Source organism: Danio rerio, chromosome 8 (genome assembly GCF_049306965.1).
Source record: "Danio rerio strain Tuebingen ecotype United States chromosome 8, GRCz12tu, whole genome shotgun sequence".
In the NCBI taxonomy this organism is placed as follows: Eukaryota; Metazoa; Chordata; class Actinopteri; order Cypriniformes; family Danionidae; genus Danio; species Danio rerio.
In genome coordinates this window covers 56,217,239-56,361,417 of record NC_133183.1, presented here as the reverse complement: position 1 = coordinate 56,361,417, position 144,179 = coordinate 56,217,239, and the positions used below count along the sequence as shown (strand labels likewise).

The 144,179-nt window shown below is 37.3% G+C and overlaps 7 protein-coding genes and 1 long non-coding RNA gene across 63 annotated transcripts; 4 read left to right on the top strand and 4 right to left on the bottom strand.

The window, feature by feature from the left end:
* Window positions 1-4,228: 4,228 nt before the first annotated feature.
* Window positions 4,229-7,203, top strand: LOC103911573 (uncharacterized). Its single transcript, XR_001800224.4, has 3 exons — window positions 4,229-4,296; window positions 5,120-5,216; window positions 6,024-7,203. It is a non-coding gene; the product is annotated as an uncharacterized lncRNA (long non-coding RNA).
* An 8,808-nt stretch (window positions 7,204-16,011) lies between these two features.
* Window positions 16,012-32,166, bottom strand: tas1r2.2 (taste receptor, type 1, member 2, tandem duplicate 2). 4 transcript variants are annotated; one of them, XM_073909820.1, is made up of 8 exons: window positions 32,025-32,166; window positions 31,128-31,163; window positions 25,738-25,846; window positions 25,340-25,637; window positions 22,358-23,104; window positions 21,368-21,574; window positions 21,173-21,293; window positions 16,012-17,234 (listed from the first exon to the last, which is right to left on the bottom strand). In XM_073909820.1, exons 4-8 carry the CDS (start codon window positions 25,607-25,609, stop codon window positions 16,300-16,302), a joined length of 2,280 nt encoding a protein of 759 aa, XP_073765921.1. In that variant the 5' UTR covers window positions 25,610-25,637; window positions 25,738-25,846; window positions 31,128-31,163; window positions 32,025-32,166; the 3' UTR covers window positions 16,012-16,299.
* Window positions 32,167-37,070: 4,904 nt separating this feature from the next.
* tas1r2.1 (taste receptor, type 1, member 2, tandem duplicate 1) lies at window positions 37,071-57,035 on the bottom strand. Of its 2 annotated transcripts, XM_073909826.1 has the most exons (7): window positions 56,934-57,035; window positions 48,565-48,673; window positions 48,171-48,468; window positions 47,366-48,097; window positions 42,279-42,488; window positions 40,881-41,001; window positions 37,071-39,522 (listed from the first exon to the last, which is right to left on the bottom strand). In XM_073909826.1, the coding sequence occupies exons 3-7, from the start codon at window positions 48,438-48,440 to the stop codon at window positions 38,588-38,590; spliced, it is 2,268 nt and encodes a 755-aa protein (XP_073765927.1). In that variant the 5' UTR covers window positions 48,441-48,468; window positions 48,565-48,673; window positions 56,934-57,035; the 3' UTR covers window positions 37,071-38,587.
* sult1st3 (sulfotransferase family 1, cytosolic sulfotransferase 3) lies at window positions 54,736-77,158 on the top strand. 2 transcript variants are annotated; one of them, XM_005172465.4, is made up of 9 exons: window positions 54,736-55,016; window positions 64,145-64,424; window positions 64,710-64,848; window positions 67,125-67,253; window positions 69,946-70,046; window positions 72,992-73,118; window positions 76,233-76,330; window positions 76,430-76,604; window positions 76,683-77,158. In XM_005172465.4, the coding sequence occupies exons 2-9, from the start codon at window positions 64,401-64,403 to the stop codon at window positions 76,793-76,795; spliced, it is 906 nt and encodes a 301-aa protein (XP_005172522.1). In that variant the 5' UTR covers window positions 54,736-55,016; window positions 64,145-64,400; the 3' UTR covers window positions 76,796-77,158.
* A 4,153-nt stretch (window positions 77,159-81,311) lies between these two features.
* On the bottom strand, window positions 81,312-84,601 carry pimr186 (Pim proto-oncogene, serine/threonine kinase, related 186). Its single transcript, NM_001386648.1, has 6 exons — window positions 83,656-84,601; window positions 82,833-82,927; window positions 82,669-82,719; window positions 82,206-82,581; window positions 81,929-82,102; window positions 81,312-81,824 (listed from the first exon to the last, which is right to left on the bottom strand). Exons 1-6 carry the CDS (start codon window positions 84,542-84,544, stop codon window positions 81,697-81,699), a joined length of 1,713 nt encoding a protein of 570 aa, NP_001373577.1. The 5' UTR covers window positions 84,545-84,601; the 3' UTR covers window positions 81,312-81,696.
* On the top strand, window positions 81,725-123,267 carry sult1st2 (sulfotransferase family 1, cytosolic sulfotransferase 2). 51 transcript variants are annotated; one of them, XR_012383873.1, is made up of 15 exons: window positions 81,725-81,871; window positions 88,085-88,172; window positions 97,609-97,753; window positions 103,989-104,089; window positions 110,836-111,033; window positions 111,113-111,222; window positions 111,515-111,639; window positions 112,089-112,227; window positions 116,458-116,586; window positions 116,910-117,010; window positions 119,330-119,456; window positions 121,703-121,800; window positions 121,889-122,063; window positions 122,137-122,592; window positions 122,757-123,267. XR_012383873.1 is itself a non-coding variant. In XM_073909886.1 (14 exons), the coding sequence occupies exons 7-14, from the start codon at window positions 111,616-111,618 to the stop codon at window positions 122,247-122,249; spliced, it is 906 nt and encodes a 301-aa protein (XP_073765987.1). In that variant the 5' UTR covers window positions 81,727-81,871; window positions 88,085-88,172; window positions 97,609-97,734; window positions 97,821-97,871; window positions 103,989-104,089; window positions 110,827-110,908; window positions 111,515-111,615; the 3' UTR covers window positions 122,250-123,267.
* Window positions 97,189-100,486, bottom strand: pimr187 (Pim proto-oncogene, serine/threonine kinase, related 187). Its single transcript, NM_001386645.1, has 6 exons — window positions 99,541-100,486; window positions 98,716-98,810; window positions 98,552-98,602; window positions 98,089-98,464; window positions 97,811-97,984; window positions 97,189-97,706 (listed from the first exon to the last, which is right to left on the bottom strand). The coding sequence occupies exons 1-6, from the start codon at window positions 100,427-100,429 to the stop codon at window positions 97,579-97,581; spliced, it is 1,713 nt and encodes a 570-aa protein (NP_001373574.1). The 5' UTR covers window positions 100,430-100,486; the 3' UTR covers window positions 97,189-97,578.
* A 4,329-nt stretch (window positions 123,268-127,596) lies between the features above and the next one.
* Window positions 127,597-137,369, top strand: sult1st1 (sulfotransferase family 1, cytosolic sulfotransferase 1). Its single transcript, NM_182941.2, has 8 exons — window positions 127,597-127,718; window positions 128,095-128,227; window positions 130,166-130,294; window positions 131,864-131,964; window positions 134,646-134,772; window positions 136,528-136,625; window positions 136,714-136,888; window positions 136,965-137,369. Exons 1-8 carry the CDS (start codon window positions 127,695-127,697, stop codon window positions 137,075-137,077), a joined length of 900 nt encoding a protein of 299 aa, NP_891986.2. The 5' UTR covers window positions 127,597-127,694; the 3' UTR covers window positions 137,078-137,369.
* Window positions 137,370-144,179: the final 6,810 nt, after the last annotated feature.

The window sequence follows — 144,179 nt, the reverse complement described above, 5'->3', positions numbered from 1 at the left end:
TATATATTATATATATAAAAACTTTTAATCAAATATACCGTGCTTATTAGATATATTTGGCTTAGTTGGTTTATCGGTTCATCAGGTGATACCGACACGTGTACTTTGAGTCCTTAGAATTTTTTTCCCCACGTAGTTTTGGTTTATCGGTTAAGGTGACACGTTTTTGAGTCCTTTCTTTTTTAAAAACGCCTAGTTTGATTTTTAAAAAAAGTATTCAAACCCCAGTTGCCTTATTTTTTTAAAGCTGAATCAAATTAACCTTATGACTTCACTGAACGCATGCTAAACTGACTTTAAACATCTTGAATAACTTACACAATTAAGTTAGAACATGATTAACACAGTTTAATGCGTTACATACCTGAAACCAACACAAAACATATGCTGTCAGGAATGGCCGTAGGCTACGGTTATGTGCACAGTATTCTATGAGTGATTAGTAGAATCTAAAAAGTTATACATTTTTGTACTTTAAGTTTGGACATATTGTCTATAAAAAGAAGGGAATAATACGAAATACACAGATGCTTCCTTTGAAAAAAAGCAAAGCGAGGAGAATCAGTGGAACGCCTTCTTTCTCCGCTTTCCCCTGAATCCATTTCCCTCTTTGAGGAGTATCTTGGTATGTGGTGTATCTTACCCTATGAGTAACACGTATAAGTGCTCTGATTTCTACTTTCACATTTTCATAGCTCAGCTATTTATGCTAATGAAAACGTCAAGTAAATTCAAACTGAGTAGCAAAACCTAACATGCATTTATCTCACTGGGTCTAAAAATCTTTTATTGAAAAAGGTTCACTTTAAAATCAAGAGCAGTAGCCTAGATCTTTGATAGCCTATAGGTTGTACAATTTTCGTTGCTGAAAGGGAATTAGAGGGAAATGAGGGAAAAGATTGTGATGTTGACTTGAGACGCAAACGCGACAGTATGAATGGCAATAGATCCCAGATAGCATACAGTTCTGGGCCACATGGCCAACTAAGGCACATATGGCTCACTTCTGGCAATGGCAGGAGACATATGGGCCACATCTGGCCCATATGTGTCACACCGGGTGTAGTGTGAGTTGTGGCCTGCTGTATGTGGGCCAGATGTGGCCCGTGTGTGACACCCCTGGTGTAGTGTGAGTTGTGGCCTGCTGTATGTGGGCCAGATGTGGCCCGTGTTTGACACACCGGGTGTAGTGTGAGTTGTGGCCTGCTGTATGTGGGCCAGATGTGGCCCGTGTGTGACACACCGGGTGTAGTGTGAGTTGTGGCCTGCCGTATGTGGGCCAGATGTGGCCCGTGTGTGACACCCTGGGTGTAGTGTGAGTTCTGGCCTGCTGTATGTGGGCCAGATGTGGCCCGTGTGTGACACCCCGGGTGTAGTGTGAGTTCTGGCCTGCTGTATGTGGGCCAGATGAGGCCCGTGTGTGACACCCCGGGTGTAGTGTGAGTTCTGGCCTGCTGTATGTGGGCCAGATGTGGCCCGTGTGTGACACCCCGGGTGTAGTGTGAGTTCTGGCCTGCTGTATGTGGGCCAGATGAGGCCCGTGTGTGACACCCCGGGTGTAGTGTGAGTTGTGGCCTGCTGTATGTGGGCCAGATGTGGTCCAGTTTGTCACCCCGGGTGTAGTGTGAGTTCTGGCCTGCCGTATGTGGGCCAGATGTGGCCCGTCTGTGACACCCCGGGTGTAGTGGAAGTTGTGGCCTACCGTATGTGGGCCAGATATGGCCGTGTGTGACACACCGGGTGTAGTGTGAGTTCTGGCCTACCGTATGTGGGCCAGATATGGCCCGTGTGTGACACACCGGGTGTAGTGTGAGTTGTGGCCTGCTGTATGTGGGCCAGATGTGGCCCGTGTGTGACACATCGAGTGTAGTGCGAGTAGTGTATTTTTAGTTCCGGTTTAACTATAAATGAACGGAAGCCTTTGAAGTGGTTACAAATTATTAGAAATTGAAAATCAAAGTTAATTTGTCTTTCTAAAGCAGGTCGCACACCAGAAGCGACGCTCGGCGGCGCGCCGCGCAGCGCCACGCAGCGCCATGTATTTTAGAATTCTAAACATAGGTTTCTATCAGGATACACACACCGGCGCCGCAAGTCGGCGGCTGTCGGCGGCGCCCGGCGACGGCTCAGGACGCAGTTCATTTTTCAGCCGCGCCACCTGATTAGTTTCATGTTAAATATCATTCGAATGTGCGCGTCTGGTGTGCGATACTTTAATCTGTCATGTACGCGCCGTGTCGCGGCGCCGAGCGGCGCTTCTGGTGTGCGACCTGCTTAATTCTGTACACTTTCGTTTTATGAAGTAGAAAATAGAAAATAAATATTGTAAATTAATGTAATGTGATGCAAGGATTTACATTTTTCCGATCGGCTACTTCTGCCTGTGGACTGCATACCTAATAAGTGGGAGGGGCTTGCTGCTCAAACATTACACAGACTCTGATGTGAAGCAGCAGCAGTTCTGTGTTTCCTGTGTTTTATTAACATTATTGTCCCTCATCAGGCAGTGAGAGCGCTACACCTTCTCTGAAAATAATAACATTGCATGTTCTAAATAAGACTTTCTGAGATTGAAAATTATTCTTTAGGTTATTAAGAATAGGAATAAGCTATTGCTTATCCGGGAAAGTATATGTTTGTAACCTTATCACATATTAATTCAGTTTATTTCCTCAATAATGGATTTATTTTTACTTTAAGGCTGCTATGAATATAAATTTATATTATCTGTTATATGTAAATGTTCCAGCATGAGTAAAATTATTTTTTTTTCATATTACCTGGTATGTCTATAAATGTCTATAAATGCAATGAGTTTCATCATTTATTATGTTTTGATCCATTAATGTTTTGTTCAGTTTTTCCATTTGAATGAATTCAGACAGTGTCCTACCGCCACCTACTGGGTGGATTTAATTTGCTATTAATACTACTTTTTAATGAACAATTTTACAAATGAATTCATAATCTAATAATGCTGAATTAAAGTGCTGTTTTCTTGGTGTTATTTTTTGCAATTCTACATTTTTACAATGATTTTGTTTGATTAAATGCCACATACAACATTGTTATTTTTTATTTAATTTGAATATTAAATAGACAAATGTTTTGTTTATGAATAAAATAACTATATAGTAAAAAAATGTAAGAGAACTGAGCAGTAGAATGTAAATAACATGAATGTGTTCGTGAATAAGCTGATCTTTGTAAACAACACAAAGTTTTATTTACTTATTCTACAGAACACATAAAATAATAAAAAATAAATCTGACCAATTTTAATGCGCACACCTAACCCCGCTCCTAACCCTACCCCTCACTTTGATGTCACTAGCTCTATTTGAGTGCATTGTTTCTGACATTGCATGTCAAACTGTATGTCTCAGCTTGCATATCCAAGTCTGCAATCAGATACTAATGCTTCTGCAACACAGCCCTGAGGGTACAATCCTCAGTGCTGGGAAACACCACACATTATCTTAATCACAAACTACAGCAAATTTAGTTTATCCAAAATTCACTTATACTGCCCAAAAGTCTATCCTGGTTCTGTGTGTGTGCACCTGTAACAGTGTCAACAAATTTTATAGACAATATGCTATTAATAAGCATGTTAATTAGCAATTAGTTAATTGTAAATATATCTTAAAGTGTTATAGTTTTTATATAACAAGCTACTGAAAATTAAAAATAACAGTAAATATTCTAGAATTACAGCATGTTACATAACAGAGCAAGGACATGTTCACAGTATGTCTGATATTTTTTTTCTTCTGGAGAAAGTCTTCTATTTTTTTTAAAGTGTTTTAAGGTCAAAATTATTAACCCCTTTAAGCTATATATTTTTTCTACAGTTTCAGAACAAATCATTGTTATAAAATAACTTGCCTAATTACCCTTACCCTAATATATATAATTACCCTTACCCTAATATATATAATATTATTTWAAATATATATATATATATATATATATATATATATATATATATATATATATATATATATATATATATATATATATATATTTATATATATATATATATATATATATATATATATATATATATATATATATATATATATATATATATTTATATATATTTATTCATTTATTTATTTATTTATTTATTTATTTAAAAACATAATCATAAAACTGCACCCTGGTGGCGAATACTGTATGTGTTTCGCTTCATCCTTGCATTACGGTGGAGTGGGCGGAGCCTCGTGAATGACGGTTATTTTTTTCAAACGAGGAAGTCAAGTCAAGTCCGCCATTTCATCTTCTTTATATCGGGTAAGTTATTATTTTAAAATCATATTTGTGAGATATTTGTCGTCAGGTAATGTTTTTATTTGTTAGAAAAGCCCCTGTTTTGTATAGTGATAAAACTGTAACTTATACTTGGATAATATGGCTAAAAACGGCTAAGAATGATGGCAGCCGTCAGTTCAGTAACGTTAATCTGTTAACGTTAAGTTGATTGTGCTCGGGGTTTTAACAAATTCATTTAAGTTACAATTGAAATGATCAATAAGACGTGTTATATGAAGAACAGCGTCGAAACGGGAGCTTGAATGAATGAATCATATGCTGTCCGTTTTATACAGTTGTTATAGGTGCCGAGTTCTGCTTTTGTACTGGTTTTAGCTCAAACACTGAACGAACAGTCTCTTTTTGGTAATGTTAATCCTAACGATCTTGATTTGCTTGTTAATGTGTGTTTTATCAAGTTTCAGCAAAAGTTTGCAGAGTAACGTTATGTGGTTCATGCTGGCCACTGTTGAGACTGGTCTGCATTAAACATTTTTTAAAGCTAAAACGTTTGAAAAAAAATCCACAGTTGAAACATGATGTGTTAAATGACTTATGAAGGAAATTAATTAGCTAAAAAGAAGGCTAAGTGGGTTATGAAATATTAAACCTTGTTAAAAAATAAAATCAATTGTGTTAAATAAGCTTAAAATCCATATCTTATGTTTTATATTACTTCAAAACAGCCTGGAAACTGAATTGCACCATTAATCTTGTACATATGTATCAAGTCCAAACAAATGGTTTTGTGGCAAGTAAAAATAATATTTTTATAAATTGATTGTATTGTATTAATTTGTTACAGAAAAGAAAGGAATCATGCAAGGATGCAAGCTGAAGGAAAGGACAACTCTCACATCAGTGCATTACTAATTGTTTGACTTCATCATCAAGCACACCAGGTACAATATTGTACATATTTTGTAACTTGTATATGTCAGACTGGTTGTTGGGAACTGAAATAATATATTTTATGTTTTATTTATTATTAAAATAGTACAAGATTTATTGCTGCTATTTTATCACTGTGTGAGGTCATAGCTTATTTAAAAAATCTAATAATGACATAATAATGACATCTTTTATCCTCCACTTGTTTCAAAATATTTTTTTTGTTCTGTTGAACATAAACTCAGGTGGTGCGGTGCACAGTGGATAGCTCTGTTGCCTCCCAGCAAAAATGTTTCTGGTTCGAGCATCGGCTGGGTCAGTTGGCATTTCTGTGTGAAGTTTGTATGTTCTCCACGTGTTGGCGTAGGTCTCCTCCGGGTGCTCCGGTTTCCCCCACAAGACATGCGGTACAGATGAATTGGGTTAGCTTAATTGTCCATAGTGAATGTGTGTAAATGAGAGTGTATGGGTTTTTCCTAGTGATGTGTTGCAGCTGGAAGAGTATCTGCTGCGTAAAACATATGCTGGATAAGTTATCTGTTCATTCCACTGTGGTGACCCCAGATTAATAAAGGGATAACGCTGAAAAGAAAATGAATGAACACAAACCCAGTTTTTCCTCATATGTATATCAATAGTTACAGGTTTCTAACATTCTTTAAAATATCTGCTTTAGTGTTTAACAGATTCAAATTGCTTTGAAACAAGTAGAGGATGAATAAGTGGTGGCAGAATAGTAAACTATATCTTTAAATGTTTTATTCTGTATGTTATGTGTATTCATATTTGTCTTGTCTTTTGTCATATTGTCCTTCTAGCTCAGATTGTGATGGACCTGGAATGCGACACCAGTTACTCTTAAGTCAAGAACCAAATGAAGCACCAGAGTACAGATTATAGAGGTATCTGAAGTTGAACTAACTGGAAGCAGGGAACCATACTAATAAAGTTTCTTTAGGTAAAAGCACATGCTTTATTTTGATAGAAAGTATTTTTTTATAGAGTTCTATTGTTTTATTCTTATTCTAATTTTATTTTATTCATATACTGAATGGAAGTCATTCAAATTTCACAACAAATGATTTGCAGATTGAATATAAAATATAATGACATTTTAATGCATTATTTCTTTTGGTTATTCTTTACATCTATATATGGGCAAGTATTTAATCAATGAAAATAATTTTAAACAACTTAACTAAACAAATTACTTTGTTGGACCCTAATATTTAAAATAGCAAAATCCTCAAACTAACACACACTCTTGTGAATGCATTCTCACATTCATACACTCAAAAACACACATTCATACAACAGTCTGTCTCAGTCTGACTCACACACAACATCCTCTCTCACAGGTTTTTCTAGCAAACCTCCACCACAAGCTTGTCCTGTTACGCTGCCTCTATTTCAAACATTTAAGAGCATGATATAGTCCAGGTTTTTATCACTATTTCTCCATTCAGCAGGCTTGTAAAGATTAACCCTGGGAAGGATCGAAAGTGTCCATCAAGAAAGACCAATCAAGATCTGCGGTCAGTTCAAAGGTACTTTCACTAATTACCAAGATTTCAGACTATGAATTGATGGAGAAAACTTTGAGTGTCAGATCTTACTAAGCCTAGCAAAAATTTTCCTAGTGTCTTGTAGTAGAAGTGATGCTGTCAATCAAGTTTACATTATTTCGTAAATTGCTTTCCGATTTAATAAAAATATATTAACCAAACTTGATTAATGTAACAATTTTGATGAAAAGGGCATGTTTTACTAGAGCTTTAAGCACAAAGGCTCTTGGAATATTGCTGTGTCTGACGTCACGGGGTTGGTATGCTGGAAACGTTTTTGAATGAGGTATTTGTATTATTTATACATACAGTAGTCTGTCTTAAAGCGTCACTAAATTGTACAGGCATTACAGGTCAAAGCAATCAGTTGTTATATTTATCAAAATAAACAATAAGGCTCTTAAAACACTGCTTTGAAAAATGTAGAAAATGTAAAAAAAAAAAATTAAATACCTTAACTGAAATGAAGTCATTTGTTTTATTATTTTTAAAATATATATTTTTATAAAGTCATTTGTTTATAATTATGTAAAAAAAAATCCATGTACTATAAAAGTTATTTAAGCAACAAATTTGCCAGATTGTAAAGGCAGACACAGAATGAGCAAACAAGAAAAAACGTGTAAAATGTGTAAATAAAAGGCTACATTTTAAATTTTTACATCTTTTCATCATATTCGTAAAACCTTCCTAAGCTTGAAAATATATTTCCTTAAAATAAACTTCCTTTGTTAGTGCAAATTCCTTTTTAATTAAATTCCTTGTAATTAAACAATTAAACCATTCAAACAAGTTTACACTTAAAAAAGGTCCGTAATGAAAATCAGATTTTCAAACTAAAATAGTGCCATGTACTTTTACTCTGTATTAGTATTATTTACTAAAATTAGTTTTATTTTAGCAATATAATAATATTTCTAGTCCTTTAATTTAATGTGATTTAATTTTCAGTTCTCTTTCCATCTACGAAAACATAAAAAAATTAATAATTTCACAAGCACATTTAAAATAGGTTTAATACTATGAAATATTATATTAATATTATTTTTATTTTTCATAAATCGATAGGTAGTTCCTATGGAATGTTTTTATGTATTGCTGAGAATACGTTTCAGGTGTTCAATACGTTGCTTGTCAGTCTTAAAAATAAAAATAGGTGCTTAAAAAAGTGCTTAAAAGTTCTTAATTTTAATCGAGTTGTGCCTGTATGTACTCTGCAAACAGCACCTTTTAATTGTTGTCTTGTCCTATTTTCAGGATGTTTTGCATTGGACAGTTTTTTTTGGATTTGACCCTTGCTCGACCCTGACCTCACTCTTGGACTGCCCTGTTGGATTTTCAGTTTATTTTATTTATTTATTTATTTATTTTTTGGTTTTGGGTAGATGCTAATAAATATTTAGTTGTAATTATTTAAATAATATGTTTTTGTTAAATATGCGATTTCTGTGTTTGTTCTGTCTACTCGTACTTGTTTATCTTGTTTCTGTAATTATCATTTGTTTATTTGACCCTTGCCTCGCCTCTGATCTTGTTTTTGGATTGCCCTTTATATATATTTTTAATTATTGGTTCTGGTTATATTGTTATAAAATATTTGTTAATTTAATTAATATGCATTTTATAAAAAAATATATTTTTTCTGTGTTTAATCTGTATCTATTTATCTAATTTGTATGTACATTTGTGTTTGTATGTTCTTCTTATTCTGTATATCCACTTACCTAATTTTAACTTTTATATATATTTATTTGCATTTAATTTGTGATAATTCTGTATGCATTTATTTATCTAATTCATATATTTATTTGTATTGATCAATCTGTTGTTGTTTTTTTTGTATGCATCTATTTATATAATTTATATAAATTATATATTTGTATTTATCAATTTATGTGCTTCCTTTAAAGCAATTTTTTTAAATAAAGCAATTTAAAGTAAGCATTCCTTTTAATGTGATTTATATAGCTACCAAATGTAGATGTGAGCCACATCTAACCCAAAAGTCAGCCGCAACTGAACCAGATCTGGGCCAGATCTGTGAAATTGCATGGGCCGCATCTGGGCCAGATCTGAGAAACTGCATGGGCTGCATGTGGGCCAGATCTGAGAAAGTGCATGGGCCGCAGCTGGGCCAGATTTGAGAATGTGCATGGGCCGCAGCTGGGCCAGATCTAAAAAAATGTATGGGCCACATCTGGCCCAGATATGGACCATGCTTTTTCTGAGATATGGCCCAGATCTGGTTCAGTTGTGGCTGACTTTTGGATCCTTATGTCAGCCACAATCAGGTTGAGTCATCGCCGTCATTCCGCGCGGTATGTGGGCCAGATGAAAATGGGGGATGTGGGCCATATCTGGGCCAGATGTAATTTGCTATCTGGGATAGCTTAGGACTCTCTTTTTATAGTCCACAATGTACAAAAGACGTATTTATAACTTCAGGGCGCAAACATGAATATACAACCATTGCCTCTCATTACCATTTCAATGAGCTCGAACTCAAATGTTTTGCTGTACTTACTGTACTTTTCAGACAAAATGTAGGCTAAATATAAACAACATTATTTAATCTTATTAACACCAAATGCGTTTTTGAAGCCTTTGCCTGTACTTAAAATATATGTTTGATATTGTTATAACTACACAGGCAATGACTTAACCCTCAGACTAAATTGCGTGTAATATGCCGCATAATTGTTTCAAAACGCTGAAATGCTGTCTTACAAAGTAGCGCGAAATCAGTATGAAATTGGAGCACAGCAGTTGGGTGCATGGTGGATGCTTCCACTCCATTGTGCCTCGTCGATGCTGTTTATCACGCTATTTTCACGCTTAAATTCAACACGATGCACCACATTAGCCGTCTAAATTAGTCACCACAGAGAAAAAATAATAAAAAAAACATTTTATATGCATTAAACTGAATATAGAGATAGGCTACACAACCCATAAAACTTTAAGTAAAAAATAACTAGCCTAAACAAATAAGCGGTAATTTTTGATATGCGCTTTACACCCTTTTGTCTATATATATATATATAATTGAAATGTAATAGGCCTATGTGTTTAGTAAAGAGATCCTGGAGGTTGTCAGTAAGTGTTAGAAATCAGTAAAAAAAAAAAAAAAGAAATAATAATGAAACTTACACTGTTTGCATGGTGTGTCAAAAAGGATTAAAAAATGAAAAACAGCAGCACTTTACAAAAAAGGCCAAGGATACACACACTAAAATTAAAATGATAATATAAACAAAGCAATCGGCCCAGATAGGTTAATATGACATTTCTTTATGGTAAAATAAACAAGTAAACATATTATTTTAACTTTAAATATGAAATAGCAATATTTAAATATGGACAGTCTTTATGCACCTTATGTAAATTACTTCTTTTTAAGTTGAAATATCATATACTGAAGAAAAAAAACCCGACTGTGTGTCTTGAGAATCATCACTGAGTGTCAACGGAACGGGTCAACCAAGAGCGAAACAAATCGGAGAACCGCCTCTACCATTCAGAGGTATAAAAAGACAAGAAAAAACGAACTAAATGAAACAAATGGCTTCCCGCGAAATTAAACTAAACAACCAGCCAACTAGATATCTGCTATATTTAATAACGCAAATCAAAAACTAAACATATTTAATTTAGATCACTGCAAAATGCCACGCGTCGACCCTGTTTGCATTGGGCTGATCAAACATGTTCTGTAATGAATTTCTATAGACTAGACTACAGGTTATTCAGAAGGCTTTGGTTCAGTTGCACAATGCCTTCTGTTTGGTTGTGGAGGCTGAGATCTCGATCTCAAAGGAGAAGAAAAGAACATTAACATTGCTTTGGGTTTTCTCAAGGGCTGAAATGAACTAGCGGAAAGTAACTTTAAAACTCCATGAAGGATGAACCCTTTGTAAAGCTTTTCAATGAGAAACACAAGGGCTTAACAATAGACGAGCCCTCTCATTGTAAAACACTAAATCCTGTCTATGGATGCGCCTTGAATTGCAAAACATCTGCCATTTACTCGTCAGAACTTGAGGCACATTTGTATAAGAATATAAGGCCTTGAGTACACAGCTTTCGATTAAACGCAAAATGAGCTATTTTTCAAATATTTTTTCTATGGCTTGCACGAACAAACAATTTCATCATGTTCTTACTTTCTACATGGATCTTTGAAAATCCACAAACACCGCGTCTTTCTCAAAAGACTTATTATAGCCTATATTTTCGGCGGTTATTTTTCAGTCATCTTGACATTCTGAAGTTGAGAAGTGAAGAACTGTACATTGAAAAGAAATAAGCATTAAATTATTCGTAAAACACCATATAACGATGATGGGAAAAATATTGAAAAGATATGGAAGTTGAGATTCCAATCATTTTTATAACAACAACAATAATATATATATATATATATATATATATATATATATATATATATATATATATATATATATATATAATATATATATATATATATATATATTAGTGCTGTCAATCGATTAAAAAAATTAACTAATTAATCGCACTTTAAAAAAAATTAATCGCGATTAATCCCATTTAAAAGACTGAAAGTTGTAATTTTGGCTATTCGAGTGTAAAATTAATGTAAACGCAAGAAAAATACTATTTAGATTCAAAATATAATTCATTATTAGAATTTGTGTTTAACTTGTAATACCCACAATAAACCATCAAGATCCTGGCTTGAAAGCTACATTTATCACAGAAATTAAAACACAGGCATGTTAGTGCAATTTGAATTTCAAAACAATCAAGGCCAATAAAGAAAAAAATTATTTCCACGTTGGATTTTATGTGGTCTGCAAAAAAATGCCAAAATACAGGCATTGCAGATATGGAAAATTATAATGATAATAATAAAGTATTGAAAATCTGTGCATGCCCTTGAAAAAGTTTACCAACTACCCCTCTATAAAAGCACAAAAGCCATATATAAGAAATAACGAGAGTTGACAAATTAAAAACCTACATTTTTTTTATTATTAAAATAAAATTATAATCCACACTGGAAATTTGGGTGCCTGTGGGTTTTGAGGGAGCCTAATAAATAATGAACATAAAAACTGCCTGCTGACGCACACAGTTAATGTTAATTAATAAAATAAAGATAAATTCTAAAAGCAATGTGTCAGAGACCCTTAAAAACATGTTTAACTCAACAATGAAACATCAAATTTGAGTTATTCATTCATCACATTATGAGTTTCATTATATATATATAAATCATATATAATATATATATCACTTTATAGGCCTACAAATTATATTAATATATATGACAATCTATGACAATCAAGACTTATATTAATTAAATGACAATCCTACCTGCACATTCTTAACATTGATTCTGGAACATTAATGTGATTCTTTCATCATTCATCATTGATTCTTGTCACCCCCTTTACAAAAAAATGTAGTCCATACCTAATTTCTACTCTAAACACAACCAAAACTGTAAATCATTTCCCAAATCAGAGGGTAATAATAGGTAAACATCAATCATGTAGGGCCTGCCTCTTCGCTGTTAGCTGCAAATTGGACTAAGGGCTGCTGAACAGAGCTTTGCCAGCACCAACAACAATTTACATTTTTTAAGGTGCCATTGTCGCACTTAATTTTGTTTCATTTCTTTTCCATATACATTATGATAATGTAAAAAATTTTAAAAATTACAAACTCATAAAGAAAAAATTAAATTTTGAGTTATTATCTTGTTTCTGGTCCAATTCTGTGTTGCCAAACTATGTAAAAAATCCTTAAGACACACTTTTAAAAAAAACTTATTTTAAGAATAAACTCTAAATTTTGACTTATTATTTCTGAAAACAAGACTGTATTTGCAAGATTAAAAACTTTTATTTCAAGAATATTTGCACAAAAACAAGATGGACTCTAGGTAAGAAAAGCATTTTGAGCAGTGCAAAGCTCACAAGAGAAACATTTTATTTCACAGAACCCCCATAATGCATCACAAATCTGTATGCTATACCTTCTAGGTCTGATTAGCACTTTTAATTAATGTATGAATATTTAAAACAGCTAAATAAATGAATAAAATATTAATTAGTATTAAAGCAATTTTAATGCAACACATTAAGAACACATAATCTGAATTACCAGTATTAACACCATTAGAATATATAACATGTTATTAAACTCATTTGAATTTGTAACTAGGCTAATTATAATTCAGAATTAGATTTTATGAAGCCTACATATTATCATTTAATGTTATTGCAGCATACTTGATATTAATAAAATGTTTTACAATAATCATGTTATATTGCTGTTTAAGTAGTTCAAGTAGTTGTGATGGAATGAAAACAAACTTGTGACTTTTTAATCAAAACAAGTCTATGACATGTAATGTGCATATTATTTATGAGCAATCTTGTATATTATTAATTTTACAGTAGATTTTCTGTATTTTCCTGAGGTTGTAATTTTCAATATGGAACTGTACATATATTGAGGAAAGTTACATCAAATCCATAAAAGGTTTCATTTTGAACAGTGCTAAAATTCAAATGATCAGTCATAAAAACAAAACAGTGTTTTAATAATTTATTCAACAAAAATGAGCATGATTGCAACAAAATTCAAACAGAAATTTGTCCAAAAGATAAAATTAGACCACTAAAACAACATAAAATTCAGTTTGTTTATAACTGCAACAATATAAAAAAAAAACATATATCAGAGCTAATTAGATTTTTTAGATGCAACATAAAATTCATGTTTGTTTAAAAAGTACCTTAAAAAGTTCTTTATCAACTTTAAAAAAGAAATGCATGCATCTTTGCGCAAAATTATTATTTTTTTTAAATCATCAGATAAATTGAAGTTTGACAAGGAGTCTTACCATTTAGGCTGATGTCAACATTGATGATATTCATAATAAATTGTCACACAGGAAGCTTGTTAAACTAAATGCACCAAGACATTTTTTCTATTAAAGCAATATTTTTTTCTTAATCCTTAAATAGTGCCCTAGTAAAAGCAAACACACAATGTAATTATAAGTAAAATATCAACAAATAAATCTGAAGAGAAAGTTTGGCAACAAGTATGAAAGCATTTTATAAAATTTCTTTAGAAGTAACTTTCTTTTCCTCTTAAAAACTAATGTAAAACTTCAATTTGCCTTAAGAGGGATACCTAGGATGAAAATCAACTTCTGTGTCTGAACTGTAAAAGAATTTGCTGAGAGGGATAGACCTAAAATTTTCTTTACTGTCTAAAAACAGTGTCCAGTGTCAGTGCAGTGATAGTGGCAACAAGTCAAATTTTTTAAATTTCTCCATAATAAATGGAAACAGTGCAGCCTAAAATCATATCTAATGTTGTCCGCTATAATCACCAAATTGATTGAAATGCTAATGTGTTTGTCTGTGACTCATAATTTTAGGGTGCTTTTACATCTGTGGTTCGGTTCATTTGATCCCGACCAACAGCAACAAATGATACAATGTAGCATTTTCTGCTGTCTTTCGGTCCTTTTCACAGCACACTGATTGCTTTGGTCTAAACAAGTTGAAAAGAACCAAATTGCAGTCATCTGACAAAATCCACATCACTTATTGGCCAGATGTTATTGAATGTATTTCCTAAACTGCTTATCTGGTCAGAATTCAGGTGGAATGTATTTAATGTTAATGGAACTCCCGCAACTACTATAGAGGGACAACTGTGCTGGCTTATTTTATCCCTGCTTATAGTATACTAAATAGTTTGTGTACATCACTTTCGACAAAATATACATTGAAATTTAAACTACAACTTTCATCATGCACCTCACACACACCAGTTCCTGAATCCCCCTGATTACACACATACAGCTGGAAGTTCATGATGGACTGATTACCGGGACTATACACGGCACACACACACACACATCTTTGCTGAGTCTTGTGATCTGAGTGAGCACTACTGAAGCGTTTTCCTTGTCTTGACGTGTTTTTGACATTTGCTTTGTTTTACTGTATACGTTGTTTTGCTGCCTGTCCCAAACATTCACCTGTATTTTGATCACACTTTTAGATTGTCTGTACGCTCCTGTCTGTCCCTGTTTTGACCTTTGCCTGCTTGACAGTTTTCTTAATAAACTGCACATGAATCCTACCCCGACTCTTTACAAAAGTTATATAGATAATGTAAAAACATTTTTAGATAAAGCTTATTTCTGAAGACCTTTAAGTCACAGTTTTCTGTACAGCAATATGAAGATCAAAACAGCCTGTCTTTGTCCTCATTTTATTTTACTGGGAATCCCCCCCCCCCCTCCCTCTGTTTAAAAATGTTCCCTTCTGAAAAAAAAACAGCTTAAACCAGCCTAAGCTGATTGGCTGGTTTTAGCTGGTCAACCAGCCTGGTTTTAGAGGGATTTTTGTCATTTCCAGGCTGGTTTCCTGCCATTTTAAGCCTAGTCTTAGTTGGTTCGGCTGAAAAATGACCAGCTAAAACCAGTTGAAACCAGCTTGACCAATCTGGTTTAAGCTGGACATAGCTGGTTTTAGTTGGTCATTTCCCAGCCTGACCAGCTAAGACCAGGCTGGAAAGGGCCAAAACCCCTCTAAAACCAGGCTGGTCAACCAGCTAAAACCAGCCAACCAGCTTAGGCTGGTTTAAGCTATTTTTTCCAGCAGGGTTGGCAAAGCGCTGTTAACAAATATTTTTCCTCCACATCCCATAATGCACAGCACATCGTTCTACGGCAGCTGGATTAGTCTTAAAGGCACAGTACTTTTTGCGGTTGGGTCTGTTCCAGGGTTCGTTTGAAAGCGCACAGAGACTACCTCTTCAAGGAGGTCTTGGTATGCTTTTTTGGTCCGCTTTCGATGCGCACTTGGTACATTCACACCTGCCCAAATAAACCACACCGAGACGGAAAAGGAACCAAACTAAATAAGGCAGGTGTGAAAGCACCCTCAAAAAGGCTTGAATAGACTCCACTGCAAATACATCAAATAAACTTACTTGGTATTTTTGACTCGTGAGCTTATTTCACCTTCATCCATGCCAGATTCTATCACTGACGGCTGTTTATCTGATGTAACGCAAGAGAAGAACACACGCACGTCAGAGCAGTGGGCGGGGTGAAACCACTCATTTGCATTTAAAGCCTATATTAACAGCTACATTGTGATCAGACACCGAAATGTGCAGATTCTACATTATATAATAAATTCTGACAGGTATTTTGAGCTGAAACTTTACAGACACATTCTGGAGACACTGAAGTCTTATTTTACATCTTGTGAAATGGGTAAAATTGGCGCCCTTTAACATAAATCTATTTAAAACAAACAACATTTTAATGCACAATGAAACCTAGACACTTTTTTAAAGGTAACATGACAGTGAAGAATCTAACTTAATGACATTATTAAGCTTACTCCCAGACTGAGTGTTCACAACATTGTTTCTAAATCCAAACACAACCTCTAGGTATAGCAAACACATGTATAATTTGGACAGGAAATAAACGCTGTTTTGTGGTTTAAGTTCTACTAATGGTTTGGGTGTAACTCTGAATAGATGTCTGAAAGTATGCCGGAGTGTTCTTATGTGGTTGGAATATTATTATGTAAGACTTTGGTATGAAGTAGCTGAAGAGAATTCCATAAATGCTGGATAACTCTGTCATCGCATTAACAAGCTGAATGTATTTGCTTTTAAGCATGAGGTATGTTGTGAAGTACACAATCCAGCTCAGGTAGTACAGGATGAGACTGAAGGTTATCGATTTTGCCTCATTGTAATTCTTAGGCAGATCTCTTCCCATGTACGAAAATACGAGACAAAGGAAACCGAGAAACCATGCTATAAACATAACCATGCTAATAGTTACAGTGTTCCCAATCTCACAGCTGAGAATGAGCTGATCTTTAAAGGTTACCGAGTCTCTGAAGGGCTTGGGAGGTGAGACAGTCATATACAGCATGCAAGAAACTATATTAATGATTGAAAAAAACCCGACAAAGAGCCACTGCCCATTGTGCTTGACCCAAAGGCTGTGCATGCTAGGAAACTTGGCAGCCATTTTGAAAATGCAAACAATTTGAAAGGAGCGCACAGCCATGCAGGAAAGAAAAACAGAGAAGAAATATGCAAATATGACATTTCTAAGGATGCAATGTTCAAATGTTGGTTCTCCGAAGAAGAAGAACACGCTTAAGGTAGACATGATCAAACATGCTAACATCAAGAAACACATGCTACCGCCAGCAGACCTGACCACAGGTGTGTTGTAATTGCAGGCGAAAAGGACAAATATGGCAATGAGGACCGTCATTAGGCATGTGGCGGAAAACAGAACAGTGATGGAGGAGGCTTCTGTGAGCTGGAGGTAGGCAACAGAACGATTCTTACAGGCTATGCTGCCCTCATCAGACCATTCACTCTCAGCACATGGAAAACATGTATAGGGGTCCCCTGAAAAACAGCAAAGCAGAGGTGGGTAGAGAGGCCAACAAGTTCATACATTAATAAAATACACACATTTATAATTATTTTTATTTATTTAAATTTTAATTAATATTATTTATTATTTTATATATTAAATTATATTATATAAAACAATATTAATATTATTTTAATTAATTTAAATTTAATTTTAATTTTTTATAAGGGAAATCCTGAATTTTAGACTACATCAAGAGCTGTACGTGAGTCTGTATGCTCAGCTTATATGACAAAGCCTAAACTTAAGACAAAACTGAGCAGAGCTGGGCAGTGGTAAAATAATAATTAAAAATAGCGGATCTGTGTGGTGGTGGTAAAATTAGGAGAGATTATAGAATTTTTATTTTAAGTCATGCAAGTCAGTCACATGCAGAGGTGAGTAGAGGTAAGTATCCAAAATCTATACTCAAGTAAAAGTAGAAGTACTTGCGGAAATTTTTACTTGAAGGTGCAATAGCTGATCTTCCACAATGCTAACAGCTTAGCATAAATCTCTGAATCACAGTCCCACCCCTGCCGTCTAGAGCCACGCCTCCGTAAACACGAGCACAGCAAAAGAACCCTCTCTCATGTGTTAAAAGTTACTAGTGCTTGTCTGGCGGAGTGCAAGCCAAACTGACATGCTATTTCAGAGCAAATATTTAGAGTTGCATGGTAAACGATATAGGGAGAGACTAGGCGGAATAGCGGTATTGTGTTTTGTTGTTAAACTAATTAAAATCTACATTATCGATGCTGTAAAAGGTCCCTTACGAAACTGAAATAGTATTATCAATCTTTCATCAGAAGATTTTAGTGGCTGAACAACACTTCTGTGAAGATATAACCCATTTGTAACAACATTTCTAACGTTACATCAGCTTTGCGTGAAGCTAAAACAGTTTTAAAACAGAACATTACCGGTCTAAGAGAAATCCTTCATACATTGTGGCATCCTTTCTCCAGCGTGCAAAGATAACTCCAATATTGATTAAGGTTTTTAAAAAGTTTTGAACAGGTTTTTACCGATCGCGCGCACATGCTTTCTATCTCGTGAACACACGGTGGTCGGCGGAGCTGCGTACAAACGGCTGCGCAGTTGTTCAAATGCATTTGCTGACAGACAGATTGGGCTACTTATCAGAATTATGGGAGATGTCGCCCGACTCTATTTAATTGGATGAACATTTTTTTGTTCTATGCCTTACCCAAAATATAAAAATACATATAAATACATTTAGATTATTTACTGTAATCATTACTATTAGACTGTGAAGAGACTTTCAACCAGCACAACAAAAATGCTTCTGAAGACAATCACCTACTGCACCTTTAAGTAAAAGTAATAATCGTAATAAAGCTACTTGAGTAAGAGTAAAAAAGTATCTGATGAAAAAATTGCTCAAGTAAATAGTTACTAGTTACTTTTCATTATATATACAGTTGAAGATTCAAAATTATTCGCCCTCCTGTGAATTTTTTTTCTTTTTCAAATATTTCCCAAATTATGTTTAACAGATCAAGGAATTTTTCACAGTATTGCCTATATTATTTTTTTCTTCTGAAGAAAGTTATATATATATATATATATATATATATATATATATATATATATATATATATATATATATATATATATATATATGTTCAATGGACTATAAAAGTATTAAAGCACATCTCTAATGTACACTATGCATTTTTCTGGTATAAACCCGATATATATATATATATATATATATATGGTGTACATTAGAGTTGTGCTTAATACTTTTATAGTCTACTGTATTTTTGGGAGATGAGGTAAAATTACTTCATAATACATCTCAACAAACGTAGAATTTGACAAAAATCTTGACTTGCAATTTGCACTTTAAAAATGCTGGGTTGCACACACTTCCTCCATGTTGTCCCAACACAAATCAATTAAATTAACATTTTTACAAATTTAAGTGGAATGAAAATAAAAAAAAATAGTTTGTCCCAAAAACAACTTAAGAACTGTGTTGTTTCAGCTCATTTTAAACAAGTAGCAAAAGTATTTTTTGAGTGTGAACATCTGATTTATTCCATCTCTAATCAGATCATTTTTAGGTTTGTGTGGTAAAAAAAATTAGAACATTTTAACTGTTAATTTTTGATGTTGAGATTTAAGCAACTAATTTAAGCAGAACCACTCAATGTGATTTGTTTTACCAATGGTTTCTGTCAACGCACATATACTTGACAACCTTTAAAAATGTTCCAAAAACACCTATAATATCAATTCAGTCATGTTATTTGAGTACAATTTACACAACTTCTTTTTTCTTTTTACTTTAGATTATTGTGTTTTGCTCAAAATGGGCTAAATTAGTTAACCTTTTATTTCTTTAAATACACTCACCGGTCACTTTATTAGGTACACCTTACTGGTAACTACAGAGCCAGTAACTGGTATGTTGGACCCGCTTTTGCCTTCAGAACTGCCTTAATCCTTCATGGCATAGATTTACAAGGTACTGGAAATATTCCTCTGAGATTTTGGTCTATATTGACATGATAGCATCAAGCAGTTGATGCAGATTTGTCATTTGCACATCCATGATGCTGATTTCCCTTTGGGAGCTGCTGGAAGTAGCTATCAGAAGATGGTTACACGGTGGTCATAAAAGGATGGACATGGTCAGCAACAATACACAGGTAGGCTGTGGCATTGACACGATGCTTAATTGGTACTAATGGGCCCAAAGTGTGCCAGAAAATATCCCCCACACCCAGGGCCAGAGCAAGCTGAACTGCTGCTCTAGGCAGAAGACGATCACGCCGCCCTCAACCTCAATGTGAAAACGAAAGTCGCCGGTTATGAAAATGAAGTGAGGTGTCGCTGACCTCTATTCTGCCGCCCGATGCGTGGATATAACTGAGGACACGCGGGTGCTGAGGGAGGTGTCGTGGACATAGCTGAGGATGCGGGTGTTAGGGGAGGTGTCGCGGATGCTGCCCTCTCTATACTGCGGCCGCCTAGGGCGCCTTCTATGGACGCACCGGCCCTGCCCTCAACATTACACCACCAGCCTGAACCGTTGATACAAGGCAGGATGGATCTATGCTGTCATGTTGTTGACGCCAAATTCTTACCCTACTATTCGAATGTCACAGCAAAAGTCGAGACTCATCAGACCAGGCAACGCTTTTCCAATCTTCTATTGTTTATTTTTGGTGAGCCTGTGCAAATTGTAGCATCAGTTTCCTGTTCTTAGCTGACAGGAGTGACACCTAATGTGGTCTTTTGCTGCTGTAGCCCCTCAAGGCTGGACATGTGTTTAGAGATGCTCCTCTGCAGACCTTGGTTGTAACGAGTGGTCATTTGAGCTACTGTTGCCTTTCTATCAGCTCGAACCAGTCTGGCCATTCTCCTCTGACAAGGCATTTGTGCCCACAGAACTGTCGCTCACTAGATATTTTCTCTTTTTTGGACCATTCTCTGTGAACCCTGTAGATGGTTGTGCGTGAAAATTCCAATAGATCAACAGTTTCTGAAATAATCAGAGCAGTTTGTCTGGCACTAACAACCATGCCACATTTAAAGTCACTTAAATTATCTTTCTTCCTCATTCTGATGCTCAGTTTGAACTGCAGCAGATCGTCTTGACCATGTCTACATGCTTAAATGCATTGAGTTGCTGCCATGTGATTGGCTGAATAAAAATTTGCGCTAACAAGCAGTTGGACAGGTGTATCTAATAAAGTGGCTTGTGAGTGTGTGTGTGTGTGTATATATATAGATAGATAGATAGATAGATAGATAGATAGATAGATAGATAGATAGATAGATAGATAGATAGATAGATAGATAGATAGATAGATAGATAGATAGATAGATAGATAGATAGATAGATAGATAGACAGAAGCTAACATGTTACACAATTTTATCGCTTGAAGTACTCACGAGTATAATCCACATAGCTGTTCCGTGGACATTTTTTGCACAGAAAACAGCAAGTATGAAATCTATCGTGTTCCCTTGCAAATCCTTCCTTGCACTCAGCAGAACAGTTTGAGAAAGGAACCTTTGTGGAATGAAAAAATATGAGGTTAACATCAAAACAAGTCGGATAACTGTTTTTCCCAAAAGAAAACTTACATTGTTATGCCAGGGCAAGAGAGTGTTGTTGATGGTAAAAGTTACTTCAGGATATGTATCAAACATGCCCACTTTATCAAAATGTGGAGGATCTGTTTCAGTATGCCAGAGTATGATCGCAAAGCTGATAGTTGGATCACCGTTTGCGTCATATTTCACCTGACGGCCATTGAGTGGGAAATCCAGCTTCTTTATTTGTTCAAGAAGCTAAAATGGCCAAAAAAAAATACAAATTAGAGCAACATAGGCTCAAATCTGAAAGCATATACATTTCTGGAGATCATGAATATGTAGCCTGAAGTACATATGGCTGCATTTCGTCTTTAAAATGAACACAACAGGCGGTATGATGCTGTTCCTATTCGTGCTATCAGCTGACCGCTAACCTCCGTATGGACAGCTTTCCCGCTGCTACCAGTTTGTCCAGTTAGCTCGCCATTTACCTTGGTGGACTTGAGACGCACAGAAGAGTTTACCACGATGATGGGGTTCGAGTCCGAGTTTTGTCAAGTAAGACAAAAACAGAAGCCAAAAATTAAAATAAACAAGTAAATAACAGGGTGAGCATGTGGTGAAAATGTGGTAAAAATTAGAGGGCTTTTTTCTTTTCTTTTTCTGGATTGCCTTTGAAAACTGTAGTTGGGTTTGGGGAAGTGGGGAGCGGTTCTATCGGTGCTTTTGACAACACTATTGTGGGGTTTAGGGAAAGAAGAGAGTGGGTGAGTCGATCGGTCAGTCATTACGACAGTGGCCTCTGGTGGACTTACACAGCATGTGCGACTGGCACTAGCGAGAGAAATTTGAAATCGTATCCACCAGCCTCTTGTAAATTCGCGAAAAACTAAAACTGCAAAAAAAAACAAAAAAAAACGTAGCTTCTGGGACATATTTGGCGCTCTCCAGAAATGTATATAGTGGTACGTTTTCAAAATGAGCCCAGGTTGAAGTAACATTATGATGATAATGAAATCTTATGATTAATTCACTCACCATGTAAGGCTTAGCTGTTGTGTTTTTGTCACAAACATTCACGTCACACTGCAGGACTTTATGCAGTGCGTGAGCTATGGTATATATGGCCGAATAGATACCGAAAGTGAATGTTGGATTTTCAGTTATAATCTCCTCTGCAGTCAACAATGTGCAGCAATCGCAGTCTTGATTACATGTCTGGCTTTTGACTTCACCCATACCATGATTATGACCAGCATCATCAACTGATCGCCTTTCTTTATAGATGAATTCATTGAATCCAGGTAACGACAAGAATCGCTCTGTAATGCCAATGACTGTACCGATTTTCTCAATCCCTGGCTCCCTTGGTAGCTGCTGATTCATTGACCATGTTTCACTCGCAATCCATACTTTGTCACGAACGTCGTTTGCTATCGCTGCTTTGATAATGTTGCTGGCATACTGCTGTTCAGCAAAAACAACGATGACATTGACGTTAAGCATATCAATCATTTCAAACGTTAGACTGTAGTTTGTCTTTTGGCTCAAAGCCTCTTGATAGGCCAGACAAATGCCAGAGTTGCTTATAAACGTGTTAAACAGCCTTAAGCCATCTTCACTATAATCATCTTGGTCACCAAGAAAGGCGACCCAGTTCCATCCAAACCACTGTATGATCTGAATAATCATATGTATCAGGTCTTTGTTGCTGGGCACCGTTCTTACAAAAGACGGGTACATGAGTTTATTACTCAACGAATAGCTGGAAGCTCCATAATTCACCTTTGGAGAAGAAGAAAATGATGCTATTTATTGCAGTATTTCTTAAAATAAAGACAAAAAGGTAACACTTAAGATTAGCAAACAGATATTCTTCAATAACTGACAGTTTCCTTCAGAAATATCACAATTAGCAAGGTAGTTGTCAGTACACATTGTTAAAAATATCTGTAAATTAACAGTTTTCTGTATTTTTAATTGTATTATGGATCTTTTCTAAGTTTGACCTGTGTGACCTAAGTGATTGTAATATATATATACATAATTATATATACAAAATTCCGCTGCACAGATTCTGACACACACATCATCACATCACCAAATTACTCCTGTGCTACAACAATTATACTGGCTTTCTTTTAAATAACAGATTGATTTTAAGACCTTGATTTTAACTTTCAAATCAGTGCATGGGCTAGCATCCAGCTACATCTGTGATCTGGTGACTCTCGCCACCCCAGTCTTCGTTCTGCATCGGGACTTGCCCTATATCAGCCACGCTGTAAACTTAAGACCATGGGTGGGAGGGCTTTCTCATACAATGCGCCTATAAGCTGTGGAATGCACTCCCCATCAGCTTTAGGAATGCTGCCTCTCTGGACTGTTTTAAGACTAACCTTTTTATCATTGCTTTTAACTTAAGATGATGATTTTGTTAACTTTTTATTCGATCGAATGGTTCATATTTTTATTGTTTTATTGCATCTTTTATTGTTGTGCTGTTTTGCTTGCCTTGTTTTGGTAGTATTTTGCCTTGCATCACTTTGAGTTTAAGAAAAGCGCATTACAAATAAAATGTATTATTATTATTATTGTCAGGGGTATTGTAAATTACTAGGGCATGACGAGACGCTTAAAACCACGAGATGAGACGAGACATGAGATTGAGTTCACGAGAACAAGACGACACGAGATGTTTATGCTATTTTTCGGAATCCTTAATGATGAAATATATGGATGTAAAATATCTTTTATATGTAAAATGTCTTATTCAACTGGAAAAAACAGCTTTTTTTTCTTTTTCTTTTTTAAATTGCATATAACACAATTACAATAAGGCAAAATTCGATTAACAACTTTCATCTACATGTATAGAACAGAGCACAAATAATAAAAAAATCTATAAAATAATAATACAAAAAAGTTAAGTTTGTTTATAAACTAAATGAGAGGATCATGTGCTTATGATTGTCTGCAGCCGGTCCAGCAATTTTCAATTTATGATTCACCAATCAGATGATACCTAAGCCACTATAAATACCCTAAGTTCCATATAACAGCCATCTTTGTTTTGAAGAATTCCCCCTTCCACCCCTACTTCTCCTCCTTTTCTGGATGGGTGGCACGGTGGCTCAGTGGTTATAGCACTGTTGCCTCACAGCAAGAACTTCACTGGTTCTAGTCTTTACCAAGCCAGCTGATGTTTCTGTGCGGAGTTTACTTGTTCTCCCCATGCTCATGTGGGTTTCCCTCAGGTTCCCCAGTTTACTCCCACCATCCAAAAACATGCAACTTAAGTTAATTGATAAATCCAAATCAGCACCAAAGACATGCCCCAAGTATGTAGTTATCTCTTAAGAGCAATCACTATCTGTTCATTAGCTACTACAGCAGGGGAGTTCTCGAGATCTGCCTGAGCTCAATCTCCCCTCTCGCCTTGCAAATGGGAGGGAGCCCCCGGGCTCGAGAATCTTATGAGCTTAGGGCTCTCTCCCAGGACAGCATGCCAAACATGCTTTATAATCTATCATAGTCAATTAACTTAAATTGCAAGTTTTTGGACGGTGGGAGGAAACCGGGGGACCCTGGGGAAACCTACGCGAAAAAATTAAAGAAAAAAAATCCAGTCCACAATTACTTTTTATAACGAAAATAAGTCATTTTGTGCCTTTTTTTCACCAAATCAGTGACTTCATTAGAGAATTTGGCAATTAAAGAGTTAAAACCCTGTAATTTTTTTAACAATTTAGTGGTTTTGATAAAAACTATAAATAACTAAAATATATATATATATGAGCAGCTCTTTTACAGCAGTTTAATTCAGTGGATGTTTTTATCCTGATCATTACAAAGGGGTAGTAAATTTGAACAGTGCACAAGGGCTAATGGTAGTGTTAAAGGATCTTAACTAATAAAGAACCTAATAAATAGCCATTATGGTAATAATATGCATCTCAAATATGTGTTTTAAAATATAAAGTCTTAACTTAACTGAATAAATAATAAGTAAATATTTACCAGTGGAATAAGGTCCATTGTGATCAACGGTGCAATAGTTATAGTGGTTGTGCTTCCATATGGCCCTGTTAAAGCAATCACTTCAGGTTCGTAGTTGTTGAGTTTTACTTTAGGTTTTATTGATCCATTTTTTGAGATAAAACTTAAAACTGAAGGGAAATTCTTTGTGTCAGAACAGTGGTCAAAGATTTCATAGCCCAGAGAAACATCGGGAAGAAGAGTTGTGGAGTTGTTAATCTCCTCAACTGCAAACCTCATCACTTGCAACATCTGATAGCCAGATTTTGAGAAAGTGTATCTAGAAAACATAAGCAGGATTAAAGTCAATATTTGATTCACAAATGTGACTGTGTGAATGTGAATTAAAGAAATGCTACTGCAGAAAAATTAGTTCTTACCTGAAACATTCAATGGCTTCTGGGGTGAACAGATGTGTTGCAGGTTTACCTTCATGTATAGGAAAAAGCCCACCCAATAAGTAATCTCCCTTCAGGCTGAACTCTGATTCTAAGCAAGAAACGACGTTAATAAAGGCCAAAAGGAGTGAGTAACATGGAAGCATGGCTTACAATGAACCATTAGTTGTAAATCTGGAACCTGTAGTGAAATTTCGGAGAAGTCAGGCTCATATACATCAGTTCAATTTGCTTAAAACACAATTCAATTTGCTTAAACCACTATATTCACTGATAAAAAGAACAATTTCCATATTGTTAAAAAAATCTCATTCAGCTATTAAGTAGAGCATTACACCACATTAAAAACAACAGGTGTGAAATATACCATTTAAAATAGTTTCAAATAAAGCCCTTTTTATTCATATAACACAATTAAAAAATCTAAAATGACAGAAAATATGAAAATAAGGACGTTTCCTATTAAAGCTAGTCCATATACAAAACTACAGATCATTCAGACAACATTAAAATGGAGAACACAAATTCCTAAAAATGCATACACAGAAAAAAGTATAAGTTGGCATTTCTGTGTGGAGTTTGCAAGTTCTCCCCGTGTTCATGTGGGTTTCCTCTGGGTGCTCCGGTTTTCCCCAGTGCAAAGACATGCCATATAAGTGAACTGAGTAAACAAAATTGTCCTTAGTGTATGAGTGAGTGTGTGTGAATGCAAGAGTGTTTGGGTGTTTTCCAGTTCTGGGTTGCCCAAACCTATTGATTAAAAAATATTCCATTTTCTTTTCGGCTTAGTACCTTTATTAATCAGGGGTGGCCACAGTGGAATGAACCACCAACATATACAGCATATGATTTATACAACGGATGCCTTTCCAGCTGCAACCCATCACTGGGAAACATCCATACACACTCATTCACACATATACACTACAGATAATTTAGCTTACCCAATTCATCGGTACCGCATGTACAACCGGAGCACCCGGAGAAAACCCACACCAACACAGGGAAAACATGCAAACTCCACACTGTAACGACAACTGACCCAGCTGGGGCTCAAACCAGCGAACTTCTTGTTGTGAGGCGATTGTGCCCACTGCGCCACCGTGCTGCCCCCTAATTGAAACTTGATAAAAAGTTATTAACTTAAAGTCAAAGAAAACTTTTATAATCAATGCAACTGGAAAAATTTCAACATATTCTGCCTCAACACTATGTCTACATTATGAGCTGTCTATATCTTGCACTTTCTCATCCTTAAATTGTTCCTTTCCCACTTTCCCATTGGTAAAATTGAATGCAACTGTCTATTTTAGCTCATATTTTGTATAGTTACAGTAGCTTGTTAGAGAACAAGCTTATATTTTGGACAGCCTGTTGGTGTGTGAATGAGGACATTTGATCAGTGTTTAACAGTGTTTAACAAACTGTTGTTTGTGTTTACTGTTGTGTTTTAGTAGTGAGAATGTTTTTTCCATGAAAGGTTAATGATGTCTAATTGTCTGAATTTGTTTTATAGGCCATTGAGTATTTGGTTCAGAGAATAGAAGTTTAGTGTCTTAGCAATTGTGGAAAAAAACTGTTATAGGCAGAATTATCAGAGGAGTACCAGCACAGCTAGATGGCAGAGAATCTAGCATTAAAATCTTGCATAAAAATATACAGGTTGACAGGTTGAGCATCTTAGATATGTTGCCAAAGTTTTTTAGTTTTTTGTTTTGTTTGTCTATCTTTGTTCCATTTCTTTCTTGTTATTCCAGACAGACAGAAAGATGATCAGATCAGATCACTGGTGGAGCACTGGCTGTTGTCAGATTCCTTGTGCAGACAATAATTTCACTGTATAATTACAATTAATGTCGAAATGTTTGAAAATGTACATTTATATTTTAAACTGACATGCTCCAAAAAATATAGAAATTACCAACTTTAAACCTTTCTTTTTTTATTTTTGTAAAAATACTAGTGGCCTAAGACAATGTATATACAGTTGAAACCAGAAATTTAGATACACTCTAAAAAAAGGAACATAACCATTTTTTTTAAATGTCTAATGGTAAATCATAATAGACGGTTATTATTTTAGGTCCGTTAGGATTACCTAAATCATTTACATTTGCTAAATGCCAGAATATTTTTTATTAATTTCTTATTAATTTCTTTTTTTTAATTAATTTCTAGACAGTCAAAAGTTTAATACATTTCCTTAGTATTTTTATTATTATTATTATTATTATTATTTGCTTTTAAACTGTATAACTTTGGGCAAATGTTTTGGGTATGCTTCCACAAACTTCTCACAATGGTTTGAAGAAATTTCGGCCCATTCCTCCTGACAGAATTGGTGTAACGGAGTCAGATTTGTTGGCTGTCTCGCTGGCACAAGCTTGTTCAACTCTGCTCACAAATTTTCTATAGGATTGAGCTCAGGGCTTTGTGATGGCCACTCCAAAACATTCACTCTTTTGTCCTTAAAGACCATTTTAACTAACTTGGCAGTATGCTTAAGGTCATGGTGTGTTTGGAAGACCCATTTTTTAATAAAAAAAAAAAAAAACATGTTGCTTCTAATACTAAGATGTTGCTTCAGTATTTCTACATAATGTTCGTTCTTCATGATGCCATCTATGCTGTGAAGTGGACCAGTCCCTCCTGCAGCAAAACAGCCCCACAACATGATGCTGCCGCCCCCATAGTTCACAGTTGGGATGGTGTTCCTAGGCTTGTAAGCTTTCCCCTTTGTCCTCAAATGTAACACTGGTCATTATGGCCAAACAGTTCAATCTTAGTTCCATCAGACCACAGGACATGTCTCCAAAAATTAGTCTTTTCCCCAGAGTAATTTAGCAAATTGTAATCTGGCTTTTTTGTTGATTCTGACTTGTTGAATTTCTCATGTTGTCACATAAGGAAGCAGTGTGTTTGGGGTTTTCCCTAAATACTGTTCTACAGTTGTGCCTCCAATTAACTCAAATGTTGTCAATTAGCCAATCAGAAACTTCTAAAACCTTGACACCATCATCTGAGCTTTTCAGAGGCGTAATAATCTTATTGTATGTAAACTTGACTTTCAAGAACAATTATAGCAATTCCTCAAAAAATCTCTCTCTTTCATTATTCTGCTATTAAGCATAACAGACACAAATTTGATAATCCTAACTAACCTAAAAGAGAAAAAGTTTAGTCACATTAACATCTGACTTCTTTTAAAATGGTTATGTGCCTTTTTATACAGTGTATGTTAACTTCTGGTTTCAACTGTRTATATATATATATATATATATATATATATATATATATATATATATATATATATATATATATATATATAGCCAGCAGTGAAAAGCTTGGACTGTAGACAATGTAAAGTGTGTAATGTTCCAGGAGAGTTATGGTGTGGAGAAGCCGCAAAGAAGCGTACCACCCAGACTGTTGCATGCCCAGAGTGAAGCATGGGGTTGGATCAATGATGGTTTGGGCAGCAATATCGGGGCATTCCCTAGGCCCAGGGTACATCACTGCCAAGGACTACAGAACTGTTCTGAAGGATTATGTGCTCCTTGTGGTTAAAAAATCCTGAAGTCGGTGGAGTGTATCAGGATTATAATGCAGCAATACACAAAGCATGACTGGTGATAGAGTGGTTTAATGAACATGAAAGTGAAGCTGTACATCTCCATGGCCTGCACAGTCACCAGACCAAAAAATTATTGAGCCACTTTAGGGTGTTTTGGAGGAGCGAGTCAGGAAACCTTTTCCCCCATCAGAATCCCATAGTGATCCGGCCACATTTCCTCAAGAACAATGGCTCAAAATCCCTCTGGCCTCTGTGCAAGACTTGTATCTGTCATTCCTAAGACAAACTGATGCTGTATTCAGTTTTTTTTTTTTTTTCACTGTTAAGTTCCTGCAAAAAAATAGGGTCAAAATAATTTTTAACAATTAACAACTTTCGAAAAAAATACACACACTGTAATGAATATAATGTCAGATGCCTGTCATTCCACTTCAAGCACTGTTTGGGCAAGCAACCAGAATCAAGAAAATAGATGAAATTATGTGGTCACATGTACACAACCTGTCAATAGTGTTGATGCCTATCCAAGTATTAGGTACAACAAATAATAACTTGACTTCTATTTGATCATTTGGTATCAGAAGTGGGTAATATAAAAGGCAAAGGCCTCTAGATTACGCTTATTTTACCAAAATATGATCATTTCTTGATTTTTTATTATTTTCTTAAGACAGTAAGGTCTCACTTTGCTTAGACAAAAGTCTTGTCACTGAACAGAAATAATGTCCAATTTAGAATATAAAGTCATGGTGTAGTGAAAAAAGAATTAATATAGTGTATGATTCCCATGAGCTTGGAGGACTGCATCCATACATCTCTGCAATGACTCAAATCACTTATTAATAATGTCATCTGGAATGGCAAAGAAAGCGTTCCTGCAGAACTCACAGAGTTCATCAAGATTCTTTGGTTTTACCTTTAATGCCTCCTCCTCCATCTTACCCCTGACATCTGGTGTGTAAAACAATTGCCAGAGTAATTGGCAGTTCATTCCACTGTGGCGACCCCTGATAAATTAGGGAATAAGCTGAAGGAAAGTGAGTGAGATAGATTAACAGTGTCAGCCTGTGCAGTGTCAAATTATCAGCCTCTTGCCCAAAACAAAGCATTAGGTTAAAAGTATTCATATAAGGCTGGGGTGTCCAAACTCGGTCCTGCAGGGCTGAAAAAAGTGTTGCATGCAGAACTGTTGCAAACAATTTATTTGTGTTGAATTTAAACAAAAAAATTAAGTTTAAAAATGTTCAACTTAATTTGTTTTTTTTAAATTCACAAATAAATTGTTTACAACCATTTAATGTAAAAGAATTGAGTAAATCCAAGGAATCACATTTGAATATTTTTTTTTCAGTGTGGAGAGATTACCTACAACCCTAATCAAATACAACTAAAGCAGCTAACCAAGCTCTTACTAGATAAACTAGAAAGTTGGAGATAAACTCTCCAGGACTTCAGCCTTCAAGACCGAGTTTGGATACCCCTGATAAAAGGGAACAAATGTAAAAACTATACAAACTATTAGAAATTAAAGTAAATGTAAAGATAAACATCCCCATTAATCTATTGTTTTATAAAACATATTGTTATTGAAGCACAACGGTGACCTTTAGTCAGGAAGTTGGTTCATATACTTTACATTTTTAAATTTGCTTAAGCCAGTTCCTACGTCTGTTCATACAATTTTGCATATTTGGCAACATTTTAGATTTGTCACCCAATCATTTTCAAATTACACCACCAGTGTGGTTTATGTGACAACTGTGTTGAAAGAGAGAGAAGAGGCGAGACAATCACAAACCTGCTCAGACTGCAGATTGTGATCAGCCATGAGAAGCTACAACATGGAAGGAGATCCAACTTTTAAGGTCCTGTTTACATTAATACTGCATCACAGGTTTTTATCGTTCAAAAATGAACCAATGTAATTATAAAACCAACTTCACCTCAGTAAAGCAAGCTAGGTGGATTAGCGCTATTCAATAATGTTTTGTTGTTACACTAAATAAAAATCTACATTATCGATGCTGTAAAAGGTCCCTTATGAAATTGAAAATAGTCATATCAATCTTTCACCGAAAGATTTCAGTGGCTGAACAACACTTCTGTGCATATAACCCATTTTTAAAACAACACAATCTACATCAGCTTTGCGTGACTAAAATACTTTTAAAACAGAACATTAGTATACAAATACATATAAATACATTTAGATAATTTACTTTAATTATTACTATTGGAATGTGAAGAGATTTTCAAATAGCTCATCAAAAAAAATAATGTTCCTGAAGACAATCACCTACCGCACCTTTAAAGAGCACCTATGATGCCAAATCAACTTTTAGATGCTGAATGCACAGAATTGTCTGTAAGTATAGTGTGTCCACAGTCATTTTGTAGTGATATAAACTCAAGAAGTCTCTTTTTTGCAAATTTCCAGATGTTAAAATAGCATCCAAATCCTAGCAGTTTTGAGACCCGATGTCTGTCTCTGTCACTCGTGCTGTTTCATGCTATTGTGCTCAAACTTTACAAAACACATTCCGGAGACACCACAAGACTTGCATCTTGTAAAAGAGGTTAAATAGGAGCCATTTAAAGCAAATTACAATCTAAAAAGCAATAGGCTATACCATGCTAAGAATGAGCATAATTCATGGAAGTTAGCAAAATGAAGTATAAAATAAACATAGCCTACCTCAGGTATTCAGTGATATTTTCAGTCTCCCTCCTTTGAAAATGCTAGGGGAAATCGTTTGTTGTTGTCATTCCACTACACTCACTATGAACGCTAAATTTGTTTTGTTTAGTTTTATAGTCACCTGTCCCATGCTTTAGTAGCACACTGAGGACATCTGCTGGTTATAAGGGGGTAATACAGAATGAATTGCAACTAAAAATAGATTTTTTTAAAGGTGTGGATGCAAATATACTTATTGCTATATTTACAGTTATAATGATTGGTGTGAATGGGCCAGTAGAATCACACAAAAGTTTCTTTACCTCATTTATGAAATGTGATTAACAGTTTTTGTCTGTAAAGAGTTTCATTCATTCATTTTCTTTTCGGCTTAGTCCCTTTATTAATCTGGGGTCAGCGCCAGATCGGAATGAACCACCAATTTATCCAGCATATATTTTACGCAATGGATGCCCTTCCAGCTGCAACCCATCACTGGGAAACATCCATACACACTCATTCACACACATACATTACGAACAATTTAGCTTATTCACTTCACCAATACCACATGTTTTTGGACTGTGGGGGAAACCGGAGCACCCAGGGGAAACCCACGCCAACACAGGAAGGACATGCAAACTCCACACAGAAATGCCAACTGACCCAGCCGGGGCTCAAACCAGCGACTTTCTTGCTGTGAGGTGAACGTGCTACCCACTGCACCACCGTGCTGCTCTCTGTGAAAAGTATTTATTTTTTTATTCCAAAATGCTGCTGACAGTACTTACAATATAACATGAGGTAGCAATATTTTGTTTAATGGTTGGTGTTAATTGTTTTCGACACACAAAGTGTTACAATCCGATTGTTAAATGGTGACGTGTTGGTGACGTCCCAGCTGAAAAATCCAGCTTAAACCAGCCTAGGCTAGTTGGCTGGTTTTAGCTAGTCGACCAGCCTGGTTTTAGAGGGGTTTTGGCCACTTTTAGGCTGTTCCCAGCCATTTCCAGCCTGGTCTTAGCTGGTCAGGCTGGGAGATGACCAGCTAAAACCAGCTTGACCAGCCTAGCTAAGCGGGGAGTCCAACCAAAACCAGCTATGTCCAGCTTAAACCAGGCTGGTCAAGCTGGTTTTAGCTGGATTTGGCTGGTCATTTTCCAGCCTAACCAGCTAAGACCAGGCTGGAAATGGCTGGAAACCAGCCTGGAAATGGTCAAAACCCCTCTAAAACCAGGCCGGTCAACCAGCTAAAACCAGCCAACCAGCCTAGGCTGGTTTAAGCTGGATTTTTCAGCAGGGGTATGTAATACTGTTTCCGGGTTCAAGCTGCCGCTCATTTTAGTTGAGAAATCATTAGTTTATGATCACTTTTTATTCATATTCACACATTAAAGTTAATTTTATATAAAATCATAGTGTACACAACAATCTCTGGGCTATGCTGCATAACAAATACCAAAATTGTAACAATTTATTAAAAAAATGAATCACTTTCTGGCCATTGGATATTAGGCATGGAAATATTTATTGCGATCGTGATTTTCAAAAGTATTAAATCACTTTGTAAATGTTTAGTATTACTATATCATGTAAACGTTTATTATTACCATATCATAAATCTCCCTATTCATTTAAATAGAGCGCTTGGACCCGGAAGCCGATTCGCGGATATAAGATCAACTGAGAAAAAGGCAAAGAAAACAACTGGAAATAGAAAATACAACAAGATTGAGAAGTGGAGATTTGTATCGGGAGGAAGAAATGTAAAGGAGGAAAAATAGAGAGGGTAGAAAATGAGACGGAAAAGTGGATTGGGTAAATAAATGGAGAAAGAGAGCATAAAGTTTATTAGTTGAAACAGTTGATTGAACATGGATTGGAAAAAAAGGAGAGGGAAGCAAAGGTAAAGCAACAATGAAAGAGGCCTGTGACCTGTGGTCACCTGTGATATAGATGAAATTCTGTGGCCAGATGCAAATTTGATGGATACTGTTTAGAGGTTGACGCACTGTATGAATAGAGTTTTGGTGTTGTTTTTTGAATTTCAGTTCAAACATTGTATCCTGAAGGCGGTGCCGTGTATCAGGATGATAATGCACCAATACAAAACCACGACAAAGTGGTTTGATGAACATGAAAATGAAGTTAAACAGGCCGTGGCCTGCACAATCACCAGATCCATATATTATTGAGCCACTTTGGGGTGGTTTGAAGGAGCGAGTCAGGAAACGTTTTCCTCCACCAGTACACATAGTGACCTGGCCACTTTTCTGCAAGAATGCAGTATTGGCTGCAAAAGGAGGCCCTACCATACTAATGAATTCTAGTGGTCTGAATTCTAAAACCAGGTGCTTCAGTTTCCCTGTATATAATAATATTATTTAATAACGCAGACCTTTTGTAAAGCTACTTTAGAGCTATAATTATCGTGAAAAATACATTGATTTCTTGGACACTTTTTTGAAGTTTTGAAGATGTCCTTTATTACACGTGCAAAATCAACCAGACCTTTTGAAAAGGTATTCTAGAGCTATAATTATTGTGAAAAATTTCATATAAATAAACTTGAATTGACCATGAAACATACACCTAAATCTCACAAACCATAACACTGATTTCTTCACACTATATTAGGGAAGTTTTGAAAATGTCCTTTATTACACATGCAAAATCAACCGTTTGTGTTTACACATATATTTAAGTGTAAATGCTTGCATTTAAACAACATTGTATTATATAGCATAAACTCCAGAACATGTCCTTTTTTGTGATTATTCTGGTAACATAATGGGGTTGGATCTTACCCATAACTGTGATCGTGAGTAGTTTTTTAACAACCCAGGATATGTACTAGGTTTACATTTCTCAGAACCATGAAAACGTGCCACTTGTGCATCCTTTTCTCATGTAAATCCACCAGACACAATATACATTTCAGCCAATCATCTTGTTTTTGACTGACCCACCCACCGCCTTCACTAAACCCAACCGATAGTCTTTTTATACAATCTACAAAAGCTGTGGCGGCACCTTCATTTTACCACGTTTTCAGATTTACTACTATTTTTTTTTTTGCCTTTCTTTTACCCGGTTTCTGGAACTGTTCTTCGCTGAACTCAAACTCTGCCATGGTCCACTCCACATCCCAAGTCCCAAACTGTTAACACCAGAAAAGCCATCCATAAGGAAGTGGTCGGCATTGGCGCAAAAATTAAACAGAAGTTGTTGGTGGCATCATAACGCCCCTTATCTTTCATTTCACACATAAATTGCAGCCAGAGGTAGTCGTAGGTACATATTTGTAGTTTCCGAGAATTATAGACCTGGCTTCATATTCACAATGAGCCTGTGTTGGATTTTAAAGGCATTCATACATGGTTGCACATACAGTACAATGTTACAACAAGGGGTATAGAGGGAATGTGTATTAAATATCCAACACAGTGCTTTTTTGTCAAATATCTACAAAACAAAACCTTAAAACTACACACAACTGCAGTTCCCTTAGATAACTTTATTTGCATAGGGAAGGTGTGATCTAAAGGCTGGCTTATACTTCTGCGTCGAGCGGTCGCCATGACCCACGGAGCATGTCTTGCGTGTAGCCGTGCATTTATACTTCTGCAAGCTACTTCTGTTTGTGTTGCTCTGCAATAACACTTCTGAAGCACTAGCTAGTAGTGAGGTTTTTATGTTTCTGTGTCGAGTTTCTTTGCTGGTGTTTTATTTTTTCTGAATTCTACCTTAATGTACAAGTAGCTAAAACAAGGTAAACACAAAACAAAAGTTTTCATCTGGCGCTCCTACATGGAACTTGACGCTTGTAAACACTTGCTCCAATGGGTTCACATGGCTCTCACCCCTGCCCACACTCTGCAGCGCTACCAAGCCGACCAATCACACACCTTGTGCTTCGTGTCGTTGCAACATGTAGTTACATTTTTTGAGATGTGCACGTCAGAGTCTGCAAGAGCCACAGCGAGGAGTAAGCAACCACACGAAGGCAGCGCCAGACCATACTCGTGCGCTTGAGACAGAAGTATAAATCAGTCTTAACACCTACTAATAGTTTGAATGTAATTTTGAATATATGTCTGAAAGTATGCAGCAGGGTTCTTCTGTAGCTGGAATTTTATTATGTAAGATTATGGAATGAAATAGCTAAAGAGAGTTCCATATATGGAATATTTCATGTTTTATCTGGTCCATTTTATTTCATTTGTAAATATACATCCTTTCCTGTCATTCAGTTGTGTAACACATTCCAAAAAAGTAGGTACAGGAGCCATTTAGGGCTAGTAATCAGGTAAATTGTTTAAATAATGATGTGATTTTAAACAACTGATTGTAATTATGAAGTTTGCCAAAAGGAAGCCCTATGTTAACAATGTCTAGAAGCGTGACTTCTCTGAGCTCAAAGACATGTATGAAGGACTATCATGACTTTATTTGCATACAGAAGGTGTGGTTTAAGACCTACCAATAGTTTGAGTGTAATTTTGAATAGATGTCTGAAAGTATGCATCAGGGTTCTTCTGTAGCTGGAATTTTATTATGTAAGATTATGGAATGAAATAGCTAAAGAGAGTTCCATATATGGAATATTTCATGTTTTATCTGGTCCATTTTATTTCATTTGTAAATATACATCCTTTCCTGTCATTCAGTTGTGTAACACATTCCAAAAAAGTAGGTACAGGAGCCATTTAGGGCTAGTAATCAGGTAAATTGTTTAAATAATGATGTGATTTTAAACAATTGATTGTAATTATAAAGTTTGCCAAAAGAAAGCCCTATGTTAACAATGTCTAGAAGCGTGACTTCTCTGAGCTCAAAGACATGTATGAAGGACTATCATGACTTTATTTGCATACAGAAGGTGTGGTTTAAGACCTACCAATAGTTTGAGTGTAATTTTGAATAGATGTCTGAAAGTATGCATCAGGGTTCTTCTGTAGCTGGAATTTTATTATGTAAGATTATGGAATGAAATAGCTAAAGAGAGTTCCATATATGGAATATTTCATGTTTTATCTGGTCCATTTTATTTCATTTGTAAATATACATCCTTTCCTGTCATTCAGTTGTGTAACACATTCCAAAAAAGTAGGTACAGGAGCCATTTAGGGCTAGTAATCAGGTAAATTGTTTAAATAATGATGTGATTTTAAACAATTGATTGTAATTATAAAGTTTGCCAAAAGAAAGCCCTATGTTAACAATGTCTAGAAGCGTGACTTCTCTGAGCTCAAAGACATGTATGAAGGACTATCATGACTTTATTTGCATACAGAAGGTGTGGTTTAAGACCTACCAATAGTTTGAGTGTAATTTTGAATAGATGTCTGAAAGTATGCATCAGGGTTCTTCTGTAGCTGGAATTTTATTATGTAAGATTTTGGACTGAAATAGCTGAAGAGAGTTCCATATATGGAATATTTCATGTTTTATCTGGTCCATTTAATTTCATTTGTAAATATACATCCTTTCCTGTCATTCAGCCGTGCAACACATTCCAAAAAAAGTTGCACTGCAAAAAATGCTTTTCTTACTTAGATTTTTTGTCTTGTTTCTAGTCCAAATATCTAACAATTCCTAAATCAAGAAGAATTTTCTAGACAAGCAAAACATACTGTCTTGTTTTGAGAAATAATATGCCAATATTAAGTGAGTTTTTCCGTAAAACAAGCAAAGTAATCTGCCAATGGGGTAAGCATAATAATCTTATGTCAAAAGAAAAAACAAGATTAATTTGCTTACCCCATTGGCAGATTATTTTGCTTGTTTTACGGAAAAACTCACTTAATATTGGCATATTATTTCTCAAAACAAGACAGTATGTTTTGCTTGTCTAGAAAATGCTTCTTAATATAAGAAATTTTAGATATTTAGACTAGAAATAAGTCAAAAAATCTAAGCAAGAAAAGCATTTTTTGCAGTGTGGTACAGGAGAAATTTAGGGCTAGTAATCAGCTATATTGTTTAAATAATGATGTAATTTGAAACAAGTGATGTCAACAGGTGATTGTAATTATGAAGTGTGCCAAAAGGAAGCCCTATGTTAACAATGTCTAAAAGCGTGACTTCACTGGGCTCTAAGCATCTGGGATGGACCATCATAACTTTATTTGCATACAAAAGGTGTGGTATAAGACCAACTAATAGTTTGAGTGTAATTTTGAATAGATGTCTGAAAGTATGCAGCAGGGTTCTTCTGTGGCTGGAATATCATTATGTAAGATTTTGGAATGAAACAGCTGAAAAGAATTCCATAAATATAATATTTTATGTTTTGTCTTGTCGATTTCATTTCATTTGTAAATATACATTATTTCCTGTCATTCAGACCTGCAAAACATTCCTAAAAAGTTGGTACAGGAGCCATTTAGGGCTAGTAATCAGCTATATTGTTTAAATAATGATGTGATTTGAAACAACTGATGTCAACAGGTGATTGTGATTAAGAAGTGTGCCAAAAGGAAGCCCTATGTTAACAATGTCTAAAAGCGTGATTTCTCGGGGCTCGGAGACATGTAGGATGGACTACAATGACTTTATTTGCATACAGAATGTTTGGTCTAAGACCTACTAATGGTTTGAGTGTAATTTTGAATAGATGTCTGAAAGTATGCAGCAGTGTTCTTCTGTGGCTGGAATATCATTATGTAAGATTTTGGAATGAAATAGCTGAAGAGGATTCCATAAATGCTAGATATCTGGGCCATTGCGTTCAGAAGCATAATGTATTTACTTTTGATTGAGAGGTATGCGGTGAAGTACACAATCCAGCTCAGATAGTACAGAATGAGACTGAAGGTTATTGATTTGGCCTCATTGTAATTTTTTGGCAGATCTCTTCCCATGTATGAAAACACGAGACACAGGAAACCGAGAAACCAGCTTATAAACAAAACTACAGTAAAAGTGATAGTGTTTACCATTTCACACATGAGAAGAGTTTGATCTTTAAAAGTCCACGAGTCAGCGATGGGTATATCAGGAGAGACAGTCGTCCATATCACACAAGAAATTAAGTGAATAAATGAAGAAAATGCAATAAATAGCCATTGGCCATTATGTTTAACCCATAGGCTGTGCAATCTAGGGAACTGAGCAGCCATTTTAAAAACGCAAATAATCTGAAAAGAACGAACAGTCAAACATGAAAGACAGACAGTGAAGAAAAAAGCAAATATGGCATTTCTCACGAGGCAATGTACAGATGACGGTTTTCCAAAGAAAAAGAACACACTTATGCTAGAAATAGTCAGGCAGAGCAACATTAGGAGACACATGCCTCCGCCAGCAGACCTCACCACGGGTGTGTTGAAATTGTAGGCGAAAAGGCCAAATATGCCAATAAGAAGAATAATAAGGAACGAGACAGAAATCATGACAGCAATTGAGGTGATTTCTGTAAACTCGAGGTAGACAACAGCTCGTGTCTTACATGCTGTACTGCCCTCATCAGACCAATCACTCACCGCACATGGAAAGCACGTATAGGGATCCTCTGAAAGCCAAAATTACACGTTAGTCCAATTTCACAAGGAAATGTAACAGGTTTACCTATTGTCAGAAAATTAGTATGAGTTCAATTAGTATGACGGACAGTTTATAAAAAGAAAAAAGACTTGCCTCCAAACCTCACTCTTACACCCAACGATCATTGGGGAGGAGCACATTGTACTAACAGATACAAATTAGTTTTGTACGAATTCATACATATCAGCTACTCAATCAAAAGGTCATTAATTGCAGTGAAATTGCATTGTTAAATGTTGAATAATGCTACTTTACCTAAAGCTACTGTAAAAAGTTCTGTGACTATTTTCCACTAGTTTGCTTTAGTCATTTTGCCTATGGGGGAAATTACTAGAAATAATACATGGCAGACATCCCTAGTTGAGAGAAATCATTCCCAGCGTGTGATGAGTGTCACGATTTGTAGGAGGTTGCGGGACTTATGCCACGTGAAATATTAAAGGGGGGTGGTGTAGGGGGCTACATATTTGAAGGTTTGGGGGGGGGGGGGGGGTTGTGGAGGTGTCTGACAGATTGCGCAAAACGTCTAAAGAGCAAGAAGGGATGCGGTGGGGAGGGGGAGGAGGCATCAAATTTGAGAACCGAGAGGGAGACTTGCCTCCAAACCTCACTCTTACACCCAGCAATCATTGGGGAAAAGCAAAATGTGCTTAAAGATACAAATTAGTTTGTACGAATTTATACATTTCAGCTACTAAATCAAAACAGTATAAATTGCAGTGAAATTCCATTGTTAAATGTTAACTAATGCTACTTTACCTAAAGCTACTGTAAAAGTTTTGTGACTGTTTTCCACTAGTTTGCTTTAGTCATTTTGCCTATGGGGGATAGTACATGGCAGACATAATACATGGCAGACATCCCTAGTTGAGAGAAGTAATTCCCGGGCGAGAGTGTCATGATTTGTGGGAGGTTGTGGGAGTTATTCAAATATTGGTTAGGAAATATTTAAGGAGGGTGGGGGTGTTAAGTATTTGAAGTGTGTGGGGTTGTGAAGGTATCTGAGGACCGGGAGGGAGAAGCGTGATTTCCGGGAGATTACAACAGATAAAAAATTGCAACATTAAGCAGCATAAGTTTTTTCTATGGCTAATAATCAATGGTAGTGAATGAGAACACAAGTCTTGAGCCAATAAGATTCTAATCTTATTGGCTCAAGCTAATAGCCAATAAGATTCACCTACTCTAACTAGAGGGTGAAGTAGTTTGTCAATTGCAACTGGATGCTTTTTCCCACCTCAAAGTTGTAAAACCACACTTCTCAAAAGCTGCCTAATGTAAGTTTGTGTGATAATAGAATGGGCTTAAGAAGCATTGTCTACTTACGTGAATAATCCACATAGCTGTTACGTGGGCATTTTTTACACGTAAAACAGCAACTATGAAAACCTTCAGGTTGCCTTGCGAATCCCGGTTTACACTCAACAGAGCAGTTTGAGAAAGGGATCTGGGAAAGGAATGGAAAAAATGTGTTAGTAAAGTTGCTGATTTTCCTAAGATTTTACACATTTCCCCAACCTAAGTTCAATGTTCTTAAATGATTAACAGCCTGATCACTAGATACAAAGCTACAAATATGAATTGCCAAAGTCCCTCTAACACAAAACATGCAATTCTTCCCTCAAGGAGCTAAAGAATGTTAACCACCGCCTCTACATCAAAGTAAATAATTTCTGTGCAAAACAATAGGCATGTAGAGATATTGAGGCAAATGTGTGCAAGGCATGTGAACTCACACTACCATTTAGATTATTAGCTCAAGATAAACACTCACTTTCCTTTGGCTTAGTTCCTGCTTAATTTGGGGTTGGCACAGCAGAATAAATCATAAATTACTCTGGCATACTGTATGTTTTATCAGTGTATGCACTTCCTGCCAAAAGCCAGTCCCAAGGGTGCACAAGAACTCATTTGCCCCGGTGCTGGGAAACACCCAAACACTCAAACCATCAACCTTCTTGCTGTAAGGCGACAGTGCTATCCACCGAGCCACCGTGCAACCCTCCAGACTAACACATGTACCAAAAAAAGTACTTTGTAATTATAGTTTTATATTATTAAGCTCAGTGGTTAGCACTGTCGCCTCACAGCAAAAAGGTTGCTGGTTCGAGTGCCAGCTGGCACAGTTGACATTTCGGTGTGGAGTTTGCATGTTCTCCCCGTGTTGGCGCGGGTTTCCTCCGGATGCTCTGGTTTCTCCCACAGACCAAAGACATGCACTTTAGGTGAATTGAATGAACTAAATTGGCCATAGTGTATGGGTGTGTGTGTGAATGTGAGAGTGCATGGGTGTTTTTCAGTACTGAGTTGCGGCTGGAAGAGCATCCGCTGCATAAAACATATGCAGGCAACCCCCTGATAAAAAAGGGACTAAACTTACTGGCAAATGCCCTTCCTGCCATAACCCAGCCCTGAGAGTGCACTCATGAACGGCCAGTGCTGGTAAACACCCACACTCTCGAACCAGTAACCATTTTGCTGTGGGGACAGTGCTAAAAAAATTGCTTTATAAATCAATACAATTGTATATAATTATATTACAATATATACGTTTTTTGCATTTTATGTGTTACCTAACAAAGACATGAATTGTTTTGCTAAATGGCTGTTACAGTCTATAATAAGAATTGTCTTTAATTAGGAGGAATATGTAAAACTGCTTCAATAAAGCTGTAATTTACAATACCAATGTTAGGATATAAAGATCATCAACATGATACTTACAGAATCGTTACGCCAAGGAAAGCGCGAGTTGTCAATGGTAAAAACAGTTTTTGGATATGTGTCATACGTGCCCACCATCTCAAACTGTGGGGAATTCTCATCTGTGTGCCAGAGTACAACAGCATAACTGATGGGTGGATCATAATTTTTATCATATTTCACTTGTCGTCCATTGAGTGGAAAATCCAGTTTTTTCATCTCTCCCAGAAGCTGTTGTGAAGCATTAATATCATTACTATTTCTTTTTGTTTAGTTTAAGTGTTTTTGTACATTTATATGGAGTTAACTTGTTAACAAAAGTTCGGCAGCGGGACCACACCTCACTTTGTCTCCTTAACCAATCACTTGAAACTTATTTAAAGGGCCATGAAACTCCTGTCTCCGCAGGGTGTTTTCACACCTCTAGTTTGAAAAAGGTCAGGATGGTGGGTAAGTCCAGCTTTGTTTAGATGAGAGTGTTCAACAGCAAAAGAAGGAAGGGTCTGCATGAAAAGGGGAGTTTCATTACGTGCGGCAACCCAAACACAGATGCAGGGGAGGTGGACAGCAGTTCGGAGAGCAGTTTTTACAGTGGATATGAGAGCTGTGTAAGAAAAAAAAATTGCAGGATTTCTCTCCACCAGAATCCCCTCAGTCACATTAACTGGTTAATGATAAGGTCCACTGCCATCTGTTTAAGGAGAAAGTGAAGATGCCCCTGACAAGGCGAAGATTGAAGTCTCGCAATGGTAGTTATTACTCCCAACTGTATTTGTTGATATAAACCATGGTGCCTTGAGCACTACACTGAAAAAGTGGACTGTTGAAATCTTAATTGTCTCTGTTGTAATCTAAGCATGCTACATCTGTTGTGAAAACATACGTCTGGCACCCCAGCTCACACCGCACTTTGGGTTCAAAGGACGGATGTAACTGTTGTGCAACCATTCCAAAAGACACCAAACAGTATTTTCGATTTATAATATTGTGATAATATTACTGTAAACTACTTAGTAACTTCACTAAGTAATGTCTTAAAAAACTGTAAGAGTAGAAAAATTTGCTATCCGAATATTGTAGTGATATTACTGAAAATTTTGTAACTAAAATCCTTTTGACTATGTATGTCTTCAAAAACTGAAAGAGTGATGCTGATAATACTAACTAACTTTGCCATCTGGAGAAACATAAACAACGAACACTAATCGCACATTTACCAAATATGTAGAGACAGGACAATCAACACGATCTGGAACAGCATTTTTTTTTTTAAAGAAGACAAACGGCAAATGCAGATTTTACCACAATTTTCCAGATTCAAAAAGTTCTGCGGTAAAAAATGTTCCTTAAAAACCTAATATTGTCACATTTTAGCAGACCACTGTAATCCAACTGCTTGGGTCCAACACAAGCTGTGCTCTCATTGCAGGGAAATGGAAACAAAAAGCTCTGTTGCTGCACAACAAAGTTCCCCTGGGACTCCAACAACAGGTGTAAGTCACAATCACGCCCCCACAAGAGCAAGCTACTGATTGGTTAACGTGTCTGGTGTGAACGCAGCATAATGGCCTGTTTCCACTGAGTGGTACAATTGAATTGAATTGAATTGGTACAGTATGGTATGGTATGCTTTTATGGCAGTTTCCACTTTTAAAAAGGTGTACCAAACCGTACCGTACCACTTTTTCGGCACTCTTTTGAAAGGGTACCAAAAGGTGGAGCTACACGCTCAGCTGAATGCTGATTGGTTACAGAGATGCGTCATGATCTCATGGAGCTAGACAGAATGAAAACAAAGAAACCACCATGTTCTAATACAGAGCCGAGACATTACATAGAAATTCTTTATTCTAGATTTGCTCCAACATTAGGCATGTTCAAATCAAGACTGAAAACACATCTGTTTAGCTGTGCCTTTACTGAATGAGCACTGTGCTGCGTCCGACAGATCCCACTATTATGTTTTACTTATCTTTTTCATTATCTTATAACTTATTTTAACACATTTTTTATTCGTTTTTTTTTTTATTCTTATTTTTATAATTTTCTTTTTATTATTAGTTTTCATTTTCTTACACTTGTCTCTTTTATTCTTGTTTATGTAAAGCACTTTGAATTGCCACTGTGTATGAAATGTGCTATATAAATAAACTTGCCTTGCCTTGCCTTTATGCAAATAATAACAAGCCATGGATGACCAGGGGCCTGTTTCAGAAAGGAGGTTAAGTGAAAACTCAGAGTATTTTAACCCTGAAATGAGAAAAACTCTGGGTTTTCGGTTTCAAAATGGCAGGTTTGCTAAACTCAAGAAATCAGGGTGTGTCAAGCCTGTTTCTGAAAGAAAGGTAACTTTAACTCAGAGTCAGTTACTGTGGTAACTTACTCTGTGAATCTAACCTGGTCCGGAGCAGGTTTTATTCTCTAAACTCTGAGTTTCTGTCGGTCTCCTCCCCTTTTTTAAAGATGAAGCGTATTTCTAGCATTAGTCTTACATTTCCACACACCTATTTTAGAGCTCATTTTGGAGATGCCCATAAAAACGATTGATGGAAACGTCACGATTCACATAACTTTTGAAAATATTTATAATAAAACATGTGCATAACTGAGTAGGTTAAACTTTTATTTGATAAGAAAAGATGCGCATAAACTACGAAGTGCACTTAACAAATTACAGTATGTACATTAAAAAAAAGTTTGTTAGAGATGATGATGAAAATGTGTGTAAATGGACAAACCAGCTGACTGAGCACACAGTAGAACATCTTAAATGTTGTTTTAGCCATTCTAAAATGCCTTAACTGTTTCAGTATTAGTGTATATTATTAATTACCTCCAAGCGTCTGGAGCGTGTCAAGATCGGCCGCGTCTGGCTTCAAACGCCCCCACGTGTTCATTGTGTCTTCTGAGGCGCAAGTATTAAATAAAAAATCATTAACGCAGCTTGTTCTACCGCAGTAAATTCTGTTTTTACTCTTGATATTTGGCGCAAGTTAATCAGGAAGTGACGATTGTGTTCTCTTTGACTCGATAAAAACGCTGCTTTATTCGCATCTTTTAGGCATTATTCCAGTTTTGCACAAATTTATGTAAGCCTGTATTTTGATGGAAACATAGCTATTGCCTACATTTTTGTCACACACAGAACAAAGTCACGTACAAGGCGTGTCCTTTTTTCCATAAATATTTAGCTTAACCTTCGACATGCACTGTTACTAGATTAAAGGGATTATTATTCTGTCTAAAAATTATTTTTAGCACTGCTTAGGTTCTTAATGTTATATCAACCTCTATCACTTGATCAATAAAAAGGCAGACACACAAGTGCACTGTTAAATCTATTAAAACTAATAAACGTGTATAAAAGTTTAGAAAAAAGTATAAACGTCACACAATTATATTACTTATTTTATTATACTTAAATGTTTAAATAATTTAAATAAAAAATTACGCATTAACTTGAGCAGCTGTTTTCCCAGGCTAACTGTCTCTGTTTCACTGATGGTTGCTTCTTTTTAAATATATACACTCATATTTGCTAAAACTTTGCATGAGCAGATCAAGTTCAGCTGGGGAAAGAAATGATGATCTCTTTTTTTAAGATGTTGCCATGGTCACTCATAATATCTGCGCTCCATTGATAATGTCTTTTTATAGTCACGGTGTGCGCGCTTAACTCTGAGTTGGTCTACTCAAAGTTGATTGACCCAACTCAGATCAGCTATTCTGAAACTGAAAACTCAGAGTTTTTAATCTCTCGGTAAATCAACTCAGAGTTCAAGTTTAAACTCCGAGTTGTTTGAACCTCCTTACTGAAACAGGCCCCAGGGCTCAAACAAACCTCGTCGTTGTCTTGATGAACAGCCACAAAGCCAAGAAGAACAAAATCTGCCGTGTCCTGTTGTTGTTTTACGAGGCCATCTAAAAGTGAAGGCAGTTTTTGCTTTCTCTAGGGAGCTCGCGATTGCGTCTTTATTTGATATAACAAACTTCTTGAGCTGATTATAATAACGTGTGCGTGAATATTGAAGTGACTCCTTCATCTGACCCATTCAGAAGAGAAAAGGACAAACGCGAGAGTGAAGCGGAAAAAAAAAGGAGAAGCCCAGCAAAACGGGAGCAAATTGTTTCAGCAACCGAAATCATGAACAAACTGCCATGTTTATCATCGCCTTTAGACTAATATGAATTCGGAATAACAGAATTGCTCTCTAACAGAGGCTACATGTGCCGGTGAAGATAAGACAGAGATGAGAGGTTTGCTCTGACTGTAGGCTATATGTTGCGGGTTGTTTTTGAACTCAAATAAGGACTAAATGTATGCTGTGTGTAGTTTATCTGTAATTAGTAACATATCAGAGACTGTAAGGGTCTGTGTGTGTTCATATATGTTGCATGTATGTATTTATATTATATAATTGCAGACGTTACAGTCATTGATCTGCAGTTATAATCAAATCATGTTCATAAAAAATTTAGTAAACATTTATACACAAGTATTTATATGTTTAAAGCATCTGTTTTGTGAAAAGTGCTTCTCATATGATATTTGAATGACCTGTACGGCTTTACTGTAGACATTTATTCGAGCGAGAATGACGTCGACTTAAACTTTCTGTCATACACCACGTCCACCAAAAGGGTACCCTTGGTAGTGGAAACGCAAGCCTGATAAAGGTGACCCATACCGAACCATACCATACTGTACCACTCAGTGAAAACGAGCCATAATTGAGCCAGTCAGCACTCTCTGCGCCAAGTTTGCATGTTCTCCCCATGTCCGCATGGGTTTTGAAGCTAGGTTGAATCGAGAGGTCCTAATCACTCTACCAAAATATTACAGAGACTGTACCCCTGCGCATCATTGTTGTATGCCCGATCAACCTCCCTACTTGTTCACTATTTATCCTCTTACTTCTGCTCCCTTCAGCCCACTGTACCCTTACAACCCGTTTTTATCACTACATCCCTACAATAAAGTCTAGCTCAAAGTGTGGCGTGGTCCATGCTGTTGAATAAAGGATATAAACAATAATGGAATTACAATGTACATACGTGTTTAAATCATTCATAAATGCTATTTATTTGATAAAACTGAACGCACTTACCATATATGGCTCAAATGGTGTATTTTTCGGGCAGCCTTTTGTGTCACATTGCAAAACTTTATGTAACGCATGAGCTATGGTATACATGGCAGCATAGATAGCGAAGGAGAATGAGGGATTCTCGTTAATAATGTCTTCTGCTGTCAACGATGGGCAGTAATCACAATTCTGATTACATGTATTTGTCTGGAATTTACTGGCATTAACATTAGCCGTCCCCATATCTTTAAGGATGAATTCATTAAATCCAGGTAATGTCAACAATCGGTCTGTAATGCCAATGACTGTTCCGATTTTCTCAACTCCTGGCTCCCTTGGAAGCTGTTGATTCATAGACCAGGTTTCACTCGCAATCCATACTTTGTCTCGGATGTTGTCCGCTATGGCAGTATTGATTATGTTGACTGCATATTGTGGCACAGCAAACACCACAATGACATTGATGTTAAGCATATCAATCTTTTTAAGTGTCTGACTGTAGTTTGCATCAAGGTTTAGACGTTCTTGATAGGCCACACAAATGCCAGTGTTGTTTATGTAGGTGTTAAACAGATTCAGTCCATCTGTACTATAAGCATCTTTGCTACCAAGAAAGGCGACCCAGTTCCATCCAAACCACCGTATCATGTGGATAATCATATTTATCATGTCTTTGTTGCTGGGCACTGTTCTTACAAAAGAGGGATACTGAAGTTTATTGCTTAACACAGAGCTTGAAGCTCCATAATTCACCTTTGAAAGAAGAAAACACTGTAAAAATTATTTATTTAGCATTTTGTATATATGTAAATTGTACAAGATTTACCAATGGTATAAGGTCCATTGTGATCAGTGGTGCTATTGAAATAGTCCGTGTGCTTCCATATGGCCCTGTTAAAGCGATCACATCAGATTGATAGTTGATGCGTTTTACTTTAGGTTTAATGGATCCATTTTTTGAGATGAAACTTAAAAGTGAACCGAAATTCCTAGTATTTGAACAATGGTCAAACAATTCATAGCCCAGGGAAACATTGGGCAGAAGAGTGCTGGAATTATTAATCTCTTCAACGGCAAACCTCATTACTTGCAACATCTGAAAGCCAGATGGTGAGGCAGTGTACCTTTAAAACATCAGTGAGAAGATTAATACATTACATTTTCAGCATAGCTATGTGAAGTTCTGGTAGTAAAAACTTTGACAAAAGGTCTTTGCTTACCTAAAGCATTCAGTAGTCTCTGGCGTAAAAACGGGGGTCACTTGGTCGATTTCATGTAAGGGAAAAAGACCACCCAATAAGAAATCTCCTTCCAAGCTGAAGTCTGATGCTAAGGAACAAAAATTGAAAAATAAACTATTAATAAATCCCAAAAGGAAAATGTAATTGCTATCAAGAAGCATGGCAACTTGCTGTTGGTGTTCTTAAAACAGGGCTGATTGTTGCTTGTTTTGTTGTTGTTGTCTCAGAATTTGGACTCATATACTACTCTTCATTTGCTTAAACATTTGCATTTGCTTAAACCACTATATTTAATAATACACATGGCCATTTCCATATCTAAACTCATAAATCATATGTCAATCAGTTATTAAATAGAGCATTACACCACAAGTGTCTTCTCTGCCATGAATTTACAAATGAAATTAGGCTCTTGTGAAACAAACTGTATCCATCTCAACTAACAGCAGAGGTTTCCTAAAGCTGCTCAGAAGGAAAAAAATGTGTATCTTATGGTGTTTTGAGTACAAATTTAATAAATTTATACAGTAGGTGGGTTAAACCATGGCTGCAGCCAGTGATCAACAAGATTAGCTGAGTCCAGGCGAAGTTGAAAACGGTGCAGTCAAGCTGGACACTTCGGGGCTCAACAGTGTTGCCAGATTGGAAATGTCAATGTATCGTACCAGAACCTCAAAATTATCGCATTTTTGGTACAAATTGGACTGCAACATAGTGCTGGTATGCTTGAAAGCAGTGCACACTCCCAAATATTTAACACACGCTGAGGTGTGCACGTGTAACAGAGGCCAGCTAGTGTGTGCTTTGCAGGTAAACCTCACTCCTCTGACCTCTAAAGGTGCTCTAGCGACAGACGCTGGAGGCCATAGTCTTCAGCCTCCTTGTTAGAGCAACCGACTTCCATGCGGAAGGATACCAGCTCGTAGCGGGTTGGGTGGCGTAGAACTGGTGGGGTTACACACGAGCCCATTCACAGTATTTGTAATGAGCTGATTTTGTGGCTTTGTTTTAATGAGATTAACTTTGGGGAAAAAACACGTCCACATTACACATTTGAATGGGGAAAATGAGAACATCAAGGGCAAACTCCCTGTCCTTCTCACCTTCCTATTCAGCACTATTTTTTTTTAACTTTATCACTGAAACGATCGACCTCAACCTGAAAACTTCTGACCTAAGCACGGCCGAGCACGGCAGAAATGTTAACTTATGTGAGAGAGCCATTCTCTACATTGATTGGCTGAGAAGATGTGACGTAAGATGACATAGAAAACGTGCCCAACTCCACACAGACAGTAGACAAAAGATGCTGCTAGATCAAAAGTATAAAAGCCCTATGATTACAATGAAATTCTGTTTAAATTCCTTAAAATTTGAAATTATTGTACATTGTAGGATTTTTTTTTTATTATTGACAGAAGGCGAAATTATCGTACAAATATGATAATTATCGTACGTCTGGCAACGCTGGGGCTCAAAGTTGAGGCATTCATGATGACCAATCACATGGCGTCATCATCATTTATAACAACAAAAGATTTACAGTACAAATAAAACAGAATACAGTCTCTACAAACTATTGTTCATTTTTAAACAACAACTAAATTATGAATTAAATATATAACAAACGCATGAAAGAAACAAGGAGAAACGAGAGGGTAATATAAACATACAAAAGATTAGGCCTATTAAATACAAAGCAATAAGCACAAATTCTAGGAGTTTGAACATCACTCTTTAGGCTAATACTTCTTGTTTGAATATGCTAAAAGGGGTTTACATTTATAGATATAAAACTTTCCAAAATATATTAGTCTAAAACACAAAACAAGGTGTTTTGATTAAGTCTTAAACAATGATCAAGATTATTTTGGAAAATGAAAGCTTTTTTTTTTCTTCTTTTTAAAAAAAACACTTTTCTCCAAAAAGATTGAAGAAAAGGACATTCCTAAAATAAGTGAGCTACACTTTAAGTAGAAATTTAACAGAAAGAGCTAGATATATTAACGTCACTTTTAAAATTTGCGCACAAATGGCTTGACAGAAAATAAAATATTTTATAATCATATACAGATTAAAATGAAAAAAACGTATGAGTGTGGATCACCGTGAAACCATCAGCAGACATTTTTTTTTCTGTCAAGGATTATTTAGCACCATAAAAATGTTGTGTGGACGTTATGGTTGTGAATCAAATAAGAAAACTCACTGGACACATTAGCAAATTACAGCAGGATTATAATGACAAGTTAATGTTAGGTAAAGAATATGTTCCCTGTTTATGCAAGTGTACGTGTATCATTTTAGCCTTCATCCTATCATGTATAAAAGTACAGTTGTGGTGGGATGTTCAGCCATGCTCATCATGACTGAATAGATGTTTCATGTTGTTCTTTATGTAAATTTTCACAGCTTCTGACCAGCCACCACATGAGGTCAAATGTCAGTCTGTAAACTTTAAGTCCACCAGAACAGATTGATTACACTATTCTAAATGAAGCTGCGGTCACATTAGACTTTGAGCATGACATATTCTGTCGTGCGGCGATGCGTAAAGGGGCAGGATTAAACAAGCTTATTAGACATATTAAAAGTGGGAGGAAAAGCCCAGTGTGACCGCAGCTTAAGGAAATGTGGGGACAGCCAGTATTTGCCCACCATATGAATATGGTAATTGGTTGTTTAAGGCCATCCTTAAAGGGGTAGATGACCCAAAAATGATAGTTTGCTCAGTATTTATATTCCCCTTAAGTGGTTCAAACTTTTTTTGGATTTTATTGTTAAACACAATAGAAGATATTTTTGGAGAAATCTAAAATTCCAATGTACATTTTTCAGGCTTTTTATTTTTAATAAATTTGCAACAGTTTAAAAAAAAAATCTTTGTTCACATTGTCACTATGGGATATTGTGTGTAGAACTTTGAGAAAATAAATTAATTTAATCCATTTTGGAGTAAGGCTGTAATATAAAAAAATGTGGAAAAAGTGAAGCGCTATGAATACTTTCTGGATGCACTGTATACAGCATCTAAATGTACAATACCAGACATATTGGCGATGTATTAATTAATTTATTCATATACCTTTGGCTTTATTTTTCAGGGGTCGCCACAGTGGAATGAACCACCAACTTATCCAGCATATGTTTTACACAGCGGATGCCCTTCCAGCTGCAACCCAGTACTGGGAAATTGGTCATTTACATGTAGTGTAACATCATTTAACAAGTACATATATAACATTGACTTTTGTCTGCAATTGGACCCAAAATGAGTGCTGCAGAAACGACAAAAAACACAGAAAAACAATTTAAACGTCATCATATGACTATTTGCATTTTAAACTCTGTTCAAAACATGAATGACTTACTATAATTGTTTTTTTTTATAAAGTTATGTATAAATAATGGCTATTTCATGTTTTCAAAACTACTCCAAGTAAATATCAACAGCTCCTTTGTTACTATTTTGAAATACAGTATTTATATCAACAAGATATAAATTTTGTCCTTAAATGAACTCTAATTAAACACTAATTTGATAATTATGACAAAAACAAATTATTTGTGCATAGCCTATTCATTTATTACCAATAATTAAAATAGCTTTATTACTTTATACTTATTAAAAATCTTGTGACCTTAATCAGGAAGGTTATTCTTGTATATTTTACATTTACATGAAATTTGTTTAACCCAGATCCTCAAATTTAAATGCTTTTGCATATTCTATTTTGACAATAATCTAGTCACTCATCAAGTGTCACATTACACTGTCATTGTCATTTACTGTCATTAGAAGTGCCTGGAGGGCCATTGTCCTGCAGATTTTAGCTCCAACCCTAATTAAACACACCTGAACAAGCTAATCAAGGTCTGCGACCTGCGAAACTTGACGCATGACCTTGCGTTTCCAGTCTGACGCATTTGCTTGCGCATGAATGGAAGTCTATGGGGAGAAAAGTCCAGTGTGCACGCAGCTTTACTAGGTATACTTTAAACACCCAGGCAGGTGTGTTGAGGCAAGTTGGAGCTAAACCTTGCAGGGCACCAGACCTCAAGAAACGAGATTGGTGACCCCTGTTGTACAGTATTAGATCATAGATAGAATGAATGCAAATGCATAGCTGACAAATAACATTAAGATTTTAGAATGTGTCTGAATGAAAATAGTCAAATGCTGTATATCATAACATCATAACTTGTAAGTTTGTTATTGTAAAACAAATTTTAAATGGAAAATTTTTTATATACAAACAAGTCATTGTAAAACTGTAAAGCATACTATGTCGGAATAGTATAATGATTTCTGTCCGTTTTCTATAGCTGTGTCTCATTTCAGAGGCTGCATCCTCCGAAGGTACACACACTGGCGTCGCAAGTCGGCGGCGCCCAGCTACGACTTAGGACATTTTTCATATTTCTGCCGTGCCACAGAGCCACATCTGATTAGTTTTTATTTTAAATACCATGAGAATATGTGCATCCTGTGTGATACTTTCATGCGCTTAGCGGTGAGCGGCTCATCCGATGTCTGACGCTCTCTACACATTCATGTTCATGGTATTTTTCCTTGCACAAAATTCTAATACTACAGTCAACTATCTGGTTTCCAGCATTCTTAAAAATGTGTTCTATTTTGTACAACAGAAGAACAAAAAAAAGCTTGAAGGTCAGTAAATTAATTACACTTTTAGGGTAAAGTGATGGGTCGTTCTTGAACGATTCGTTCATTTTGAACGAATCTTCAATATGACTCGGGAACTACGAGTCCTCTCATGGAGTGATTCGGTCATTTGCGCGTGCGCACATTTGTGCAAGTGGTATCATTCATTTCAAGTCTTTTGAGTCATACATCGCGAAAAGGCAGAGGCCAATCATATGCGTTTAGAGCCAGAAAAATAATTGATCCGTTTATCTCTGCAGTCCTCTATCGGGTTTGAGTCATTCGTTCCTCACGGGCCAGTCATGCGTTTAGAGCCCGAAAAAGAATTGAACCGTTCATCTCTCGAGTCCTCGGGTTTGAGTCATTCTTTCACATGATGAACGAACGACTCAAGAACCAGAAGACTGGAAAGGTGAACTAATTATCATGGCTATCAATTATCAAGATTATATGCGACTGTCAGTGTAACGTGATCGAACCACTGACATTTGAAGACATGAAGAGGTGAGCAGAGCAAAGAGACAACAATACCTTCATAGACAGAAGAGCAAACATTGAATTATTATTTTCTCCTTATTATAGTATTCTATTTATGACTTATTTGTCGTGCAGTCAACCTTTTGGGCTAGTTGTAGATGTGTTTGGAAGCAATTCGTAACATTTTAATAATATTTTGGCAAACTGAACCAAATGAACGAAATGACTCGAAAAAAGATTCGCTCATCTCGATGAACAAGACTCAAAGATCCGAGTCAGTAAAATGATCCGAACTTCCCATCACTAGTAAAGTGAGCTAAGTTTATTTTTGATCAATTTTATTTTCCATATTTTAATAGACTTTTTAAGAGCTCTAATGTTTCAAAATAGGTTGAGACATTTTAAAATAGAAAGTCAGCTTTAAGATGTAAATAGTTGATTAATTTAATTTTGTGGTGATATAGTGGTTATATATATCCTATTGAGGATGCTGTAGTGATCAATAATATTACTGAAAACCAATGAAATATAAATATTTATATAAAAAAGCAGGGAGCTAAGAAGAGAGCATTTAATGCTGTGTGCCAATGTAGTCAAGTAGTAACAATGATAGTAAAATTAATTGGCAAATTTACACACTGATGTAAATACTGCTCCAAACAGACCTCTGACATGTTATGTAATTTTGAGTAAATTAATAACGAATCAGATAGTGTATCTGGACAAAGTCTCCCTTCGTACATTTAGTTCTACTGCGCATAGTGAAGTATTAACTATGTGAAGTATTGTGTATGACTCAAAGTATGATTCAAAGTTCTTTTTTAAAACCAGCTAAGCTCTCATTACTTATAATATATAAGAAATTAAAGCTTATCAATTTGATCACATTGTGGAGTCAATGATGGCATAAAGTCCAGTGAATCACAAGTATTAAGATACTAATAATTTTAGTAGTCTGTAAGTACAATGAAATAATGACAAGACCCCTAAAGCGAATGCCTTCATTTGTCATTTTGGTAGCTAGTTAATCCTGTTGACCGATGTCGGTTTTCAGAGGACTATATTCATAAAATCCTGGAACATGCTGTGGGTGTTTACCCGGCCATACTGTGTGATGCAATATTTCAAGCGGGCACTAGTGTCCATCTGCCCCCTCACTATTTAAATGAGGTTAAAGGCACTGCAGATATCCAATTTTTAGAAGACAGTGGCACTTAAAGATCTTTTCACACAGGACACAAACTGCTCTTTCTTAAGGCCTTCAAGCTCTTCTCCCTCCTTCTCTCAGGTAACTTGCTAGATTTAAGCTGGGTACAGTTATATGTTTTATTATTTCATACATCACTTTTGTTACTAGTTAACCATAAAACATTAATAATATGTTAATAAACCAATGAAATTACAATGGGGTATATGCCGAGCTGTTTTTCCCATACTGATAAACTTCCGGTGACTTGTTATTGTGAATTTTTTTCCAGTTTACACGGCTCCTTTTACAGGATCGATGTTGTAATGTCGTTAAAATACATTCAGTTAAATAAACTTTGGCATTCATTTAGTTGCTTAAGCGTAAAACGAGACAAAAAGCCGTTCACTCGCACACGCCCGTCAGAATCGGCTGGCTAGCGCAGAAGCTCCATTAAATATACTGAGGTAAAATAAATGCTCATATTATAAAGACTTGGGGGGGGGGATCGCTGATTTTTAAAGAAAACAAACCTTAAATGCGCCGGTTTTTGCATTGGCATACAATTCGCAGGAAGCACTTAACCCAGGTTACTGGCAAATTAAAAGTCCTATTAGCATGCTTCGGCATATACTCTATTACTGTCTGTGAATTACTTTTAGTGGTTTTCTAACTGTGTTTATTTCTATTATTGGTATAAGTGGCAGAAAGCGGTAATAGACCAAAAATGTTCTGTTTTTCAACAAAAATGATAATTTTTTTATATTTTGGCAGTCAAATACATCTCAAAACCCCTGTAGATAAATCTCCAGTGGTTTTCATATTTAACTGAACTGAATTATTCTGTGACTAACTAGAACTACACTGGCATTTTACCACTCTCACTGCTGACTGCTTGATTTTTAATGGTCCACAATGATGGAATGTTCTTATCTGACTTTGTGTCAAAGCTGCTTTACAAGATGACCAGGCAAACACTCAATCTACATTGTATAAAGTGCTAAAAATAAAGCACTTTAATAAATAAATAAATAAAAACAAAGGTGACTTGACACACAGTTACCATAGTTGCAAATATATTTTTCATTATAATTACCTGTGTATGTGTGTGTGTGTGTTTATGTGTGTGTGTGTGTGTGTGTGTGTGTGTGCATATATTATAGGTGGGCATAGATAAATTTTTTTTAATCTATATAAATCTCACTGTAATCTTGAGATTAATCTAGATTAAAAAGGCAATCATTTGATTTCTGCCGAAGGCATTCAGAATATGTGTGCTACCTAAGTAGTGACTAATGACTAAAAGTAGGTCTTTGAGAAGGGGTTTCGGTAACGCTTTCTTTTACAACCCGCAAAGTACCGCGTAAGTACAGTGAAATTACAGTGTACTTTTCTGTACGTACTGTGTAAGTATAATGAACGTATGTGTAGGTATGAGGGAACAAACCGTAATGCTTGGGTAAAAAGGGGGTAACAACCAGATGTTCATCACGAAAATGACCGCGTAAGTACAGTGAAATAACGGTGTACTTTTCTGTACCTATAGTGTAAGTATAAATAACGTTTACGTAAGTATAAGGGAACAAACTGTAATGCTCGGGTAATAAGGGGATAACAACCAGATATTTAGCATAAAAGGTACCGCGTAAGTACAGTGAAATAACATTGTACTTTTCTTTAAATTGCAAAAGAACAAACCATAATGTTTGCGTAAAAGGGGAGTAACAATAAGATATCCATCACGCAAAGAAGTATATTAAGTTTACGATGTACATTTCTTCAAGTATTGTATACATATAAAGAATTATGCAAGGATGGTGACAACCTATTGCTATCTGCAAATGTACTGTATATGCACCTGCGTGAGTACATTAGTACTCTTATTCAGTGCTTGGGTTTTATATGGGGTGTTTAATGAATAAAAGGTTTACAACCTGTGAAATTATGAACCCTTATTGTATACTGTATGTATTTTAAATCTGCAATTCAATATAAAATATATTTCCATACACTACTTACCTTATGTTTACTCGTCGATCTCACCAAAGCCATCAATGTCTCCATAACTCACTATCAACAAATAACTTTGCATGACATAGGCCTACCGTCAGGGTTCAATGCAGATTAAAACAGGCTCGCATCTTTACTGCTGTTGCACAGGGGGGCTAACTGTTGCATTTCAGTAAATGTATAGCTGATGCTTTATAGAAAAATCTAGTAATTTGGTCTTCAATCAATAAAAACTGCTGCTGTAGTTTACTCTGTTCTTAGTGTTCAAGTATACACTAGTATGTTAAAGTTCAGCTTCTTCCCTCTTTGTTCCCTGTAGTTAAAGGGTAAATACAGTATTTGTTCCCTCCTTGTTCCCTGTACTTACAGGGTAAATACCACATTTGAGGGTTGTAAATTAAAGTGAAGCTTTGTTCCTCTCTTGTTACCTCCTTGTTCCCTGTACTTACAGGGTAAATACCACATTTGAGGGTTGTAAATTAAAGTGAAGCTTTGTTCCTCTCTTGTTACCTCCTTGTTCCCTGTACTTACAGGGTAAATACCACATTTGAGGGTTGTAAATTAAAGTGAAGATTTGTTCCTCTCTTGTTACCTCCTTGTTCCCTGTACTTACAGGGTAAATACCACATTTGAGGGTTGTAAATTAAAGTGAAGCTTTGTTCCTCTCTTGTTACCTCCTTGTTACCTGTACTTACAGGGTAAATACCACATTTGAGGGTTGTAAATTAAAGTGAAGCTTTGTTCCTCTCTTGTTACCTGTAGTTAAAGGGTAAATACCACATTTGTTCCCCCCTTGTTCCCTTTAGTTTACAATGTAAAATCTTGAAGGCAGTGAAATAAATATACAAACACACAATATATTTCTTCTTTACTTTGTAACCTTTATTTTAATAAATAAGCATTTTAAAAGACTTTATATTAATCAAACATTGTCTTGTCTATCATTGCCTATACTCATTCATTTTCTCTTCGGCTTTGTCCTTTTGTTAATCTGGGGTCGCCACAGTGGAATAAACCACCATCTTATCCAGCATATGTTTTACGCAGTGGATGCCCTTCCAGCTGCAACCCATCTCTGGGAAACATCCATACACACTCACTCACACGCATTCACTACGGACAATTTTGTCTACCCAATTCACCTGTACCGCATGTCTTTGGACTGTGAGGGAAACCGGAGCACCCGGAGGAAACCCACGCGAACGCAGGGAGAACTCCATGCAGAAACCTTCTTGATGTGAGGAAACAGCACTACCTACTGTGCCACCGTGTTGCCACCCAGCTGCAACCCATCACTGGGAAACATCCATACATACTCATTCACACACATACACTACGGACAATTTTACCTTACCCAATGTCACCACATATTTTTGGACTTGTGGGAGCACCCGGAGGAAACCCACGCTAACATGGGGAGAACATGCAAACTCCACACAGAAATGCCAACTGACCCAGCCGAGGCTCGAACCAGCGACCTTCTTGTTGTGAGGCGATTGTGCTACCCACTGCGCCTGCCTATACTCAAACAGCAAAATAACACATTATTTCCTTCCCCCTTTTTTTCTGGCATCTCTTGCTTGGCTTTCTCTTCTGCTCTTCTCAGCTTCCACTGAGGACTCTGATGGTGAGTGGCTGATGAAATCCCATGGGTCTTGCTGCTCTGCATTTATATAAAATATATAAACAGACAGAAAGGCTTTTAGTAAGCTATAGACATGTTTATTTTCCTGTTTAATGTGTGTGTAGTGGTTGTCCAACAATTTCACACACTAAACATTTACAGATACCATACAGACACTATACATTACTATCAAACAAAAGTACTATCATCAGATCATATGGGAGATTGTGATCATTTATAGTGATAATAATTAAAGCGCAGAGGGGAAAAGGCTTAAATATATGTGCAGGCAGTATAGACTTTGAAGTAAAGATTATTTGCAGTTCAGTGTACATATTTAAATTCTGTGTCACTCATTAAATGGTAAGTAAATGTAACGTTTGGGTTAACTACCCCTAAGGTTAGTTTTTGATTAAAGTACATGTCTTAACCCATCATTAGTCCTAAATAAAGTGAAAGATAACATAATATGGTTGATGTACTGTTATGGACCCTTTTTACATTTCAGCACAGTGAATGGGAAAGTACAACACATTTTTTACAATCTTCTTTGCTCAAATAAAATGAAAACTTTACGATGGTGTTGTCTCGACAATTAGAAAAATAAAAATATAACGTTAGTGTGAAACTGATAACGCCAGCAAGAAGAGAGAATAACTTCTAATTTACTCATGACCATAGACACTGTTTGAAACACCTCGCACATGTAATCATATTATATAATGCATACGTAGATACAAATAAATGTTATTTTATAAAAAAAAAATCATATAAAAAACTCAAGGATTTTAGATCCTGATGATCGTTAAACGCGTCATAACAGTGTTGTGAAAAGGGTGTAATTGTTAAAAATAGGTACAAACATCAGATATAAACAAAAACCTAAACAAACACTTCTATGTACATAACGTCATAAAAATACTTGTTTTATTTACCTCGCGCTGCCGTCCTTGTACTGCCGTGAACAGGAAATTCTGGGAATGGAGGACGGAGAGTTGAATCGATTCGTCTTCAACAAACCGATCAGTGTGACATCAAAACATCGCGAGAACAACAGACAGCTCCGTGTGCATTTGAATCCATCTCGCGATATTGTATCACTTCAGGTACGCGCCTACTGATTCGTTGATTCAAACGAGTTGTGAATCAAGAAGCCTCTAAAGATCCGAATCAAACTGCAGCAGCACGCCACGAGGTTTTGCTCAGACTTTTGGGACGTTTGGAATTGCTCCGTCTTGTCACCATGTAACACATGTGAGTAAATCGTTGTCAGTAAATAAGGCTATTGTTACGATTAGAAATTGTGCATTAACCAGATTATATTTATTTTGTTTCATTTGTTTTTAGCGTAACATTAACGTTAGTTCATGGCCGAATCTAAACGGCCAGCAGCGAATATTTACCAATGTTTACTGTCGTTTACTTTGCACATCTTAGAAATGTTGCCAAAGTTCCTATGGATTTAGTTTCTTCATGTCATTCCAGAAAGACTGGATGATGAGCAGGTCAGATCTCTGTGGCTGTTGTCATACTGACTGTGCAGACGATTTTCTCCCTTTATACGTTAATTACAGCAAAGTTAATGACAAAATTAATGTTTGGAAATGTAAATTGATATTTTCTGTAGCATGCCAGTTTGATATATCAATACCCCCCCCCCCCCCCCCCCAATTACTAGTAACGTTTGACTAGGACTTTAGCACAGTAGCCTACTATTTAAGCCTTTTCCCCTCTGCGCTTTAATTATTATCACTATAAATGATCACAATCTCCCATATGATCTGATGATAGTACTTTTGTTTGATAGTAATGTATAGTGTCTGTATGGTATCTGTAAATGTTTAGTGTGTGAAATTGTTGGACAACCACTACACACACATTAAACAGGAAAATAAACATGTCTATAGCTTACTAAAAGCCTTTCTGTCTGTTTATATATTTTATATAAATGCAGAGCAGCAAGACCCATGGGATTTCATCAGCCACTCACCATCAGAGTCCTCAGTGGAAGCTGAGAAGAGCAGAAGAGAAAGCCAAGCAAGAGATGCCAGAAAAAAAGGGGGAAGGAAATAATGTGTTATTTTGCTGTTTGAGTATAGGCAGGCGCAGTGGGTAGCACAATCGCCTCACAACAAGAAGGTCGCTGGTTCGAGCCTCGGCTGGGTCAGTTGGCATTTCTGTGTGGAGTTTGCATGTTCTCCCCATGTTAGCGTGGGTTTCCTCCGGGTGCTCCCACAAGTCCAAAAATATGTGGTGACATTGGGTAAGGTAAAATTGTCCGTAGTGTATGTGTGTGAATGAGTATGTATGGATGTTTCCCAGTGATGGGTTGCAGCTGGGTGGCAACACGGTGGCACAGTAGGTAGTGCTGTTTCCTCACATCAAGAAGGTTTCTGCATGGAGTTCTCCCTGCGTTCGCGTGGGTTTCCTCCGGGTGCTCCGGTTTCCCTCACAGTCCAAAGACATGCGGTACAGGTGAATTGGGTAGACAAAATTGTCCGTAGTGAATGCGTGTGAGTGAGTGTGTATGGATGTTTCCCAGAGATGGGTTGCAGCTGGAAGGGCATCCACTGCGTAAAACATATGCTGGATAAGATGGTGGTTTATTCCACTGTGGCGACCCCAGATTAACAAAAGGACAAAGCCGAAGAGAAAATGAATGAGTATAGGCAATGATAGACAAGACAATGTTTGATTAATATAAAGTCTTTTAAAATGCTTATTTATTAAAATAAAGGTTACAAAGTAAAGAAGAAATATATTGTGTGTTTGTATATTTATTTCACTGCCTTCAAGATTTTACATTGTAAACTAAAGGGAACAAGGGGGGAACAAATGTGGTATTTACCCTTTAACTACAGGTAACAAGAGAGGAACAAAGCTTCACTTTAATTTACAACCCTCAAATGTGGTATTTACCCTGTAAGTACAGGTAACAAGGAGGTAACAAGAGAGGAACAAAGCTTCACTTTAATTTACAACCCTCAAATGTGGTATTTACCCTGTAAGTACAGGGAACAAGGAGGTAACAAGAGAGGAACAAATCTTCACTTTAATTTACAACCCTCAAATGTGGTATTTACCCTGTAAGTACAGGGAACAAGGAGGTAACAAGAGAGGAACAAAGCTTCACTTTAATTTACAACCCTCAAATGTGGTATTTACCCTGTAAGTACAGGGAACAAGGAGGTAACAAGAGAGGAACAAAGCTTCACTTTAATTTACAACCCTCAAATGTGGTATTTACCCTGTAAGTACAGGGAACAAGGAGGGAACAAATACTGTATTTACCCTTTAACTACAGGGAACAAAGAGGGAAGAAGCTGAACTTTAACATACTAGTGTATACTTGAACACTAAGAACAGAGTAAACTACAGCAGCAGTTTTTATTGATTGAAGACCAAATTACTAGATTTTTCTATAAAGCATCAGCTATACATTTACTGAAATGCAACAGTTAGCCCCCCTGTGCAACAGCAGTAAAGATGCGAGCCTGTTTTAATCTGCATTGAACCCTGACGGTAGGCCTATGTCATGCAAAGTTATTTGTTGATAGTGAGTTATGGAGACATTGATGGCTTTGGTGAGATCGACGAGTAAACATAAGGTAAGTAGTGTATGGAAATATATTTTATATTGAATTGCAGATTTAAAATACATACAGTATACAATAAGGGTTCATAATTTCACAGGTTGTAAACCTTTTATTCATTAAACACCCCATATAAAACCCAAGCACTGAATAAGAGTACTAATGTACTCACGCAGGTGCATATACAGTACATTTGCAGATAGCAATAGGTTGTCACCATCCTTGCATAATTCTTTATATGTATACAATACTTGAAGAAATGTACATCGTAAACAATATACTTCTTTGCGTGATGGATATCTTATTGTTACTCCCCTTTTACGCAAACATTATGGTTTGTTCTTTTGCAATTTAAAGAAAAGTACAATGTTATTTCACTGTACTTACGCGGTACCTTTTATGCTAAATATCTGGTTGTTATCCCCTTATTACCCGAGCATTACAGTTTGTTCCCTTATACTTACGTAAACGTTATTTATACTTACACTATAGGTACAGAAAAGTACACCGTTATTTCACTGTACTTACGCGGTCATTTTCGTGATGAACATCTGGTTGTTACCCCCTTTTTACCCAAGCATTACGGTTTGTTCCCTCATACCTACACATACGTTCATTATACTTACACAGTACGTACAGAAAAGTACACTGTAATTTCACTGTACTTACGTGGTACTTTGCGGGTTGTAAAAGAAAGCGTTACCGGGGTTTCTCAAGCCAGGTGGTGCATTAGACCAGGGGCTCATCTCCTGTTTCCAAAATGCATCACAAACTGCTTGAGAAACTGTTACTATGATAATGAAAATAAATGATGTTTAATACGATGGAATTGGAAATGGAATGGAATTAAGACGTGGAGTTTGCATATATTAGTGGCATTATTGAAGTAAACACCGCAATTAAACTATTACCGTCATGTAGGACTTTGCCATATTTTCCGACAAGATCTACACATGTAGCTGTCAGTAAAGGACCGCACACACGCGCAAACACACAGCGCAAAATGCGGAAGTTTTTTTTTTGCTTTTCATTTGGCGTGTGTTATTAAATTCCATAACACTCTCACCAGTCCTTACTTCTTATTTGCGTCTAATACTCTAGTTTATCACTGGGGCATGATTGAAAAGTTAATGAGTTAAAGTAGAACTGCCGAACTGCAGTTAAAGTCAGGCATCCTGCTCATTTGATTCAGAAGGGCACTTTTTTTGTCAGACGACTCACCGGTCAGGTATACATCCGGGCTAAAATATCAAGGTGAAAGTCATCATAGCTTGCATAGAATGGACCCAGCTCCCAACCCAACTTTGAGAATCGATTCACAGCAATATTTTTTTCAATCAATAGAGTCTCGCGTTAACGCAGCATGTTAACACCGATAATGGCGTTTTATATATATATATATATATATATATATATATATATATATATATATATATATATATATATATATATATATATATATATATATATAYACACACACACACACACACACACACACACACACACACACACACACACACACACATATATATATATATATATATATATATATATATATATATATATATATATATATATATATATAAACATAAACACACACATATATATATATATATATTTAAACATAAACACACACATATATATATATATATATATATATATATATATATATATATATATATAAACATAAACACACACATATATATATATATATATATATATATTTAAACAAACACACACACACACATATATATATATATATATATATATATATATATATATATATATATATATATATATATATATATATATATATATATATATATATATATATATATATATATAAAATCTCAAGCAGCATAGACTAGGGCCTTTAATTCAATTATTGTATGAAATAATTGATTTCAGCTGAAATTACTGTGATGTATTTGTGATGTAAACACTGTATTTGTGCATGTCTTACTTTTATAACAAACCTCTAAATGCTGTTGTTTTTTTTCCAGCAATTCCTGGCATGTTACTTTGCTCAAATGCAACTAACTCAAATGCAGGAGCTTGACGATTTGTTTGCCATGTGAATTGGCCCTAATTTGCACACTAAAGATAAGATAAGCTTTGATTTGTAGACATCAGCATTGCATGACAGCTCGGAATGTAATTAAACACGTAAGAGAGAAGAAAAGGTGTGCAAAAGAGAGCTGGAAGCAAAAAGGATTAAGGATTAAAACTGGTTGAAAGAAGAAATAACTTTTCCTCATAATGGAAATCTCCGACTTTTCCTCAGTGAGTATATCTTTTACCTTTTTAGTATACAATAATAATAAATGAACAATATAACAAGTCGCAGTAGGACTATATAATTGCACAATATATCATACATTTATTTTTGCCAGTATTCAACCTTTTATTAAATATATTTCTCTTATTATTGTGTACTTTATTTACTTATATCGAATATTAATCTGCTTAAGTGTTCACATTGACAGTCATGTCCAATGATGATTTTTTTAAATGTCTATTGAGTGCAGTGAACCTGTAGCATTTACCTGAAACTATTCAATTTTACAGATGAAACTGAATAGCCGGCCTGAGCTGATTGATTTTGAGGGCATTTCTATGATTCACTACTTCACTGACAACTGGGAAAAAGTAAAGAATTTTCAAGCAAGACCTGATGACATTCTAATTGCCACTTACCCAAAAGCTGGTGAGGGCACCTTAAAGACATTTTACAGCTTTAAAATATAGCCTGTATGTGATGTGACAACCTATTTTACCCTTAAAGGGCATATATTTTACCCCTTTTTCAGGATGTAATATAAGTCTTTGGTGTCTCCAGAATGTGTCTGTAAAAGTTCAGCTCAAAATACCAATCAGATTATTTATTATTTAAGGAGTTTACACTTAGCTAATGATTGATTATAAGGCTTGTTTGAAATGCTGTCCCGGGAGAGAGCACTGAGCTTATAAGATCCTCGAGCCTGTTTGCGAGGCGAGATTGGAGTATGAGCTCAGGTAGATCTCAAGAACTCCCCTGCTGTAGTAGCTAATGAACAGATAGTGATTGCTTTTAAGAGATAACAACTTACTAGGAGCATGTCTATGGTGCCAATTTGGATTAGTCAATTAACTTAAGTTGCATGTTTTTGATGGTGGAAGGAACCCGGGAAACCTACATGAGCTTGAGGAGAACGTGTAAACTCCACACAGAAACGTCGGCTGGCTTGGTAAAGACTAGAACCAGTGACGTTGTTGCTGTGAGGCAACAGTGCTAACCACTGGGCTACCATGCCACCCATCTAGGAATGGAGGAGGAGTAGGGGTGGAAGGGGGGATTCTTCAAAATAATGATGGCTGTCATATTGAACTTAGGGTATTTATAGTGGCTTAGGAATCTTCTGATTGGTGAATCATAAATTGAATAATGCAGAGGCCAGCTGCAGGCAATTATAAGCACATGATCCTCTGGAAATTAGTTTATAAAAAAAACTTCGCATAATGTCTAATCTGCCCATTTTGATGTCTTGCTTTAGCTTGCTCTTGACAGCACTTACATTTTCTTGTTTACATATATTTGTTGGAGAAAAAAAAAACATTTTACAAAAATACATGTGGGTGCATGGACTCTCTAACAAATCTAGCAACAATTTACAATATTTTAGAAGCAAAAAATTAACCATTTAAAAATAATTTAAGTTAAATTAACTGGTCTTTATTATCTATCTGCTGTGCATCTACTTAAATTGTATATAATGTGCAAGGTTTGCCAATAAAAACAGGTTTGCATATTTGTATACATTATGATAAATATTAATAATAATAATAATAATAATAACTACTAACATTTATATAGCACTTTCCTGGACACTAAAGAACTTTTAAACATTGGGGGAGTCTCCTCATCCACCACTAGTGTGAAGCATTCACCATGATGATGCGACGGCAGCCATATTGCGCTGGACCGCACACAACACACCAGCTGATTGGTGGAGAGGAGACAGAGTGATGAAGCCAATTAAGATATAGGGATGGTTAAAAGGCCATGATGGACAGAGGCCAGTAGGCTAATTGGGCCAGGGTGCCGGGGATTAACCCCTACTTCTTTTTTGATGGACATCCTGAGATTTTTAACGACCACAGAGAGTCAGGACATTAGTTTAACGTCTCATGCGAAAGACAGCTCTCACTGAGCAGTATAGAGTCCCCATCACTATACTAGGGCATTAGAATCCACACAAACCACAGGTTGGCCGCTGGTCTTCCGGCAGCCACCTAGCTTTCACTTGTTGTCTCCCATCTAGGTACTGACTGGGCGCAGCACTGCTTTGCTGCAGTGGGCGAAAATGTGAGGTTGCAGAGAGCTAGCTGCCGGCGCACTTGTCTGCACTTATCTTTCTTGTTAGTGTTCAAGTTTATTTATTTGTAGAGCACATTTAAAACAGTCACAAGACTAACCAAAGTTCTGTACATAAGACAAAGTAAAATAAAAACATAAAAATAAGACAAGAGAAACGACCAAAAAAAGCCATGCTAAATAAGTACGTTTTTAGGAGTGCTTGAAAAACAGATAGTGATGGAGCCTTTCTAATCTCAAGGGGCAAAGTGTTCCATAACCCAAGACCCGCCACAGAGAAAGCTTCGTCCCCTCCACGTTTCAGTCTGGACTGAGGAACTAAAATAAGACTCTTACGGGAGTGTAAAAGTGCAACAGCTCTATGAGATTGGGGCTAGATTATGATTTTTAATACCAGTAAAAGCACTTCAAAATTAATTCTGAATTGAATGGGCAGCCAATGGAGGGCTCTTAGAAGAGGTGTAATGTGATCATATTTCCTAATGTGCTGTCTAAATACATTCTGAATTGGGAAAAAATAAGCATGCTTAGTTGATCATTTAAAAAGTACTTCATTGTTGATAAAAGTTATGTCTCTAAGAAAAGGTTTTGCAGCTTGCATTCATTTCTACTCTCTATTTTTCTTGTAGGTACCACCTGGGTTTCATACATACTTGACCTTCTATACTTTGGCAATGAAAGTCCAGAACGTCAGACCTCCCAGCCTATCTATATGAGAGTGCCTTTCTTGGAGGCGTGTTTTGAAGGGATACCATTCGGTCAGAGAACAAAACATGATGGACATTGCATATTTCTTTAAAATAATGAGTTACTTATTTTTATAACTATGATATATTATTTTACTGACACTAGTGCAGAGAGACAGAGCCACCAAAAATGATCTTTAAACATATTTTCAGAATATGTCAAAGAAAGTAAGTTTTGAATTGAGTTGCATGGTTAGTAAGTTGAACTGGTTAAACCAAAGGTTGCTGGTTTGATTCTCAGTCCCGGCAGATATTGAAGATGGAGGGAGTGATTAGCCCAGTACACACAGTAATACCGATAAATATCTGGAATAATTCTGAAACCACTTTACCGCTAAGTTCATAAAAGCGAAGTTCACACAGGCACGGACGTTCTGTAATTTTTCCGGAAAAGATCATGACACATCGATTCCAAAATACCAGTAAATTTTAGCATCATAATTTAGAAATGACCTATAAACTGCAGTGCTCGTATTTGTAAACACAGAAGCGGTCTGCCCTTTCTTGATGGTTTCACTTTTATTTAAAGCTTTAGCACTCATGCAGCTGCTTTGTGAGACAGCCAAAGGCAGAAACTCGAACCGCAGCTAAATGTTTACACACTTGACTATATTACAAATTACGTGGATGGATAAGTATTGTGAACAACTTATATGAAAACATGTCGAGATGTTCATAATATGTGTGTGTACTGGCGCTTACCGGCTCCTTTACGTGCACACGCGTCAAGCAACTAAAGGTAAACAAACAGCGGCTTATCATAAGCATTTTATCAAATTTTTTTACACAGTTGGCATTAAGAAGGAACATAGAAAAGTTATCTGACTAACATCTAGCAGGTAAGTCTGTCTGGAAAAATATTCAAAGGCTTTTATTTTCATAAACCGCTAGGACGTGAATGCGTCTGAGTGTTTTGATTGGCTAAAGCAGACGTGAAAGTGCTCTTTTTGGCAATTTTCCTTCTGCGTTCACACAGAAATAAGGCAAATTGCTGGTAATGTTACAACTTCTCTTAACAGGAAACTGCCGGAATGAATTTACCGGTATTTTTAAAAATTGCCTGTTCACACATACAGACCTTTCCTAAAAATTTCCGGTGATTTTAGGGAAAGGTCTGTATGTGGGAAAGGGGCTAATGAACCGCACTCTCTCCATCTTCGATACCCATCTGTTGTGCCCTTGAGAATAGCACATCCTTATTGCTGGTAAAGGCGTGGGTTTTCTGATGGATGTCCGCTCCAGGATGAAGTAACACGTATAATTTTTTTACATCTTTATGATTAATTTTTCTGTAGCAGTGAAAATTAACATTTTAAGACACACAAATGCAGTATGAGCTTTGGAATCATTTGGAAACTGTCAAGTCAACCCAAGTTAATATAATTGTTGTTGTTTTGAGATTGTAAACAGAGCGGCCAACAAACTCGTTGTGAGTGTTGAAGCTGGTTTCTATATATGAAACTTTTTCTTTAATTGAATCTCTGAGTCCGGCTCTTCTTTATCTGGAGTGCGTTTTCCGAAAACCATCGTTAACCAACTAAGGTCACAAGTTCCGTCATAACAAACAGTTTGTATCTTTCCAACAAACATTCACAAACTGTGTCGTAAACTTGTAAGCTTGCAACTACACCTCTGGAACTGTAGTTAGAAACACAGTTCCTGGCTGTGTTCTATTCCCAGTTATCCCCCCTTTGCCGTATTCGTTTAGAACATTCTAACACTTAAACTTGGAATTATTTTTTTAAAAGCATTAAAGTCATCTCTCTTAGGTGTAATTCGATTTCAAAACATTTTTAAAGTTCAGTTTTAGCCATCTTCATGTTAACAATTGTGCTCCCTTCGCAATGCACCTTGAAAACATTGATGTCATTTTGAACACAGCCATGGCTCATAGCGAAAGCTATTGGTGACCTTTTATTCAAAAGCGGAATTTACGTTACATTTCCGAAGCTTGGGAAAACAAAAAAGCGTAGCCTATGTTAATGCTTTTAATTTATAGTAGGTTATTTACTAAGTATCTGTACTGTAAATGACATGGCGGTTGGTTAGAACATTTCTGCAGTGGTTTGCGTGTGTCAAACTTTAAAAGTAAACTTTAAAAAAATAAATAAACAATATGCTATTTAATAATAATAATCATCATCATCAATATTATTAATATTATTATAATGTGTTTGTAAAAAAAAATATCATTTGCACAAAGAATTTATGGGGTTCTTCTCCAAAGAAGTAGTTACTCCACCCCGTTTAGAGCATCATTGTGGGCGTTTACGTTTCAAGTAAAGTAGTTCAAATGATGCATCGTACTTTGATAGTTCAGCAGCTGAAGTTACAAGTTACATTGTTGTTTGGGAAAAGCACCTCTGAAAGACTGATCATCTGGAAGTAATATTGTGCCGGTGTGCATTTGGATGGGTTAAAAGCAGAGGACCAATTTTACATTCATAAAAGATTGGATTAGGCAGAAAAATGCAGTGTTTCTGTTAAACACTTGTTTATTGATGTCAGAATGTTTGGTCAAATTGTGTTATTCATGGGTTCAGGGATTTTTGACTTTGAAATTGGTGAACCAACTTTGTCAAACACTTTATATAGTGTAGCTTCCGCTGTTATAAGACATTAGGTAAACCATAGCCTGAAACATTTTTTATTGTAGTTTTACTGTATTTTCTACTCTAGAATCACATTTAATTTTGACTTTCAGGAACAGAGCTGGCTGATAATCTGCCCACCTCTCCTCGCCTCATCAAAACACATTTACCTGTGCAGCTTGTGCCCAAGTCCTTCTGGGAGCAGAACTCAAAGGTATAGTTCAAAGTATTTTGTGCTTTCTTTCACTCTGTGAATAAAATCTGCTACAACTTAGAATCAGTCTCTAACACATTTCATATGATCAATCCACTTCGAATTATGAAATGTTTCTAATTATGTGTGTCAGAGATTATTGTTTATCAAAAAGTACATCGAGAAAGAACAGCTAATCTTGGTTAGGACAGGATTTTTCTTGGAGTAATCAAAGTAAATCTTAAAATAAAGTTCTGTCATGGCTCTATGCATGCACAGCTAGGCACATATACTGTAATGAAGACTCAGAAGTTGAGGGATTCTTATTAAACAATGGGGAAAAGACAAAACATCAGATGGCATTACAAAAATCAGGGGTCAGGGGAGGTGGTAAAAAAAAACAAAAAAAAAGGGTCAAAACACAGATAGGCAACACAATTGAAACAACTCAGTGATAACAGTGAATCATATCAAGACTTCATAGAGAATTGCAGGAAACGTTGGGCTATAATTAGGTATGGGAAATGGTTTCAGGTGGACCAGTAAACATATGAAGGATACTGGGATATTGACTCCAAACTGAGCCCTACTAAAAGTCAGGCGATGGCTCCCTTTGGTGGTGCAGGAAAGAGAGAGCATGGTTTAATTTACAACAGGGGTGACCAACCCTGTTCCTGGAGATCGACCTTCCTGCAGATTTCAGTTGCAACCCATATTAAACACACCTGCCTATAATTATCAAGTGCTGTTCAGGTCCTGGTTAATTGATTCAGGTGTGTTTGATCAGAGCTGAACTCTTTAGGAAGGTCGATCTCCAGGAGCAGGGTTGAGCACCCCTGATTTACAACATATACAATCTGCTTCTAACCACATATTCCACATATATACATTTTTTACATTCTAAGTGATTGCCCAGATAGCATACGAGTGTGGGCCACTTTAGGCAGTTATGCAGCAGCGGTGGTATTCCTGTGGCCTAGACAAAATGAATGTGAGCCTGTAGCATTCAATCTGCCTAGGTGGAAAAAGGGGTAACAGTCAAATAGGCCTCTGGTATTAAGATATTAGCCAAGGTAGCCCAGGCACACATAATCTTGTACACTGGAGCAGGGTTTTAAATTTTTAGCTGCCCAAGACCTTGAAAAAAATAACAATTTCAGTGATTTGCGACCCCCACTATAATTGAGAAGTGGTATTAAATATAGAAAGGCCTATAGGCCTAAAAACATGAGCCTATTGATAACACAAAAAAGCAACAGTCAACAACCATATCATTTTAAAGTAATTTATTAATTTGTGTAATTTTAATATTATCCTCTCCTAATGAGATGGAAGAGCACAGCAAGTGAGTTCTAGCTCATTCAACTCTCCTAATCTGTTTTTATTTTGAATGTACAATAGTGCAGAAAGGACAACGTGGTGGAAAGGCTATTGCTCTGTTGTTAACTTAAAGGGCCATGAATCCCCCCGTTTCAGCAGGATGTTTTCACAACTCTAGTTTGGAAAAAGTCAGGAAAGTGGGTGTGTCTACCTCTGTTTGGGTGGGAGTGTCGGGGGAGGGAAATGGGCAGGGTTTGAATAAAAATGGGAGTTGCATTTGGGCTCACGTCATGCTGCTGACCGAGGAAAAACAAACACACACGCAGGGAAGAAAGAGTGTGTTTAATGACGGTGAAATGTTTGATACCGCACGTCGTATAAGAGAAAAAAGCCTCTGCATTTCTCTGTAACTCAGATGCACTAGGTAAAAAAGTCGTGTGTGTGTAGACTATCCTGTCACAAAATGCGGCAAAAATTCAACATGACGGTCGGCAAAAGTTTGCTTACAGTGTTCACGTGTTTACACACAGAGAGCAGCATTTACAGCAGATCTTTCAATATTGTAGATATTAACGTACTATAAATTGAGTAACTTCGAAGTCATTTTGACTAAGGTTAGTCTTTAAACACTGAAGAGTACTGCTGACCAACACTCGCACGCAACACTCTACAACAATACATGTCTAAGGAACATTGTTTACCCGAGAGCTTTTCTCATCTGCAAATGTTGAGATCCGGATTTGCTGCTTGTCTCCTCTTAATAAAGCAAGGGTTCAGTTGCTGTTGCTTGTCCTGTCTCTACAGACTTGGTAAGTGAGCGACCAGTGGTCTTTGTTTAATCAGATGGCAAAGTTAGCTCGTATCGTATAATGTGTAAACATGTTAGCACCACAACCAAACTTGCCGTCGTGTAGGATTTTTTCACTGCATTTTGTGACCGGAATCACACACACGGCTTTCTGACGCTACCTGCCGAGTGCATCTAAGTTTCCAGGAAATGCAAAGAGTTTTTTTCTCTCATTCGCTGTGCGGTAACAAACTTTGCATGAAAAATACACACTTAGAACAGTTCCTCAAATCAAATATCTTGTTTGTCATGAGGGGCATGTATAAAATTCCTGAATGAATTTAGTAAATTGTAAAATAATTTGATTACTGATGTCCAAGTAAACACAGTCACTTTCGCCCCTATGTGTTTGTTTTGACTATGAAAATCAGCGCGTGCCCAAATCGACACTCCCATATCATCCCTCTTTTGCTCCTCCGACACTCCCCCCTAAACAGAGCTGGATTCGCCCACTTTTCTGACTTTTTCCAAAGTAGAGGTGTGAAAACACCCAGCTGAAACAAGGGGGTTTCATAGCCCTTTAAAATCGTACATTTTTGTACAACTGAATTAGCCACTAAACTGAAAAAATGTAAAATACTTACGTTTCCTTGTGAGATCAGGCTGGTTCATTAGAGCCAGTCAGCAAGGAATTTAAGGCACAGATACATAGACTTCTAAAAAAGTGTATTTGATAAAGCAGCAACGACGTAGTAGATCTATTCCACCAAGATCTGACACATCAGCATTGACATATACACATTCTTAGCGTTGTTATGGCAGAACTTACTTTCTTTCATATCTGTGGCTTTTTTCCCAGGTTGTGTATGTAGCACGGAATGCAAAAGACAATGCAGTTTCATATTTTCATTTTGATCGAATGAACATGGGACAGCCTGAACCAGGAGACTGGAACACCTTCTTACAAAAATTCATGGAAGGAAGGAGTAAGTAAAACATTTTGTAAAAGAAAAGTAGAATATATATATGGACGTGGATAACTTGAGACTGTCAGTGTCTATCAGTCTACAGCTCAAGCATGTTTACAGATTGTTCAGTCAGACTGTTTTGTCGTATTGAAACACTGACAGTGAGTTATGAACATATTTAAATATGGCAAAATATCTGTTAATATATTTTCTTTCTATGCATCATAGTGAAATCATAATGCACTTAATCCTCTACTGCACGCATAATGATAGAACTATACAGGGCCGGAGTGGGACTCCTATTCAGCCCTGGAGTTTCAAGCCTAAGACCGACCCACCTCAGTTCACGACTGACTACATTAAAATAACGTCATTTCCAATTCAGTTTCTAATGAAAATAAATAAATGCGTAAATAGCCGTGTGAACATTTGAGTTTACTCACTTCATATGCGCGTCAAACCCCGCTTCATTCGCGTGTCAAATTCACATCAGAACAGACGCGGATTCGCGTGATGGGCAGGTCATGTCTGCCCGAAGACTCTAGTTTCATTGCTAAATGGCTAACATGGATTTTATGAAGAAAATAACAGTGTTTATGTGCTTTATGAAGACACAGCGTCGATACGTTTTGGGTCGTGTCTGAGTCCACTACATTCTTTCAGAGGTGCATCCAGCTCTGTGAGCTCACAAACTCCTCCAGAAACTTAACCTGGATTACGAAGACTTTCAGCGGTGCTTCTGACTGAGCCAAGCCGAGTTTGATGAACTGTTGTCGGTGAAGGCTGGAGGATTTCCCTCGGAACACCGACAACAGGTTCTACGTCACAATCACGCCCCCACAAGAGCAAGCTTCTGATTGGTTAACAAGGCGCGAATGTACGCTGAAGTTCAGATTTTTCGAAGTCAAACGCGCAAAACGCTCAATTCGCGCCGCGCCATTCGCGCGAATCGTGCCGCAGGATGTCTATTTGCGCGCTTGCATTGACTTAACATGTAAATCACTCGCGCTTGGCGCGCGTGCCGCGTCTGGTGTGAACGCAGCATTAAGTTTCTGATCATGTCAGATTTATTAATGTAGCGAATCAACTGATTTTCATTGAGCAGGTGAAATATTCATTACTATTATTATTCGAATTATTGTATTCACTAAGGTGCCACTGTCAACATTAACCTGCAAATCATATCAAAGAATTTTAGACTTTCTTTTTAAAAATGCAAAGGTGTACTTGGGATTTGTTTCTGGGGTTTTTTGACAACAACGGAGAGAACATTAAACGTTTTTTAAAGAATCTTTGGTGGACCCATGACATTTGTTATATAGATTCATTATCATTACTGGTAACAACTGACATGTTTCTGATATGTGCAACACAACTGACATGTTGTTTGATTTTGAAACAGAACGTTATAAGAAACTTGAAACCGTAATTGGGCCATTTAGCACTCAGCATCAGTATCTGTTCGGAAAGATGTTCCGAAAAAGATGTTCTTTAATTTTACTACATAATCTTTTGGAGAGTAAAGAAATTATGTTAGAACCCTTAAAGAGATCCTATTTTGTATTAAAAATGTGATATTTTGGTTTTAGGAGTCTCCAACAACATGCTGATATGCATGCAAGGTCAAAAAACACTTTTACTGTGTTATAATATGCATTTATTTTGACCTAATTGTCCCAGCGACTCCTCTATGATTCGTTCAGCGATTTATTTGTTCCCAAACCCCTCCTTAGCGCGAAGCTAATCTGCAGGGATTGGTCCGATGACCCAGTCTATTGCGATTGGTTGACTGCGTTCAGCACGAGACAGATAGAAATGCCCACTACGACTACCATATGAAGTAGCAGAAAGTGTGTGAGAGACTAATGCAGGAATGCAATAAAGCAATGCAGTTAAACACGAGCATATTACCTTTACTCCAGGAGTGGCCAACCCTGTTCCTGGAGAGCCACCTTCCTGCAGATTTCAGTTGCAACCCAAGTCAAACACACCTGCCTGTAATTATCACAAGGTGTTCAGGTCCTAATTAATTGGTTCAGGTGTGTTTGATATGGGTAGCAACTGAAATCTGCAGGAAGGTGGCTCTCCAGGAACAGGGTTGGCCACCCCTGCTCTACTCTTAAACCTAACCCCAAGAAATAACAACGATACACATTCAGTATTAATCCACACAGCGGCAAAAGTTGAACTATTTTGAAAATTTACTTGGCTTAGCGTGGTGAGGAACAGCTGATGGTGGCCATAGCAAATGCAAACAGAAGAGGATCGCCAGTTCAAAAACGCATTTAAAATCGATTAAGGAAGAAGCACGCGTCACATTTTTAACGTAGTTTTGGACGCAATATGTAAACAGCCCTTATACAGATTTAACCTGAGAGATACAGTACAAGCATTGATTTATAATACATACGTGATTACAAGCCGTGTGGGGCGACTACAACTTATAACACACAATTAAGCACATATTTTGCAAACTACACAAAACGAGGCAACAATTTTAATGAGACTTACATGTTATGATCTGGAGGAAGAAGAAACTGGTCCATTTGAACTGTAAAAGTTTCTGACAAAGTCCCTGTCCAAGTCTGACAAAGTCCCATAGTCTCTGTTGCTCCTACAATAGCAAACGGTCGATGAATCCTCCATTGCAGCATAGGTTATTGTATCAAAAATCTGAAAAATGACAGCAACAAACACAGCACACGGTTGGCTATACTGTGGTATTGTTGTAAAAAAAAAGACCTTTAAACTTTTATTCCCTGCAGACGAATCTCCAACTGCCAGTGATCGTCATCTTCGCATCAAGATCAGTCCCGTGATGTCTAAAGCGCGTTCAGATTTGACCAGAAATGGAAATATTATTTTGTTGATATATCGTATGGACGTCGATGCAATCAAATAAAAGATCAGAATCCAACTCGATTCGTTAATTTGACTCTGAGTCAACTGTTTCGCTAAAGAATCAATAGTTTTGAACAAGGTGCGATTTTTTGATTTTAACCTCAGCTGGAGGTTTTCATTCACTTAGAGCTGTTACACAATGCATGGAAGGTCATTTTCAAAAACCCATAATAGGGGCTCTTTAAATTATGAAACTTGCATCCATTTTAAATTTTGTATTGTTTCCCCTAGATGTATTTGGTCCTTGGTATGATCATGTTAATGGATATTGGAAGAAAAAACAGACATATTCTAACATACTGTACATGTTCTATGAGGATATGGTTGAGGTAAGTGAAGTTTATAAAGTTAATTATTTTAGCAGAAATATTAATAAAGTAACAAAAATCCGTAAGGTATATTAAATGTACTATATATGTCTTGCTTAGGACACTGGACGTGAGGTGGAACGTTTGTGCTCCTTCTTGGGATTGTCCACCTCAGCCGCAGAGAGGGAGAGAATAACAAAAGGGGTTCAGTTTGATGCAATGAAACAGAACAAGATGACCAACTATTCCACTATCCCGGTCATGGACTTCAAGATCTCGCCCTTCATGCGGAAAGGTAAAAAAAACATCTAATTTTGCCTAAACCTAAATTCTTTACTTCCACTCGCTTTGATTTTTTTTTTTATTTGTGTAGGGAAAGTTGGAGACTGGAGAAATCACTTCACTGTGGCACAAAACGAGCAGTTTGATGAGGTCTACAAACAAAAGATGAAGAACACCACTGTCAAGTTCCGCACTGAGGTTTAGAACTGTAGTTTTTGACCTTGCACCAGAATAATATATAAATAAATAATTAATCATCCAGTGGTCTACTTAGAAATCATCATATTTTCCATTTTTAACTGCATATTATGTTTTAAAACGGACATTTTAACAGTTCTTTAAAAGGATAATCTGTTTGACCAACCCTTCCTGCAACTAGTAAGAAATTTCACTGTGAACCAAAAACTTCAGACTGCATGTTCAGGTAAAAGTTTTGTATGGAGTCCAAATCAACTGTTAAATCTACATTTTAAAGTTTTATAATATTATTTCTGTTTTTTTTTTCTTTTTTTTCTAATAAAGAAATGCTTTAAACATTAAAATTTGATTGATTTATTTTAAACATCACCCAGTAATAACAGTGATACATTTAAACTGGGACTGGTGGAGTGTTCATTCTTGTATAGGCAACATAACCTTTGCTGCTTGACCTGCTCTGAGGGAGTGAGTGAATTAGTATAGCTAATTTAAAGTGCCCTGCTGATAAATAAAATTGTTTTGTATTCATTTCCAATTGATGCATAGTGGATGGACTTAAAATTCAGCTTTGTAAACATTGTAATTTGCATATATACATATATATATATATATATATATATATATATATATATATATATATATATATATATATATGTGTGTGTGTGTGTGTGTGTGTGTGTGTGTGTGTGTGTGTGTGTGTGTGTGTGTGTATAAAATAGCTAAAGCAAATATGTTGTGTACTTACAAATGTGTACTTAAAAAAATGTACTTACGAATGTGTACTTACAAATATGTACTTACAAAATGTGTACTTACATCTTAGTATGCAAGTAAACTATTGTAAATACATATTAAGTATGAGTGTACTTCAAATGTAAGCACAATGTAAGAACATAGAGGTACAATGTAAGTAAGTACACTGTACTAAATGTGTAAATAGGGCTGTGGGTACATAGTTACTAAGGCAAACTATTGTAAAGTGGGACCCTAAATGGAAATTCTGTGTGACAGGAGTTTACTCATGCGATGAGTTAGTATGTAAAGTAGGGCAACTGACTTTACAATTGTGAATGACAGTGTGTTCCTTGTGAAAACAAAAGATTTTCTGCATGAAAATTGTGCAAAATGCAGAGAATTGTGTGTTGTGTTTTGATAAAAAGTGTATTTTAAACCTGCAATTTGAGTGTAAAGAAGGAATTGTGCTTGTAGTTTAGCAGAATTGGTTCAGGGGGTTGGTGCATCATGTTGTAGTCATTGTGTCTGAAGTACAAGTAATTGTGTGTAAACAATTGGAAAAAACTGTAAGAAACCACAACTGCACCCCAACAACTTAGCTAATTATAGGCCTATTTCAAATCTTCCATTTATGTCTAAATACTAGAAAAAGTGGTTTCTACCCAATTATGCTCCTTTCTGCAGACAAACAATATTTTTAAAGTATTTCAGTCAGGTTTTAGGGCTCACACACACTCTCAGAAAAAAATGGTACAATGTTGTACCAAAGAAGGTACAAACCCTTGGGCAGTACCTTTTTATGGAATAGAATTGTAACTTAAGACAAAGAAACTAATTTGTACCATTGCAGTTTGTACCTTTAAGAACATGATTTGGACCATGGGAAACCAAAATGTACCTTCATCAAAGATACAAATGTTTTACCAGTTGTTTTGTATTATTGCATTATAGAACTTAATAATTATTGTTTATGAGTTTCTTTAAACTCATGCTTTTAAATGATCATTCATGTTTTAATATGGAAATTTTTCAGAAATCACTTTGCCTTTCCAGTAATATTTATTTTCATAGATATTGTAACAAAGAAGGAGTTGTCCAACACTTAAGTTCATTCTTAGAAATAAAGGTACAGGAGCTGTCACTGGGGCAGTACCTTTTCAAAACATACATATTAGTACCTCCGAAAGTACCTCCGAAGTACCATTATGGACCCTTCAGATACAAATATGTACCGTTTGAAAAGGTACTGCCCCAGTGACAGCTCCTGTACCTTTATTTCTGAGAGTGTACCTTTTTATGAGAACAGTTGATTTGAATTGTACCATAAAGGGTACAGAACAGTATCATAAGAGGTCTTTTCTGTACCATATAAGGTACAACTTTTACAAAGGTACAAAACTGGCCCTCAAGGAACATTATTTGTACCACCGTGTACCTTTTTTTTTTCCTGAAAGTGCAGTACAGAAACCGCATTAGTGAAAATAACCAATGATCTACTTTTAGCTGATGACAAGGGTGCATCTCGCTATTAGTTCTACTCGATCTTTGACACCATTGACCACAGTATCCTCATAAATCACTTAAAGTCTACTGGTGACCAGGGACAGGCTCTACAATGGTTTAAGTCAGTGTTTCTCAACTGGTGGGTCGCGACCCAAAAGTGGGTCGCGGGAACATTTTCAGTGGGTCGCGGAGTGTGTGATCAAAAAAACAACAATAATGCTTATATCGGACTTTTATTTTGAAATGCGTGTGTGACAACCGTACGGGACTTTTAATTTGCCAGTAGCCTGGGTCTTAAGCACTTTCGGCGAACTTTATGCAATGCAAAAAATGGCACGTCTAAGGTCTGTTTTCTTAAAAAATCAGCGATCTCAACTAGCTAAGTGATATCCGATTTAAAGTGGGTCTCAGATTGTACAAAAAACACTGCATAAAATTATAAAAGTAAAAGAAGTTACATTTAAAATTGTACATAGGATATATCCAGGTAATTGATTATTCTTGTGATTTTTGTTGCATGGAAAAGGAATCTATTGTCCACATGTTTTGTGATTGTATATACACAAGGATTTTCTGGGTGGATGTGGAAAATATTCTAAGGAAACCTAATATTGTATTCAAGTAAAAAAAAAAGTTGATATTTGCATTTATTATGTTAATACATGTAAAAAAAAAAAAAACTAAAAAAAACTTTCTAGTAAAAATTTTATTTTGGGGGGGGTATGGGGGGGATTTTATATACATAAAAAACTTCGACTGGATCGAAGCCAAATTTTGTCTTTGTTCATTTCCTTCAAGAGACTAAGGACTACTGCACAAGTTTGGAGAACATTGGTAATAAAAGCAAAGAAGACTTGTAATATTCTTAAGGAATATAAGATTTTCAATTAGTGCATGTTTTTATATATATATACACACACACTCTGGCATGTATTTCTGTGTATAGTACTGTATAATTCTGTATTTGTTAATAAAAAACTCAAATTAGTAGTGTACTAGTCTTACTAAAGCTTGAGAGGATGATCTGTTACTGCCATCTCGTGGTTAAAATAGAAATTACGGCAAAAACTTAAAAAAGGGGCAAACACTGAAAAAAGTTTGTCCAAAAATAATTGCACAAGGGTATTGGGGTCAGAAAATCTTAAAAATTACAACAGCCTGCTTCACAAAACAAAGTCAAAATCTCTTCATTCATTTATTCATTTTCTTTTCGACTTAGTCCGAAAAGAAATGTATTAATCTGGGTTTGCCAGAGTGAAATGAACCGCCAACTTATCCAGCATGTTTTACGCAGGGCATGCCCTTCCAGCTGCAACCCATCACTGGGAAACACCCGTACACTCTTATTCACACACATACACTATGGCGAATTTAACATTCAATCCAACTATAGCGCATGTCTTTGGACTGGGGGAAACCGGAGCACTTAGAGGAAACCCACGCAAACACGGCGAGAACATACAAACTCCACACATAAACCTCTTTAACATTATTATATGTACATGCTGAATCACTGATATCTGTTGGTTTGCAGTCCTAACGTTAAATTTCAAACATTTTATTTTATTTTTAAGATCTGAGGTGAACTATCTGCTGCTGCTTACAGTTGTACAGTAATAAATGTCACATTATTAGCATTTAACACTGAATAAAGCACATGAGATGTACCTGAGGCGATGGCTCAGAAATAGAAGCATAAAAGTTTCTAAAATAGTAATTTCAGGTGTCGGTTAGGACAAAAACAGTTTTTAGATGTCAGGTGTCTCACCTTGAATGCAAAAAACAGCCTTGTCACCATCTAACCCTATCTGCAGTCAATATACAGCTGACTGGGTGAGATCTCTGTGAGGAGTTCTGTTTAGGCATGTGGAAAGGGTCTGTTGGTGAAGTTTGCTCCGCGCCAATGTCGCCTCTGTCTTGCTTGGTTTGGGACTTGTGAAGCTCCTCATCGTTGGATTTGGTCTTCTGTGTTTTGGCTTTAAGCAGTGACATTCACATTACACTGAACTGAACCGCTTCAGTCCAATTGTCACAGTTGAAGTTCAGTTTAATCTGCTAGAACTATGTAAAGCTGTTCAACACAATCTACATTGTAAAAAGTGCTGTAAAAGTCAGTTGAATCAGTTGTGAAGTATACAGGCATCACTGTGCCATTTTGTAAAACCTGAAACAATATAACGCCATTGTTTGGCAACCTCAACTGCTAGGTGAAGACAGGACAGTTCAACACTTTAACTATAGGAGTGCATTAAGTTAATATTGAACGAAATGAAAACACTTTATATGTGAAAAGTATTCATTTTTATTCATTACATACAGAACAAGCATTTATTTACAATCTCCAAAAATAAACAAAAAATCTTCTTCTCTTCATCCAGATACAAACGCCGGCCCCCTTCAGCTCCTCCTCTTTATCAAACCACAAACACCGGCCCCAAACAGCTCCTCCTTCCCACACAACCACAAACACCAGCCCCATTCAGCTTTTTCTCTTCGTAAAGCCACAAACTGCCCCATGTTCGTGGCTTGACGGAGTTTCTGGCTGAATATAAAAGAGGAGCTTAGTGTTAGCGGCTGGATGAAGAGGAGGAGTTCGGTGTTAGTGGATCGATGAAGAGGAGAAGTTTGGTGTTGACGGCTGGATGAAGAGGCTGGATGTTCTGATCTTCTTAATCTTTTCGTCTGTTGTTTGGCTTCAGGATGAAGACCTGGAACCACCTCTGGTGAAGGATCTCGTCAAGTGAAAGCCGCTTGTCTGGCTTACTCTGCAGACACGAGCAGATCAGATCTACGGCTTCTGTGAAGAAAGAAGGGGGAGATGTCAGGTTATTAGAAAACTTTACGGTTGGTGTAAATGATCACATGTTTTAAGATCCTGTTTCATCATCCACATGCGCTCACCTTTGGATAGGTCTTCAGGCTGCCAGGTTCTTTTGACAATCTTGTGGAGGTCCACATGAGGGTAGCGTCCACACAGCATCCTGAACAACAGTTTGCCTAAAGAGTACACGATTGCAGGCTTGGCGTGGAACCTTCCCTTCTGATAGAACTCCGGGGGAATACAAGCCCTTGAGCCTGGAAGAAAGAGAAAGATTTAGTCCCAATGCAGTTAGATTTTCGCTAAATATCCATATTAACAAAATAACTTCACATAAATTGTGGCCATTATCATACATACCCCAAAATGTTTTATAGCCAGTATCCTTCATGCGGCTTCCGGTGCCAAAGTCCATCAGTTTGACCTGCAAGGTGTGGGGGTTGATGAGCAGGCTCTCCAGCTTGATGTTATTGTAGACTCCCCTTTCGCAGCATGCGTTGGCAGCAGTGATCACCTGGTGCATCACCACTCGTGCTTTCGCTTCGCTGATTTTGTTCCCGCAAGAGGATACAAACTGGTCCAGGCTCACAGCTGCTTTGGGATGCTCCAGCACCAGTATGTATTGGTCTGGTGCCTCATACCAGTCCAGCAGCTGTATTACTTGAGGAACCTTCGGACCTCTGCTCATCATAGTCATCAAACCGACCTCTTGTGGAACAGTCTTGTCAGATGGTTCCTGCAGGAGAGATAATAGACGTATTAGTGAGATGTCATTGAACTGAAGTGGAGACTATTTTTAACAATGTTGCGTGTGTGAACTTACAATCGTGATCCTTTCCATTGATTTTGTCTTCTTCACGCATTTGATATCCACCTGTTGACCAAGAGAAAGCAAAAGTTAATACACACGATCCAGTCATGCGGCATTCTTCAAATTTACATTTCAAGGGAAAAGCACAAAATCTTTCTGTTATGTCTGAAACAAACCATTCGGCAATCCGACAGACGGATTCCTTCATAGATGACTCCTGTTGATCCTTGACCAATCAAGTGAAGGATTTTATAGTCCTGGGAGATTCTACCTGTAAATAAAACAAAGAAACAAACAATGAAGTACATTTATAAGCATAAACCAACAAAAATCTGAGCGAAGATTGCTTTAGAATAGCTCTATTTTAACAAACTATTATTATTGAAGGTGCCTTATAATGGACTGGTTCAATCAGATCAATTGTTGTCTCATATCTATATTATAGGTATATCATGGCTTAGGTATGTTTAAAAAATCTGCTCATTTATTATTCTGACACATAACTATATAGGAACTTTCTGCTGTATGGATATTGCATGCTAAATTTGATATATCATGCAGCCCCAATCTGAGCCATGTTATGGTAGACAGACACTCAAACGTTTGAGCTTGGCATGCACGGGTCAGGTTCAGTGGTTTAAATAATCTCAAACACTTCACATCAGTACTTGCTGACATATAAACCTGGTCAGATTCAAAAAATCTTGATTAGCTAAAAATTATTACGATTCGAAATGTTTTAGTGCAATTCTTAAAAAACACTTCAGAAATATTTTCTTTAAGGAACATTTTTTTCTCATGAATACAGTTAAGTTATAGTATAGAGCTATTCGTAATAACATATTCTGTAATATATTTTATAATATGTTCACTCAGAACTTAAGTAACTATCATTATCATATGCAGTGGAGTAAAAAGCTCAATATTTAGTTTGGAATTGTTATATAACTTGTAGTGAAGTACAATGTACTTCAGGATAAAAACACCTGATAAACTGACCTGTATTTCCTTCCCAGTTGAATGTGGTTTCCTGTTCTGTTTTCCAAAAATCCGATGAGGAAGATGTGCTGTCCTCGGACACGCTGGAGTCCTCGCTGGAAGCGTTTTCCTCATCGTTGTGGTGTTCAGCGGTCAGCGAAGACGCACAAGGCTGCCTACTGTGCACTGAAGCGCGGTCAGATTCGCTGATGCCCGCGGTACCCAGCGAAGACGCACAAGAGTGCCAACTTAACACTGATGCGCGGTCAGATTCACTAACCGGGGTGCCAAGCGAAGACGCGCACGAGTGCCAGCTGTGCATTGAATCGCGGTCGGATTCGCTGTTTCCCGCTGTGGTAAGAGAAGATACAGAAAAGTCCCAGTATTCAGTGTCGTCGTGCCGTTCAGTTTCTGTTGACGGGGTCTTCACAGGGGTCTGGATAGACACGCGCCTGTTGACCCGCTCGTCATGAACTGTCCTCGGCGACACACACGCAGCTTCGCCGTCAGGGGATCTCTGAGGCTGTGGGCTGCTCAGCTGGATCTGTGGGGCTCTGGTTCTAGTTCTCTTGAATTTCCGAGAAAACCATTTCCAGAGCCTCTTAAGTTTCTTCTCTCTTGTCTGTGGTGCTGGGCTTGGTGAAACACCAGCTCCAGTGTGAATGTGGGAGATGAACGTAGCGTTGCTCGGTCCGGCTTCGTCATCAGAACATCTCCGGTGCTCGAGGTCGCCCTCGGATGTGCACTGGTTCTGCTGGGCTTTCCCGGATTTCCGAGAGGCCCAGTTACAGAACTGTTTTACTCTCTTTCTAACTCGTCCCATTGCTTTAGGTTTCTTTCCAAACTCGAGAGAATTGTTATCAACGGCGAACTGAATATTTGTAATATCACAATCAACTGAAAACGCCATAAATCAGACGTAAAACGCAGATCTATAGTGATTCGGTGCAGCTCGCTCGAGTTGTTGCAAGAGAATGAGCCGGTCTGCCGTCTACATCATTATAAGAATACGATGGAATGTTTGACGTCATGGCTCATTTGCATACAGCAGCGCAAGGCAGCGCCATTCAAAAGAAAATAGATGTTTTCTACCGAAAATGTAAATCTTAGCTGTGTTTAAAAACATTTCTTCTTTTCTTAAAAGTTTCTTATTACATTTTACAATATCTCGTTCGTCAAATTTCGAGCTGGAATCACTCACAAACATTAATTATTTATTGATAATCGCAATTATGTGGGGAGGGGGTGTGGTGTTTAATGCTTGATTTCCCTGAAGGTTGTCAATACGAGATGTGTGTTTGGTTGGGCGAGAGTCTTTCCTTTATATAATGTTAAAATCGTTTGATCTGATCTGTATTAAACTAAAGAACTACTACTTATAAAAATATGTTCACGTAAATTTGACCCGCCCCCCTCTTTTCTCCCTCGCCCGTAATGGTTCAGTCCTAGATGCATGATGGCGCCCAGCGGTGATAAACACTGTTAGTGCTCTAAAGACACATTTTTCTTGTGAAATTGGTGTTTGTGACTACATATAGCCGAAAAGTAAAGTCAGATTAGACTCATAGTGTGTATTTTAAATTAATAATCATTTTAATATGATTGTAATGCGTTAATGAGCACGTCTTTGACCAAACTTTTTCGTATGAAGGGGCCAAAAACCAAATACTGAGAGCCGTGGCCGAAGGTAAATAAACCAAACTATAGTTGCCATGGGTAGTTTCCTCATTTATTTCATAATATTACAAAATAAATCTAAAGCATTACTTTAAATTGCATTACTTAATGCAGGATAACATTTTAAATGATAACTTGTTGCAATAAAAACATAATCACATTTATTTTGACTTGAAAAGTCTCTGTATTTTCAGCTAACAGTATGTACATTTAAACAAAATCTGACTTAATTTATACCATCTAATTAAAACATTTAATTTCACTTAGCTTTTAATATTAAAATAAGCAAAGGTTACATTAAATTTGAATTGACAATCTCGAAACCATCTCATTCATTCTCCCTCTCCTCTCAGATTAGATGGTGGGCCAAATCAAAGCTTACCATGGGCCAACTTTGGCCCTAGTTTGAGCATCTCTGAACAATAGTTATTGTGAAAAGCGGCATACAAATAAACTTGAATAGAACTGAGTGTACATGCCTGTGCTGGCACATGGAAGTTGCATTTCAGGTATAGCCTACTTCAGTGGTTCTCCAACTGTGGTACGTGGGCTTCCTTCTAGTGGTACGTGGAAGAATTAAATATGTCATATGTACATGCTACATATATTTCAAAATTTATTAAAAATGATTTATATATGAATATGACATGTAATAATAATTATTATATTACAAATAGCCTATGTTCCTGAGGTCCAGGCAACATTTCCAGATGTTGATGAATTGGCTATACTATATGCTAACACTTTACATTTAAGTTCAGCACTTTTCTTTGCACTTTAAGAACAGTAACCTACCATTTTTAACTTTTAAAAGCACATTTTAATTAAAATGTTGACATTTTTAGTTGCTTGTTTGTTTGTTTTTTACATATAAGCACAGTACAGTGTTAATGTTCATACTATTTATGTTTAAACTGGCTGACATCAATAAATATTCTTAATAACAGGAATTAATCTGCCACGTTTTTAACTGTGCAGAGCTGTAGCTGCTTTACTGTGCTGTACTGCGCTACTGTATTTCAATACTGCTCATTACGGTGGTACTTGGAGAGACAATTTGTTTCTGAGGTGATACTTGATAAAAAAGTTTGAGAACCACTGGCCTACTTCATTAGCAGCCAAAACTGTAAAGCAAAAAGAAAACACTATTGCTATTTTAAAACACTTTTACTAATGTTGTTATTGCTCTATATGGACTTAATTATTATGTATGATCCTTCCTTGTAAATATAAAAACAAATGTAAAATGTATTTTTGTAATACGTAATTATTGCAATCTTGAAATCTCGAAAAAAACACAAACCCATTTGTGTATTGTTACAGTTTGAAAGCACAAGTGTGCTATAAAAAACAACCATGTACAGTCTCATAAACCCTTTGCATGTGAAAAACTACATTGTTGCACAGGTTCACATCTGCATTGTACCACCAAAACAGAAAAGCCACTGCCAATTCAAAAACTTTAGAGCTAGAATTTCAGTTATTTCCTTTCATTAAATCGAGTATTTTAATATCTCAGTCATGACAAAACTGATGATTTTGCTCACGAACAAGATTATGAAGCCATCTACAGAGTTCTTTCTCTGTTTTCACTAGATATAGTCTAGCTACACACAATAATACAATATGCAACAGAGAGATTGACTGAGAATGTGATCTGCCTTCATTTCTGTACTAGTTGGAAGTGTATTTTAGGAAATTCCATCATTTGCTCAAAGCCTTTAGAACTGATTATTATACATTATGATATTATATATATAGTATATTTTGTATATATAGCACAAAAGAGTAATTACAAAATTGCATAAGCACAAAATAATTCTCTGTGTTGCACAGCAACACCCCAAAAATAATTGTATGGGTCTAAATTAAGGTTTGTTTAATGCCAAAAATCATTAGAATATGTAAAGATTGGGTTCAAGGAGGACATTTTCTACTGTAAATATACCAAAACTTATTTGTTTGATTAGTAATGTGTGTTCTAATCTAGTTTGGACAACTTTAAAGGCGGTTTTCCCAATATTTAGTTTTGTTTTTGTTTGTTTTTTACACTTTCCGATTCCAGATTGTCATATATCTTGGCTAAATATTATCCTATGCTAACAACCGTACATTCGTGGAAAACTTTTATTTATTTTTTTTGTCTCATCTTTCAAAATTTGACCCTCATCACTGTTTTTTGGGGGGATTTCCCTGCTTACTGGAGATGTATTACTGTCCTGATACTGATTGTCTTTGCATGACATTCATGTATGACTGTATTAAGAGCTGACAGTAGTTTGCAGCATACTGTGGTGTATGGTTTTACATGACAGTATTAATCACATGCAGCATTAATATTACACACACAGCTGTTTAAAGTTCAGATGGCACTGATGTTGAATGCTGGTGGTCAGTTCAGGTCTTTGTCCAGTAGAGGTCAGTCTGTCGTGTTCATCAGAGCCAATTATTAATGTAGATGGAAATTTGTAAATTCGACAGTTCATATTCACAAAATGAGGGGAAACACAAATATGATTTAACTTCTAAATGTGAAAACTGTTCCAGCATTTTAGTATCTGTTTTGATTAATCTACATGTTGTTTTAGCAAAAAACAAATAATAATATCATAGCAATTGTGTTATATTATATTGAGTGTCTTAAATAAGTAATTTCAAATAAAAGATCTTTTCATATACTCCACAAGAGCAAATAATATCATTTATTAAAATAACACCCTCTTAAATATTCACCTGGATGATCCATGAGTGTTTTTTTTTTCTGTTTTTCCAGAAAATTCTCCTTTTGTTTTCAGTATTGACCGTATGATTTGAGAATTCATCTTGTCACACCAAGGACAACAACGCAACTATTACAGAAGGTAAGAACATGAACTGATTCACTCACTGACTTTATACCTTCTTAAAATATTGTGAAAAACTGATGTTGTTGAAAATAAGAGAAGTAATACAGGTTCCATATGTATGATCCATGTCAATTTATTAGAGGACATGTTCTATGTTACACCCCGTAATAATATTCTTGTTAAGTTGCTAAATTTTAGTAAATGCTCTACAGTTCACTTTAAAACTGTATATATATGTATATGCATATGTATATATATATATAGTTGCATGTGTGGAAGTAAACACTAAACTTCAAGCAATCATTCATCCAAGAGGAAGATCATCTTGACCATGTCATATGGCAGTAACTCAATGCATTTAGGCACACGGTCAAGACGATCTTCTGCTGTTCAAACCAAGCATTAGAAAAGGGAAGAAAGGTGATTTAAAGAGCACCTAGGTTACCCCTTTTTTCAGATTTAACATGAGTCTTTTGTGTCTCCAGAATGTGTCTGTAAAGTTTCAGCTCAAAACACCCATCAGATTATTTATTAGACGTTTTATAAGATTCTATTTTAAAGCGGTTGTGTTGTACTGCACCTTTAAGGCTAGTCCTCCCCGCCCACCGTTTCTGCGTGCCTTAATCTCCTCCCTCGGCTGCGTCAGACAACAGACAGACATAAAGAAGGAAGATCTCACGTAGCGTTTGTGAGAAATACTATAGTAAGAACTTTTTCCAATGAGTATTTGATTTATTATTTTATTTATTTATTTATTTATAATTTTTTAAACAGGAAAGGATTAAAAGATAATCGGGCCTGACTCAGCATGAATGCTGTTTTTCAGCAGGTTCCTGCTTTGCAGAACATAAAAATAGACAGACATCTCATCCATCAACACAGTACAAACAATCACCAAACATATAAGATAAAGAAAAAAGCAGGCTACTATCTCAGTGGCTACAGCGATAGTTGACCATCAGATGATGAGCATGGGATTTCTTAAAAAGTCTCAGTGTTGGTATTGTTCTGAGATGTTGTGGGATCTCATTCCAGACTCTTTTGAAAACATAAAAGAAAGATCTCTGTCCATAACAGTTTTTAAAAGCCGATACTGGCAAACATCCATTTGTTACAGATCTGGTGGAACGATCAGTCCTTGTGTTGAGTTTAGGTACCAATGCACAAAGGGCTGCTGAGGTAGAGCTATTTAAAATTTGATAGTACAGTTTGATACCAGAGTTCATAATGTAGTTTTGAAATGTTAACGCTTTAGAAAGTGATAGAGCAAAACAGTGATGTGTCCATCCAGAGAGTCTGTTGTGTATCTTATAGGCCCTATAGTATAGTCTAGCTATTGGCTCCAGAATATCGTTTGTTGTGAGAGACCAAATAGGCAGACAGTAAGACAAGGTAGACAAGATTATGGCATGCAGATAAGTTTCTGAAACAGAAAAAGACAAATTTGTCCTAATTTTGCCATAAACAAATAGCTTTTGTTTCAGCTTTTTATAAACATTTTGAACATGGTTACAATAAGTGAGGTGAGAGTCCAGACTGATTCCCAAATATTAATATGTGGATACAATGGAAAGTTTTTGATTTGAGAAAGTGAGGGGATGGGATATGGATATTTTTTTCCTAGGTGAATAAAAGTACATACACTCTGTTTTCTTAACATTAATAGTCAAATGATTGTCTTGCAGCCTCTCATGTAAATGCTGAAGATCTGTATTTAATTTATTGTTAATTGTGTCTGTACTCAATCCAGACACAAAAAGTACAGTGTCATCTGCATACAATAAAGAATCTGAATGTTTAATTACCTGAGGGAGGTCATTGATATACATCAGCAAAAGTAAAGGTCCCAAAATACTTCCCTGAGGAACCCTCATAGAACAACCTAATGCCTGGGAAATTGTTGTACCAATTTTAACAACCTGAGATCTATTGGATAAATATGATGAAAACATATCTATTGCAAAAGAAGAGAGATTAAATGAGATCAATTTGTTTAAAAGAATATTATGATTAACTGTATCAAAGGCCTTTCTAAAGTCTATGTATACAGCTCCAGTGACATGTCCTTTATTTAGTGCCATACGTATATGTTCAGTAAATAAAAGCAATGCTGACATGGTTGAGCGCAATGGTCTAAAGCCATGCTGGCTATCACTAAGCAACTTATTGTCTTCAAGATAAACAATTAACTGATTATACAGTGCCTTTTCAAGTAACTTAGAAAATGTAGGGAGAATTGAGATTGGCCGGTAATTAGAGACACTAGTTGGGTCCTCAGATTTGAATATTGGAATAATCTGAGCAGTTTTCCAGGTGTCAGGGAATTTATGGAGCCTAATACACAAATTAACTAAATGATGGAAAAGTGGTATAAGAGTACTAGCATGAGTTTTCATAAAATGCATGTTTAAGTTGTTTACATCACAGGCATGAGAAATTCTAAAAGAGTTCAAAATATCAGATAACTCACTTTGCGAAATCTCAGAAAAAGAAAACTGTTGACATGTATTTGGTGGTACTTGAAGCACTGGAGAAGCTAAAAATTTAGAAGACAGCTCTTGTACAGATGAAATAAAATACTCATTGAATGAGTTAGCAATTTTTTCATGATCAGTGAGAAGAGTACCATTTATAGATATTTGTAAGTTATTGTTATTTTTTAAACTATTTTCACCAGTTATAGATTTAATAGTTTGCCATAGTACTCTTGGGTTGGTAGCAGCTTGATTAACTTGATTTTGAAAATAGAGTTGTTTAGCTTTACGCAATTCAGAGTAACATTTATTTCTGTATTGACTAAAAATAAGCCTATTTTCATGTGTTTTAGAAAATCTGTATGGCTTCAGAGAGGATGCTTTTTTCTTTAAAATTTGTAAAATTTCAGAATTTACCCAAGGTACTTTGTTGTGTCTGACATACATTTTGCAAGTAGTTGTATACTTTTGCCGTATTTCCTCCACTTTGCTATAAAAATTTGCCAGGATGTAGTCAGGATTTGACAATAACATCTCATTACTCTAATCAGTATCTCCAAATTCAGCATTAAACTGAGGTAATTTGGAGTTTGGTATTTTTGATGTATAATTGTTTTTATGGGTTCTTGGGTGTTTAAAAGTTTTCCTTATGACATATATGAGTGAATGGTCGGAAACAGAGGTGTGAATTACTCCAGATATACCATACTTAGTTGGCTGGTTTGTAATTATAAGATCCAAAATAGAATTACGGGTTTTACCAAATCTAGTTGGAGCCTTAATTAATTGATGTAAGCCCAATTTTATAGCTAAGGCTTTCAAAGATTTGGATGAGTTGTCAATCCAGTTCATATTAATGTCACCTAGAATTACAAGCTCCTTATTTTTAACACATTTTATCATGTCAGCAAGCTGCATTAAGTATGTAGCCGCACTGACATTTGGGGGCTTGTAAGTGACAATAATAGTAACTGAAAGCTGGTTTGATAGATTGACAACTAATTGTAACGATTCTGAGTCAGTTGAGATTTTTGAAATTGAATGAGAATATTTTTTGTTTACATAAACTGCAACTCCACCACCCATTTTCTCAGTCCGATCTCTACGGTACAATGAATAGTTTTCTATGGAAAGAAATGAGTCTGGTATATCAGAGGTTAGCCATGATTCAGATATAGCAATAACATGAGCTTTAGTTTGAGCAATTATGATTTTGAATTCATCCAGTTTGGGAACAAGACTCCTCATATTTAAATGACAAATTTTGAAACCTCTAAATTTACCAAGCTGACTCAGTGTGGCAGGATTTGTCTTTGATTTTTTATGAACTTTGACATGTTTATAATTTGAACCTGAAATGACAGGAGCAGGAAGAGCCTCAGAAAAATGTAATGAAGACTGTTGAATGCCTAAAGGTTGTGACAAGTCCGCATTTATCACATTTGTGTCTGGACCCAGGCTCAGCATATTATTTAAAACATAGGAATAAAAACCCAGATAATATAAAAAGGTAGACATAAAAACAGTTTTGTCAGGACCAGGATTCAGTTCAATATTTCCAATTAATAAAAGCACAATCAATAAAAGCCGTGAAAATTGGCGTCGACTAGTCGTGTCTTTTGAGCAAGATGCTTTAATATGAATGTCATTAACCCACCGGTGAAAGACGACAGCATGAGCTGAAATGACTACCCGATCGTGCGGAATGTAAACTGGACGGGACGACACGCTCCGGAAATCCTTAAGCCATATATGGAAAAATAGACATCCCGGTTGTCGGGAAAAGCAGGCTCGCTCTCCGAGACCGGGTACAGCAGCCCTGCGCAGATTCGGGGGTAACGATATATTACTCGATGCATCTGAAACTATCGCCGCCTTCACCGAGTCTCCCGACAGGGGCACAGTTATAGTAATGCAGGGTATACTCGACTCAGTCCAGCACAACTGACGAGACGGCCGCACTTCACGCACTGGAATGATAATCTGCCAGGATACTGTTCCAACGCCCCTGCCATACCTCCGGTCCAGGTAACCCGGCTCAGCTGCTCTCTCGAGGCAAGACACATTACTTGGGACTTGAACACCATTGTGCAATATAGGGATTCCACGCAGGTAGGCGACAGCGGCAACAAAACAAAAAAGCCAGCTCAGGTATAGGTGTTTTTCGCCATGCATAGGTAGCACTATGGTCTTTGGAGTTATTTTTGTTGTCCAAACATAATAATTGTCCCATATTATACGGCGCAGTTGCACGTGAAACAGTAGCAACACTATGGTTGCAGTCAAACTGGTAAAAAACAGACCTGCAGACGTCTGAAATCCCAGATATTTGATATTTATCTCCCGCAGCGTTTCACAGGTACAAATGACTGTCGCCATCTTGCCGTTCCTAGCAGTTTAATACAAGTGTTCCTAGGTAGTACCTAGAACATCAAAGACAAGTAAAGGAGGTCGAGCCTTTTCATTTATGGCTCCTAAACTCTGGAATAGCCTTCCTGATGATGTCCAAGGCTCAGACACACTCTCGCAGTTCAAAACTAGACTAAAGACCTATCTGTTTAGTAAAGTATACACTCAGTGCATCACTTAGCGTGTTTCCACATATACATTATGAACAGCAGCTACGCTAATTATTCTCTTCATTCTCCATTTTCACCTGGGAATACTCATCCCGAGGGCCTCAGACTATGCAGAGTCACTGATTCGATCCAAGACCAGCAACGAGATGATCCCAAGGCTTCCATATCCTGGACCAGGCCGTATCCTGAGCAGCTGCTGTGGTGGTCATGGAGGAGTGGAGAGCATGATTCCTGTGACGCTCCATACACAGACAAGTCTTCACCGAGGCCAGCTTCCAGCCTCCGCCGCTGAGACTGCAGCCCTGCACAAGACGTTTGGCCAGCGGAGAAATTAAAATGGTCGTGCCCAACTGAGTCCGGTTTCTCTCAAGGTTTTTTTTTGTTCACTTTCTCCAATTGGTGAAGTTTTTTCCCCTCTCCGCTGTCGCCTCTAGCTTGCATGGTTTGGGATCTGTAGAGCTGTGCATCGATGAATTTGCTCTTCAGTGTTTAGACCCTTCATAATGATTTTAAACCACACTGAACTGAGCTGAACTGAACTTAAACACTAAAAACTGAACTACACTGTTCCAATTTACTATGATCTTTTTTGTGAAGCTGCTTTGACATAATCTACATTGTAAAAGCGCTCTACAAATAAAGCTGAATTGAACTGAATTGAACTCTTTACATATATTGAACCTCTCAAGAAGAAATACATTTTTAAAAAAATATCTTATAAAAAAAGACTTTTTTGAAGAAAATAAAGTTAATTTGTCCAGACTTTCCGTTTCTTTAGACCATGAGCAAGCGTACAGTGTGTCAATTAACGTTAGTAGATGAGCTAATCAATAAATCAGTGGCATTTAAACTTCCTTGCCTCTTCGATACTGATGTCGAAGAACGTCAGGCTGCTTCAGGCTTTTATCGCTTCAGACAGCAGAAATGTTCACTTTGAACGTGTCTTAATTTCCCCAGCATGAGATTCAAAACTGCTCGACCATGACGTCACAACAGCAAGCAGAAGGACTTTCTACGGATACAACCGAGGGACAATTATCATTTTGAAACCATAAAAAGGTTATTAATTCAAAAATTGCTATGTGGATTATAACATGATCTCCAAACGATTTATTATACAGTCAACAGCCTCATAATCATTCAAATAATGTTGGTAATGCACGTTAATAACACGTGACAGTGTCTCTTCATCCATTGCCCAAACCTCTTGTACTTGAAACGTGTACAGAAGGTTCGTAGTCATTCACTCATTCATTCTCCTTCGGCTTAGTCCCTTTATTCAACAGGGGTTGCCACAGCGGGATGAACCGCCAACTTATCCAGCATATGTTTTGCAAAGCGAATGCCCTTAAAGCTGCAACTAAGTACTGGGAAACACCCATACACACTGACATTCACACACACTATGGACAATTTAGTTTATTCAGTTCTCCTATAGCGCATGTCTTTGGACTGTGGGGGACATTTTAACAGCACAAACATATACATGCCAGGGGGTAAGTATAAATCAAATACAAATACACAGAATGTACATATGTAATAATTAAATAAATACATTGTAGAATTCACAAAGTTTAAAAGTGCATAGGGCTTTCTTATTTAGAGAGTCTCTGACACTGTTAATATATAAGCATAATTCAGCCATCAACATTCAGCCATTCGGTTACCTATTAGTAAATTTACATTTATGAATGTGAAATTTTGTTAGCAAAATTTGTAAATTAATTAAATAAAAACTATTTTCCTCGACTAGGGTGACACCACAAATTAGTAGTAATTTATTATCTTACAGTGATTTTTCAGATAAATTTGGTTTTCCGGTTACTCCAAAAGAGTATGCTATTGTATTGATGCCATATCTCAACAGCTTCTTCATTTTATAAGAGCGTATGGAAATAAATCTGTAGAAGGAAATGTGTTAAAGATAAACTTTTTTTTTAGGAGATCTTGATATTATTAAACAAAGTTATACTAATAAATATATTAGAAATATTATAACAGGTGATACACTTATATATAATAATTTAAAATGCACCAATGTATTTATAAATATAAATTGGAAAAAAGCTTGGCGTTTTTATGCAATATATTGTGTATTGTGTAGCATATCCAGCTAAAGAGGTTTTAGAGAGATTTAATTTGGATATAGATTATTCCTGTGATTTTTGTTGCATGTAAAAGAAATCTATTGTCCACATGTTTTGTGATTGTATATACACAATGATTTTCTGGGTGGATGTGGAAAGTATTCTAAGAAGGAAAACTAATATTGTATTCAAGTTAAAAAAAAATGTTGATATTTGCATTTCTTATGTTAATACACATAAAAAAAAAAAACTTAGTACTTTTTTTTTTTTTGGGTGGGGGGGGGGGGTTCATATACATTAAAAAATGGACTGGATCAAAGCCAAATTTTGTTCATTTCCTTCAAGAGACTAAGGACTACTGCAAAAGTTTGGGGAACATTGGTAATAAAAAAGCAAAGAAGACTTGTTATATTCTTAAGGAATATAAGATTTTCAATTACTGCATGTTTTATATACACACACACACACACACTCTGCCAAGTATTTCTGTGTATAGTACTGTATAATTCTGTATTCGTTAATAAAAAACTCAAATTAGTAGTGTACTAGTCTTACTAAAGCTTGAGAGGATGATCTGTTACTGCCATCTCGTGGTTAAAATGGAAATTACGGCAAAAACTTAAAAAAGGGGCAAACACTGAAAAAAGTTTGTCCAAAAATAATTGCTCAAGGGTCTTGGGGTCAGAAAATCTTAAAAATTACAATATCCTGCGTCACAATGTTTGAACGGGTTGTAATAAAAAAAAAAAACAATTGCAATTTTCATCCAAAACAAAGTCAAACTCTCTTCATTCATTAATTCATTTTCTTTTCGACTTAGTCCGAAAAGAAATGTATTAATCTGGGTTCGCCAGAGTGAAATGAACCGCCAACTTATCCAGCATGTTTTACGCAGGGGATGCCCTTTCAGCTGCAACCCATCACCGGGAAACACCCGTACACTCTTATTCACACACATATACTATGGCGAATTTAACATTCAATCCAACTATAGCGCATGTCTTTGGACTAGGGGAAACCGGAGCACTTGGAGGAAACCCACGCGAACACGGGGAGAACATACAAACTCCACACATAAACCTCTTTAACATTATTATATGTACATGCTGAATCACTGATATCTGTTGGTTTGCAGTCCTAACGTTCAATTTCAAACATTTTATTTTATTTTTAAGATCTGAGGTGAACCATCTGCTGCTGCTTACAGTAGTACAGTAATAAATGTCACGTAAAATGTCACATTATTAGCATTTAACACTGAATAAAGCACATGAGCTGTACCTGAGGCGATGGCTGATTACCTGTGAGAAATAGAAGCATAAAAGTTTCTAAAATAGTAATTTCAGGTGTCGGTTAGGACAAAAACAGTTTTTAGATGTCAGATGTCTCACCTTGAATGCAGAAAACAGCCGTAGTCACCATCTAACCCTATCTGTAGTGAATATACAGCTGACTGGGTGAGGAGTTCTGTTTAGGCATGTGAAAAGGGTTTGTTGGTGAAGTTTGCTCCTCGCCAATGTCGCTTCTGTCTTGCTTGGTTTGGGACTTGTGAAGCTCCTCATCGTTGGATTTGGTCTTCTGTGTTTTGGCTTTAAGCAGTGACATTCACATTACACTGAACTAAACCGCTTCAGTCCAGTTGTCACAGTTGTAGTTCAGTTTAATCTGCTAGAACTATGTAAAGCTGTTTAACACAATCTACATTGTAAAAAGTGCTGTAAAAGTCAGTTGAATCAGTTGTGAAGTATACAGGCATCACTGTGCCATTTTGTAAAACCTGAAACAATATAACGCCATTGTTTGGCAACCTCAACTGCTAGGTGAAGACAGGACAGTTCAACACTTTAACTATAGGAGTGCATTAAGTTAATATTGAACGAAATGAAAACACTTTATATGTGAAAAGTATTCATTTTTATTCATTACATACAGAACAAGCATTTATTTACAATCTCCAAAAATAAACAAAAATCTTCTTCTCTTCATCCAGATACAAACGCCGGCCCCCTTCAGCTCCTCCTCTTTATCAAACCACAAACACCAGCCCCAAACAGCTCCTCCTTCCCACACAACCACAAACACCAGCCCCATTCAGCTTTTTCTCTTCGAAAAGCCACAAACTGCCCCATGTTCGTGGCTTGACAGAGTTTCTGGCTGAATATAAAAGAGGAGCTTAGTGTTAGCGGCTGGATGAAGAGGAGGAGTTCGGTGTTAGTGGATCGATGAAGAGGAGAAGTTTGGTGTTGACGGCTGGATGATGAGGCTGGATGTTCTGATCTTTTTAATCTTTTCGTCTGTTGTTTGGCTTCAGGATGAAGACCTGGAACCACCTCTGGTGAAGGATCTCGTCAAGTGAAAGCCGCTTGTCTGGCTTACTCTGCAGACACGAGCAGATCAGATCTACGGCTTCTGTGAAGAAAGAAGGGGGAGATGTCAGGTTATTAGAAAACTTTACGGTTGGTGTAAATGATCACATGTTTTAAGATCCTGTTTCATCATCCACATGCGCTTACCTTTGGATAGGTCTTCAGGCTGCCAGGTTCTTTTGACAATCTTGTGGAGCTCCATATGAGGGTAGCGTCCACACAGCATCCTGAACAACAGTTTGCCTAAAGAGTACACGATTGCAGGCTTGGCGTGGAACCTTCCCTTCTGATAGAACTCCGGGGGAATACAAGCCCTTGAGCCTGGAAGAAAGAGAAAGATTTAGTCCCAATGCAGTTAGCTTTTTGTCTAAATATCCATATTAACAAAATAACTTCACATAAATTGTGGCCATTATCATACATACCCCAAAATGTTTTATAGCCAGTGTCCTTCATGCGGCTTCCTGTGCCAAAGTCCATCAGTTTGACCTGCAAGGTGTGGGGGTTGATGAGCAGGCTCTCCAGCTTGATGTTATTGTAGACTCCCCTTTCGCAGCATGCGTTGGCAGCAGTGATCACCTGGTGCATCACCACTCGTGCTTTCGCTTCGCTCATTTTGTTCCCGCAAGAGGATACAAACTGGTCCAGGCTCACAGCTGATTTGGGATGCTCTAGCACCAGTATGTATTGGTCTGGTGCCTCATACCAGTCCAGCAGCTGTATTACTTGAGGAACCTTCGGACCTCTGCTCATCATAGTCATCAAACCGACCTCTTGTGGAACAGTCTTGTCAGATGGTTCCTGCAGGAGAGATAATAGACGTATTAGTGAGATGTGATTGAACTGAAGTGGAGACTATTTTTAACAATGTTGCGAGTGTGAACTTACAATCGTGATCCTTTCCATTGATTTTGTATTCTTCACGCATTTGATATCCACCTGTTGACCAAGAGAAAGCAAAAGTTAATACACACGATCCAGTCATGCGGCATTTGTCAAATTTACATTTCAAGGGAAAAGCCCAAAATCTTTCTGTTATGTCTGAAACAAACCATTCGGCAATCCGACAGACGAATTCCCTCATAGATGACTCCTGTTGATCCTTGACCAATCAAGTGAAGGATTTTATAGTCCTGGGAGATTCTACCTGTAAATAAAACAAAGAAACAAACAATGAAGTACATTTTTAAGCAAAAACCATCAAAAGTCTGAGTGAAGATTGCTTTAGAATAGCTCTATTTTAACAAACTATTATTATTGAAGGTGCCTTATAATGGACTGGTTCAATCAGATCAATTGTTCTCTCATATCTATATTATAGGTATATCATGGCATAGGTATGTTTAAAAATCTGTTCTTTTATTATTCTGACACATAACTATATAGGAACTTTCTGCTGTATGGATATTGCATGCTAAATTTGATATATCATGCAGCCCCAATCTGAGCCATGTTATGGTAGACAGACACTCAAACGTTTGAGCTTGGCATGCACGGGTCAGGTTCAGTGGTTTAAATAATCTCAAACACTTCACATCAGTACTTGCTGACATATAAACCTGGTCAGATTCACAAAAAAGCTTGATTAGCTAAAAATGATTATGATTCAAAATGCTTTTAGTGCAATTCTTAAAAACACTTCAGAAATATTTTCTTAAAGGAACATTTTTTTTCTCATGAATACAGTTAAGTTATAGTATAGAGCTATTCGTAATAACATATTCTGTAATATATTTTATAATATGTTCACTCAGAACTTAAGTAACTATCATTATCATATGCAGTGGAGTAAAAAGCTCAATATTTAGTTTGGAATTGTTATATAACTTGTAGTGAAGTACAATGTACTTCAGGATAAAAACACCTGATAAACTGACCTGTATTTCCTTCCCAGTTGAATGTGGTTTCCTGTTCTGTTTTCCAAAAATCCGATGAGGAAGATGTGCTGTCCTCGGACACGCTGGAGTCCTCGCTGGAAGCGTTTTCCTCATCGTTGTGGTGTTCAGCGGTCAGCGAAGACGCACAAGGCTGCCTACTGTGCACTGAAGCGCGGTCAGATTCGCTGATGCCCGCGGTACCCAGCGAAGACGCACAAGAGTGCCAACTTAACACTGATGCGCGGTCAGATTCACTAACCGGGGTGCCAAGCGAAGACGCGCACGAGTGCCAGCTGTGCATTGAATCGCGGTCGGATTCGCTGTTTCCCGCTATGGTAAGAGAAGATCCAGAAAAGTCCCAGTATTCAGTGTCGTCGTGCCGTTCAGTTTCTGTTGACGGGGTCTTCACAGGGGTCTGGATAGACACGCGCCTGTTGACCCGCTCGTCATGAACTGTCCTCGGCGACACACACGCAGCTTCGCCGTCAGGGGATCTCTGAGGCTGTGGGCTGCTCAGCTGGATCTGTGGGGCTCTGGTTCTAGTTCTCTTGAATTTCCGAGAAAACCATTTCCAGAGCCTCTTAAGTTTCTTCTCTCTTGTCTGTGGTGCTGGGCTTGGTGAAACACCAGCTCCAGTGTGAATGTGGGAGATGAACGTAGCGTTGCTCGGTCCGGCTTCGTCATCAGAACATCTCCGGTGCTCGAGGTCGCCCTCGGATGTGCACTGGTTCTGCTGGGCTTTCCCGGATTTCCGAGAGGCCCAGTTACAGAACTGTTTTACTCTCTTTCTAACTCGTCCCATTGCTTTAGGTTTCTTTCCAAACTCGAGAGAATTGTTATCAACGGCGAACTGAATATTTGTAATATCACAATCAACTGAAAACGCCATAAATCAGACGTAAAACGCAGATCTATAGTTATTCGGTGCAGCTCGCTCGAGTTGTTGTAAGAGAATGAGCCGGTCTGCAGTCTACATCATTATAAGAATACGATGGAATGTTTGACGTCATGACTCATTTGCATACAGCAGCGCAAGGCAGCGCCATTCAAAAGAAAATAGATGTTTTCTACCGAAAATGTAAATCTTAGCTGTGTTTAAACACATTTCTTCTTTTCTAAAAAGTTTCTTATTACATTTTACAATATCTCGTTCGTCAAATTTCGAGCTGGAACTACTCACAAACATTAATTATTTATTGATAATCGCAATTATGTGGGGAGGGGGTGTGGTGTTTAATGCTTGATTTCCCTGAAGGTTGTCAATACGAGATGTGTGTTTGGTTGGGCGAGAGTCTTCCCTTTATATAGTGTTAAAATCGTTTGATCTGATCTGTATTAAACTAAAGAACTACTACTTATAAAAAATATGTTCACGTAAATTTGATCCGCCCCCCTCCTTTCTCCCTCGCCCGTAATGGTTCAGTCCTAGATGCATGATGGCGCCCAGCGGTGATAAACACTGTTAGTGCTCTAAAGACACATTTTTCTTGTGAAATTGGTGTTTGTGACTACATATAGCCGACAAGTAAAGTCAGATTAGACTCATAGTGTGTATTTAAAATAAATAATCATTTTAATTTGATTGTAATGCATTAATGAGCACTTCTTGAACCAAACTTTTTCGTATGAAGGGGCCAAAAACCAAAAACTGAGAGCCGTGGCCGAAGGTAAATATACCAAACTATAGTTGCCATGGGTAGTTTCCTCATTTATTTCATAATATTACAAAATAAATCAAAAGCATTACTTTAAATTGCATTACTTAATGCAGGATAACATTTTAAATGATAACTTGTTGCAATAAAAACATAATCACATTTATTTTGACTTGATTTGCTCATCAAAGTCTCTGTATTTTCAGCTGACAATACATTTAAACAAAATCTGACTTAATTTATACCATCTAATTAAAACATTTAATTTCACTTAGCTTTTAATATTAAAATAAGCAAAGGTTACATTAAATTTGAATTGACAATCTCGAAACCATCTCATTCATTCTCCCTCTCTTCTCAGATTACATGGTGGGCCAAATCAAAGCTTACCATGGGCCAACTTTGGCCCTAGTTTGAGCATCTCTGAACAATAGTTATTGTGAAAAGCGGCATACAAATAAACTTGAATAGAACTGAGTGTACATGCCTGTGCTGGCACATGGAAGTTGCATTTCAGGTATAGCCTACTTCAGTGGTTCTCCAACTGTGGTACGTGGGCTTCCTTCTAGTGGTACGTGGAAGAATTAAATATGTCATATGTACATGCTACATATATTTCAAAAATTTATTAAAAATGATTTATGTATGAATATGACATGTAATAATAATTATTATATTACAAATAGCCTATGTTTCTGAGGTCCAGGCAACATTTCCAGATGTTGATGAATTGGCTATACTATATGCTAACACTTTACATTTAAGTTCAGCACTTTTCTTTGCACTTTAAGAACAGTAACCTACCATTTTTAACCTTTAAAAGCACATTTTAATTAAAATGTTGACATTTTTAGTTGCTTGTTTGTTTGTTTTTTACATATAAGCACAGTACAGTGTTAATGTTCATACTATTTATGTTTAAACTGGCTGACATCAATAAATATTCTTAATAACAGGAATTAATCTGCCACGTTTTGAACTGTGCAGAGCTGTAGCTGCTTTACTGTGCTGTACTGCGCTACTGTATTTCAATACTGCTCATTATGGTGGTACTTGGAGAGACAATTTGTTTTTGAGGTGATACTTGATGAAAAAAGTTTGAGAACCACTGGCCTACTTTATTAGCAGCCAAAACTGTAAAGCAAAAAGAAAACACTATTGCTATTTTAAAATACTTTTATTAATGTTGTTATTGCTCTATATGGACTTAATTATTATGTATGATCCTTCCTTGTAAATATATAAACAAATGTAAAATGTATGTGCAATGTATTTTTGTAATACGTAATTATTGCAATCTTAAAATCTTGAAAAAAACACAAACCCATTTGTGTATTGTTACAGTTTGAAAGCACAAGTGTGCTATAAAAACAACCATGTACAGTCTCATAAACCATTTGCATGTGAAAAACTACATTGTTGCGCAGGTTCACATCTGCATTGTACCACCAAAACAGAAAAGCCACCGCCAATTCAAAAACTTTAGAGCTAGAATTTCAGTTATTTCCTTTCATTAAATCGAGTATTTTAATATCTCAGTCATGACAAAAACTGATGATTTTGCTCACAGAACAAGATTATGAAGCCATCTACAGAGTTCTTTCTCTGTTTTCACTAGATATAGTCTAGCTACTTAAAATAAAACAATATGCAACAGAGAGACTGACTGAGAATGTGATCTGCCTTCATTTCTGTACTGGTTGGAAGTGTATTTTAGGAAATTCCATCATTTGCTCAAAGCCTTTAGAACTGATTATTATACATTATGATATTATATATAGTATATTTTGTATATACAGCACAAAAGAGTAAATACAAAATTGCATAAGCACAAAATAATTATCTGTGTTGCACAGCAACACCCCAAAAATAATTGTATGGGTCTAAATTAAGGTTTGTTTAATGCCAAAAATCATTAGAATATGTAAAGATTGGGTTTAAGGAGGACATTTTCTACTGTAAATATACCAAAACTTATTTGTTTGATTAGTAATGTGTGTTCTAATCTAGTTTGGACAACTTTAAAGGCGGTTTTCCCAATATTTAGTTTTGTTTTTGTTTGTTTTTTACACTTTCCGATTCCAGATTGTCATATATCTTGGCTAAATATTATCCTATGCTAACAACCGTACATCCGTGGAAAAATTTTAATCATTTTTTTCAGTTTCATCTTTCAAAATTTGACCCTCATCACTGTTTTTTGGGGGGATTTCCCTGCTTACTTGAGATGTATTACTGTCCTGATACTGATTGTCTTTGCATGACATTCATGTATGACTGTATTAAGAGTTGACAGTAGTTTGCAGCATACTGTGGTGTTTGGTTTTAGATGACAGTATTAATCACATGCAGCATTAATATTACACACACAGCTGTTTAAAGTTCAGATGGCACTGATGTTGAATGCTGGTGGTCAGTTCAGGTCTTTGTCCAGTAGAGGTCAGTCTGTCGTCTTCATCAGAGCCAATTATTAATGTAGATGGAAATTTGTAAATTTGACAGTTCATATTCACAAAATGAGGGGAAACAGAAATATGATTTAAGTTCTAAATGTGAAAACTGCTCCAGCATTTTAGTATCTGTATTGATTAATCTACATGTTGTTTTAGCAAAAAACAAATAATAATATCATAGCAATTGTGTTATATTATATTGAGTGTCTTAAATAAGTAATTTCAAATAAAAGATCTTTTCATATACTCCACAAGAGCAAATAATATAATTTATTAAAATAACACCCTCTTAAATATTCACCTGGATGATCCATGAGTGTTTTTTTTTCTGTTTTTCCAGAAAATTCTCCTGGACACTCCTGGTTTTGTCTTCAGTATTGACCGTATGATTTGAGAATTCATCTTGTCACACCAAGGACAACAACGCAACTATTACAGAAGGTAAGAACATGAACTGATGCACTCACTGACTTTATACCTTCTCAAAATATTGTAAAAAACTGATGTTGTTGAAAATAAGAGAAGTAATACAGGTTCCATATGTATGATCCATGTCAATTTATTAGAGGACATGTTCTATGTTACACCCCGTAATAATATTCTTGTTAAGTTGCTAAATTTTAGTAAATGCTCTACAGTTCACTTTAAAACTGTATATATATATATATAGTTGCATGTGTGGAAGTAAACACTAAACTTCAAGCAATCATTCATCCAAGAGGAAGATCATCTTGACCATGTCATATGGCAGCAACTCAATGCATTTAGGCACATGGTCAAGACGATCTTCTGCAGTTCAAACCAAGCATTAGAAAAGGGAAGAAAGGTGATTTAAAGAGCACCTAGGTTACCCCTTTTTTCAGATTTAACATGAGTCTTTTGTGTCTCCAGAATGTGTCTGTAAAGTTTCAGCTCAAAACACCCATCAGATTATTTATTAGACGTTTTATAAGATTCTATTTTAAAGCGGTTGTGTTGTACTGCACCTTTAAGGCTAGTCCTCCCCGCCCACCGTTTCTGCGTGCCTTATCTCCTCCCTCGGCTGCGTCAGACAACAGACAGACATAAAGAAGGAAGATCTCACGTAGCGTTTGTGAGAAATACTATAGTAAGAACTTTACCAATGAGTATTTGATACATTTGTTGTGGACTTGTAACGATGAGTCACACACAATGTCGTTACGCACAGTTCACGCACAGACACACAGACACACACACAGAGACACACAAAAACAAACACAGACAGACAGACAGTGCGCTTGTTTAGCTTTGCACTCTTTTTGCACACAAATGTGACAGAATATTATTTTTGTTTATATGTATTTAAGTATTTTGTAATTCGTTATTTTTCTTTTCACACCTGTTATATTTTTGCTTTATTATCATTTCCAGCTGTGTTTTTGCAACTCTTGTAATGTTCCTGGATATGGCATATATCTGAATTTATATCTGAATATCACTCTTTACAACATCCCGTGGGGTTGACGGCCAAATAACAGTTCAAACGGTGTAAAGCCTGTGGACGTCCTGGGTACCTCTCTTATGCGGAACAGCACGTACAGCAAGTCCTTAATTTCGTGACTTAAGTCTGACTCGAGTCAAGTCGTGTGACTTGAGTGCCCCATCTCTGCTATAAATAGACACACAATAGCATAGCGTGCTTTCGGTTTTCATTTGGTGAGGCTACAAACGGGTATCAAAATCCCGCCACGGTTAATGGTGATTGGCCTGGTGACACAGTCGTCAGATTTTAATTGGTACTTGTGTAAATTATGCTCAAAAGTTTTCTTAAAGAAGAATCTCTGGTTTGATTTTTAATTCCTTTCTGTTAGATCTAGTTATGTAGCTGGCAGCTAGCTCTCTGCAACTCTTACATGGTCGCCCACTGAAGCTAAGCAGGGCTGCGCCCAGTCAGTACCTGGATGGAAGACCACATGGGAAAGCTAGGTTGCTGCCGGAAGTGGTGTTAGTGAGGCCAGCAGGGGGCGCTCAACCTGTGGTATGTGTGGGTCCTAATGTCCCAGTATAGTAACGGGGACGCTATACTGCTCAGTGAGCGCCGTCTTTCATATGAGATGTTTAACCGAGGTCCTGACTCTCTGTGGTCGTTAAAAATCCCAGGATGTCATTAGAAAAAGAGTAGGGGTTTAATCCTGGCCAAATCTGCCCACTATCTTCTGTCCATCATGGCCTCCTAACCCTCCCTATATCATAATTGGCATATCATCACTCTGTCTCCTCTCCACCAATCAGTTGGTGTGCGGTCTGGAGCAAAATGGCTGCCGTCGCGTCATCCAGGTGCACGCTGCACACTGGGGGTGGATGAGGAGATTCCCCCCCGTTGTGTAAAGTGATTTGAGTGCCCAGAAAAGCATTATATAAATGTAAGTATGTATTATTATTATTATGTAAGGACTAGCACGACTATTGTTACTAACTTTTGTTTATTTTGGTGAAAGGCCCTGTTTGTTGTGTGTTGTATGCAAATACCATTGTAACTATTCCCTGGGTCTCCTTTGTGGGTGTGACTGGCACTGGTGAGGTGGCGGGACCTTTCTATGGTTTGTGGTGATTTGTATTTGTATTGGAGTGCTGTGGTTGCTAGAGTGTGTTTGCTGTGCTACTGGGAGTTAAGAGTTACTTGTTGGTTGCATCTTCTCACATTTAGTCTTGCCCTGTTGGAAGCCTGTGGTTTGTCATGAATGTTTTGATTATATGTGTTTGTTTTCTTTCTTTTTCTTTAAACTGAGATTGTCCAATTTATGGGATATTTTAACTAGCAACTGGATTTGTGCTTTGTAATAAAACTGCTTGTACAAGTAACAGATTTCTGATTACGTTTTGTGGCTAGTTATATACTTATCCTTACTCGATGGGTTACACACTGTTGAAAGTAAAATATCCAAATGTCTTCCTATTTTTCTTTGAGGAACATAGTTTTTAAACATTTCAATAATTTTCTCATGTCTTCGTTGGCAAACCGGTGATCCTCAGCCCATCTTTGCTCCTAAAGGACTAGATGTTTCCTGGATGCTGCTTTTGCACCAAATCACAATTACAATCACCTGTTGACATCACCAGAAAACTTCTTACAGCAACCCTTTCATGTTTCAAAATATGTTAATTAATTTTAAAATCGGGAGTCAGCTTTGAGATAGAAACAGTTGTTTATTGCAATTTTGAGGTGAGTTGTGGTTAAACAATAGCATATATGTTGGCTTATTTCGATTATGGATGCTGTAGTCATTAATATAATGAATATTAATATCAATCAAATATAAATATTTCTTTAAAAAAACAGGGAGCTAAGAAGGGAGCGTGGAATTTAGGACACTGTGTAGTAACATTTGTAGTAAAATGAATTAGCGAATTTACAGTACACACTGATGTAACTACTGCTCCCAACAGCAGACTGCTGACATATTATGTAATATTTAGTAAATTAATAACAGGATCAGATAGTTTATCTGGACAAAGTCTCCCTTCGAACATCTAGTGCTACTGCACATAGTGAAGTATTAGCTATGTGAAGTATTGTGTATGACCCTGCACGATTAAATCAAGTTCTTTCTAAAACCACCGTAGCTCTCACTATTTTAATATACATTTAAAAGTGTTACTTTATATATATATATATATATATATATATATATATATATATATATATATATATATATATATATATATATATATTCATATATATATATATATACACACACACACACATTTTGGAGCGGCCATATTGAAGATGGACCCAGCGATCTGGCTCATTAGGACATGCCAACATGACTGCCCTCGAGGATCACATAAAGGACTACATAAACCTTGCTCAGCTAACAGATCTCCCTGATTTTCTACTGGTTGAAATGTTCTGCTATTGATTGAATGAACCTTTAAAGACCACCCTCACCAGTTATGGTCCTTGAGAGTCCCTTTATGACTTACTAAGGGCCTACTCACACTATGCCATCCGTACCGTGCCCAGGCCCGTTTCCCGGATCGTTTGAGAAGTGTGAGTGCGCTGAATCGGGCTCAAGCACGGTTCACTTGGCCGGCCCTGGCCCGGTTGGAAGAGGTGTGCCTGAGCGCGGTTCACTTGGGCTTTGGCGCAGTACGCTTGTGTGTGAGTGCAAAACGCGCCAAAGCCCGAAACTGAAAGCGAGACGTGACTTTTAAGGGGCTGTTTCATATGGATTTATTAATCATTCTTACTGTTCAGTGAACGCAAACTGCCGTAGTTTATTAAAGACAAGAACTCCTCACATCATGACAGCTGCGCGGCTTCAGCAGACCTCCTCATTCCTGCAGCATTATGATTGTTTTTGAGCGCCAAAAGTGGCGGATCTGTTCGGCGAAATATCTGACTGCGTGTCACTGCATTCCTAAGGACTGTTTGACGAAATATTTGACAGCATGTCACTGCATAACAAACGACTGAAACGATATAACTAGAGAAATCTCCACTATGCTGCTGAGTGAGAGAGTGCTTGTAACTGAACAGCGCAGCAGCGATGACGTAAGCGTGCCGAGGCCCATTCGTGGTGTGAATGCGGGCCGTCGGGGGAGACAGGAGGGGGGACAAGCGTGCTTTTGCCCGGTTCGAGGCAACTGTACCTAGTGTGAGTAGGGCCTAAATCTTGCCCTGATTATCGATGAACACCCTCTCACAAAATGGCCACCAGCACCTTATCACTGCCAGAATCATTGCCAGAGTCTTTATCGCCACCACCACTGCCTAGGTTGCCAGAGCCATCTTCCCCACATAGCAAAATATCTATGGCCCAGCTCTGGCCCACACAATCAGCCGTTGCTTGGCCCACATGCCACAGTGAACTATGGTACATGACTGCACCAAGTCTGGCTTCCAGACAAGGGGCTAACATAGACCATATCTGGGCCAAGTCTCAGCCAAGTTAATGACCCTTTACTGAGCCTGAATTAGGCCAGATATGTTGGTGTGTCAAATGAAATTGATAAACCCATGAAGCATTGTGCTGCAGGCACACTCTGGGTGTGCCTTTTCTTGAAGCGACTTGATTGGTAGAATTATTTTCATTTGAAAATAATAACAAGATATTTTAAATTTGGGTCAAGATAGGCCAAGCATACATGGCTCACATATCAATTATTAACATCTGGACCAATGATTACAATTTAGATTTGGCCCAAGTATTGTGTGCCGCCTTAAAGACGGTGCCACCTCTGCCAAACCAGGGCCATGTTTAGCCCACATGCTGTATGCCAGTGCCCAATCTGGCAAATGCCAAATCTGGGCCAGAATTCTTTGCTACCTGGGTCACCGCCACCTGAGCTTTTTGATCGGCCGCTGCCGCCTGAGCTTCCCAATCGACCACCGTCTGAGCTTCCAGAATGAAGGTCGCCAGATCCTCCAGGATTCCCCACATGCACCAGATTTTCCTGAATCTGTGTAATTTCCCAGTACGGCCAGAGCTATGTGACTTCTCAGTGCTCCCTGAAGTGCTTCTATGCTCCAGGCCCTCCTCAGCTCTACGCTCCAGGTCCTCCTCAGCTCCACGTTCCTGGCCCTCCGCAGCTCCACGCTCCAGGCTTTCCACAGCTCCATGCTTCAGGCCCATCTCCACTGCATGGACCTGACCCTCCGTCCCTCCCCCGGTTGTCCCTCCGCTCCACTGCCCTCCTCCATGGAAGTGTCTGAAACCCACTCCAAAAAGGGGGTGGTGGGGGGTGTTCTGTAACAATCACCAGCGGTCTAGAAACTGATCGCTGGTGAACTACACACACACACCACAAGAACTACATCTACCATGATGTTGTGCGACAATCAACACCTTCTCCAGCTGACCATCATCCGGACACTCACTCACACACGGCTGCAGTTTATTTACACTTATTACTAGGACTATTTATACCAGTTTGTGTTTCCCTCTCCATTTTTTGTTGCTCCCACAAAGCCTGTGTGTTTCCTGGTGTGTTTTGCCTTGTTTTAGTTTAGTTTTGTTATAGTTTTTCGTTAAATGTGTTCAATGCTGCATTTGGATCCACACTTTGTTTCTATCTTCTGCACTGCACATCGGACCACCACAGATGGTAATAGACAAGAAATGTGCTGTTTTTCACTAACAAGTCTTTCGGCAATCCTATACAGCTCAAACCACTGTAGATAAAGTTCTCTTACAGTCACATTCTCATTGAACTTATCTGAATCTTTTTTATCTAACTAGAACTACACCTGTATTCTACCACTGTACCACTCCCACTGCTGACTGCTTGATTTTTTTTCTGAACATGTTCCACAATGATGAAATTTTCTAATCTGACATTGAGTGTTTGCCTGTTCACCCTTAAAGCCTTTAAAGCAGATTTGACGGAAAGTGCTATAGAAATAAAGATGACTTCATTTGACACACTGTTAACATAGTTGCCGAATAGACTTTCAATGTAATTGCATGTATAGTTTATATATTTTATAAAGTAAATTGGGTATTTTATGCCACAGTCTTAAGCAGCAGGAGGCTTTATGATGACCTGAGGTGAACATTCATTAATAAATCCGTGATAATGACCTGAGGTAACCATTAATCATATAAATAAGTCAGCGATGATGACCAGAGGTAAACATGATAATGATATGTATTATTTAATCAGCTACGATGACCTGAGGTAACGTTAAATATATTAATGACCTGACAGAATAAATAATCTGATTAAATCGACTCAACCTAGATTTTACAGTGAATCACAGTATGTTAGTGTCTCGAATACTCTTGTGTGTTTAAGCAAGTGTTTTGTTCTGTTTATCTTTGAATAAAACTGAACGCGATACAACAGAAATTAGAAGTAGCATAATATACTAAAACAGAAGTATTAGACAAATTTGCGGTCGCTTTAAGCTAGAAAAACACCCAAGTTTAATCGCGTTTGATAGCTAGGCACACTATTAAAAAAAATTCAAATTGTTATCTTGTTTTAATTTGAGCCAGAATGTACATTAGGGCACATCAATTTAATGTTTGTATGGATGGCTAATTAGGCTAACTTGTCAATGCAAACTAATGTTCGCTAAGCTGGAAAAACAGAGCAAATCCATAGACAAATATTAATTTTGTGATCATAAATTTATTAGAGAAAGCTTGTGATCTTACCTTTTCACTGGTAAAAATTCAGGTGTGTTTTTCTTATTTTTTATTTTTTTGCAGGCTTTGCAGGGGGCACAAAATGATGACGTCATGACATTTGATTGGCTGATGGAGTTGTTGTGCCTGGGTCATCATAAAAAATGTTAGTCTCAGGACAACTAGCACTTGGCAAAATCAGGACATGCTTTAATTAAATTCAAATAAAATCAAGTACATTTGTATAGTGCTTTTCACAACGATTATTGAATTAAAACAGCTTTAGAAAAGGTGCACCTTATTGTATACAATCAAATTTAGCAAAGTTAAGTTATTGTTCATTCATTCATTCATTTTCTTTTTGGCTTAGTCCCTTTATTAATCTGGGGTCACCACAGCTTAATGAACCACAAACTTATCCAGCACGTTTTTACGCAGCGGATGCCCTTTCAGCCATAACCCATCTCTGGGAAATGATTGGTTATTGATAATTTATAAATTATTTAATAATTATTCATATCACACATTTAATTTCAGCTGAAATCGTTACCCTGTTGTAAAATTACTTGTAACAAACCTCTAAATGTTTTTGTTTGAGCAATTCCTGTCATGTAACATTTCCCAAATGCAACTCGAATGCAGCTAACTTGTAAAATCATAGAGTTTTGTTGGCCATGTGTACTGCCCTTAATTTGCACATTAAAGATAAGATAAGCCGTGATTTGTAGACATCAGCATTGCATGACAGCTCAGAATGTAATTACATATGTAGGAGCTACAAGGAAACATTGAAGGCGAGCAAAAGAGAGCTGGAAGCAAAAAGGAGAGAGGATTAACAACGCTTGTTTAAAGAAGGAATATCTTTTCACTATAATGGAGATCCCTGACTTTTCCTCAGTGAGTATATATATATATCTTTATGATGGTATAGATCAACAGCTGCATCATTCATCTTTTTAAGATACAATAATTAGGAATGAACGATACAGAATTTGCACAATTTATCATACATTTATTTCTTTCATTATTCAACTTTAGAAGCGTACTTTGTGTACTTTATTCACTAATATTGCAACACAATCTCCAGCCATTTGTAACTTTTTAATTTAGTGGCTAATTCGTATGAATTCGTACGATCTAATTCGTTTAGGGGTGGGAATTCGTACGAATTAGCCACTAAACTGACAAAACGTAAAATACTTAACGTTTTCTCGTGAGATCAGGCTGGATATTGTTATGGATGTCTAGAATCTACTTAAATTTCCACATTGAAAATATCCACAAAGAAATTTTCCATTGAGTGTAGTGAAGATCTACCATTTAACTGGCACTTTTACATTTTGCAGATGAAACTGGATAGCCGGCCTGAGCTGATTGATTTTGAGGGTGTTTCCATGACCTGCTATTTTACTGACAACTGGGAAAAAGTGAAAAATTTTCAGGCAAGACCTGATGACATTCTAATTGCCACTTACCCTAAAGCAGGTGAGGGCATCTTAAAGTTTTACACAAAAAACAATTTATTTAATTTAGCATATAGGAATAATGATGTTTATGATGCGCTTTCTGAACTTCAGAACACTTTCATTTAAGGCTGCTCTCATTTTATACTTGTGTCTATTGACTAGAAAAAAGAAAGAAAACTGTTTGCTGTCTCAAAGTCCTGATACTTTACTGCTGATAGTAACAGTTATCACACACATTAAACTTAGATTCCGTTGTAAATTGCATCTTATTACAAGCTTTAGTTAGAATTACATCCCCAGGCTGTGAATTATTAATCCCGACTACTTCATGAACATTGAAATGTGTTGGATTATTTTCAGGGAAATGCAGATTTAAAGTTTTTTCAGGTAGATCCTGACTGCTTTTCATTTTTATATCTCTTAGTCATATGATTTCAGATATCTCTTACTATGTCCCGATCAGGGTTTTTTTTTCATTTGAGTATCTTCCGATATCAAAATCTAATCCGATACTTCTATAATACATAAAGAAAGAATAAAGAAGAGTGAAGAAACAGATCCAGGATGTTTCTTATTTTTCATTTAATTCACCTTATTTTAACATATCTGGGCCAAGTCTCAGTCAAGTTAGTAACCCATAACTGGGCCAGATATTTTGGTGTGCCACGGCTGCAATTACATTGATAAACCCATGATTCATTGTGCTTTAGGTGTGCTATGGGTGTGCTTTTTCTTGAAGCGATCCGATCGGTAGAATTTTTTTCTTCATTTAAAATAATAAAATGGTATTTTAAATGTGCGTCAAGATAGGCCAAATATATGCATAGCCCACATATCAATTATTAACATCTGGGCCAAATACTATATTTTACATCTGGGCCAAGTATTGGGTGCCGCCTTAAAGACGGTGCCACCTCTGCCAAACCAGAGCCATATTTGGCCTACTTGCTGTGTGCCAGTGCTGAATGAATGCCTGTTGTGCCAGATTTTTGCCAAATGTGGGCCAGAATTCTTTTGCTTTCTGGGTAGTTTAACATACAGTTTTTCTATAAGATAATATCATTATGCCCAAACATTGTCGAGTGATTCGCATATTTAGAAAATTCACACCTTAATCTTTCTGTCAGTGCATAAAAAACTTTAAAAATTTGAGTAATACCTTGTAATAAATTTAACAATGTTTTGACAATGTTGCCCACTGTCAGTTATTCTTAATCTTAAAAATCTCAATCTTTTGAAATTTTATGTGAAGACCTACAAGTGTAATTCTACCTGTGTGACTCCACAGAGCAGCAACCACAACAGAAGCTATGTTTCCATCCAAAAATGTGAATCAAATTTATGTGCAAAACTGGAATATCGCTTAAAAGATGTGCGAATAAAGCAGCGTTTCCATCCGAGTTAAATGAACAAAATCATCACTAATTAACTGGCGCCAAATATCAAAAGTAAAAAAAGAATTTATTGAATTTGAAGAAGCTGAGTGAATCTTTTCTTTATTTAATAAATTACTTCAGAAGACAAATGTCGACACGCAATGAACGCGTGGTGGCGTTTGAAGGCGTGAGACATTGAGCACAGATGCTCTTGACTGTTCTGTAGGTATTTAATAATATAATAACACTAATACTGAACTTCCTAACCATTTTAGAATTACCAAAACAGCATTTCAGATGTTTTACAATGCGCTCAGCCTGCTAGTTTGTTCATTCACACACAATTTCATCATGACCTTTTTTAATGCACATACTGGATATTGTTTATTAAAAGGGTTTCCAATGTAGCGTATGCACATCTTTTCTTATCACATTAAAAGATTATCCTACTCAGTTCATTTTAAAATGTATGAACATCTTGGCATTTCCATCCACCTATTTTTATGTGCACATCTAAAATGCAAATAATAATAAATAATAATAAAATAATAATAAATGGGTGAATGAAAACGTAGCTAGTGTAGGGTCACATAGTTTGCCGGTACTATGATTGTACCACAATATTATAGCTAAATATGGCCAAAATACTGGCGGTGCCACTCTAAAACGGTTCTACAAAAGTTAATGTTACATGTGGAAATGTCGCTAAAATTTTCCCAGGTATGTGGACCAGACACATTCTCACACTTCCGTAATTTACATGAGAACAAGGAAACAATTTTGGTTGAGGCTCACAGTATGGCCATTTCTATGTGCTGAACTCCTGTTATTCGACCATGTGTAGATATACCCAGATTTTCTTTATAGGGCACATTTAAACTTAAAAAAAATACATATTGCCTATTTAAAATTATTTAAAAATAAACATTTAAAAGTGATTTGAGTGAAATCATCTGGGCCATCATGTATTAATGCTGCGTACGCACAAAAACTTTGCGTACGCCAGATTTCATGCTCACGTTTGGATTTACTAATGATGAAATTAAAGTGAGACATTGCTATAAAGATCGCCATCTGTAGACAAATATGCATACGTGAATTGGAAACATTTCCGTTTAATAAATGTGCTAACGATATGTGATGCTCAAATGCGCTTAACAAATATTGTAGCAAGGTGGCCTTGGTCAACCCATGATTAATTCATCCTCACAAACAGCATGGTAAGGATGAGGCTCCAAGTAGTCAGTTGTAGAGCGGGCAATTGGGCAGCTGAAATGCCGGTGACGCTGCCTTGATAAGAGAGGAGGGGTGCTGCTATACAGCCCTAACAAAGTTTTCCTCTAATACATCTGTGTCATGCTGTAAATGTGTCTTAATGTCCACATTATGACGGTGCGCCGCTGTTTTCCTCTTAACCTGCACCTTTACATCGGACCATTTCTTTTTTAATTCACTCACGGTGCAATGTTCAGACCCCACTTTGTTAACCGTGTCAGCTAAACTCTCCCACTCTATTTTTTTCTTTTGTTATTAATTCCGGAGAACAAACTTGCAAATAACACAGTTTTTCTCCGGTCTACCTGCGATAGGAGCACCTCCCATTCACATTCTGTGAAGTTTCACTTCTGGCTTGCTTTGCCATTGCTTTTTCGTTTGGTTTTGCCAAAGTGGAGTCATTACCATATTTATACGGGGGAGGAGGCAAGGAAGGGTTTTGCACTCATGCACGTGCACTCAGTTTCACATTAATTCGAATGTACAAAAAGAATATGCATGGGATTCTGCATACTTAGTGTTTCATACATCTGATTTTTTTACTGCGTTCGTACTTTTACAGCTTTGTCAGTACCCAATGTTTTAGTATGAATTCATCCAACCCAAGCTTATTCTGAAAACGTAGTCCCGCGGACGTTTCTGGAGACAGCGGAATACGTCCCGGGAGGTACGTACGGCTGCATTTATTTTTTTTTGAAGCGAACGCTACGAGGTGGTGTGACGCTGTTTCCTTTCGCGCTTGCCGGCCGGCCGGCCGACCGCTTACCTCCCTGTGGAGGGCTTTCCCGCAGCAACCCGTTTGTCCACTCAGCTCACCGTGTTTGCGGCAGGCTTAAGATGCAGAGAGGAGTTGACCACGCCGATCGGTTTCGAGTCCGGGGAAGAGCGGTTCCAGCAATCAGGTAAGACAAAAACAGAATCCCAAAAATTAAGTGAATGAGTTTCATAACATGGTGAGAACGTGGTGAAATCCGAAAACGCGGTAGAAAAAAAAAATCAGGGCTTTTCTTTTTTTGGACGGCTTTTGTAAACTGTTGCTCGGGTTTAGGGAAGTGAGCAGGCGGGCGGGTCAATTGGTAAAATTGGTTGGGTTTAGGGAAGGAGGAGGGCGGGTCAGCCGATTGGCCGGTCGCGCAGTCAATCATCCGGTCAAACGGTCAGCGGCCTCTAGTGGGTTTACGCGAGAACAGCGCGGGCGCGAACTGCACGTTTGAAATGCGAAAAAGCGCACAACAGCGGCCTCTCGCGGATTCGCGAAAACTAAAACTGCAGCCGTACATACCTACCGGGACGTATTCCGCGGCCTCCAGAAACGTCCGTGGGACTACGTTTCTACAATGACCCTGGGTTAAATTCATTGCAAGTCTTTTTACATGAGGCCCCTGGTCTTTGATATCTGTCTGAATTAAATCTGCTGTAAAAGTGTGTAAGTTTTGCTAATAAAATGGGTTTTCTTATTCGCAGATACATACAATATTTTAAATGTCTGCACTTATCAGTGCTAACTTTTAAGCACATTATAAATTTACTTTATGTCTCTAAGAAAAGGTTTTGCAGCAAGCAATACTGTAAGTTCTACTCTGTATTTTTTCTTGTAGGTACCACCTGGGTTTCATACATACTTGACCTTCTATACTTTGGCAATGAAAGTCCAGAGCGTCAGACCTCCCAGCCTATCTATATGAGAGTGCCTTTCTTGGAGATGTGTTTTCAAGGATTACCATTAGGTCAGAAGCCAAAATATAATGAGTGTACAATAATTTATTAATGTTTTCGGATGGGTTTTCTTCATTTTCAGGTAGGAAGCTGGTAAAGGGTTGTTGTTTTTTTATGTCAGAATGTTTGGTCAAATTGTCTTATTTATGAAAACAGAGAAATTTTTGACTTTGGAATTGGTAGAGCCACTTTGCCAAACTCATAAAGTGTAGCTTCTACACTTAAGTGACAATAAATTTAACATTATTATCCTGTATTATTTAAATGTAATTTATATTATTGTGTATTTTACTGTAAGGACAACTCTAGAATCACATTTAATTTTGACTTTCAGGTACAGAGCTGGCTGATACTCTGCCCACCTCTCCTCGCCTCATTAAAACACATTTACCTGTGCAGCTTGTGCCCAAGTCCTTCTGGGAGCAGAACTCAAAGGTACAGCTATAGTATTAATGCTAATGAGTTAGTGAATCTAGATCAGTATCCAAACACAATCCCAATCCACTGTGTTCTTGCAGAATGCTGTAGTTTGTATAGATGCAGATTACAAGCAAATGGAACATTTATGCATTGTCATGAACCAGCATTCAAACTGCCTTGTGGAAAAGGGCTAACAATATAGACCTCGATGTTAGACCCAGAATGTTAGACACATTCTGTAGTACACTAGTGCAATGTTTCCCAAAATTTTCAGCCCAAGACCCTTAAATTAAAAAGTCAATGATTTGCGCCTCGGCGTCGTGGTAGATGTAGCACAATCGCCTCACAGCAAGAAGGTCGCTGGTTTGATCTTTAGCTCGATCAGTTGGCATTTCTGTGTGGAGTTTGCATGTTCTCCCGGTGATCGCAACGGGTGCTCCTGTCCAAAGACATGTGCTGTAGGTGAATTGGGTAAGCTAAATTGTCTGTAGTGTATGTGTGTGAATTAGAGAGGATGGATGTTTCCCAGTGATGGGTTACAGCTGGAAGGGCATCCGCTGCACAAAACGTGCTAAATAAGTTGACTGTTCATTCCGCTGTGGCGACCCTAGATTAATAAAGGGACTAAGCTGAAAAGAGAATTAATAAATGATTTGCACCTCCCAACATACTCAGAGGTAGTTATATACCAGGGGCGGCCAACCCTGTTCCTGGAGAGCCACCTTCCTGCAGATTTCAATCGCAACCCATATTAACACACCTGCCTATAATTATCACATGGTGTTCAGGTCCTAATTAATTGGTTCAGGTGTGTTTGATATTGGTAGCAACTGAAATCTGCAGAAAGGTGGCTCTCCAGGAACAGGGTTGGCCACCCCTGTTATATACAGTTGAAGTCAGAATAATTAGCCCCCCTGAATTATTAGACTCCTTGGTAATTTTTTTCAACAATTTTTGTTTAATGGAGAGCAGATTTTTTTCAACAAATTTCTAAACATAATAGTTTTAATAACTCATCTCTAGTAACTGATTTATTTTATCTCTGCCATGATGACAGTAAATAATATTTGACTAGATATTCTTCAAGACACTTCTATACAGCTTAAAGTGACATTTAAAGGCTTAACTAGGTTAACTAGGCAGGTTAGGGTAACTAGGCAAGTTATTGTTAAATTATGGTTCTGTAGACTATCGAAAAAAAATTAGCTTAAAAGGGCTAACAATTTTGACCTTAAAATAGGTTTTAAAAAATTCATAACTGCTTTCATTCTAGCCAAAATAAAATAAATAAGACTTCTTCTCCAGAAGAAAAAATATTGTCAGATATACTGTGAAAATTTCCTTGCTCTGTTAAACATAATTTGGGAAATATTAAAAGAAATAAAAAAATTCAAAGGGGGGCTAATAATTCTGACTTTAATTGTATGTATACAAACTTTGTGTGCAATGTAGCACACACACACACACCAATAGGCATATATAAACATTGGCATATTGACAATATAAAAAAATGCAACAGTCTAACAACCATATCATTTTATTTTAGGAATTTATTCATTTGTTCCATTTCACACAGCAAGCACAGCATTGTTGGTTTTATTCCGGGGACCTCCACACAGAAATAATTCTTCTCGTTCAGTCGTGACCTGTATTTATTTTTAATATATATGAGTGTTGATAAGGTGTCAGAAAGTTTGCCATGGTAAAAACATGGTAAAAAAATCTGCTGCAACTGACGCTTTTGCTGTGTCAACTGATGTAATCACCCCAGGAGTTAAAATCCAAAGGCTGATGGCATTTTATTTGCATGTTTTTTAATCATTTTTCTCCGGCTTAGTCTCTGATGTATCAAAGGTCACCACAGCGGAATGAACTGTGAACTGTTCTGGCATATGTTTCACACAGCGGATGCCCTTCCAGCCGCAACTCAATATTTGCATGTTGTTGTTTTTTAAATGCAACTATTAAGTCCTTTTTTTTTTGTTAATTATAGATACAATATGATAACTAAGAGTTAAAAAAATATTTAGATTTTTGGTTATACCCTCTGTCTCATTGTTGTGCAAAACCCTTTGGGAAGCACTGCACTAGTGTTAAGTAATTCTGCAATTTAGGCCAGGCATACATAGTCTAGTTCACTAGAGCCAGTCACTAGGGTAGCACAGGCACAGATCGATAGCAAACAGAAAAATTCTGTTCCATGTCTCAGTGGTGTGCAAAAAACTTTTTGATGAAGCAGCAGCATAGCAGCATTGCCATGTAGATATTCATTAACATAACATTTAAATCAAGGCAGAAGTTTCTTTCTTTCTTATATTTGGCTTTTTGTTCCAGGTTGTGTATGTAGCACGGAATGCAAAAGACAATGCAGTTTCATATTTTCATTTTGATCGAATGAACATGGGACAGCCTGAACCAGGAGACTGGAACACCTTCTTACAAAAATTTATGGATGGAAGGAGTAAGTAAAACATTTTATTAAAGTAATAAAATATGAAAGTGGTTAACTTAAAGGGCTATGAAACCCCCTTGTTTCAGCAGGGTGTTTTCACACCTCTACTTTGGAAAAAGTCAGGAAAGTGGGCGTGTCCAGCTCTCTTTAGGGGGGAGTGTCGGTGGAGCAAAAGAGGGATGTTATGGGAGTGTCAATTTGGGCATGCACTGATTTTCAGAGTCAAAACAAACACACACACACACACAGGGGAGAAAGTGACTGTGTTTACTTGGACATCAGTAATCGAATTATTTGACAAAATATTAAATGGTGGACTTTAACTGCAGTTTGGCTCTTTCATTCAGGAATTTCATTTATGCCCCTTGTGACAAACGAGAAATTTTATTCGAGGAACTTCTAAGCGTGTATTTTTCATGCAATGTTTGTTACCGCACAGCGAATGAGAGAAAAAACCCTTCGCATTTCCTGGAAACTTAGGTAGCAGAAAGCAGTGTGTGTTATTCTGGTCACAAAATGCAGTGTAAATCCTACACGACGGTATGTTTGATTGTGGTGCTAACATGTTTACACTCTGTGTAATAGTTAGTTTGATACGAACTAACTTTGCCATCTGAATAAAGAAAGATCACTGGTCGTTCACTTACTAAATCTGTAGAGACAGGACAAGCAACAGCAACTAGAGCTGTGTCTTTATTAAGAGGAGACGAACAGCAAATCCGGATCTCACCATTTGCAGATGGGAAAAGCTCTCGGGTTAACAATGTTCCTTAGACACATATTGTTGTCAAGCGTCGCGTGCACTGCAATCCACACGTGAGTCCAGCTGCGCTCTCATAGAGAGAAAATGAAAATAAAACCTTCGCTACAGCAAATTGTAAAAGCAACACTGCACGCTTGTTTTGCCAACACAACATGGCGTCTCTCTGCCGTCTAAACACTGTAACATTAATGAATAATAATGAAGTTGCACAATAGAGCGCGCTGATTGGTTTGAACCAAGCCTTACTCATGCATTAATGTAGCACACTCGGAGACGTAATACGGTACTCCCAGGTACAGACGTCCAGTCTACATGCTGAAATACACGCTAAGATCTCATGGCCGGGACGCAACTTCAAAAACTCGTTTCAAACCGGAAGTACGAATTTGCTCGAAATAACGCAAAAACAACCAATTTTCACTTTTTAGTGAAATATAGGTGTCCTAATATTGTTTTTAGCAGTGTGGAACACATATACGACTGTCAACAGCTCAAAAAATGTGTTTTGGTGTTTCGTGACCCTTTAAGCCAGTTTTCTATCAGTACACAGCTTGACCAAGAATGCTTCCAGATCGTTCCTTACAGTTAGTTGTACTGAAACACCAGCATTGAGAAATGACACATTTTTAATGTGGCAAAACATTTATTATAAGTTACTATTTGCTTTCTTTGATGTATTGCACTTAATATTTCTTCTCTGAACTATGGAAAGTCAAGGTCCTTTGTAGTTTAACGGGGAATTTTTACGTTTTATTTGCTGTGTTTTCACTAAAGCATGTATGTGCTCTTTTTAAAATGCATTCAAGAGTTCACACTTTGATGATGGATAATAAAGCTTGTTTGGCATGCTGTCCCTGGAGAGAGCCCTGAGCTAATTAGATTCTCAAGCCGTGGGCTCCCTTCCGTTCGCAGGGTGAGAGGAGAGTTTGAGCTCAGGCAGATCTCGATAAACTCCCCTCGGCTTCTGGCTAATGACAGATTTAGGATGGCTGAGGAGAGGTGTACTCGCTAATGAGCTTGGCTATGGTATCAATTTGCCATGTTCAATTAACTTAGATTGTGTTTTTTGGACTGTTGGAGGAAACTTGAAAACCCACGCGAGCACGGGGAGACCATGCGATCTCCGCACAGAAATGTAATCTGGTTAGAAGGGAATATACCCGAAGACATTCTTGCTGTGAGGCAACAGTGCTAATCACTGGGCCGTTGTGTCTGCCATCTGGAAAAGAAGGGGGAGTAGGAGTGGGATTCTTTAAGATGAAAATATTGAGATAAGAAAACTCTGGGTATTTATAGTGAGTTAGGAATCATCTGATTAAAGAATCAATGAAAAATGTTGAGGGAAAATGTTTTTATTGTCAGAAAATATATAATTTTATTTAAATTTTACTACATAAACGTTTGGAGAGTGACGATATTATGCGAGACATCCAAAATGCCCTTTTAAATCATAAAATTTGTATCTGTTCTAAAATATGTCATTTTTCTTTAGATGTATTTGGTCCTTGGTATGATCATGTTAATGGATATTGGAAGAAAAAACAGACATATTCTAACATACTGTACATGTTCTATGAGGATATGGTTGAAGTAAGTGAAGTTTATAAAGTTACTAACTTAGAAAAATTTGTAATAAAACAAAATCGGCAAGCATATTTAATGTACATGTCTTGCTCAGGACACTGGACGTGAAGTGGCTCGTTTGTGCTCCTTCTTGGGATTGTCCACTTCAGCCGCAGAGAGGGAGAGAATAACAAAAGGGGTTCAGTTTGATGCAATGAAACAGAACAAGATGACCAACTATTCCACTCTCCCTGTCATGGACTTCAAGATCTCGCCCTTCATGCGGAAAGGTCAATAAAGCATCTACTTTTAAATCTAAATTCTTTACTTCCACTCGCTTTGATTTTCGTTTTGTTTGTGTAGGTAAAGTTGGAGACTGGAGAAATCACTTCACTGTGGCACAAAATGAACAGTTTGATGAGGTCTACAAACAAAAGATGAAGAACACCACTGTCAAGTTCCGCACTGAGATTTAAAACTAGAGTTCTTGATCTTTAACCAGAATAATCTATATATAAAAAAATATTATCATCCACTGGCCTACTTAGAAATCTGTTTACTTGCATATGTTATTTTATAAAGGATCATTTAAGATCTTCTAAGATATGAGTTTTGAACAGGATGATCTGTTTGACCAACCCTTCCTGCAGCTAGTAAGAATTGTTTTTTATGTGAATCAGAAACTCCAGATTGAAATTTTGTTGGTTGCCCAAAAAAATTGTGAAAGAACACTATTTAAAGCAGGGATGTCAAACTCAATTTCTGGAGGGCCACAGGCCTGCACAGTTTAGTTCCAACCCTGCTCCAACACACTTACCTGTAGGTTTCAAACAAGCCTGAAGGACTCAATTAGTTTGATCAGGTGTGTTTAATTAGGGTTGGAACTAAACTGTGCAGAGCTGCGGCCCTTTTGGAACTGAGTTTGACACCTGTGGTCAAGATGATTCAAAGTACCCAGATGAGCCTGTGTTGATCAGTGATAGTGTTAAGTCACACTGGTCTTTTCCTCCCATAGACTTCCATTCATACTCACATGAATGCGTCAGACCGGAAACGCAGGGTCATGCGTCAAGTTTCACAGGTTGCTGCATTGCAAAGTTCAAGCTTGGTGTACTTTGACCTGCGAAATTGCATCACTTGACTGCATGAGAACAATCGAGGATCAAAACATGAAATCTCTAGAAAGAAATTTAAAACATGGAGCAATCGCTAGTTTTTAAATATGTCTAATAAGCTTGTTTAATCCCGCCCTTTTTCACAGCGCCACACGACAGAATATCGCATGCTCAAACTCTAATGTGACCGCAGCTTTACCTGTAGGTTTCATACAAGCCTGGAGGACTTACAGTAATTAGTTAGATCAGGTGTGTTTGATTAGGGTTGGAACTAAACTGTGCAGGGCTGCGGCTCTCCAGGAATTGAGTTTGACATCCCTGCCATGTGATTTTTTTTCTGTTTTATTGGTTCAAATAAAGCTATTGTTTTTAAAACATATTTTAAGTCTATTATTTTTGTTTCACACAACACCATCCAGAATATTTCATCCAAGAATGTTCTGTGATATTACTTTGATATCTTTAATATTGGGCGAGGCAGTGGCGCAGTAGGTAGTGCTGTCGCCTCACAGCAAGAAGGTTGCTGGGTCGCTGGTTCAAACCTCGGCTCAGTTGGCGTTTCTGTGTGGAGTTTGCATGTTCTCCCTGCCTTCGCATGGGTTTCCTCCGGGTGCTCTGGTACATGTGGTACAGGTGAATTGGCTTGGCTAAATTGTCTGTAGTGTGTGAGTGAATGTGTGTGTGTGGATGTTTCCCAGAGATGGGTTGTGGCTGGAAGGGCATCCGCTGCGTAAAAACTTGCTGTGGCGATCCTGAATTAATAAAGGGACTAAGCCGACAAGAAAATTAATGTCTTTTAATATTGGTGGCAGTGGTTAGCACTGTCGCCTCACAGCAAGACGAGTCCCGGCTGGGTCAGTTGAGTTTGCATGTTCTCCCTGTGTTTATGTGGGTTTCCTCCAGGTGCTCTGGTTTCCCCCCACAGTCCACTGTCCAGACATGCGCTATAGGTGAATTGAGCAAACTAAATTGACCGTAGTGTATGAGTGAATGCTGGAGTGTATGAGTGATCCCCAGTTTTGGGTTCTCGGCTTGAAGAGCATCCCCTGTGTAAAACATATGCTAGAATAATTGGTGGTTCATTTCACTGTGGTGACCCCTGAGAAAGGGACTATGCCCAATGAATGAACGTATTCTAAAACTCCTATACCCTTAAGTGAAGTTTATTCATAAACTAATTTCGAGAGGATCACGTGCTTATGATTTATCACGGCCAGTCTCGCATTTGCTAATCACTATCTTCCAATCATATGAGACCTAAGCTACTATAAATAGCCACAGTTTTCAGTTCACTTTATCTTCGTTTGGAAGAAACCCCCCTCCTCCCCTATTCTCCTTTACCTGTGATTGGGCGGCACGGCGGCCCAGTGGTTAGCACTGTGAGCCCCACAGCAAGAACACTGCCGGCCCTGGTTCCACAGGATCGGTGGGTGTTTCTGTGAGGAGTTTGTATGTCCTCCCCGTGTCCGCGTGGGTTTTCCCCGGGTTCTCCGGTTTCCTCCCACCATCCAAAGACATTCAAAATGCATAACAATCAAGCTTGTCTAATCCCTTGTGTTCCCTTAGCTACCGCAGCAGGGGAGTTCTGAGATCCATCGAGCTCAGGCTCCCCTCTTGCTCTGCAAACGGGAGGAAGCCCCGGGCTCAAGGAGCCCTTGAGCCCGGGGCTCTCTCCCGGGACAGCATGCCAAACAAGCTTTTGTAAATCATCAGCTAAGTGTGAACTCTTGATGTGAGGTTTATTTATAAACTAATTTCAGGAGGATCACATCACACCAACGGCTCTGGAGAGTTTGCATGTTCTTCCTGTGTCCTTGTGGGTTTCCTCCAGGTTTCCCGGTTTCCTCTCACCATTCAAAGTTTAGTCCTCTCAAAAGTTTTGCATCCTCTCCAAGTAAGTTCAGACTTCGCAACTTTTTTTTAAGGCTATTTTTTTGCCTTTTATGCCTTTATTAGATGGAACATTATTTAGACAGGAAGCGAAGTTGGAGAGAGAGAAAGGGGTAGGGAAATGTCCTCAAGCCAAACTCGAGCACAGATTTACAGATCTACAACTGTAATTCGACTATTAGTAAATTAATTAGAGATATCTTCAAATATATTTGTAAATATCTCTAAATATGACGAATTAAAGATATCTCCAAATGTATTATGACTAGTAAAAACTCAGTTAGAGATGTCTCTAATTACAATTGTGACTAATCAAAACTCATTTAGAGATATCTGCAAATATTTTTCAATGGAAGTCAATGGAGGAATATGACTAGTCATAATATATTTGCAGATATCTCCAATCTGATTTCGTACTAGTACAATTGTAATTGCAGATATCTCTAATTGTCATTCTGAGTAGTTCAATTATAATTATGACTAATCAAAATATAATTAGAGATATCTCTAAATATATTTATGGAGTCAGAACAAAGATTTAAATGCTAAAAAGGCTTGCCATAGAGAGCGCTTCACTGAACAGAGCAGCAGCGATGACGCAAGCGTGCCGAGGCCCGATATGGTGTGAGCGCGGGCCGTCGAGGGAGACGGGAGGGAGGACAAGCGTGCTTTGGCCCGGTTCGAGGCAACTGTACCTAGTGTGAGTATGGCCTTAATCCATCGTTCCTCTGAGATTTGGTCCATATTAACATGATTTGTTGGTTGCACATCTATGATGCTAATCTCCCGTTCCACCACATCTCAAAAGTGCACTATTGGATTGAGTTCTGGTGACTGTGGAGGCCATTTGAGTAGAGTGAACTGTTTGTCATGTTTAAGAAACCAGTCTGAGATGATTTGCGCTTTATGGCACACTATCCTGCTGGAAGTGGCCATCAGAAGATGGGTACACTGTGGTCATAAAGGGATGGACATGGTCACAAACAATACTCAGTTAGGCTGTGGTCTTGACACAATGCTCAATTGGTACTATGCCAAGAAAATATCTCCCACACTATTACACCACCACAAGTCTGAACCGTTGATACAAGGCAGGATGTATCCATGCTTTTATGTTGTTGATGCCAAATTCTGACCCTACCATCTGAATGTTGTAGTAGAAATAGTGACTCATCAGACCAGGCAACGTTTCTCCAATCTTCTATTGTCCAATTTTGGTGAGCCAGTGCGAATTGTCGCCTCAGTTTCCTGTTCTTAGTTGACAGGAGTGGCACCCAGTGTGGTCTTCTGCTGCTGTAGCCCATCCGCCTCAAGGTTTGACGTATTGTGCATTCAGAGATGCTCTTCTGTATTCTGCTTGTAGCTCGGAATGCAAAAGACACTGTTGTTTCCTTTTTTCATTTTGATCTGTTTTAATATATTTTTCCTTTTTTAATCCAAATATTGGACTCTTAGGAATTTGATTTACCCATCAGACTTTTCTTTCTAGGTGAATTTGGTCCTTAGTATGACCATGTCTTGGTGGAAAAAAACAGACTTATTGCAGATAAGTCACAAATGCTTTTCTGCATACCTCCGTTGTAACGAGTGGTTATTTGAGTTACTGTTGCCTTTCTATCAGCTGGAACCAGCCTGGCCATTCTCTTCTGATATCTAGCATCACGGCATTTGCGCCCACAGAACTGCCGCTCACTGGATATTTTCTCTTTTTTACACCATTCTCTATAAACCCTAGAGATGGTTGTTTTAAAAAAAAATGTTTTAAAAAGAAATGTTTATGATGGTGAAAAACTGTTAATTTCTAGTCAAACCATCCTTCTGCAATCTTATACCAAAAATAGAAATAAGAGCAGTTATAATAGCTAAAAATATGTGACTATATTGTATATGTGCTACAAAAAAGTATACAATTATATAAATGTATGATATTAATTGTAACCAGTTTAAATATAATTAAAGTTATCTGAGGTAGAGAGACAAAGAATAGAGAATAGGCCCCAAAAAGAGCCAGAGAGGAAAGAGCGAGAGCGAACTTTTTTGTATATATTTGGTAGCCTGTGTGTCCAAATCCTTATAGGTATAATACTAGGCTCTTGAGAAATTTGGTAAGTCTGAAATAGTTCTGCAAAACCCTTAATACGTGGGTCCAGGTAAGTTTCAATGTATATGTTTATAAGAAATGTCCACAAGATGGCGTAGTTTCACCTATGCATGTTTTCTACTCATGCACATCATGAAAATGGTCTTTGTTTTATTGTGGGATCAATCTGCAAACAATGCTATACTCATCAATTATTTTCCTTACAACAAAAGTTGTTACTGTTTCCCACCTCCTAGTGTCCATTTAATCAAGAAACACCAGTCAAAATATTTAAAAGTAGCATACAGTTGTCGCTTTAGGTTGCAAAAAAGAGGCTGGAAGTAATTTGAAACTACTGTGGTGAAAGGTCTGTTTTTCTCAAAGTCTCAAGAAACTGCTCCTTTGAGACCAATGCTAACTTCCTGTAACAACCCCTAAGCGAATATTTGAGGCACCCCTCTAGCACAGGGAAGTTTCCTTTGTGTTTCTTTTACTTTGTTGTTGCAACACTAAAAAGGGACTAATCTTAAACCGAGTAAACAGTAGGGGGATGGTGGGTGTACGTTGTGCAAAAACTGCCGGAAACTTCATCTGTTATCATAATCAAGCTAAAGTGCACAGTGAAAACTGTCTGGACTTGAAAACCCTGTGTGAAACTACGTGCGAAGCACACGTAGGGAGAGGGGGTGGAGGAAAGAGGGAAGAACAAGATAAACTGTGACATCAGCATTGCATGACAGAATGGTATGTAGTTCAACAAGGAACTGCAGGACGTGTTTGAGAAGAGCAAAAGAAAATTGAACAAGATCTGCTTTTTGAAACACAGTTTCACCACAATGGACATGCCTGACTTTTCTTCTGTGAGTAAAGAAAACTTATTTAAATAAAAACCTTTTAATAAAGTGTTTTGAAGTGCATTATTAAGTAATACGTCAAAACCCTTTTCATTCACTCTTTATTGTGAAAAGGATTGAAAAATGAACAAAGTTTGAATGAAAATTAACAACAACTGCAATGCAAAAATGTATAGAAATATACAGGTTAGAAAATATAAATGAATATAATTTGTAAATAACTTCCAGTTAACTTAATATATTATAATCAGTTGAATGCACTTTGGAGATTTGTAACATTTAATAAATATATTAAGAAGACTAATCAAGTTATTGTTAAGTTTTTTTATTGACTAGATTGTGGAAACGACATCAGTAACCTGACTTTTTTTATATATTGTAGATATCATCTAGGCCTACAATTTTTGAGTTTGAGGGTATCTCAATGATCAACCACTTCACTGAAAACTGGGAAAAGGTGAAAAACTTTCAAGCAAGGCCTGATGATATTCTGATCGCCACTTACCCCAAAGCAGGTGAGGAAACTGCTCACAGGGCCATCTCTCATTATTCTGGCATTTAGCAAATGTAAATCGTTAAGGTAATCCTAACAGGCCTAAAATAGTATACGTTTAGAGGGATTTAACATCAGACATTTAAAAAAAATGGTTATGTTCCTTTTTTTTTTTTGAGTGTATCTAAACTTCTGGTTTCAACTGTATGTGTGTCAGGGCTACCATGCCAAATGCCTTAACACTAGTTGCCTGTAACTAGTTGTGCCTGGGGTACCATAGTGAATGGCTTAACAATATTGGTCCATGACCATGTGTGCCTGTGCCGGCATGCCTAATTGCTAGTTGCAAGTGTTCTAGCTGACCCTTATACTCTTATTTAAAAAGTTGGTTGCTGTTGGAAGTGAAAATAAATGGTTTTCACAGCTTAATATGGTGAACCCCATTGAAGCACAAAAAGTTCCTTGTTAGCCTATTCTCCTATCTGTAACTAAGACGGTGTATCCTCACAGCTTTTGCTTACAAATGTATTCGCATAAACACTGCTGTCATAAGCCTCTGCAAGACTAATAATCCTGACACTTGGCTAAAAACTGAAGACTGTTCATTAAGAGATTATTAATCTAATAATTCAATATAAATACATAGATATAGTGAAATAGATACAGATATAGAGAAATGAAAGTGTTGACATTTCTTAGATATACACTACCTGACAAAAGTCTCGTCATCCATCACAGCAACAAATAAATTGACTTCTAGTTGATCATTTGGAAAAGTGGCAGAAGGTGGATTTTTCTGATGTATCATCTGTTGAACTGCATCCCAATTATCACAGATACTGCAGAAGACTTACTGGGATGTAAATGTTAAGTAGCAAATTGTTGAGTAGGCAACAGCAGCTGTGCCATGTAGATGATGTGATTGCTAGCAGGTACAAGAACCTATCAACACCTATGGATCCAACATTCACACAGAATCAGTCAAGTTAAGTGAAGGAAAAATCATGGTTTGGGGTTACATTCAATATGGGGGCGTGCAAGAGATCTGCAGAGTGGATGGCAACATCAACAGCCTGAGGTATCAAGACATTTGTGCTGCCCATTACTTTAAAAACCAAAGGAGAGGGCAAATTTTTCAGCAGAATAGCGCTCCTTCTCATACTTCAGCCTCCACATTAAAGTTCCTGAAAGCAAAGAAGGTCACGGTGCTCCAGGATTAACTTTATTGAGCATGTTAGAGGTAAGATGGAGGTGATATTGAAGATGAATCCAAAGAATCTTGATGAACTCTAGGAGTACTGCAAGAATGCTTTCTTTGCCATTCCAGATTCCTTTACTTAGTCATTGCAGTGATGTATGGATGCAGTCGTCCAAAATCATAGGAGTCATACACAATAATCATTCTTTCTCCACTGCACCATGACTTTAAATTCTATACTGTACATTTTTTTCTGTTCAGTCACAAGACTTTTGTCTGAACAAAGTAAGGCCTTACTGTCCTAATTAAATCGTTAAAAATTAAGGCATGATCATATTTTATTTTGGTGAAATAAGCGTAATGTAGAGGCCTTTGCCTTTAATATAAGCCACTTCTGATACCAAATGATCAAAGTCAAGTTATTATTTGTTGTTCCTAAAACTTGGCGACAAGACTTTTGTCAGGTAGTGTATAAGAATTTAAATGTTAAGTAGCAAATTGTTGAGTAGGCAACAGCAGACTATCAGCTGTGCTATGTAGATGATGTGATTGCTAGCAGGTACAATTAAGAACCTATCAAGCAGGATTAAGACTGTCATGACATCTTTGAATCTATATTTGACAAGCCATTTACCTAAGATTTCAGACATGTAATACAGAAGGCATGCGATAATCTTGAGTACAAAAATGTAATACAGACTATAATTTTATAAGTTTGCAGTTTGTTATTTCATGTGTTCCTATTCTCCATTCATCTTTTAGGTACCACCTGGGTTTCATATATTCTAGACCTTCTGTATTTTGGTGAAAATGCACCAGAGGAACACACTTCTCAGCCTATCTACATGAGAGTGCCATTCCTGGAGTCTTGTTTCAAAGTGATAGCATCAGGTCAGACTATATAAATAATCCATCTTTATCATTGTGTTCACACATTCATTATGGTGTATATCACAGTTGTCAATTCCTGGAGAGCCACAGCTCTGCACAGTTTAGTTCCAACCCTGCTTCAACACACTTACCTTTAGGTTTCAAACAAGCCAGAAGGACCCAGTTAGTTTGATCAGGTGTGTTTAATTTGGGTTGAAACTAAACTATGCAGAGCTGCGGCCCTCCAGTAACTGGAATTGACACCCATGGTGTATATTAAAGTGACAATTTATCCAGAGTTTCACATTCCTTTTTCTATGCCACATTTGGTGTTGACTGGGATATATTTGATGCTTGTGATTGGTTGGAGAAAATAAATCTATGAAGAGTTAATCATTTAGAAATAGTATTTGTTTTATTTACAATAAACAAATGTACTGTAGAATAGAGCTCCTTAATTAAATGAATAAAATAACATGTTGGACTGGAAGAGAAATTTCCAGCCTGATCTCACGAAGAAACGTATTTCACGTTTTGTCAGTTTAGTGGCTAATTGTGGAGTTCAGTTGACGAAAATGTACGATTTAAAAAAAAAGGCATGCACCCAACCCCACCCCTAATCCCAACCGTCATTGGGTGATGACCAAATCAAACTAAATTGTAAGAATTAGATCGTACAAAATTGTACGAATTAGCCATTAAATCACAACGTTACAAATTGCCGTGAGATTGCATTAGAATTTTCACAGAGCAGAGGCAAGGTCAAGACCAACGTCAAATTTTTGTGCACCAGTCAACCACACCTCCACTGTCACATTCCTATTCAATGGCCTTTGACCTGTAGGCACGTAGTCTCAAAAATTGTATATAAAAGACAAACAATTATTATAAAAATTAATCTAATAAAAATGTCTCTTACATTTTTAGATTTTGCAACTTAAAGGCCCGTGCACACCAAGACATTTTTTGCTTGCGTTTTCCGTCAATGTTTAACGCCTCGTGACTGTATAAAGGGCGTCAATGTGATTTGACACCAGGCGCAAAAGCGTCTTTTTTAAAAAAAAAAAAAGCTTCATGCTCGTTTTTTTTTTTTATTTGACGCGCCACGTTATTACCTTCTCCACCAATTAGATTGCCACTTTAGTTCACGTGCTGCTGATGAAGATACAGTAAACAGCACTTGGAGGCGCTCAAGCGCAAAACTGTCAATGCGAGCGCACATTGAAGAAGATGCCCTGAGGCGATATGAACTTGGAGCTGCTTATTGCTCTAGTAAACCATAATCATTTCTTCATCGCTAGAGCTTGAGCTGCTGCTTAAACCATTGATGCTTGTTAAGATCACCAGTAACTTTAACAACAAGCAAGTGAACTTCCTCTCTTCCTCTTCTTCTGTGTTACAAGCGGCTGTCGGAAGCTTAAAGTTGTGTAGGCCCATCTAACATCAAGGAGTGACTTTGCATACTCTTCTGCTTGACGCCAGTGTAAATTGCTTGGGTTTGAATGCAGAAAAACGTCTCGTAAAACGAGACTTAATACTGATTTTGTGGTCCAAGGTTACAATTTAGAACCACATTTATTTAATTTTTAGGAACGGAACTGGCTGATAACATGACCACCTCTCCTCGTCTCATTAAAACTCATTTACCTGTTCAGCTTATCCCCAAGTCCTTCTGGGAGCAGAACTCAAGGGTAAAGTATACAACATTTCATGATTATGTCATTTAATGTGTATTACTAATATTTGTGTGCACAGAGGATTTTCTAATTTTACTATTAACTTTTTTTGCTTTGTCGTTTTCACCACCAGAGTTAAATTAGTTTTTTGTCCAAGGACTTAAAGTTGACATACATGGTGCAGTTTTTGCTGTCATGCAAGCTTGTACAAATGTTTTTCCTGTCTGTAGAAATAGTTTGAAAATCGTTGACGATTGTGTGGCTGTGCCTCGTACTATGTGAGAGGTTATTACAAGCCAAGCTGAGCATCTCACAAGCTCCCCCTCATTTTTATGACATGTAAAAAAAAAACTTCAGGAGCTGTCGACTTGAATTCGTGAGGTGTGTGTGCTTGGAAAAAGCTAAAGTTGACCAATCAGGATAATAAACTCACTGACTGTCATGCATGAGTCATCAGAAATAGTATTTTACAGTGGACAAGGTTAAAATTGACTTTGTAATTTACACACGCGGGTAACCAGTTTGGTTTCTTGGTGCTGAAAATGAACCTGTATTTTGTGTTTTGTGTAGTAAACATTCATAGCTTGTATCAATAGCTCAGAGAGAGAGAGAGAGATACAAATAAAAATAAAGAATAGCAATGTTTTCCTCTATCCATGTTTTTGGCATGGAATTTCTTGCTAATGCTTCAGAATTCACTAGGTTATACAATTGACCCTTTGCTAATCTGCATCTGAAAACTGCCACACAACAATCTTTGTTAGAATCCATATGCATAAGTTTATTAAAGGGGTTAAGCAAAGACATCAACGAGTAAACAGGCAAAGAGTCAGCAACATGTAAGCAGTCTAATCCAATTAACAAATACAGGGGCAAATCCAGACGACAGAGTGAGAGTGCAGGCAGAAGTTCAGTAATAACAACAATCGGTCCTAAACAGATCAATAGGGCAAAGACAGAGAATGTACATGATCAAGGCAGGCAGGGTCATACACAGCATATCAGTCATGAAAGTCACTTGGAACAACGCTTGGTAAGGCAGGTAATCTGGCAATACTTCGCAAAGAAGCATGGCCTGAGCTCTCGCTGAAATATGGCTCAAACAGTAAGTGAGCGTAGAGGGAGCAGAGCTGAATCAGTAGTCGGGCGAGGGCTACCTCTTTTGGAGTGGCGTTACAGTCTAATACCGTCGCATACTGTACATAATGTAATAGATGTGCCAGGCACGAATGCTTGACAGGCGTAGCAACAGTAACTAGGGAGGGCGGGACTTAGCGAAGGGTCAACTGTGTCGTATATCATTGAATCTAACTCAGGGATGGGCAAACTTGATCCTCGAGGGCCGGTGTCCCTGCAGAGTTTTGTTCCAACACTAGTCAAACACACCTGAACATGCTAATCAGTGTCTTTAAGATCACACGAAATCTATAAGCAGGTGTGTTTGATTAGGGTTGGAGCTAAACTGTGCAGGACACCGGCCCTCCAGGACCGAGTTTGCCGGCCCCTGGTCTAACCTATGTTCACATAAACTCTAACAAATATCAGTTCGCACGGTATATGCCTGCATTTAGAATATATGATAAATAAATCTTTTTTTTTTTTTAATCTTTTCACATCTAGAATAGAACATTCCACTGTTGAGGGGAAACAGGCACATTTTGAAAGATTCCTAGAGTTAATTAGTTCCATTCAGCTAATCTTCAGGGGCCTCATGTATCAACGCTGCGAGAATATGCGTGAGATTCCGTGTACGCATGGTTTCATACATCTGAATTTTGAACTCCGTACGCAATGCTTTAGTATCAATTCCACGCAAGTCTACGTAAATGAGGCCCCAGGTCTAGCGGGAGCACTTTTACCTTAGCTTAGCGTAACTCATTGAATTGGATCATTACAATCTAACTCAAAGTTCCTCTAAAATCTGTAATTTTCTTTTGTAATTGGACTGTGTAGAAAGACTGATTGAAAATGAAAAGTGGATTTTTCCTAGGAACTATACTCTCATTCTGGTGTAATAATCAAGGAACTTTGCTGCTCTCCCATGGCTGCAGCAGGAGAAATTAAATTGTGCAGCACCGGAAAATAGTCCCTAACTAGGTAACTGTGTAATATCATTGCACCTGCTGCAGCCATGGTACTGCAGCAAAGGTCCTTGCTTAATATGCCAGAATGACAGTATAGTTCCTAGTGTCCTATGTTACTATGGGTCACATATGGGTAAAGGCTGATTTATACTTCTGTATCGAGTGCACGTGTATGACCTCAACCCTGATGTGCATCTCTCAAAAAATGTAACATGTATTGCGATGACATGTAGTGCAAGCTCTGTTATCGATCGGCTTGGTATTGATGATTAGTGTGGGTGGGACCCATTTCCGCGAGTGTTTAACAAGCGTCTGGTCCCAAGGAGAAGCTCCAGATACTTTTATTTTGTGTTTACTTTTTGATTTAAGTTGTAGCACATTCACCAGTTCCCGTCTCTTAATAAATGTGTTTGAGCTACTTGTATAATGAGTTAGCATTACAGGTATGTCCATTGTAAACTAAACACCCACGGAGAAACTTGACATAGTAAATGATTTTTGTCATTTAGGAATTCAGTAAAACAGCATTATTCTGGCATCTTTCTGTGAATTAGTGACAATGGTTTTCTCTTATTAACACATAACGTCCTTCACGTTGTTCACTTTTTCCAGGTTGTGTATGTAGCTCGGAATGCAAAGGACAATGTGGTTTCCTATTTTCATTTTGATCGAATGAACATAGTAGAGCCTGATCCAGGGGATTGGAACACCTTCTTACACAGATTCATGGATGGAAAGAGTAAGTAATCAAATGTATATTAATACAAATAAATAACATTGAAGTTACAATTTCAACTATTTTAAAATATTTTTTAAAGAGCCCCTATTATGGGTTTTAAAAAACTGATCTTCCATGCAGTGTGTAACAGCACTTAGTGAATGAAAACATCCAGCTAAGGTTTAAATCTAAAAAGTGCACCTTGTTTAAAACTATTGAGTCTTTAGCGAAATAGTTAGAATAAACTAATTAAGTTAGGTTCGGATCTTTTGTTTGATCGCATTGATGTCGATACTGTACATCACCGAATATGTAGTTCCAGTTCTGGTAAAATGTGAACACATTTTCACTTCAGACACTAGCGGAAGCGCAGGGGATCACAGAACTGATCATGACGCAAAGATGACCATCACTGACAAATAGAGATTTGTCTGTAGGGAATAAAGGGTTAAAGTTAATTTTCACAACAATACCACAGTATAGCCAACAGCTTGCTGTGTTTATTCCTGGGATTTTTTCTGACGATTAATACAATAACCTATGCTGCAGCGTGGAATTCATCGGCCGTTTGCTATTATTGAAGGAGCAGCAGAGACTATTGGACTTTGTCAGACTTTGAGAGGGACGTTGTAAGTAACTTACAGTTCAAATGGACCAGTTTCTTCTTCCTCCAGATGATAACATTTGGCATTAAAATTGTTGCCTCGTTTTGTGTAGTTTGCAAAATATGTGTTTAATTGAATGTTATAAGTTGTAATCGCTCCACGCGGCTTGTAAACACATATCTATTACAGATCAGTGCTTGAACTGTATCTCTAAAGTTAATCGTTATCGTTGTTTTTACTTGGGGTTAGGCTTAAGAGGAGTGTAATATGCTGGTGTTTAACTGCATTGCTTTATTGCAGGGGTCACCAACATGGTGCCCGTGGGCACCAGGTAGCCCGCCAGGTACACATGAGTTGCCCCCAGGCTTGTCCTAGAAAATAGCTCACCATAGCACCACATATGAGTAAGCTGCATCTAATATTTTTTTAGGTATTCTTTTTTAATCACTCTTGCATAGGTGTAAATTTTAAAATTATTTTAAGTTATATATTTAAAAAACTTTTAAAACAATTTCAGACAAACGAAGAGTTGCATATTGATATTTATCTACCTTGTTAAATTGTTGTTGACGACTACTGTGAGAAATCATTAACATGATCAATGTCTTCACAAAGATGAATATTATTAATTATTAATAATAACATATAATTAAAAGCAAATTAAGAAAAATGTGTTATTTAATCACTGGTAGCCCTTTATACTAATCAGTACCCAAGAAGTAGCTCTCAGTTTCCAAAAGGTTGGTGAACCCTGCTTTATTGCATTCCTGCATTGGGCTGTCACATACTTTCTGCTACTTCATACAGTAGCCGTGGTGGGCATTTCTGTCTGTCTTGTGCTGAACGTAGTCGACCAATCGAAATAGACCGGGTCATCGGTCCAATCAGCAAAGATTAGCTTCGCGCTAAGGAGGGGTTTGGGAACAAATGAATTGCGAAAGGATTCATATGGGATAGTTAGGTAAAAATAAATGCATATTATAAAACAATGAAAGTGTTTTTGACCTCACATGCATATCAGCAAAATAGGGGCTCTTTAAAATTATACAAAAATTTTACAAAAACAATATAGCTTTTAACTAAATTTCGGTTTGTAACTTTTTTACATGCAACCCCTACATGCTGTACATAAATATTGGAATTAGATTTAACGTCAGACATTTCTTTTCAGGTGTGTTTGGTCCTTGGTATGACCATGTGAATGGATACTGGGAAAAAAAACAGACGTACTCTAACCTATTATACTTGTTCTATGAGGATTTGGTTGAAGTAAGTTCATAAAGTAGCATTTAACTGTGAAATCAGTTATAAATACAGTCATAAATGTAGTTGGGAGAAAAAAAATGGTCTTTTCCAGGACACTGGACGTGAAGTGGATCGTTTGTGTTCCTTCTTGGGTTTGTCTACCTCAGTCAGTGACAGGGAGAAAATTACAAAAGATGTTCAGTTTGATGCAATGAAACAAAACAAGATGACCAACTATTCCACTCTGCCAGTCATGGACTTCAAGATATCGCCCTTCATGCGGAAAGGTAAAGGAAGTACTGAGACATCCCATTTAGTCCCTCTGAATTCTGACTAAAACATTTTATCTACTCTTTTCAAAAGGTAAAGTTGGAGACTGGAAAAATCACTTCACTGTGGCACAAAATGAACAGTTCGATGAGGTCTACAAAGAGAAGATGAAGAATGCCACTGTCAAGTTCCGCACTGAGATTTAATACATCATGCTCTAGATATTTCTTCAGAGAAGCAGCTAACAACATGATCTTTGTCATGTTATACTAACTAAGTCTATTTATACTACAGATTTTTAATATAGATCTTTGATCCATTACAGAATATATTGTAATTACAAAATTGATAGGTTGATTTCTGTGGAGAATGGTAAAACTTTCAAAGTACAGTATGCGATGTGATTATTATGTGCCAACACAGATGTAACCATTTAATAACCATGTGTATAAGCCTTTTATAAGCCTCGTAGTTTATATTAAATGCTTTTATTCAATTTACAGTCGCTCTCGCTCACTTTCCTTCGGCTAAGTATCTAATTTATCAGGGGTCACCACAGTGGAATGAACCACCAATTATGTTTTATGCCTTTCCAGCATTAACAGTCCACCAATTCACACTTACTTATACACTACAGTCAATTTAACCTTTTTTCAATTCTTATTTTACTGCATGTCTTTGGAATCTAATGGGAAACTGGAGCAATAAAAGGAAATCCATGTAAACTTCGGGAGAACATGCAAACTCCACAAAAAAATGCAATTTCGCCCAGTTGGGACTCGAACCAGAGACCTTTTTGCTGTCCTCTAATCCTAATTCAATTCATCTTTATTTCCATAGGTCTTTTTTTACAATGTAAATTCTGTCAAAGCTGCTTAACATAGAGGGGGAAAACATAAGAAAAACCCACACAAGTATTTCAGATTCCACAGCCAGGAGAGTATCAGAAAAAGTAAACTTCTAGAAACCAGGATCAGCTTGGCTGACCTTAGTCTTTTCACAGGTCAGGAGTCTTGTTGTCATACTTGATGCTGATCTTTGTTTGTCTAAGCAAATACAGTATGTTCAGTTCTGTTGTCAATTACAGTTTTTAGCAATCGCGGGTCATCTCATTGTATCTGGTTCTCCCTCAGTCATCCATTGCACAAATGGTTCATGCTGCTACAAGGTTGTTCTCCAAGTCAAAATAAACTGTTCATATTACAACGATTTTGGTCTTTATATTAAGTGTTTCTTGCCTTTTTTAGAATTCAATTAATTGATTTGTTTTTGTTTTTTAAGTGACCTCATCCTCGAGATCTTCTGACAGGGCTTTGTTAGCTGTGCAAAGAGGGGTCTGTGTGTAGTTGCAAGCTTAGGTGCATTCAATGCTTTTAATAAGCACAAAGCCAGACTCAGATTACAGGAATTTTAAAATCCTAAACGATAATGAAATCTGCTTTCAGCACACACTTGAGGAATATATTTGACAATTTTATTACCTCAAATCTTAAATCTGCAACTCAGTTCAATTCATCTTTATTTCTATAGTGCTTTTACAATGTATATTCTGTCAAAGCAGCTTAACATAGACTTTCTAGTAAATTGAGCTGTGTCAGTCCAGTTTTCAGTGTTGATGTTCAATTAAGTGTGGTTTAAATTTCGCTGCTTAAAGTCCAGACACTGAAGAGCAAATCCATCGATGCACAGCTCCACAAGTCCCAAAACCAAGCAAGCCGGTGGCAAGGAACAAAACTTCACCAAATGACAAAAGTAAAGGAAAAAACTTTGAGAGAAACTAGGTTCAGTTGGGCACGACCATTTCTCATCTGGCCAAACTTCCTGTGCAGAGCTGCAGTCTAGGCACGGTAGGCTGGAGAACACTGGATGTCTATCGCAGAGAATCTGCAGGTGTGAGTAGGTCACCGGCTGGTATACAGGCTGGCCCACAGGATCAGTGCGAAGACTCATCTGTCACTGGGGTCTTTCAGGAATCAGTCTCATGCTCTCCATTCCTCCATGACCGCCAAAACATTCGCTCAGGATACAGTCTAGTCTAGGATTATGGAAACCTCAAGATAACAAAAAAACTATGTCATTTGGAAAGTGTTCCTGGCCCCAGTCACCCTAATTAATACAGCCTAACAATCTTTGGATTTGGATTTTAACACATTACGAGATTTGGAAACTGCAGCAAAAAAAACACACTTCAAGATATTATTTAGATCAGGGTTTCCCAAACTTTTCAGCCGGCAACCCCCAAAATAACAATGCCAGTGACTCGCAACCCTCAATATCCTCTGAGGTGGTTATAAATACCGAAACCTTGCATGCAATGGCACACACACACCAATAGACCCAAGTCTATTCTTTGTTTAAATTTTTTTAATGTATGTCAGTGCTGTAAATGGGCCAGAAAATCAATCTGCTGCATCTGACACTATTGCTGTCTTTAATATAATGTATTTACCACATTGGTCGCAATCCAATAGAACTAGTAAATAAGCTACTATAAACGACTGTTTTTTTCTCTTCAGTTGGTTATGGATAAAATATGGTAATTGTTATGGCCTAATAATAATAATAAGTAGATTTTTGGAAATCACCAGGCGACCCCTCTTTATTGTTCTGCGACCCCTCATGGGGTCCCGACCCCCACTTTAAGAACCACTGATTTAGATTATCATGCCTAATGGGGTGCATCACCAGATCACAAAATAACTCTTAATAATATACTAATTATTTGACCAATTTGAAATTTCATTATATATGTTTTTAAATCCTTGATTAAGGCATCTTAATTTGATTTTCTGTACATTAATCAAACTTAAACCGCCCATAATGTAAACCACTGGAAGTCCAATTTATATAAAAATGGATAAGAGTAATGAATTAGAGTGTTGAAAGCATTATTTTTATAAACAGTAATGTAAAATACATTGTATCATTCATTCATTTTCTTTTCGGCTCAATCCCTTTATTAATCTGGGGTTGCCACAGCGGAATGAACCGCCAACTTATCCAGCATTTCTTTTAGCATTTCTTTTACGCAGCGGATGACCTTCCAGCTGCAACCCATCTCTGGGAAACATTCATACACATACACTACAGACAATTTCATTCATTCATTCATTTTCTTTTCGGCTTAGTTTCTTTATTAATCTGGGGTCGCCACAGCGGAGTTGAACGCCAACTTATCCAGCACATGTTTTACGCAGCAGGTGCCATTCCAGCTGCAACCCATCTCTGGGAAACATTCATACACACTTATTCACACTCATACACACTTCACACTCAATTCACCTGTACTGCATGTCTTTGGACTGTGGGGGAAACTGGAGCACTTGGAGGAAACCCACACAAGCACGGGGAGAACATGCAAACTCCACACAGAAATGCCAACTGACCCAGCTGGGGCTCAAACCAGCGACCTTCTTGCTGTGAGGCTATTGTGCTACCCACTACGCCACCATGCTGCCCTACATTGTATCAGTAATAGAAAAACAAACAACGCTCTAGGTTACTAGCTCTATATTGTGGTCCCACCATGACCCCAGCTGCACTATGGAAACCTTTATGTCTCACTTAAGTCAGGGGTTCGATGCCCACTGACTAAGAATAAAAAGAAGTCATTTTATAATGAGTGTTAGTGAGCAGCTAGCAACATTTAGTTCAGCTGCTAGAGTGTAACCTCTTTTATCAGTAACTTGACAGTATGTCAGATATTTACAAAACAATGTCACTTTTCCAGTAGCTTCCTACGTTTTACAGCAAATAGTGATAAAGATTGATAACGGCTATGTTGCATTTTGTGAACCTGTATTGGTCTGAAGCAGCACAGCAGTTTTACAAGAGGACATATTACAATAGTCTACAGCCATCTGTTGTTATGTGGACAACTTGTTTTTTTTTACATGCATTACTTGTTATTTTGTGCAATATATTTTACAATTAATGTCAACTGAGTGGTTGGCACTGTCACTTCACGAAAAGAAGGTCGCTGGTTCAAGTCTCGGCTTGGCCGGTTGGCATTTCTGTGTGAAGTTTGTATGTTCTCCCAGTGTTCGCGTGGATTTCCTGCTGGTGCTTCGGTTTCCCCCACAGTCCCAAAGACATTCGCTATAAGTGAATTGGGTTAACAAAATTTGGCCATAGTGTACAAGTATGTGTGTGTGAATGTTCAGCCTGATCTCACGAGAAAACGTAAGTATTTTACGTTTTGTTAGTTTAGTGGCTAATTCGTACGAAATGGTACGATTTTAAAAAGGAGGCGTGGCACCTGACCCCACCCCTAACCCCAACCGTCATTGGGGGATAAGCAAATCATACTAAATTGTACGAATTAGATCGTACGAATTCATACGAATTAGCCACTAAATGAAAAAGTTACGAATTGCCGTGAGATTGTGTTGGAATGTTAGGCCCCGTTTACACTAATGCGTTTTAGTTTGAAAACGCATAAGTTTTGATACGGTTACGCCATCCGTCCACACTACCTCAGAGTTTTCGAGCGCCGAAAACGCAGGAAAGGCCGTTTTCATTCTAAAACGCTGCTGCTCCATCTCAGTGTGGATGGGGGACAACGGAGACATCTGAAAACGGAGGCGGAGCTGCCGACATTCGCTAGCTGATTGGGGCTTTTGTCTCATTGCGTATCCTTCCCTTATTCGTCAAACCCCTATCACATGACTATAACACATCACTTTAACGCTACCGGAAGACAACAGACAGGCCTCCACTGTAAACAACAACATGGACACATAAATGGGAGCGTTGTTTGCACTAGTGTCTGTTTTAGGTGCCATTGTGCAGTTAAACGCTGCCTTTTTTTACTACAGCAGCGGCATATATTCGCTAGAACGTGCATGCCCAGAGTGCGCGATTGGTCACGTGATATACGTTTTTGGTGATGTAGTGTGGAGATATGTTCAGAAAAGCTAGGTGAAACACTAGTGTGGACGCGGATCGTTTTTGATCTAAAACGCCGTTTTCAAACTTAAACGCACTAGTGTAAATGGGGAGTGTATTGGTGTTTCCCAGTACTTGGTTGCGGCTAGAAGGCTGTGTGAAACATATGCTGGAATAGCTGGTGGTTCATTCCGCTGTAGTGATAATCAGGGACTAAGCTGAAGGAAAATGAATCAATAAATTTTACGTCACAACAGTTGACACTCTATACATAAAGTATTCTAACAGTTGGTAAATAACATGAAGAACCTTCTGTGGGTATAATTTCTTACCAAATTGTGTTTTTGTAGCAAATGCTCAATTTTTTGTATTATACAAAGTTGTTTTGATGTATATCTTGGCCTGAATACCTCATTCAGTGACTAGACTCTGCACTCTGTGACTTGGCAGACCTCAGGTGATGAAAGTAGGTCAATTCATTCCCAACTCCATCACCCTGAATAAAGGGGGCCACCGCTGGGCTGTCCTGAGTCCCCTGCTCTACTCTCCCTTCTTCACTCAACATCACTTTGTTTCCTTCCATAGCTTTACCTCTATTATTTAATTTGCAGATGATACGGTGGTTTAAGACATAATATCTAACAAGTATGCAAAAAATCAGGGCAGCTGAGAAAATTCAGAGTTTTGCAGCAGTCCTGAAATCTTTTTATTCAGGGGCCACTTAAAGTGTATTAACTGCATCTCAGTGTGCTATGGGAAACATTCCGGTCACGAATAAAAAGCCCTGCAGGAGCTGAATATTAGGTTCAGCACATCTCAGGGTCTGCTCACCTCTCTCTGCTGGACATCTACCCCAAAAACACAAAATTCATCAAGCGCTTCAATCACTCTGGTAACTGAATATTTGTCCTGCTGACTGTCTGATGGTCAAAGCTTAGAGACCTAAATAAACAGTGCACCCCCAAATTGAAAATGTACTCACTGTTTACTTGCCCTCAAGTGGGTCCAAGCCTTTATGAGTTTCTTTTTTTCTGCTCAACACAAAGTGAAGTTTATTAATAAACAAATTTCAAGAGGATCCCGTGCTTATGATTGTTCACAGCTGTTCCAACTTTAGCTAATGACTAATTATTCTATCAGAGGATCCTTAACTCACTATAAATAACCAGACTTTTCTCATCTCAATATCTCCGTATTGATGAACCCCCCCCAACCAACCCTACTTTCCTTCCTTTCAAACGGGCGACACGGTGGCCAGTGATTAGCGCTGATGCCTCACAGCAAGAATGCCCCTGGTTTAATTCCCTTCCAAACCAGGCGACATTCCTGTGCAGAGTTTTGTTCGTTCCCCTCGTGATCGCGTGGGTTTTCCCCGGGTCCTCCGGTTTCCTCCCACAATTCAAAAACAAGCCCCCTAAACAATTATTGCAAAATATTTTAGCCAAGCTCTGAGTACACCTTCTCAGCATCCATATCTAACACTTAGCTACAATAGTCAGGAGGGGGAGTCATCAAGATCTACCTGAGCTCAAATTCCCCTCTCGCCTTGCAACAAGAGGGAGCTCGAGGATCTTATAAGCACAGGGCTCTCTCCCGGGACAGCACGCCAAACAAGCTTTATTATCAATCGTCAGCTAAGTGTGAACTCTTGAAAGAAATTATTTTGAAGAAAGCTGAAAATCTGTAGCCTTTGACAATCATATTAGGAAAAGCAAATATCCCTCTGCCTTTCTCTTCACCTTGGCTCTTGAAACTTTCCCCAAGGGGAATGTTTGTGGTGGTGGTACACTGAACTGGTCCGATTTTCTAGATCATCTGTTTTGAGCCTTCTGAAATATCTTTCTAAGGAAATTTTTTGGTTGATTTTGAAAGGAATAAATTTGTGTTCAACTGTAAATTGAATCTGTGATCTTTTATTCTGACACATTATCTTCACCCTAATGTTGTTTAAACTGGACATTTAAAAGTTCCATTTGGTACAAAAGTTGCTTTTGAAAATCCCTTTTGACTTGTGTGGCGTTTAGATGTTTTTAAGGGGTTGTGCAGGCCAGTGAAAGGAACGCTTAATGCTCCAGCATACCAAGACATTTTGGAAAAATTTATGCTCCAGGCATGAGGAATAATTTAGGGATGCCCCTATCTGTTTTAACAAGACTGCAAATCAGTGCACAAAGCAAGGCCTTTGTACATATACATATATGTAAAAGATAATCAACAGATTAGATTTTAATTGCGCAACGTGCAGGCAAAGAACTACCTCCAAAAAATCCTTTACCACCACTTATTACATGGCTGACTGGAATGCTTCATTACAGGATCATCACAGGATCATCCATTCACACTCATTCACACACATACACTACGGTCAATTTGGTCAATAGCATCTGGATGCAGCCTTTATGATGCAAGCTGAGATTGCAT

What these genes read in the sequence shown, in the direction of transcription:
- pimr186 (NM_001386648.1), bottom strand. Translation starts at nt 84,544, where the DNA reads ATGGCGTTTTCAGTTGATTGTGATATTACAAATATTCAGTTCGCCGTT. An exon ending in CAATGGAAAGGATCACGATT is followed by an intron (nt 82,582 to 82,668) that starts GTAAGTTCACAC and finishes TCTCTCCTGCAG; the next exon opens with GAACCATCTGACAAGACTGT. An exon ending in TGGCTATAAAACATTTTGGG is followed by an intron (nt 82,103 to 82,205) that starts GTATGTATGATA and finishes TCTTTCTTCCAG; the next exon opens with GCTCAAGGGCTTGTATTCCC.
- pimr187 (NM_001386645.1), bottom strand. Translation starts at nt 100,429, where the DNA reads ATGGCGTTTTCAGTTGATTGTGATATTACAAATATTCAGTTCGCCGTT. An exon ending in CAACTGGGAAGGAAATACAG is followed by an intron (nt 98,811 to 99,540) that starts GTCAGTTTATCA and finishes TTTTATTTACAG; the next exon opens with GTAGAATCTCCCAGGACTAT. An exon ending in GTCTGTCGGATTGCCGAATG is followed by an intron (nt 98,603 to 98,715) that starts GTTTGTTTCAGA and finishes CTTGGTCAACAG; the next exon opens with GTGGATATCAAATGCGTGAA.
- sult1st2 (XM_073909878.1), top strand. Translation starts at nt 111,616, where the DNA reads ATGGAGATCCCTGACTTTTCCTCA. An exon ending in TTTTCAAGGATTACCATTAG is followed by an intron (nt 116,587 to 116,909) that starts GTCAGAAGCCAA and finishes TTTGACTTTCAG; the next exon opens with GTACAGAGCTGGCTGATACT. An exon ending in TCTATGAGGATATGGTTGAA is followed by an intron (nt 121,801 to 121,888) that starts GTAAGTGAAGTT and finishes TGTCTTGCTCAG; the next exon opens with GACACTGGACGTGAAGTGGC.
- sult1st3 (XM_005172465.4), top strand. Translation starts at nt 64,401, where the DNA reads ATGGAAATCTCCGACTTTTCCTCA. An exon ending in AAATCTCCGACTTTTCCTCA is followed by an intron (nt 64,425 to 64,709) that starts GTGAGTATATCT and finishes TCAATTTTACAG; the next exon opens with ATGAAACTGAATAGCCGGCC. An exon ending in TCTATGAGGATATGGTTGAG is followed by an intron (nt 76,331 to 76,429) that starts GTAAGTGAAGTT and finishes TGTCTTGCTTAG; the next exon opens with GACACTGGACGTGAGGTGGA.
- sult1st1 (NM_182941.2), top strand. Translation starts at nt 127,695, where the DNA reads ATGGACATGCCTGACTTTTCTTCT. An exon ending in ACATGCCTGACTTTTCTTCT is followed by an intron (nt 127,719 to 128,094) that starts GTGAGTAAAGAA and finishes TATATATTGTAG; the next exon opens with ATATCATCTAGGCCTACAAT. An exon ending in TCTATGAGGATTTGGTTGAA is followed by an intron (nt 136,626 to 136,713) that starts GTAAGTTCATAA and finishes GGTCTTTTCCAG; the next exon opens with GACACTGGACGTGAAGTGGA.
- tas1r2.2 (XM_073909820.1), bottom strand. Translation starts at nt 25,609, where the DNA reads ATGTTGCAAGTGATGAGGTTTGCAGTTGAGGAGATTAACAACTCCACA. An exon ending in CAACAGCTAAGCCTTACATG is followed by an intron (nt 21,575 to 22,357) that starts GTGAGTGAATTA and finishes TGGCCATTTTAG; the next exon opens with CTTCTTGAACAAATAAAGAA. An exon ending in TCTTGCCCTGGCATAACAAT is followed by an intron (nt 21,294 to 21,367) that starts GTAAGTTTTCTT and finishes CATTCCACAAAG; the next exon opens with GTTCCTTTCTCAAACTGTTC.
- tas1r2.1 (XM_073909826.1), bottom strand. Translation starts at nt 48,440, where the DNA reads ATGTTGCAAGTAATGAGGTTTGCCGTTGAAGAGATTAATAATTCCAGC. An exon ending in TTCCTTGGCGTAACGATTCT is followed by an intron (nt 41,002 to 42,278) that starts GTAAGTATCATG and finishes TTCCTTTCCCAG; the next exon opens with ATCCCTTTCTCAAACTGCTC. An exon ending in CAGCTATGTGGATTATTCAC is followed by an intron (nt 39,523 to 40,880) that starts GTAAGTAGACAA and finishes TTTGGCTTTCAG; the next exon opens with AGGATCCCTATACGTGCTTT.